Source organism: Capricornis sumatraensis, chromosome 6, assembly GCF_032405125.1.
Source record: "Capricornis sumatraensis isolate serow.1 chromosome 6, serow.2, whole genome shotgun sequence".
Taxonomy (NCBI): Eukaryota; Metazoa; Chordata; class Mammalia; order Artiodactyla; family Bovidae; genus Capricornis; species Capricornis sumatraensis.
In genome coordinates this window covers 109,106,063-109,250,241 of record NC_091074.1, presented here as the reverse complement: position 1 = coordinate 109,250,241, position 144,179 = coordinate 109,106,063, and the positions used below count along the sequence as shown (strand labels likewise).

Below are 144,179 nucleotides of genomic sequence, written 5' to 3'. Positions count from 1 at the left end.
TCTGAGAGGACAAAGAGACAAACCGCGTTGGCTTAGTAGTTAATCTATTGCCATAACGCTGCCTAACAAGCACCCACAAAATTTCACTTCCATTTAACAGTGAGGACTTATCTCGCAGGTCTGTGGGTCCTCTGAGGGTTAGCTGACAAAGCTGGGCTCAGATCAGCTCGCTGCAGAAGTCTGACTCCATGAGTTTCTCCTGCTGCTATGGAAACAGAGTCAGACATGTTCTTCTCGTACTGATGTCAGAAGTTTTTTTAAATGGACAAGGAACTGTCACGTTATCATCTCTACTTCTATGTTATTGGCCGAAGGAAGGCACAAAGCTGCCCTCAAGAGTTAAAGTCCTTTGTTCATGCTGAAGCCATGGCAAAAATGTAAATGGACAAAATGGTGAAGAACTTTGAGCAGGAATGTAACCTGTCACACTGAGGATAAGGGAAGACTTTTTGCTAAAGGGGTGAATGAATTGTTCTAGAAAGATGAGAGAAGAGTAAACTTAGGATTTTGGAATGAAATTGCAACAGAAGGAAGAGAGAATTGGTGGACAAGTGTGCATGGAACAGCATGATGTGTTTGGGAAAATAGAGGTAATTCCTGGAGGGGCAAGGAATGTGGGTAGGTGACTGCAGATGAAGTTCCAAAGATAGGATGAGGACAGACCATGCAGGACCTGGTGCACAAAATAAGGGAGCTGAAATAACTATAGGGCCATGGAGAGACAAAGAAGAGCCTTAGATTTGCCTTTGATAAAGTTAAGGAGTATGTAGGAAAAATTAGCGTGGTCCAGAAAGGTGTTAGGGAGATCAGTAGAGAGAAGGAGATGTCATAAAATCTTGAACTAAGGCAGTGGGGGTGGAGATGAGGAGGAATAAAAGGATATTAACAAGGTGGAATTCACAAGACTTGACAGTCTGATTGTCGGGATTGTAAAAAGAGGCCTTAATTCTCAAACCTGGCTACTCAAAGGACCATCCGCAAGCCAGCAGCATCATCCTCACCTGAGGAACTTGTTTTCAGATTTGGACAGTGTGGGAGGCATGAGGGTAGATGTTTATTTAGCTCATCTGGGATCTGTTGTGTTTAAGTCTCTATGGGTTGTTCCAGTGGAGATGTCCTGTCTACCATTCTGGGTCTCAGGATAAAGATCTGGGACTTGAATCTGAATTTGGATGAGGCTACCTGGAGAAAGGGTTTTAACCCAAGTAACTGAGTGCTGAAGTCAGATCCTCGATGTGAGAAGTGGGCTAATGAATAAGAAGAATCATCTGACAGATGGGAGGAGAATCAGAAAGGTGGTGGTCTGTAAACCCAGTGGGGGAAGGGGATTGGCAGGGTCCAGAGCCATGGAAAGTTTAAGTGAGATTTTTAATAAAAGGATCTATTATACTTGAAAACCGGCAGGTTATTGTTGACATTTATGAGGATAATTTTAGTGAATGGCGGGGGGGTGGGGGGTGGGTTTTAAGTGGCTCAGCTAAGATTATACATGGTGTTTAAATGGATAGTCTGAGATTCAGACTAGGGTTCTCACCCCAAGTCAGTTTTCATCCTGTGCACCTCAGCTATCGATCTGTTTCTGAAGGTAAATTAATATATTGACAACTTAGCACAGAAGCCTTTATGGGAGGGAGGAGATAAAGAAGCATAAATGACAGTTTATCAAAAACATATCTCGTAAGTTCATTAGGTCGAAACTCTTGAAAGTCCTAATTGCTTCTAGTTGAACAGATATGTTTGGGCTCCAGGACAGGTGAAGCCATGGATTCCCATCAGTCTGGATCCCTAGTGACCCCAGCAGTCTGTAAGATGTTTTAAGATATTGTCACTCTGTAACTGCCTCAGTTGCATGGACATTAAAGGAAGGGCCCTTTCTCTACACTCCTGGAGGTTTTGGCTACTAAGTCAGGGAAGAAGGGATTATGTATTGTTGCCCCTTAGCTTTTCCACTCTTCCTTTGCAAAAGTTCTTCCTTTTTCCACTTGGGTGATAAATCCTGTAACTAATTAAATGTCTAAATCACTGTAACTTAAAGATTCATGAACAATCCTCTTCTCTTCCTTCTAGCTAAAATACTGAAACACAAAAATAAATGATCCATCTAACATTGTGGTTTCAAGTATTTTTCTGGGCAAAATAAACAAGGAAAAAGAATGTAAAGAATCTTAACTGGGATGCATTCTTGTGAGGTGAAGTGCAGGACTTAATGATTACAGGGACTGTATAGGCTGAAAGACAGATTTGAGCCCTAAGCTGACTCTCTTGGGCCCATCCCACACACATTTATCCGGTATTATTTTTCATAATGTTCTGTGAAGTTTCTTAGATTACTGGAATGTTGTATTACTAAAAATGACTTAGAAGTTGATTTTCTAGTGTTTTTCTATTTACGTAGTCTATTCCCTAGAAATAATTTTTTGCATTTTCTTTTTCAAAAGAAACTTCAATTTTTTCTTTTTACTGACTTACTGCACTGGATGAAACTTCTAGAATAAATTTATTAGGGTAATGATAATGGACATGTTTTATTCTTTATTACTTATGTATTGCTTCATTGTGTCATTATGAGGTATTGTATCTACTTGAGGTGGTGTGTAAGCATTCTTCTATGCTTGTTCAGGAATTTTTTTCACTCTTTTTTCCCCCACTAGAAATAGATATTCAGTTCAGTTCAGTTCAGTAGCTCAATCGTGTCCAACTCTTTGCGACCCCATGAACCGCAGCACACCAGGCCTCCCTGTCCATCACCAACTCCCGGAGTCCACCCAAACCCAGGTCCATCGAGTCGGTGATGCCATCCAGCCATCTCATCCTCTGTCGTCCCCTTCTCCTCCTGCCCTCAAACTTTCCCAGCATCAGGGTCTTTTCAAATAAATTAACTCTTCACATCAGGTGGCCAAAGTATTGGAATTTCAGCTTCAACATCAGTCCTTCCAATGAACACCCAGGACTGGTCTCCTTTAGGATGGACTGGTTGGATCTTCTTGCAGTCCAGGGGACTCTCAAGAGTCTTCTCCAACACCACAGTTCAAAAGCATCAATTCTTCTGCACTCAGCTTTTTTTTATAGTCCAACTCTCACATCCCTACATGACTACTGGAAAAATCATAGCCTTGACTAGACGGACCTTTGTTGGCAAAGTAATGTTTCTGCTTTTTAATATGCTATCTAGGTTAGTCATAAGCTTCCTTTGAAGGAGTAAGCGTCTTTTAATTTCATGGCTGCAATCACCATCTGCAGTGATTTTGGAGCCCAGAAAAATAGCCACTGTTTCCACTGTTTCCCCATCTATTTGCCATGAAGTGATGGGACCAGATGCCATGATCTTAGTTTTCTGAATGTTGAGCTTTAAGGCAACTTTTTCATTCTATTCTTTTACTTTCATCAAGAGGCTCTTTAGTTCTTCTTCACTTTGTGCCATAAGGGTGGTGTCCTCTGCATATCTGAGGTTATTGATGTTTCTCCCGGCAATCTTGATTCCAGCCTGTGCTTCTTCCAGCCTAGCGTTTCTCATGATGTACTCTGCATAGAAGTTAAATAAGCAGGGTGACAATATACAGCCTCGAGGTACTCCTTTTCCTGTTTGGAACCAGTCTGGTGTTCCATGTCCAGTTCTAACTGTTGCTTCCTGACCTGCATACAGGTTTCTCAAGAGGCAGGTCAGGTGGTCTGGTATTCCCATCTCTTTCAGAATTTTCCACAATTTATTGTGATCCACACAGTCAAAGGCTTTGGCATAGTCAATAAAGCAGAAATAGATGTTTTTCTGGAACTCTCTTGCTTTTTCGATGATCCAGTGGATGTTGGCAATTTGATCTCTGGTTCCTCTGCCTTTTCTAAACCGTGAACATCTGGAAGTTCACGGTTCATGGATTGCTGAAGCCTGGCTTGGAGAATTTTAAGCATTACTTTACTAGCGAGTGAGATGAGTGCAATTGTGCTGTAGTTTGAGCATTCTTTGGCATTGCCTTTCTTTGGGATTGGAATGAAAACTGACCTTTTCCAGTCCTGTGGCCACTGCTGAGTTTTCCAAATTTGCTGGCATATTGAGTGCAGCACTTTCACAGCATCATCTTTCAGGATTTGAAATAGCTCAGCTGGAATTCCATCACCTCCACTAGCTTTGTTCGTAGTGATGCTTCCTAAGGCCCACTTGACTTCCCATTCCAAGATGTCTGGCTCTAGGTGAGTGATCACACCATTGTGATTATCTGGGTCGTGAAGATCTTTTTAGTACAGTTCTGTGTATTCTTGCCACCTCTTCTTAATATCTTTTGCTTCTGTTAGATCCCAACAATTTCTGTCCTTTATTGAGACCATTTTTGTATGAAATGTTCCCTTGGTATCTCTAATTTTCTTGAAGAGATCTGTAGTCTTTCCCATTCTATTGTTTTCCTTTATTTCTTTGCATTGATACCTGAGGAAAGCTTTCTTATCTCTTCTTGCTATTCTTTGGAACTCTGCATTCAGATGCTTATATCTTTCCTTTTCTCCTTTGCTTTTTGCTTCCCTTCTTTTCACAGCTATTTATAAGGTCTCCTCAGATAGCCATTTTACTTTTTGCATTTATTTTTCTTGGCGATGGTTTTGATTTTTGTAATAATTCCTACTTGCTCACAAATTTTAATTTTGTAATATAATGTAGTGATGGTGGTATAGCATCATAGTTAAGAGAAGTGTTCTGAAGGCAGTTTGCCTAAATTTAAGTCCCAATTCTACTGCTAGCTGGTTATATAAACTTGGGCAAGCTTCTTAACCATCTGTGGCTCAAGTTTCCTTTATCTGCGTGGGGGATTATTAGTCCCAATCACATAGGGTTGTTGCAGAGGTGCAATAGATTTGCTGTCAAATATTTTGTCTAGGGTGATTGGTGGAGGTGGGTGGTGACAGCTAAAGGTGTGGACTTTCTTTTCAGGGTAGTGAAAATGTTCCAAAATTAATTGTGATAAAGGATTCACATGTATGTGAATATATTAAAACCCCTTGACTAGTACACCCTAAGTAGCTGAATTGAATTGTTACTGATATGTTGGTGCCCAATAATTGTTAGCTAACAAGAACTTAACATTAAATACTGATATCAACATTAGCACTGTTAGCTGTATCTTTGTTTTGTTTGTTGTTAAGATGAGGCATCCTGCACAGGGTGCTACTGGTGGTTGGGTGATGCCAGGTCTTACATTCAAGTGTTTCCTTTGTGTGAGTTCTCACTGTTTGACACTCCCTAGGGTTAGTTCTCTGGTAGTCTTGGAGTCAGTGCTCCCATTCCCAAGGCTCAGGGCTTGATTTAGTCTCCTCTCCTCCCTTTGGCCTTTGCCCTGAGATTCTCCTCCTTGTGTTACTTGGTCACTGTGGATTCATTGGTCTGTTTCTAGAAGACACCTTAGGAGTCCCATCTCCAAATAAAGCCACAGTGGGTTTCAGAGTTTCAGCACATGAATCGTTTTATACCTTCCTGCAAAAGGAAGAAAAACGAATTCCTTGCCTGTCAAATGGAACTAGTGCTTAACCTTTTTTTTTGTCTTAGGTTCCTTCATGTAAAATGAAAATAACAGTGTTTACCTCTTTGGTTGTTATAAAGAATAAATATATTAATACATTTAAAGCACTAAGAATAATGTCTTGTCAAATAGTACATTCTCATTATATGTTAACTTATTTAAAATATTTCTTAGCTAATGTTTTACTTAGGATTTAAAAAATCTTTATTCTAAATTATATTGATTTATCTTCCTTTATAAAAAGGAACCTTCTTTTATAATAATAGATACTATGTTGTTATATATCCATTTTAAGGTTATAAACAAGAAAAAGAAAAGGAACCCGCAATCCCATTGTTCTGAGACAGTCAATGTTATCATTTTGGTGTATAACCTTTTTTCTCCTCACTCTCATTCTATTTCTCCAAATAAAAATGTGTGTGTGGTATGTGTTTTGTTCTAGAGCATCAGTTGAATATACATTACATATATCTATTAATGAGTATAACACATTTTATAGGAATAATTCACAAAATAGAATTATACTCCTCATACTCTTTTATCTGATTTTAAAATTCAATGACCCCACCATGAATATCTTTTCATATCATTAATTATCCTCTAATTCTTCAAATGGATGCATGACAGTCCACATATGTACCATAATTAGACTATTTCATACTGAGAAATTAGGGCTTTTTCCAGTTTCTATTATTATGTATCTCATTGTAAGGCACAGTATATTTAAATATATCTGTATTTTGTTCTACTCTCTAACTTGGTTCTCTATATGCAGATTCTCTGAGGGTTGTTTTGATCCGTGTGAACTGGTCTACTCACCATCTATTTCTCTTCCAGTGCACCTCTTGCACTGCACATGTGAGAAAGTTAAAAGTCCCCTAGTATTTATTCACTTCTGTGTAGCTTACTCCTTGGAAGGAAAGTTATGACCAACCTAGATAGCATATTAAAAAGCAGAGACATTGCTTTGCCAACAAAGGTCTGTCTAGTTAAGGCTATGATTTTTCCAGTGGTCATGTATGGATATGAGAGTTGGACTGTGAAGAAAGCTGAGCACCGAAGAATTGGTGCTTTTGAACTGTGGTGTTGGAGAAGACTCTTGAGAGTCCCTTGGACTGCAAGGAGATCCAACCAGTCCATCCTAAAGGAGATCAGTCCTGGGTGCTCATTTGAAGGACTGATGCTGAAGCTGAAATTCCAATACTTTGGCCACCTCATGCGAAGAGATGACTCATTGGAAAAGACCTTGATACTGGGAGGGATTAGGGGCAGGAGGAGAAGGGGACGACAGAGGATGAGATGGCTGGATGGCATCACTGACTCGATGGACATGGATTTGGGTGGTCTCCGGGAGTTGGTGATGGACAGGGAGGCCTGGCATGCAGACACGACTGAGCTACTGAACTGAACTGAATGGTGTAGCTAGTATTTCTGATGTGATTTAGGTTTTGTGAAAAAGATGTACTTGTATGAGACTTGACTTTGCAAGTGAATTGAATGGGGAGAAAGGTAAGGTATACGGCATAGATTTTACCAATAAAGAAAATAGTAAATGTTGTACAGTTTTAGATCTGGCAATAGTAGAAGAAACTTAGCAATTTGGCACCAACTCTCTTAGCCTAGACCTGCCATGTGGCTTTAGGACTCACTCCTGGAAATAGAGCCCATGTTCTATTTTGTTTCCAGTACTCTTATTAATTCTTTAAGCCATTTAGTACTATGCAATAAATATGCTTCTGCTTAAACTGGCTATAGAAGATACTGGGTTTTTGTAACCAAACGTAACAAATACATATTAGTTCTAACTGTATTTATCTCAAATATAATTTGTTAGTAGCTCATTCTCTTCCTATTGATTTATAATCTAACCTTTGTCATATGCATGTCATATATGTGTATGTGTGTGTGTGTGTGTATATATATATATATAGTGTGTGTATATATATAGTGTGTGCATATATATAGTGTGTGTATATATATAGTGTGTGTGTATATATACTCTTTTTCAGTCTGTCTTTTTTTTTCATTGAATTTTTTTCTGTTTATTCTACTGCCAGTACCACCCTTTTGTGATTACTATAGCCTTATGGAAGTATTAGTCAATCATGTCTGACTCTTTGCAGCCCCATGGACTGTAGCACTCCAGGTTCCTCTGTCCATGGAATTCTCCATGCAGGAATATTGGAATGGGTTGCTGTTCCTTCTCCAGGGAATCTTCCCAACCCAGGAATCAAACCTGGGTCTTCCACATTACAGGCAGATTCTTTACCATCCGAGCCATATAGTATGGTGGAATAGGTATCCTTTTGATGAATCAGCTGTGGACATCAGTGGGATCATAAGAAGAAGAAAGCCTCATGGGTTGGGTGATTTCCTTGAGACCCAAGAGGTAGCTACTGTGTTCTGTATCTCTTAGCCTATGAGGCAGCACACACACTTCCACCCTTCTGTCCATTCATTCCAAAATCCCCTTGTTTAGCATGATCTTACTATCCCATATTTAGCCACAGATGATCTCATAATTTTCTCATCGGAAGACAACACATATTTATGTCAATAGGGGTGCTTGTTCCCTAAGTCTGAAATCTCTCCCTGATATCCATTCCTTCTGTATTTCTATGACAAAGCCATCATGTGCAGATGCTATTTCTGCAGATGCCAGCCATTAGAATATAAAAGAGAGTTTGTAAAGATTTGAAAGAATGGAAATATCCAGAGTTAGTAAGAGTGGAGGAAAACAGACCCTGTTGTTGGGTAAATGAATCCTGATGAACTTTCTGGAGAAGGACTTGGCAATTTGCTTCAGGGTCTTTATAAGGAGCATGTGCTATGTCAGTTAAAATTCTTTGGTTGCAAGTAACAGGAAGCAACTGGAGTTGACTTAAAGAAAAGGGGTCATGGAGTTTATTATAGGAATACAGAAGTCTCACAGGCTATTCAAGGGCAGAGTTGCAGCTGGACTTAAAACTGTATCAGACCCAGGATTAAGGAGGTGTTAAGATCTCAGCTCTTGAGTCTCATGTCTCCCCACTCAGTGCATCTGTTTCTTTTATCTGTACTTGTCTGTTATTGATGTTTGTTCTTGTTACAGAGTTTGCTTCTCAGGTTACTCTGCATGGCTTCTGACACCTAACATGTACTCCTTTAATTCTATGACCATGGCCTTAATTTCTTTTTTTTAATTGCAGTACAGTAAATTTGCAATGTTGTGTTAGTTTCTGGTGTACAGAAAACTGATTCATTTATATATATATACACACACACACATAGTGATTCAGTTATATAAATATGTGAAGATGTATATTCTTGGGTTTCCCTGGTGGCTCAGATGGTAAAGAATCACCTTTAATGCGAGAGACCTGGGTTTGACCCCTGGGTTCAGAAGATCCCCTGAAGGAGGGCATGGCAACCCACTCCAGTATTCTTGCCTGGAGAATTCCATGGAGAGAAGAGCCTGGAATGCTATATAGTCCATGGGGTTGCAAAGAGTCAAACATGACTGACACAGCACAAAGATACATACATATAATTATATGTAAGGGCATATATATATAGATTCAGTTATTCACAACATTGTAAACTAACCATACTTAAATTTTAAAAAAAGTCACAAAGAGGAAGACCTGACTAAATGACTAACTACACAGTCCATGGAATTCTCCAGGCCAGAATACTGGAGTGGTTAGCCTTTCCCTTCTCCAGGGTATCTTCTCAACCCAAGGATCAAACCCAGGTCTCCCACATTGCAGGCAGATTCTTTACCAGCTGAGCCCCAAGGGAAGACCAAATGACTCACACACACACACACATATATCCTTCCATATATTAATTTATATTATTTTTCAGACTCTTTTCCATTATAGGTTATTACAAGATACTGAATAAAGTTCTCTATGCTATAAAATAGCTTCAGTTCAGTTCAGTTCAGCTCAGTCATGTCTGACTCTTTGTGACCCCATGAATCGCAGCACGCCAGGCCTCTCTGTTTGTCACCATCTCCCGGAGTTCACTCAAACTCACGTCCATTGAGTCAGTGATGCCATCCGGCCATCTCATCCTCTGTCGTCCCCTTCTCCTCCTGCCCCCAATCCCTCCTAGCATCAGGGTCTTTCCAATGAGTCAACTCTTTGCATGAGGTGGCCAAAGTACTGGAGTTTCAGCTTTAGCATCATTCCTTCCAAAGAACACCCAGGGCTAATCTCCTTTAGAATGGACTTAGCTCCCTATATTTAATTATTTTATATACAGTAGTTTGTATCTCATGTCCCAAACTCCTAATTTATCCTTCTCTCATTCCCTTTCACCTCTGGTAACCGGAAATTTACCATTATATCTAGACCATTATAGTCGACCATTATATCTACTACTGTGGGCAGGAATCCCTTAGAAGAAAAGGAGTAGCCATCATGGTCAACAAAAGAGTCTGAAATGCAGTACTTGGATGCAGTCTCAAAAATGACAGAATGATCTCTGTTTGTTTCCAAGGCAAACCATTCAGTATCACAGTAATCCAAGTTTATGCCCCAACCAGTAACGCTGAAGAAGCTGAAGTTTTCTAGGAAGACCTACAAGACCTTTTAGAACTAACACCCAAAAAAGATGTCCTTTTCATTTTAGGGGACTGGAATGCAAAAGTAGGAAGTCAAGAAACACATGGAGTAACAGCCAAATTTGGCCTTGGAATACGGAATGAAGCTGGGCAAAGACTAATAGAGTTTTGCCAAGAAAATGCACTGGTCATAGCAAACACCCTCTTCCAACAACACAAGAGAAGACTCTACACATGGACATCACCAGACGGTCAACACCGAAATCAGATTGATTGTATTCTTCGCAGCCAAAGATGGAGAAGCTCTATACAGTCAACAAGAACAAGACCAGGAGCTGACTGTGGCTCAGATCATGAACTCCTTATTGCCAAATTCAGACTTAAATTGAAGAAAGTAGGGAAAACCACTCGACCATTCAGGTATGACCTAAATCAAATCCCTTATGATTACACAGTGGAAATGAGAAATAGATTTAAGGGCCTAGATCTGATAGATAGAGTGCCGGATGAACTATGGACTGAGGTTCGTGACATTGTACAGGAGACAGGGATCAAGACCATCCCCATGGAAAAGAACTGCAAAAAAGCAAAATGGCTGTCTGGGGAGGCCTTACAAATAGCTGTGAAAAGAAGAGAAGTGAAAAGCAAAGGAGAAAAGGAAAGATATAAGCATCTGACTGCAGAGTTCCAAAGAATAGCAAGAAGAGATAAGAAAGCCTTCCTCAGCCATCAATGCAAAGAAATAGAGGAAAACAACAGAATGGGAAAGACTAGAGATCTCTTCAAGAAAATTAGAGATACCAAGGGAACATTTCATGAAAAGATGGGCTCGATAAAGGACAGAAATGGTAAGGACCTAACAGAAGCAGAATTTATTAAGAAGAGGTTGCAAGAATACTCAGCAGTACTGTACAAAAATGATCTTCACAACCTAGATAATCACAATGGTGTGATCACTCAGCTAGAGCCAGACATCCTGGAATGTGAAGTCAAGTGGGCCTTAGAAAGCATCACTAGGAACAAAGCTAGTGGAGGTGATGGAATTCCAGTTGAGCTATTTCAAATCCTGAAAGATGATGCTGTGAAAGTGCTACACTCAATATGCTAACAAATTTGGAAAACTCAGCAGTGGCCACAGGACTGGAAAAGGTCCATTTTCATTCCAATACATAAGAAAGGAAATGCCAAAGAATGCTCAAACTACCACACAATTGCACTCATCTCACACGCTAGCAAAGTAATGCTTAAAATTTTCCAAGCCAGGTTCAGCAATACATGAACTGTGAACTTCCAGATGTTCAAGCTGGCTTTAGAAAAGGCAGAGGAACCAGAGATCAAATTGCCAACATCTGCTGGATCATGGAAAAAGCAAGAGAGTTCCAGAAAAACATCTATTTCTGCTTTATTGACTATGCCAAAACCTTTGACTGTGTGGATCACAATAAACTGTGGAAAATTCTGAAAGAGATGGGAATACCAGACCACCTGACCTGCCTCTTGAGAAATCTATATTCAGGTCAGGAAGCAGCAGTTCGAACTGGACATGGAACAACAGACTGGTTCCAAATAGGAAAAGGAGTCCGTCAAGGCTGTATATTGTCACCCTGCTTATTTAACTTATATGCAGAGTACATCATGAGAAACGCTGGGTGGAGGAAGCAGAAGCTGGAATCAAGATTGCTGAGAGAAATATCAATAACCTCAGATATGCAGATGACACCACCCTTATGGCAGAAAGTGAAGAGGAACTAAAAAGCCTCTTGATGAAAGTGAAAGAGGAAAGTGAAAAAGTTGGCTTAAAGCTCAACGTTCAGAAAACTAAGATCATGACATCTGGTCCCATCACTTCATGGGAAATAGATGGGGAAACAGTGGAAACAGTGTCAGACTTTATTTTTTTGGGCTCCAAAATCACTGCAGATGGTGATTGCAGCCATGAAATTAAAAGACGCTTACTCCTTGGAAGGAAAGATATGACCAACCTAGATAGCATATTCAAAAGTAGAGACATTATTTTGCCAACAAAGGTCCGTCTAGTCAAGGCTATGGTTTTTCCTGTGGTCATGTATGGATGTGAGAGTTGGACTGTGATGAAAGCTGAGTGCCAAAGAATTCAGGCTTTTGAACTGTGGTGTTGGAGAAGACTCTTGAGAGTCCCTTGGACTGCAAGGAGATCCACCCAGTCAATTCTGAAGGAGATCAGCCCTGGGGTTTCTTTGGGAGGAATGATGCTAAAGCTGCAGCTCCAGTACTTTGGCCACCTCATGTGAAGGTTTGACTCATTGGAAAAGACCTGGATGCTGGGAGGGATTGGGGGCAGGAGGAAAAGGGGACAACAGAGGATGAGATGGCTGGATGGCATCACGGACTCGATGGACGTGAGTCTGAGTGAACTCCGGGAGTTGATGATGGACAGGGAGGCCTGGTGTGCTGCAGTTCATGGGGTTGCAAATAGTTGGACACAACTGAGCAACTGAACTGAACCATAAATTGGTTTTCTATATCTGTGAGCCTACTTCTGGTTTGTAAATAAGTTCATTTGTCTTTTTTTTTTTTTTTTTAAGATTCTACATGTAAGTGATATTATATGATATTTGTCTTTTTCTTTTGACTTACTTCAGTTAGTATGATAATTCCTAGGTCCATCCATGTTGCTGCAAATGGCAATATTTCACTCTCTTTTATGGGGAGCTTCCCTGGTGGCTCAGATGGTAAAGAATTTGCCTGCAATGTGGGAGACCTGGGTTCAGTCCCTATGTTGGGAAGGACCCCTGGAGAAGGAAATGCCAACGCACTCCAATATTCTTGCCCGGAGAATCCCATGACAGAGGAGCCTGGCAGGCCACAGTCCATGGAGTCACAAAGAGTCAGACACGACTGAAGCAGCTTGGCATAGCACATGGCTGAGTAGTAGTCTCTACAGCCTTAATCTTGAATGTCCCACTTTGACCATGGTGTCTAGACTTCCCTCTATGACACTTGGTGTTCTGAGCTCTTCATTTTTCACTTCGGTCTGTCTTCAGCTGTTGCTCAATATTTACATATTGCCACTCCCAGGTGTCTGACCTTGGTTGCAAGCTTTGTTCCAACTGGTTTAGCAATTAGCTATATCTGACATTTTATCACTAAAGTGCCTAAAACTACCACTTCAGCATGGAGATAAGTGATATTTTATAACTTCTCTTTCTACTCTACATTGATACTCAAAATAAATTACTGGGCCCTTCTGTAATTAGTGAAAAAGTGTTAGAGATTTTGTACCAGTTTTGATGTGTAGTCTACTTGAAAGGGAAATGGAACCAGTTCAAGCGTCATTCAGGTTTGGAGTTGCCAGGCTCTGACCCAGGCTAGTAAGGACGCAAGCCAGCTGAGTCTCTCATTTCATCTTTTTTGGCTTATAATAATGAAGTGACTCAGCCGGGGATTTTATAAAACAATGAGTCATCCCAAACTATGAAATAAAGTATAACACCTTTGTTTAACAACCATAATCATCACAGCCTACTCCTTACCCCCTGTCTCTCCACAGGAATATCTGTATGTCTCTTTTGTTACCAATTCTTGTCGTTAGGTTGTTGATTAACCCCTGAATCTAGTGGCATTGCTCTAGGCTGGTCTTCCCTGGACACCGTGTCGCATGGGATGTACCATGTTAGTTACCTCTTGATTTCAGATGAGACAAAACGATTTCACAGACCAAAGTTGGTAACAGACCAAAGTTTAGTCTTTAAGAAAATTTCTGCTGTGACTACATGATTTTCATCAGCTTTTCCCATTACTTTGGCTCTTGGTGAGTTCCTTTTGTTATCTATGAAATGTAGGGATGCTGGAATTCTGTCTGTTCCACACTGTTAATGGTTCTGGGAAGAAAAAACAAGCTATTAAAAAAATTCCTGAAGCTGTGGTGGGGAGGGTTTAGTGACTTCTCTGACTTTAGGTGGGGAAAAAAATATCTTTCAAGTAGGGTGTTTCCTGAAAGACTTGCTGCCATTAATCAGAAGCTTTTCTTCTAGGGTTGCTTTCTGTTTACAAATATTTGACAGCCTCTTCGCAGCAGGAGGTAGGATTAAAAACTCGGTATTTGCAACTCTTTTATCCATTTCTTGAATAATGCTGCTGGTTTTCTAAGAAAAGGAAAAGTTCATTAGTTAACATCCAACCTATTTATGGTTTTAATCATTGTATTATTTTGTGGGCTGATGTTTCAAATGTTCATATGTATGGGGAAAGATATTTCTAAGAAACAGAATATTTCATACAGTGATGATAATCTATCTTTATGCATGCTTGAAGCAATGGGATGTAACAATTTGAGGTCATTAAAAATGTCTCTCATTCATTTTTGATAGATTTTCCAAGAGACTGTTAGTAGTTATCCTTGTCTGTTCAGTAAAAGAGCGTTTAAAGAAATTAACCATCACTCTCTTTAAAAATTGGCTTGAACAGGTTTTCTTCTTTTTTCAACCAAAAAAGTAACGTTTTATAATGTTGATTATTTTAGTTAGTAGTTAACTTGCCCTTTGCAGTTAATAGACATTTGGTATGGAAGGTTAACTGGTGCATTCTTTCAATAAGACTTCTTCCCCATGACCTGAAAATTAAAATTTTGTTTTTTGGTGTTGGTGAACTATTTGGTACACATTCTCTCCTAAGCTTCTCATATGTGCGTCAGCTGCTGGTTCCTATCCAAACGTGGAATTCATTTAACTAAGCCCCGCCAGGGCCTTTTCTGTGGGATTCCCCCCCTCCCTCCCATTTCTGGAGACTTCTATTCCTCCTGAATGCCCCTGTCTGGGAAAGATTATCTTGGCAGAGAAGGGGGACGTTGGGAAATAAGAGAGGGCAGCTCTTTGTTGCCAAGAAGAAGTAGTGGCTCACTGACTTCAGAGAAATATGAGTGGGGGAAGTGGGAAAGAGTTCTCAAGACGTGTAAGTGATCTCATTCTTTTCCTTAAATGACTTCAATCCCTTAAAGCAAGAGCAATGCCTGAGAGCATGATGCTGAAGCTCAGCAATCCTCATTTTACATTGCCACTGATACGAAGTCCAGGAATAGCATTGTAAGATTTGGGGGTACCAAGGTGATACTACTGACCACTCAGAAATGAGTCATATGATGTATTTGTCCAGTTTATGGAACTTTGTTACTGTTGTACAGTTCCACTGCTGTCCTAATCACCAGAGTCATCTTCAAAATGTGTGTGCTGCTGCTGCTAAGTCACTTCAGTCGTGTCCGACTCTGTGCGACCCCGTAGATGGCAGCCTACCAGGCTCCCCCATCCCTGGGATTCTCCAGGCAAGAACACTGGAGTGGGTTGCCATTTCCTTCTCCAATGCGTGAAAGTGAAAAGTGAAAGTGAAGTCGCTCAGTCATGTCCGACTCTTTGTGACCCCATGGACTGCAGCCCACCAGGCTCCTCTGCCCATGGGATTTTCCAGGCACAAGTACTGGAGTGGGGTGCCATTGCCTTCTCCCAAAATGTGTGTACCAGAGGCTAACTCAGTTGTTAAAATATTGAAATATAGTAACACCCCCCCCACCCTTATCCAAAAAGGGTATATTCCAGGACCCCCAGTGGCTCCCTGAAACTGTGATAGTACAAAACCCTACATCTGCAATATCTTTTCTATACACACACACACACCCCTATGATAAAATTTAAATGTAAAAATTAGGCACAGTAAGAGATTAAAAACAATAATAAAATAGAACAAATATAACAATATACTGTGATAAAAGCTTTGTGAGTACTATCTCTCTTAAAATATTTTACTGTACAAATTTAATGCTTTTCCATCCTAACTAAACACTTATGCACTGTGGCCATAGCTTCTGCTGTTTAAGGTGCGACCGCAAAAGTAGCACAAACTTCTCTTCTTTGTAGTTTCACAGCTGGGAGATTTGTCCTCACTGTGGATCTTAGCAACTTCACATACAATTTTGTTCTTTACTTATCCAGTTCAGTTCAGTTCAGTTCAGTTGCTCAGTCATGTCCGACTCCTTGTGACCCCATGAATCACAGCACGCCAGGCCTCCCTGTCCATCACCAACTCCTGGAGTTCACTCAGACTCAAGGCCATCGAGTCAGTGATGCCATCCAGCCATCTCATCTTCGGTCGTCCCCTTCTCCTCCTGCCCCCAATCCCTCCCAGCATCAAAGTCTTTTCCAATGAGTCAACTCTTCTTATGAGGTGGCCAAAGTACTGGAGCTTCAGCTTTAGCATCATTCCTCCCAAAGAAATCCCAGGGCTGATCTCCTTCAGAATGGACTGGTTGCATCTCCTTGCAGTCCAAGGGACTCTCAAGAGTCTTCTCCAACACCACACTTCAAAAGCATCAATTCTTCGGCCCTCAGCCTTCTTCACAGTCCAACTCTCACATCCATACATGACCATTGGAAAAACCATAGCCTTGACTAGACGGACCTTAGTCGGCAAAGTAATGTCTCTGCTTTTGAATATCCTATCTAGGTTGGTTATAACTTTTCTTCCAAAGAGTAAGCGTCTTTTAATTTCATGGCTGCAATCACCATCTGCAGTGATTTTGGAGCCCCAAAAAATAAAGTCTGACACTGTTTCCACTGTTTCCCCGTCTATTTCCCACGAAGTGATGGGACTGGTTGCCATGATCTTCGTTTTCTGAATGTGGAGCTTTAAGCCAACTTTTCACTCTCCTCTTTCACTTTCATCAAGAGGCTTTTTAGTTTCTCTTCACTTTCTGCCATAAGGGTGGTGTCATCTGCATATCTGAGGTTATTGATATTTCTCCTGGCAATCTTGATTCCAGCCTGTGTTTCTTCCAGTCCAGCGTTTCTCATGATGTACTCTGTATATAAGTTAAATAAAGAATGGTGACAATAGACAGCCTTGACGTATTCCTTTTCCTATTTGGAACCAGTCTGTTGTTCCATGTCCAGTTCTAACTGTTGCTTCCTGACATGCATACAGATTTCTCAAGAGGCAGGTCAGGTGGTCTGGTATTCCCATCTCTTTCAGAATTTTCCACAGTTTATTGTGATCCACACAGTCAAAGGTTTTGGCATAGTCAATAAAGCAGAAAGAGATGTTTTTCTGGAACTCTCTTGCTTTTTCGATGATCCAGCAGATGTTGGCAATTTGATTTCTGGTTCCTCTGCCTTTTCTAAAACCAGCTTGAAGTTGATAACTTTTATATATATACTTGATTTTAGCACTTTACAGCTTCTCTTTGGCATATTTGACTTGCCAGCATCATTACTTTTGCACTATGGGGTCACAGTTAAGTAAAATCAGAGTTACTTGAACACAAACTCTGCAAAGACCTTCTATCTGATAACCAAGAGAGTGAATAGGCAGGATTCACTGGACAAAAGGATGAATCATGTCCTGGGTGGGACAGAGCAGAGTGGTGTGAGATTTCATCACTCTACTCAGAACATCTTGAAATTTGAAAGTCATGAATTGTTTATTTCTGAAATTTTCCATTTAATAATTTAAGACTGCAATGATGGGGTAACTAAAATTAAGGAAAGTGGAACCACAGGTAGGGGGTGGCTACTGTACTTGAGGAATTCTCTGGATCTTCCCGAGATCAACTAAGTAAAGTGTCATTCGTCTAGGAAGAGGGTGGCCTCCAGGTATGCTGTGGATGGTGATCTCCCTAATTTGTCTAATATGGCCCATATCAGTTGGGAAATATTTTGACTATCACTGCTAATAACAAGTCATCTTTTCAGTTTTTCTTTCTGCCAACTCATTCACTCATTTTAAAATTCATTTATTTAAGAAATTCTTACTGATGACCTGCTAAATGCAAGACACTGCTGTGGATACTAGAGAAACGCTAGTGAGGAAGATGGACAAGGTCCTTGATCTGATGGCGTTTTCATTCAAGTAGAACAAACAGTCAACATGAACACAAAGATATAGACAAGGTCATTTAGTATGATGAGTCCTTTAGTGATGCGTAAAACTGCCCAGGAGGGTATCCTAAGGAGGAGTATTAGCTGAGACTTGAATGGGCAATTCTCCAAATGTCGGCTGAGCCTGATAGTATGACCAAGAGTTGGCAGGCTACCAGCATGAAGCCCTGCCCATGCAGCTCTCTCATACACCCAGAAGCCTAACTTAGACATTTCTATGCCAATGGTATAAATGGAAGAAAGGGAATACATGTCTCTCAAGATTCTTCCTATGTCGCTTGCTAGCATCCTTGGCTAAGGGAATGCACCTGGACAAACCCAGAGACAAACAGGAAAACTCATCATGATATTAAATAGCAAAGGGTGTGCATAAAATGAGAGATGAAGAAATGAGATCATTAATTCATAAACTGGTTCATTAATTCAATTATTCAACCATATATTTTTTCTGTTAACTTTTCTCTTTTAGCCAAAATATTTTTAAAACCCCATTATTTTTCTCTCCTTTTCTATAGCAACTGTTCTTATAGTTGTTAGTTTTCATTCCAATTCCAAAGAAGGGTAATACCAAAGAATCGTCAAACTACTGCACAATTAAACTCATTTCACATGCTAGGAAGGTCATGCTCAGACTCCTTAAAGCTAGGCTTCAACAGTTCATGAACCAAGAAATTCCTGATGCACAAGCTGCATTTAGAAAAGGCAGAAGAACCAGAGATCAAATTGCCAACATCCATTGGATCATAGAAAAAAGCAAGAGAGTTCCAGAAAAACTTCTACTTTTTCATTGACTGTGCTAAAGCCTTTGACTCTGTGGATCAGAACAAACTGTGGAAAATTCTTAAAGAGATGGGAATACCAGGCCACCTTACCTGCCTCCTGTGTAACCTGTGTGCCGGTCAAGAAGCAACAGTTGGAAACGGACATGGAACAATGGACTGGTTCCAAACTGGGAAGGAGTACATCAAGACTGTATATTGTCACCCTACTTATTTAACTTATATATACAGGATACATTACATGAAATGCAGATCTGGGTGAAGCACAAGCTGGAATCAAGATTCTTAAGAGAAATATCAGTAACCTCAGATATGCAGATAATACCACCCTAATGGCAGAAAGCAAAGAGGAACTAAAGAACCTCTTGATGAAGGTGAGAGTGAGTGAGTGAGTGAGTGAGTGAAAGTCACTCAGTCGTGTCCAACTCTTTGCGATCCCATGGACTATACAAATCCATGGGATTCTCTAGGCCAGAATACTGGAGTGGGTAGCCTTTTCCTTCTCCAGGGGATCTTCCCAACCCAGGGATCAAACCCAGGTCTCCCTCATTGCAGGAGGATTCTTTACCAACTGAGCCACAAGGGAAGCCCAAAGGTGAGAGAAGAGAGTGAAAAAGGTGGCTTAAGTCTCAATATTCAAAAAACTAAGATCATGGCATCCAATCCTATCACCTCATGGCAAATAGAGGGGTAACAGTGGAAACAGTGACAGACTTTATTTTCCTGGGCTCCAAAACCCCTGCAGATGGTAACTGAAGCCATGAAATTAAGAGACACTTGCTCCTTGGAAGAAAGGCTATGACAAACCTAGACAGCATATTAAAAAGCAGAGACATTACTTTGCTGATAAAACTCCATATAGTCAAAGCTATGGTATTTCCAGTAGTTATGTACAGATGTGAGAGTTAGACTATAAAGAAGGCTGAGTCCTGAAGAACTGATGCTTTTCAACTGTGATGTTGGAGAAGATTCTTCAGAGTCTCTTGGACTGCAAGGAGAACAAACCAGTCAACCGTAAAGGAAATCAACCTTAAATATTCACTGGAAGGACTGATGCTGAAGCTGAAGCTCCAGTACTTTGGCCACCTGATTTGAAGAGCCACCTCATTGGAAAAGACCCTGATGCTGGGAAAGACTGAGGATAGGAGGAGAAGGGGATGACAGAGGATGAGATGATTGGACGGCATCATCGACTCAATAGATATGAGTCTGAGCAAACTCCAGGAGATAGTGAAGGACAGGAAAGCCTGGTGTGCTGCAGTCCATGGGATTGAAAAGAGCTGGACATGACTGATGGACTGAAAAACACCTCAGTATCATCTCAAACTTTTAGGAGAAAACAAATTACAGTGTATTTTTTCTTAGATTTTTCTTAATTATGTGAAAAATGACTTTTTCCTCAAGGGTCATTATTATATTTTGGTAATTTGCTCATCTTCAGTTCAGTTCAGTTGCTCAGTTTTGTCTGACTCTTTGCAATCCCATGGACTGCAGCATGCCGGGCTTCCCTGTCCATCACCAACTCCTGGAGCTTACTCAAACTCATGTCCATCAAGTTAGTGATGCCATCCAACCATCTCATCCTCTGTCGTCCCCTTCTCCAGCCTTCAATCTTTCCCAGCATCAGGATCTTTTCCAATGATTTGGCTCTTCATATCTGGTGGCCAAGCTATTGGAGTTTCGAATTCAGCATTGGTCTTTCCAATGAATATTCAGGACTGATTTCCTTTAGGATGGACTGGTTGGATTTCCTTGCTGTCCAAGGGACTCTCAAGAGTCTTCTCCAACACCACAGTTCAAAAGCATCAGTTCTTTGGTGCTCAGCTTTCTTTACAGTCTAACTCTAACATCTATACGTGACTACTGGAAAAGCCATAGCTTTGACTAGATGGACCTTTGTCAACAAAGTAACATCTCTGCTTTTAATATGCTGTCTGCTGCTACAGCTAAGTCGCTTCAGTCGTGTCCGACTCTGTGCGACCCCATAGATGGCAGCCCATCAGGCTACCCCATCCCTGGGATTTTCCAGGCAAGAACAGTGGAGTGGGTTGCCATTTCCTTCTCCAATGCATGAGAGTGGAAAGTGAAAGGGAAGTCGCTCAGTTGTGTCCAACTCTTCGTGACCCCATGGACTGCAGCCCACCAGGCTCCTCCGTCCATGGGATTTTTCCAGGCAAGAGTACTGGAGTGGGGTGTCATTGCCTTCTCCAAATATGCTGTCTAGGTTGGTCATAGCTTTTCTTCCAAGGAGTAAGCATCGTTTTACACGGCTGCAGTCACCATCTGCAGTGATTTTGGAGCCCCCCCAAAATAAAATCTGTCACTGTTTCCATGTTTCCCCTTCCATTTGCCATGAAGTGATGGGACTGGATGCCATAATCTTAGTTTTTTGAGTGTAGAGATGATGAGACACATCCATGTGTTTCCTCTTCCCATTTTGAACTGGAAAATCATGGAAACCTTGAAAAGCCCACAATAAACCCCTTCCAAATAAAGATTACCAAACGTTAAAATTTCAAGTTGAGGAATATAAGTAAATTAATTAATTCATCCTTCAGTATCCATGGCTCCAGGACCTCCACAGACACCAAAATCTGAGGATACTCAAGTCCCTTATGTAAAATGGCTGGTCCAGTCAACCCTGTGTATCCATGGATACAAAACCCACAGATATGGAGGGCTGACTGTATTAACATTGTCCATTTTCTACTACTTATAGCAACTTATTGTTCAATTTCTCCTTTACAACATCAACAAAAATGATATTAATTTTAAAGACTTCTTTTCCAAAGGCACGTACTTATCAAATTCACTCTCTGTTGCCTTTTGGTGCTAACTGTTTCAAGACCAAATGGCCCCTAGTAATTGCAGGTTTAATTTAACTTTAATGGAATAGTCTTTCCCTTACTCTTCCATAGCCCTTAGCAGCATCTTTAATCTAGCTGGGAAAGATTCATTTATACATGAATGAGAATTGTTTTGAAATCTCTCTGCTGAAGAAAAAAAAACCTCAAGTAAAGTAGACCCTTCAGTCCTCCCACCCCCCTCCACCTGCCCCCAGCAAAGATATTTCCTGCAGATAAACTTTTCTCCAGCCAAGGGTTCTGCCCAAGAGATTCCAGGCTTACAAGTGCTTCAGGCAAACTACGCATCCTGCAGGGCTGGTCCGCAGCCAGGGCCTGTCCAGCAATACAAAGCTCTGGTTTAGTTGTGTCCATCTTGGAGGTTTAAGATTTAGGGAGGGTGAGCAATTCTTTCATCCCTTTGCCTTAGTTTTGATAGGAGGCTTCTCACTGTGCCCTGGCTTGAAATAAAATGAAAAGAAACTCTTGATTATATATACACAATGTCATTGTCAATGGTTCTAAACACATGCAAAATAGCATGCCTGTTTTTTCCAGAACTTTGGAAAACTTATCGCTGGCTGGAATTTTGTTTGACCATTGAATCACGAAAGACATATAATCATAATTCCTAGAATGTAAACAAAACATGTTTGGGCTTGTTTTGGAATCTGTTAATTTCAATGAATCAGTCCGTGCTGATGGAGGAAAAGAACATATATTAAAACATTTAGGCCTTCCATTAACATTGTCATTGTAATACCCTGTGGGCAATCTTGTACTATGAATTTCTCCCAACATTGTTTGTTCATTTGTACTATTTCCAATTAAACTACTTTATTCAACTGAACTTTTTTTCCCTTTGATTTGCAATTAGTATGAGATAGAAGTGTTTGCGATGGGGCCAAATGGCTTGGACCATCTTCTCTGGTTTTATATGACAATATATAACCAGTTGGCATAACTCAGTGGTCACTAGTCCAGGGGACAAGCTTTCTTTGGGGACCAGCAAGGATCCAGGGGCACAGCATGCAACATTGGACCCCCTTTTCTTGCTTTCATGAGGTCAGCAAATCTCTTTGCCATTTGCTCGAATACCATCCTGAAGAGGGAGGGAGGTTGGGTAAAGTCATCTGACAGTGATGTCAAAAGACGGCCTCTGTGCACTGGTGCTAAATTGAATTCTGGATTCAGAATTTTGGGAGAAGTAGAAAAGAACAGCTTTATTGTTTTGCCAGGCAAAGGGGGTCTGATGCCCTCAAAATTGTGTGTCCCAACCTGGGGGGGATTTGGTGAGGAGTTTTAGAGTGATGGTTCAAGGGCAGGGATGCTTATAAGGATCAGGATGTGTGCAGGGCCTGCATTCCTTTAATCTGGTCTCAGGGGTCTCCTGAGTTTCTGTGGTTCTTGAGGTCATCAAACTGTGAACTTCTCTCTGGAATGAGAAATGCTTGATCAAGTGTTGCTACTGCTAAGTCACTTCAGTCGTGTCCGACTCTGTGCGACCCCATAGACGGCAGCCCACCAGATTCCCCCGTCTCTGGGATTCTCCAGGCAAGAACACTCGAGTGGGTTGCCATTTCCTTCTCCAATGCATGAAAGTGAAAAGTGAAAGGGAAGTCGCTCAGTTGTATCTGACTCTTAGCGACCCCATGGACTGCAGCCTACCAGACTCCTCCGTTCACAGGATTTTCCAGGCAAGAGTACTGGAGTGGGGTGCCATTGATCTTCCATTTGTTGGGAGTTTTAGTTCTTCAGAGGAGCTCACAGATACTGTTATGTGTGTCCTAGAGGTTGAACCAGGACCCTGCCCCAAGGCTGCACTAGTGTTTCTTTTTTTTATGCTTATTATTTTTTTATTTTATTTTAGGCAGGGCTGGGTCTTCATTGCCGCATGGGCTTTTCTCTAGTTGTGGCAAGTGGGAGCTATTCTTTCATTGTAGTGCACGAGCTTCTCATTGCAGTGGCTCCTCTTGCTGTGGGGCCCAGGCTCCAGAGCTGTGGTGCTCGGGGTTAGTTGCCCTGTGGCATGTGGGATCTTCCCAGATCAGGGATCAAACCTGTGTCTCCTGCACTGGCAGGCAGTTTCTTTACCACTGAGCCACCAGGGAAGCCCTGCACTATTGTTTTTTTTTTTTTTAATCTAATAAAAATATTTTATTTATTTTAATTTCGGAGAATAATTGGCACAGGGAACACAATATTCTGGGATAAGCTTTTTTTCTATATGTATATGTATAACTGAATCACTTTGCTGTATCCCTGAAGCTACCACAACATTGTAAATCAGCTATGCACTGTTTCTTTTTTTAAAAAAATTAATTTATTTTAGCTGGAGGCTAATTACTTTACAATATTGTGAGTTTTGCTATACATTGACATGAATCAGCTATGGGCGCACGTGTGCACCCCCTTCCTGAACTCCTCTCCCACCTCCCTCCCCATCACATCCCTCTGTGTTGTCTCAGAACACAGGCTTTGAGCGCCCTGCTTCATGCATCAAACTTGCCCAGGTCCCCTCCTCCCTTGTCTCTGCATCCCCTCCATTCCTGATTAGCAACTAATTAGACTCTGCTCTTTAGACCTCTGGGAGGGTCCTGGAAGCTGAAGTTTATTCCCTACAAATAAGAAATGGGGGACACAGAAAGGCTTCCATGCCCAGGAGCCACGTAGGCTTCTGCTTGGTTTCACAAACTAAAGAATTTCATATGAGGTGCCTACATTCCTAAAGGGCTATCTAAATAATGTTATTTCACCAGGTGTACTATGGTAAACTAAACCATAGGTTTCCCATCTATGCAGCTGGTGGGAATACTCAAGAAAGTAACAAAGAATCTACATTTTATCTATTTTCTCTGCACCATGGTGTGAACAAATCTGCTATTCTGATTGTGTATTTATTAACCTATTTCTCCAGCTTGGGAAGCAAATATATTCCCATTTCTTATTTTTCCAATTAATTCAAACCCCCATAGATTCTTCCTCTTGAGTTCTCTCCCCTTAGATCCTCAATGGTCAAGGACCCTAAGCAGAAGGGGCCAGCTCTGTCTTAACGCCCCATAGGAGGCAGGGAACTGGGGGGATGGACTGGTCCGTCAGTCCTGCTGCAGGCGCTGCTGTTGGAGATGTGGCCTGCGTGTCCACTGGTGCAGAGGTGTCTCTGCTGGTCCAAACACGACTCTGTGCTTGGGCAAGTGTTTGAATCAGCAAACCTTTATGTGTGTCACTGATACAGAACTGCTTCCTTCTTCAGCCTCATGCTGTACAGAACCAGCCTCCCCTACCAAATTTCATAGCTCTGTGAGGAGGTCTGATACCATCCCCAACTTCCTTTCCCTCCTGGTGGGGGTGGCGGTGACTCTATTATTCTTTCCTGATGGCAGAACTTGGTCAGATCATTACAATTCATCCCAAACAAGTTCTCTTAACTTTGAATGTCAGGCACAAGGAGTTGAGTATCTTCAAGGACACCCCTGGCTTCCACACAATTAGTCCATCTTGCCTGTGGGGTATGTTAAGGTTGTTGTTCCGTTGCTAAGTCGCATCCAACTCTTTCCCGTTCCATGGACTGCAACACGCCAGGCCTCCCCTGTCCTTCAGTATCTCCCAGAGTTTGCTCAGATTCATGTCCATTGAGTTGGTGATGCTATCTAACCATATCTTCTTGGAAAAGCAAATTCAAAAGACAAAAATTTCTCTTTGCCCTTCAAATGTGAAATCAATGACCTCACTCTCTATTTGTTTAACTAAGAAGGACCCCTCAAATAATATCTCATGTTTCTGCTGTTTGAAATCTATCCCAAGAATATAGGCACATATATTCAATATGATAAATTTTTATAGTGTTGTCTAAAATAATGTAAATATGTAATAAGTCAAATATCCTACATGATTGTTGAGGTACTACTTTGCATTTTCTTTTTGCTGCTAGAAAACTTAGAGATATTTGAGATGGCTTTTCCCTCTAAAATTTGTTCCTAGTCTAAAACCCATCATTTCCTTTGCCACAGATATTTTCTCAGTGCCTAAAGCCTGAGCTGCTTGTTCAGTCTTTCTTCTTGGCCCTTGAGAAAGCCTAAAATAATTGGAGAGATTAGGTGTAAGAAATCAACAACATAGAGGGCGAGACTCTCCAAGGCTGAGAAGGGGACCAAAGTCTTTGGTTTCTAATTGTGATGGAGACCCACTCTCTAGATGTCCTGGTGAGATGGCAAGACCCCTAGGGCGAATAGTTGCTTAGAGCAACTAAGAACATTGAGCTGGAGGCACAGAGTTCCTGGAATGATTCTATGATGATTGGAATAGATATAATTAATATATGCTATTAATGCTAATTATAGTATTATGTATTAATGCCGTTACACACATGCACACAATTAGAATTCTGGAACTCTTTGGAGCTCCCTTCTAGAATGTGATAGTATGGGAAGAACTGAACTCTGAACCATCATCTCTTTTTCTTTCCCATCCTGGAGTCTGCCCAGCACATGAAGGATCTCATGCACACATCAGTGTTAATATTTTCAGAGCAGCTGCCCCTTGGCACATATACCAGAACTGTCCAGTTTGGATTAGAGGAACGGAGAAAAAGGGTTGTGCCAGCTCTGAAATTCTAGGGTGTCTGATACCTGGAACATGGTTTAAAAGGAGGGAAATTTGACTCTAGGGAGGCATGTCTCCTTGGCAACTCAGACTCCTTACCCCACGAGAAAGGTCATGTCCAGAGAAGGACCAGAGTGGGGCCCGAGTCAGGGCCCTCTCTAGTCCAAGAAAAAATTGGTGCTGATCATGTTGAGTGAGACTGGCTGGTGCCACTTGATAGATTACATTGTTTAGTGCCAAGCTTGGAGTTTTCCTTGCTGAGCAAGTTCTTTCGCGGTATTTGCGAAAGATTGTCAAATCTGTTCTGAGAGCTTTCCCAAGTGTGAGCGAAGCTGTGAAATCCTTGACAACAGGAAGAGTTATAGTTTACTAAACTTGAACTGGGTTACTTCCCCTTTTGTATTTCCAGCACGTAGAGGCGTAGACTCCAGAAATTATATATATCAGAGCTACAGAAAAATTTCTCAATTTCTTCTTAAAATGCTGACAACACAGTTTGCATCCAGGATAGAAATTGGGGACACGTGATGGTTTGTAAATAATGAGGAAGGTAGAAGATTCTCTCACTACTACTTCTCATTTCTCTTTCCTTGTCTCTTATTGGCAATTGTGATAATTTGAGGACTCCAAAAGCCTGGGGGAATGCACCCTTCCATGACTAGGAATCAGTGGAAGCGTTCTTGTAGGAAAGAAGTCCAGTGAATGGGCTAAATACATGCTATTAGTATTGCATAGAGAAAATGTGCAGTAGGCAGTTTCTATCTCATTCATTTGGTAGCCAGCTAAGGTTGAATTTGGAACATTCATTCTTTCTCCTCAAGTTCAGCTGGTGCTTCAGCAAGAAGGGAGGGCTGGATCCTGAACCATCTTAAAAGATAGATTGTGTTACCAGGATTTATGTCACACCCACTAGCAGTATGAGGGGAAGTGTTCAACATAAAAGGTTAGTGTGTCATGATACTTAAACAAGATTGCATCCGCCACTTCCCAGTGTGCCCAGGGCCAGCTTCTAGCCCAAAGCTGATCAAAGCACAGGTTTAAGAGTACATTACCTTTACCACTGGGTAGGCCAACCTCTTGGGCTTCCTTGATAGCTCAGTTGCTAAAAAATCCACCTACAATCCAGGAGACCCCAGTTCAATTCCTGGGTTGGGAAGATCCGCTGGAGAAGGGATAGGCTACCCACTCCAGCATTCCTGGGCTTCCCGTGTGGCTCAGCTGGTAAAGAATCTGCCTGCAAGGTGGGAGACCTGGGTTCAATCCCTGGGTTGGGAAGATCCCCTGGAGAAGGGAAAGGCTACCCACACCAGTATTCTGGCCTGGAGAATTCCATGGACTGTATAGTCTATGGGGTCACAAAGAGTTGGACACGACTGAGCAACTTTCACTCACTTCACAGGACAACCTCTGGGATATATTTCATTCTCCACAGCTCCCAGTGAGGTCAAGCTGAGTCACACTTTAGCTGAAACCACCCCATTTGCCCAGTTCCTTTGCTGCCCAATTCTGCTTCTTTCCCTCCCTAAGAATTCCCTTCTTGCCCCCCACCCCACCCCGAACATTTCCTTAAAAAATCAGTGGCACAGGAATCCTCATCTTCGGTGTGACTATTATGGAACCTGACCTAAAACAGTGGCCTAGAAGTAGTACCAGGAAGCATCTCTAGGAATGGGAATCTAGAGTTGCACCACTTGCTAATGGTGTTGAGATCTCCATCACTTGGGGTAGGTGTTCTATACACCAGGGGGGCTCCAATCTCTGGGATTTACTGTCTGATAACCTGAGGTGGAGCTGATGTAATAATAATAAAGTGCACAATAAATCTAATGCACTTGAATCATCCTGAAACCATCCTCTGCCACCCAGTCCATGGAAAAATTGTCTTCCATGCAACCAGTGCCTGGTGCCAAAAAGGTTGGGGACCACTGGTACAAACAGCCCTTGGAATGCTATACATTTATAATATATATAGTTAATATATTTATAATATATATGTATAGTTAATGTATTTTAATACATATATATAGTTAATACATTTATTTGTGATGTATGCACAAATTCTCTACCTTCATTGTGCTTACTGCTATTTGAAATGACCACCTTTATGTCTTTCTTTTCACATTTACTGTTTTCCATTACGATGGAAACTACCACCTCCGAGACCTTGCACATTTATTTGTTTCCCCAGCATCTACAACAGTGCCTAGCATTTAGTAGCCAATCAGTGACTCTTAGTCATATGAATGAAATAACAAATTAGTGGGTGGGTTGGAGGAGGAAGGAATGGCTGGAGATTTGTTATTAGGTGTGGTGGTCAAAATATTTACTTATAGGGCCCAGGTACTGACAATGGAAAGATCACCATTCACACAGCCTGAATTACCCCCTTTGCAAGGTGATAACACTTCAGTTAGCAGATCTAGGGAAATAGCCACAAGGGGTTAGCTAAGAAGAATGCTTCCCATGTCTACTCCATCCATCTTTTATTTCCTATGTTCTGTTTTCTGTCAGCGTGACTCCATCTGCTTTCTGTCTTCCAGAAATGTATCAAAATCTATAGTCCACTGAGACCCCAGGCGGTGAGGCAAAGACATGTGTTCCATCTCCCATCTTGAGCAGGAAGCCCATGCAAACATTGAAAATCCCACAATAACTGCACTTCATATAATTATTAACATGCTAGGGCTCAAGTCTGCCATTTTGTTTGTTACTTTCTGTTCTATTTTTTCTTTCTCTTTTCTTTTCTCACTTCCTGTTGGGTTACTTGAACAATTTTTAGAATTCCATTTTGATTTACCAGCAGTGTTTTTAAGTATATCACTTCATATAATTTGGTTAGTGGTTGCTCCAGATATTCCATTATATGTTTGTATGTAACCTGTCACAGTCTATTGGGGTTGACATTCTACCAGTTCAAATGAAGCATAGAAACTTTGCCTCCCTTCACATTCTTCTAACCTCCCCAGTTTATAGTTTACTTGCCTCAAATGCTTCCTCTGCACACATTTAGTATCCAGTGGGGATGAAAGTCTTGGTTCCTGACTTGAGTCAGATTTTTCCAATGCTACTTCTGCAGGGTTTGAGCTCCTCATTATGGACGGGTGAGAGTGGAAATATAGGCCCCATTTCAGCCTTTGCTGGCCTGGATGGGAAAGGACTATATTTTTTCTGTGATATACAGAAAGACTACAGCAATTATCGTTTTGAAGTTCTCTGTCTTAGCCTGCCCTTTTTCCTGGCTATAGAGAGCAGGCTTTAGTTAGGGCCTTTAGGGGTGTTATGAGGATTGGTGCGTCTGGGTTTCCAGCTTCTTCAGCTCCAAATCTGAGATATTTGAAGCCAGATGAAAATCTAGGAGACTCACCACTGTGTCATTCCTCCTTCTGAACTGATCTGCCTACTTTTCTCCACTTTTCATAGTCTTACCTTTGTTTCCCATGTGACGTTCAAGGTTTTTAGTTGTATGTAGTGATTGGAATAGGGAAAAGCATACTTCCTCCATTTTTCCAGAAATGAAAGCCTGCTGTATAGATGTTTATAACCTCTAGAGGCCGATTCATGTGAATATATTATTATTAAAAATAATCCAATAAAAATAATGATGCAATAGAAACAGTTAAAGGTAGCTTGGGTCTTTAGATAAGACATGTAATGAATGAAAATCATTTATCCTATCCCAGAGGAAAATGATATGAAATTAATACAATGACAGTAAAGATAATGAATATAAAGTTACGCATTCTAAGAGATTCCAAAAAACCTAGAATAGATGAAAGACAATCAGTTGGAAAGAAAAAGACGTGCATACTTGACAATTTACAAAATGACCAAAAAAACAGTTGATAAGAATCCACGAAAAAAATTTGCAGTGTCTCTAGGAATTAAAAAATAAATAATGTTAAAGCAAGGAAATAAAGTTTTTCCCTTATCAAAATGGATGAAAGGGACCCTGTATAAGAAGGTGTTACTTACATGTGTTGGTGTTGGTTATGTGAATTGTTGCAAGATTTCTGGACTCAGGGGTGGATTGGCAGGTGGACTCTTTACCCCTGAACCACCAGGGAAACCGTTGTATTCTTCGGAAACCGTAAAAAGAGATGTAAAAAGGTATGTGCAGTGATTTAGCGATACTTCATGCTGCTGCTGCTGCTGCTAAGTTGTGTCAGTTGTGTCCGACTCCTTGCGACCCCAGAGATGGCAGCCCACCAGGCTCCCCCGTCCCTGGGATTCTCCAGCCAAGAACACTGGAGTGGGTTGCCATTTCCTTCTCCAACGCATGAAAATGAAAAGCGAAAGTGAAGTCACTCAGTCGTGTCCGACGCTGTATTTCATGGAAGCTATACATTTACCTATGATTCATGGCAGCTTCCTATGTAATAGTAAATACAAGACACATATTAGCAAATTCTTGGTAGTATTTCCTATGTATCAGGCACTTTTCTAAGCATTGTCCATTTTTAACCTATCTAATTCTTCAGCAAGCTATGAACTAGGTCTTACTTTATCAATGAGGAAAGTTGAGGCATAGAAGGATGAAGTTAGTTGCTGGGATTTGAGTCAGTGCCTGAGTCTGTCTTTTGCTGCCATGTCTCCTGTCTGCCTAGATAACACTTGTGAGTGTGTTCAGTCGCTCAGTCATGCCAGACTCTTTGGGACCCCATGAACTGCAGCCAGCCAGGCTCCTCTGTCCAACGGATTTTCCAGGCAAGAATACGGGAGTGGCCATTTCCTACGCTAGGGCATCTTCCCGACCCAGAGATTGAACCTGGGTCTCTTGTGTCTCCTGCATTGGCAGGCAGATTCTTTGCCACTGTGGGCTACCTGGGAAGCCCAGATAACACAACATGTATATAATGGTTTATTATACAACCATTAAAATAATGTTCATATTTAAAATATAAAAATATTTTCCCAATTTGTGGTAAAATGGAAAACTGGCAGGCTACTAAATAATACAAGGCAATCTTCAGGAAAAAAAAAGTCTACACGGATTTTAAAAATGAAGAATCCAAGTGTAAAAGATTCATGTCAAAGGGTTAATCATTTTAACTTTCGAGCTGTGATATATTAGAGTCATTTTATTGATTGTGCTGTAGATATAATGATTTACCTAGTCATGATAAGTTCTGGGCAAGTGCTAGCTAAATTCACATGTACTGCAACGAGAAAGGAGGCTTTTCAGAAGAAAAACTGAAATCTCTCCAAGGTTTTGAGAAAATTGGCTGAGTAGAGGCATGCTTCCTTCCAAAACTGTCTTGTGTTTGAGAATCGAAAACGATGATTTCATCAAGCTTTGGAAAACTGATCTCATAATTGGACACTGAATTTTTCAGCCATAGAGACTGAGGTAAAGGAGTTTTTCCTAAAAAAAATTAGAGGCTTCTTATTAAAACTTAAAAATTATAGTTTCTCAGGCATTTCTTGGTCTTTTTTTTTACCATCTTAAACGTTGAATTTACCTATGGATCTTTGCTTACTCAATGTCACTCCTCTGCAGACCTTTCTTCTTCAGTTATTTTATCCCTCATTGCCTGTCACTGCTGAGCTGAGTTGGCAACTGGACGGAGAAGGCAATGGCACCCCACTCCAGCACTCTTGCCGGGAAGTTCCCATGGATAGAGGAGCCTGGTAGCCTGCAGTCCACAGGATCGCTAGGAGTCGGACACAACTTCACTTTCACTTTCATGCATTGGAGAAGGAAATGGAAACCCACTCCAGTATTCTTGCCTGGAGAATCCCAGGGACGGGAGAGCCGGGTGGGCTGCCGTCTGGGGCTGTACAGAGTCGGACACGACTGAAGCGACTTAGCAGTAGTAGCAGCAGCAGCTAGACTGAAAGCACAGTGATTCTGACTTCAGGGTGCCATAAGCAAAGTGACAAGAGCAGAGTACTGTGGACAGAGTGATCCTGACATCTTTCTTTTCTCCTGAGAAAGGTGACTTAAATGAGTGAAGATAAAATGAATGAGACATGGCACTCCATAGACTTTCTTCGGTCAGTCAGTTCAGTTGCTCAGGCATGTCCAACTCTTTGTGGCTCCATGGACAGAAGCAAACCAGGCTTCCCTGTTCATCACCAACTCCTGGGGCTTGCTCAAACTCATGTCCATTGAGTCAGTGATGCCATCCAACCCTCTCATCTTCTGTCATCCCCTTCTCCTGCCCTCAATCTTTTCCAGCATCAGGGTCTTTTCACCGAGTCAGTTCTTCACATCAGGTGGCCAAAGTATTGGAGTTTCAGCTTCAACATCAGTCCTTCCAATGAATATTCAAGACTGTTTTCCATCAGAATGGACTGGTTGGATCTCCTTGCAGTCCAAGGGACTCTCAAGAGTCTTCTCCAACACCACAGTTCAAAAGCATCAATTCTTCAGTGTTCAGCTTTCATTATGGTCCAGCTCTCACATCCATACATGGCTACTGGAAAAACCATAGCTTTGACTAGATGGACGTTTGTCAACAAAGTAATGTCTCTGCTTTGTAATATGCTGTCTAAGTTGTCATAGCTTCTCTTCCTTAAAGCTGGACTTCCTTTTTAGTCTTTAAGGTAGACTTCTTTAAGATCCTTAAATATTGGATTGGCCTAAAAGTTCATTCATTTTTTCCATAAGATGTTATGGAAAAATCTGAATGAACTTTTGGGCCAAGCCGGTATAATACATACCAATAATTTAAAAAACCAAAATAGCAAAAGCAGAGTTGGCTCTAAATCATATGTTTGGTTCATCCTTGAGTAAAACATCAAAAGAAATAATAACGAGCATCATACAAACCACTTTGGCACTAACATGGCTAAAAAAGAAATGCAGAAAGCAGTGTCATGCCTACACTTCTAATTTTAATCACAGCTCTAAATAGTTAAGAGCACACCCAGAAAATAACTGTGTGTTTCAGCCTGGAGTGTTTTGTGGTTAGCATCTCTCTGACATAACTTTAGGCAGTGCAGGTGGCTCCCCTTAAAGGCACTGCTCTAAATGTGGAATATACTTTCCAGAGCCTGTGGTTTGAAAGGGGAGGAGTGGCGGCTACTTGCATAATTACAGGTATGAGGATGAAGTGTATAAGAAAAAGTATCTCTTTTGGATCACTTAGAAGTTTTAATTAAGAAGGACCCCATAAGGAAGACATGTAAAGGTTGAGAAGTCATCATTATTTCTCTCTAATTTTGTTTTATATTCAGATAACATAATATTTTAGAAGGCAAGGCAAACATCTACACACACATACATCTTTGTAAGAACTGCACTGGCAAAGACTTTAAAAATGTAAAAATTTTTAAACTTTATTATTTTTTAAATTATTTTTTTATTGAAGTATAGTTGACTTACAATGTTGTGTTAGTTTCAGGTGTACAGCAAAGTGATTCAGTTACACACGCACATCTATTCTTTTTCAGATCATTTCCCCTTATATGTTATTACAATATGTTGGGTATAGATCCCTGTGCTCAAAAGCAGGTCCTTGTGGTTATCTGTTTTACATGTGTATATGTTAATCTCAAACTACTAGTTTATCCGTCCCTACCTTTCCCCTTCGGAAACCGTAAGTTTGTTTTCTGTCTGTGCGTCTATTTCTGTTTTGTAAATAAGTTCATATGTATCATTCTTTTTAGATTCCACATATAAGTGATATCATGTATTTGTCTTTCTCTGATGTACTTCACTTGATATCATACGCTCTAGGTCCATCTCTGTTGGTGCAAATGGCATTCACTCTTTTTTTTTATGGATAATGGCAAAGACTTCATTAAAAAGCAGACCCTCTTAGCCTATGAGTCTTTCCTGCTGATGTAGATTTTAACCATATCTCAATGCTGTGATGACTCTCGTGAGTGAAAGTCACTCACTGAGTGGCGCCATTGTTTCTGTGCTGATCAGGACCCAAGTAAAAGTTTATGTGTGCATATATCTTGATATCTGTGCCACTTAAACTTGGTGTCTGTGCTACTCAAATAGATCTAAAACAAGTAAAAGAGTGATGACCTGAAATACATTTGCTGTGAAGATTTGAATCCACAAGGAAGGGCAAATTGTCCCCACAATAAGGAAGATTTTGCTTAAGTGGTGAAATGAGCACAGCATCAAGTTCTTCCCTCCCTGGTTCTCCTAGCATGACAAATAGACCATGTTTTAAAAAAAAATGCAAACATGCACATCGGCACTGCAAATCAGGAATGAGAAACCGCTCCCTGCAAAAAAAAAAAAAAAAAGAAAAACTGGTAAATTTCTAAAGCTGCAGTAGAAACGGGAGAGGATATTGGAAGATACTGAAATGCTTCCTTGAGAATAAAGTACCAAGTCTGCTGCAGTGCCTGGACACGAAGTGTGTTCTCATTTAGGAAAGACTCTAAGACTCCTTGATATGAGAGGAAACACCAAGCTGTGAAGCACTTTTCACATTTGATTGTAGATCACACACAGCAACAGGCCAGAAAGCCAGGCTCTGGGGGGTGAATTTGAAGCTCTCATCTATAATAGTTTGTTAGAAGTATGAGTATGAAACTGGGGAGAGGGGTTTGAGCTAACGCTAAAATATTTGGCACATGGGTGGGTATTTATAGCCATGAATGAGACCACTGGATGTGATCATTAAGGGAGACAATACATAAGAGAGAGATCCACCCCAAGGACCGAACTATGGCATGGTCCAATCTTAAGAGGCTGAGAGAAGGAGGGGACACAGAGTCAGTGAAGATTGAGAAGGCGTGAGCAGTTAATTCCTAAACTGCAACGATTCCAGAGAGGCTTCTTGATCAAAATAGTAGGCTGACTGAACTCCCTCTTTTTCTTTCCTTTCACTGATGTGAAAGTAACTGTGTGTGAATGAGAATAAACCTATAAACATGCCCACACCAATCTAAGTCCCATCATGTTGACAAATATTTGGACAGCAGAGGGTATCTAATGTTCTTATTCATGAATAACACAGGAAACCATCAACTGCAGCCTGCAGCACACAGGAGCCAGCTGTTAGGGAAGATAAGGAGTGACCTCACATGAATAACGGCTCTAGGCTCCAAGTCAGCAGATGCAGTGGGCAGGGATGTGCTCTGGGCTGTCAATCCGAGTGATCACCTCGAGGCTTGGATATAGAATAGGCAGATGGAGAGGCTTCTCTACCAGCTGGAGCCGAAAGAAGTTGCTCTCTGAGTAGACTGGAACATTTGCCTGGGAAGGGCACTTGTGTGTTGAATCTAAGTACAGAGGCAGAGTAGCATACAAGGAAACCTTAGACTCTCGTCAGTTCAGTTCAGTTCAGTCGCTCAGTCGTGTCCGACTCCTTGTGAACCCCATGAATCGCAGCACGCCAGGCCTCCCTGTCCATCACCAACTCCCGGAGTTCACTCAAACTCACGTCCATCGAGTCGGTGATGCCATCCAGCCATCTCATCCTCTGTCGTCCCCTTCTCCTCTTGCCCCTAATCCCTTCCAGCATCAGGGTCTTTTCCAATGAGTCAACTCTTCGCATCAGGTGGCCAAAGTATTGGAGTTTCAGCTTCAGCATCAGTTCCTCCAATGAACACCCAGGGCTGATCTCCTTCCGAATGGACTGGTTGGATCTCCTTGCAGTCCAAGGGACTCTCAAGAGTCTTCTCCAACACCACAGTTCAAAAGCTTCAATTCTTTGGCACTCAGCCTTTTTCACAGTCCAACTCTCACATCCATACATGACCACAGGAAAAACCATAGCCTTGACTAGATTCTCATAGGGGATGAAAAAGTGAAGGAATAATAGCCCTCTCCAGAAGTGAAATACACTTAAGTACTGTATCCTCAGAGTAGAGGTTTTTTTTTTTTTGTTTGTTTTTTAAATCACTTTGGGGATTATGGAAGTTCTAACTCAGCTTGCCTATGCCCTCCTCATGAGCCACATTCGCAGAGCCCACAGGGAGCCATCCTGTTAAAGAGAGGCCATGCTGTGTAAACATTCCAATGAAATTGCAGAGGAACTATACTCCTGCCACCAATATGAGTCCAAACAATCTTCATTTGCAATGGTGTATGTTAAATTAACCATCATCATACTTTCATGGAAAATAAAAATGTGAGAAGGAAGAAGAAAGAGAAAGACAAAAATAATTTAAAGAACAGAAGAGAACATAAAATATTGTGATATTTTAAATTATATTTCATCCATGAAATAGAAGAGATAAAGTGTTAATGGATATTAAAATATTTTATTAATTACCACTATTTGTGTGGCAATGTTTAAGCATTACATAATCACACTGTTGTAGGTGTTTTGTTTTGTTTCCCTATGCTTAGAATCAACCTACAGTCAATACTCAAATCTTTATTCACTGCAGAAAAAAGTACAAACGTTAAAGATCCTGACAGCATAGAAAGAGCTGGACAGCCTAGAAACACATGATAGAACATGGAGGAGAGGGAAAACGTGGTAGAAGGAAGTGTGGAAGCTTTGATTGTATCTTCCATAGTCCAGAGTCAATGGGTAAGCTTTGTTTAAGTGTATTTTTAAAATGTTTATTTTATTGACGTATAGTTGATTTACAACATGTTAATTTCTGCTGTACAGCAAAGTGATTCCATTATACATATACACAGTCTCTTTCATATTTTTACGGTTTATCACAGGATATTGAATATAGGCTCCCTGCGCTATCCTGTAGGACCTTGTGGTCTACCCAGTCTCTATAGAGCAATTTGCATCTGCTAATTCCAAACTCCCAGTCCAACCTCCTTACCCCCTTTCTGGCAACCATAAGTCTGTTCTCTATCTCTATGAATCAATTTCTGTTTTATAGATATGTGCATTCATGTCACATTTTAGATTTCACGTAAAAGTGATATAGGGTATTTTTCTCTGACTTACTTCACTTAGTATGGTAATCTCTAGGTGTATCCATGTTGCTTCCATGGCATTATTTTATATCCATTTTATATAAATATATATACACATACACACACATATATATAAAGAAGCTATGGTAAGTGTACACACACACACACACACACACACACACACACACACACACCATATCTTCTCTCTCCATGTGTCTGTTGATGGACATTTTGGTTGTTTCCATGTCTTGCTTTTGCAAATAGTGCAACAGTGAACATAGGCGTGCATGTGTCTTCAGTTTATAGTTTCTCCAGATACATGCTCAGGAGTAAGATTGCAGAATCATATAGCAACTCTATTTTTACTTTTTAAAGAACCTCCATATGTTTTCCATTATGATTGCACCAATTTACATTCCCATCAACAATGTGAGAGGGTTCCTTTTCTCCACATTCTCCCAAACATTTGTTAACTGTAGACTTTTTAATGATTGCCATTCTGACGGATGTGAGGTGGTGCTTCATTGTACTTTTGATTTGCATTTCTCTGATAATTAGCGATGTCGGACATCTTTTCATGTGCCTGTTGGCCATCTGTATGTCTTCTTTGGCAAAATATCTATTTAGGTGTTTTGCCCATTTTTTTGATTTTCCTTTTTATTGAGTTGTGTGAGCTGTGTACATAGTTCCGAAATTAAGCCATTGTCAGTTATATAATTTGCAAATGTTTTCTCCCAGTCAGTAAGTTGTTGCTTTGTTTTGTTTATGGTTTCCTTTGCTGTACAAAAGCATGTAAGTTCAATTAGGTCCTGTTTGTTTATTTTTGATTTCATGTCTACTGTCTTGGGGAACTGATGTTTAAGTGTATTTTTTAAAGTTATCATGATAAATAATTTAATTAAAATAGAAGCTAAGTAACAATTTAGAAAATTGAGAGGTGTCTTAGTAAAGGTGCTGTAACCTGCTCATTTCTCGTGAAGGGAGGTATTACATACCTTTTTTAACTGATGAATTCAGAAAGAGATTTAAGCATATTTGTTAGAATTGCTGTGGTCATTGTCAACAGAACCGAAACTAGAAAGGGGTAAAGTAGTTTTTACTTAAGCTGGAACTAGAGATTTGGAAGAGGTGACTTATTTATTTGTATACTTCTTAGGGGTGTTTAAAAGACCCTGTGTATGTATAGCTTTTATTAATAAGTAATAGTTATTTTTAATAAACTTACAAAGATCTAGAAGAAGAAACTCCTAAGTTTTGGAAACTATCATAATCAATGAAACTAAGCCATGATGTGTGGGGCCACCCAAGACAGACGGGTCATGGTGGAGAGTTCTGACAGAGCGTGGTCCACTGGAGAAGGGAATAGAAAACCACTTCAGTATTCTTGCCCTGAGAACCCCATGAACAGTATGAAAAGGCAAAAAGATAGGACACTGAAAGATGAACTCCCCAGATCAGTAGGTGCCCAATTTGCTACTGGAGATCAGTGGAGAAATAACTCCAGAAAGAATGGAGGAATGGAGCCAAAGCAAAAACAACACTCAATTGTGGATGTGACTGGTGATAGAAGCAAGGTCCGATGCTGTACAGAGCAATATTGCGTAGGAACCTGGAGTGTTAGGTTCATATCAAGGCAAATTGGAAGTGGTCAAACAGGTCAAACCGCAAGAGTGAACATCAACATTCTAGGAATTAACAAACTAAAATGGACTGGAGTGGGTGAATTTAACTCAGCAGGCCATTACATCTACTACTGTGGACAGGAATCTCTTAGAAGAAATGGACTAGCCATCATAGTCAACAAAAGAGTCCGAAATGCAGTACTTGGATGCAATCTCAAAAACAACAGAATGATCTCTGTTCATTTCCAAGGCAAACCATTCAATATCATGGTATTCCAGTCTATGCCCCAAACAGTAATGGTGAAGAAGCTGAAGTTGAACGGTTCTATGAAGATCTACAAGATGTTTTAGAACTAACACCAAAAAAAGATGTCCTTTTCATTATAGGGGACTGGAAAGCAAAAGTAGGAAGTCAAGAAACACATGGAGTAACAGGCAAATTTGGGCTTGGAATACGGAATGAAGCAGGGCAAAGTTGTGCCAAGAGAATGCACTGGTCATAGCAAATACCCTCTTTCAACAACACAAGAGAAGACTCTACACATGGACATCACCAGATGGCCAACATCAAAATCAGATTGATTATGTTCTTTGCAGCCAAAGATGGAGAAGCTCTATACAGTCAGCAAAAACAAGACCATTAGCTGACTGTGGCTAAGATCATGAAGTCCTTATCGCCAAATACAGACTTAATAGAAGAAAGTGGGGAAAACCACTAGACCATTCAGGTATAACCTAAATCAAATCTCTTCTGATTATACAGTAGAAGTGAGAAATAGATTTAAGGGACTAGATCTGATAGACAGAGTGCCTGATGAACTATGGGCAGAGGTTTGTGACATTGTATAGGAGGCAGGGATCAAGACCATCCCCAAGAAAAAGAAATGCAAAAAAACAAAATGGCGTCGGAGGAGGCTTACAAATAGCTGTAAAAGAAGAGAAGGAAAAAGCAAAGAAGAAAAGGAAAGATATACCCATTTGAATGCAGAGTTCCAAAGAATAGCAAGGAGAGATAAGAAAGTCTTTCTCAATGATCAGTGCAAAGAAATAGAGGAAAACAATAGAATGGGAAAGACTAGAGATCTCTTCAAGAAAATTAGAGATACCAAGGGAACATTTCATGCAAAATGGGCTCGATAAAGGACAGAAATGGTATGGACCTGACAGAAGCAGAAGATATTAAGAAAAGGTGGCAAGAATATACAGAAGAACTGTACAAAAAAGATCTTCATGACCAAAATAATCATGATGGTGTGATCACTCATCTAGAGCCAGACATCCTGGAATGTGAAGTCAAGTGGGCCTTAGGAAGCATCACTATGAACAAAGCTAGAGGTGATGGAATTTCAGTTGAGCTATTTCAAATCCTGAAAGATGATGCTGTGAAAATGCTGCACTCAATAATGCCAGAAAATTTGGAAAACTCAGCAGTGGCCACAGGACTGGAAAAGGTCAGTTTTCATTTCAATCCCAAAGAAAGGCAATGCCAAAGAATGTTCAAACTACTGCACAGTTGCACTCATCTCACATGCTAGCAAAGTAATGCTCAAAATTCTCCAAGCCAGGCTTCAGCAATATGTGAACTGTGAACTTCCAGATGTTCAAGCTGGTTTTAGAAAAGGCAGAGGAACCAGAGATCAAATTGCCAACATCTGCTGGATCATGGAAAAAGCAAGAGAGTTCCAGAAAAACATCTATTTCTGCTTTATTGACTATGCCAAAGCTTTTGACTGTGTGGATCACAATAAACTGTGGAAAATTCTGAAAGAGATGGGAATATCAGATCACCTGACTTACCTCTTGAGAAATCTGTATGCAGGTCAGGAAGCAACAATCATAACTGGACATGGAACAACAGACTGGTTCCAAATAGGAAAAGGAGTACGTCAAGGCTGTATATTGTCACCCTGCTTATTTAACTTCTATGCAGAGTACATCATGAGAAATGCTGGGCTGGATGAAGCACAAGCTGGAATCAGATTACTGGGAGAAATATCCATACCCTCAGATACACAGATGACACCACCCTTATGGCCGAAAGTGAAGAAGAACTAAAGAGCCTCTTGATGAAAGTGAAAGAGGAGAGTGAAAAAGTTGGCTTAAAGCTCCACATTCAGAAAACGATCATGGCATCCGGTCCCATCACTTCATGGGAAATAGATGGGGAAACAGTGTCAGACTTTATTTTGGGGGGCTCCAAAATCACTGCAGATGGTGATTGCAGCCATGAAATTAAAAGATGCTTGCTCCTTGGAAGAAAAGTTATGACCAACCTAGACAGGATATTAAAAAGCAGAGACATTACTTTGCCAACAAAGGTCCGTCTAGTCAAAGCTATGGTTTATCTAGTAGTCATGTATGTATGTGAGAGTTGGACTATAAAGAAAGCTGAGCGCCGAAGAATGGATTCTTTAGAACTGAGTTGTTGGAGAAGAGTCTTGAGAGTCCCTTGGACAGCAAGGAAATCCAACCAGTCCATCCTAAAGGAGATCAGTCCTGGGTGTTCATTGGAAGGAGTGATGTTGAGGCTGAAACTCCAATACTTTGGCCACCTGATGCAAAGAGCTGACTCATTTGAAAAGACCCTGATGGCTGGGAAAGATTGAGGGCAGGAGGAGATGGGGATGACAGATGATGAAATGGTTGGATGGCATCACTGACTCAGTGGACATGGGTTTGGATAAACTCCAGGAGTTGGTGATGGACAGGGAGGCCTGGCGTGCTGTGGTTCACGGGATTGCAAAGAGTCAGGCACGATGAGTGATTGAACTGAACTAAACTGAACTGATAATACTGATACCAAGCTCTAACAGAGAAAAAATGATAAACTGTTAATTCCATGAATTTATAAATATTGATGCAAGTAAATGTTAATAAATCAGATTTGGTAGTAAATCAAAAGACTGATATGACACCCAAAGAGAGTTTATTCACAGAACATAACAATATTTCAACATTAGAAAATCAATTCTTACATTTCTACATAGTAACTGATTAAGGAAAAAGCCACAGTCATCTCAATAGACTGAAAGTTCAACATTCCTTCCTGATTAATAAAATCTTTTACTATCTTAAAAGACAAACAGAAGTGTCCATTTTTAACATGATAAAGGTGGTTGAAACATGTATGACAAAATTTAATTCCTTAATATATACAATGTTTTTATAAAGTAGCAGGAAAGAAATCTACCCAATAGAAAAATAACAGTAGGAGGCAAATCACAGGGTAAATCAACTATCCTCAAAACACTGAAAAAATGTTCAATCTTATCTTATTTAAAGAAATGTAAGCATAAGCTACAAAAAATAAAAAAGAACACCTTCAACTATTATACCAGAAATTATTAAAATGCTCATGCTCAGTATTATTGAAATTGAAAGAAAAAGACTCTGTTATCTAGCTGGAAGATTGCATATTGATAATTCAAGAAGGTAGTTGGTCAGTGTACTAAAAGCTTTGAAAGTATATCCTTTGATCTAGAAATTCTATTTGTAGGAGTTATACATAAAGAAATCACTTGAGCTGGATGCTCACAAAATTTAACTATAGGATTATAAAAATACTGTATTTTATAATGAAAAACAGAAACGAACCAAATGTCCAACTTTGGAATAATAGTTAAGTAAGTTGGAACTTCATATAACAGAATATTATTTCATCATCAGAAGTGATGTGATACATGAATATTTGTTGATATTGAAGATGTTTGATACACTCTGGTAAAAACAAAGCTTTAACCAATACAACAGTCTGATCTTGTTTTCATTTAAAATGGTTATCTGTCTGTCTATATCTCTCTCATCTACTCATCTACCTTCTTACCTACATGAAAAAGACTGGAACAATATTTATCATGAGTTAATGTTAGTTACCACTAGTGGTGTTTTTTCATTTTCTTTATTTGTATATTATTGCTTTTTTTTTTCAAAAAAATAAATATGCTTTTCAACAATAAAGCAAATGCTATTTTAAAATAAAAGTTATATACATATTTTTCTGTTTTGTGCAAAGTATAACAAAGGTTTACTATTTATTAAATAAAATGACTTAAAATCAATCAGAAAATGAAGTATGCCATAGAAGAATGACTGACTTATAGATGATTCCTAAAATAAGAACTATAAAGTGACCTAGAAACAAGGAAAGTGCAATCTTATTAGTAATGTAAAAATAAAAATGAGATCATCTTTATTTATAATCAAGTAGACAAAAGCCTTCTAAAATACAGAGAATTAATTCTCTGTGTATGACAGCATATGTTTAGGGCTATGACATCCCCTGTACAATGCAGAGATGGGAACAGTGTTTCTAGAGAATATGACAACACGTAACAAAAGCCTTAATTTTGTGCATGCCATTTGGCTTGGATATTCTCTTTCTCAGAATTTCTATAAGCAAATAATTATGGCATGTGCGAATGAGGATGACCAATGCAGTATTGTTTGTAATAGTGAAAACTGGAAAAAACTCAAATGTTTTCAGTTCAAAAACCCAAATGTTTTAAAAACAGGAAAATAGCTAAGTTATGGTACATCCAAAGAAAGGAATATTATTCAGAAATTAAATTGTACTCTTAGAAATACAGTAAATGACATAGAACAGGTTTATAATATCCTGCAGACTGGAAGGAGGGCCACTTTCCTGCTCAATTGTGATACCAGCAAATGCATTCTTTGGGCGCTATGCGCAGTCCCTAGAACTCGTCACATTTAATATTCTGCCACTTAATATCACTTGCGGGTGCTTTACTGATGCTGGTCCTGTCCGTTGATGACAACAGCCCTGTAAATGTCTCTCCTGATCTCTTTTTAAATTTATACACTGATTTTACAATGGAAAAAGAAATCTGTATTTACAAAAGAAAACAATACTGGTAAATACTGGGCCCTTGTCCCTGAGATACAGAACCTTGGGACAAACACCAAGGAAAGAAGACAGTGATAAATGCATTTAGAATTCACAAAATATGCACATTCCATCAGTTGGATTTTTTAAAATAAAAGTAACAATGCTAAAATATACATTTTGTTATTCAATGAAAAGAATGGGGTAGAAAATCGGTAGTAGAAGGGATATACTGTATGCTTTGAAACCAGATGCAAATTATAAATCACCTCCACAGAGTCGAGTTTCAGTTGTTTCCTCTGGAATCATTAGAAGCACCTTGGTTGTGGTGACTGAGAATTCAACCTCTTGTCACAACCTAGGCTCTGCTGCTGTGTGATTAGGCCAGTTACACAACCTCTCTGTGCCCGTGTCCTCACCTAAAAAAGGGCATAATGATACTACAACATCACAGGGATGTTGTGTTTTAAGTTAATACATTTACTTTAATTGAAATAAATACATATATTTAGAGGCCTTAGAATATATGTGGTAAGTATTCAAGAAATGCTAGCTGATAGTATTACTACAATTATTATCATGAGGTTTCTTATTGCTATTTTAGTTTTCAGTTCCTTTAAATATTTAATAAAATTGGATGGGTTCTATTATAGTTACTTGCTTGTCCACTTATTCATTCACTATATTTACCGATATATCTACGATTATTTTTGCTTTGAGATCTTGAACACCAGCGCCTAAAGGGCACACAGACAGAGAATCTGTGAGGCTGTAGAAGGCATGAGGAAGAGATGGGAAAGTAAGGGCAGTTACCCTGCAGTAGGGTGGGAAGCAAAGCAAACTCAAAGTGGCAGACAACAGAACAGGCCGGTGGAAACCCAGCTCTGAAGCGCCACACGACCTCGGCTGCACCAGCCCCATGAGGTCCTCCAAGTAACTCTTACTACCCTGACTCTGCTTTCCTTTTGTTTTTAATTTATTTTTATTTCTTTCATTTGGCTGTGCCATGTCTCAGCTGCAGCAAGTGGGACTTTTAGTTGTGGCATGTGGGATCCAGTTCCCTGACCAGGGATTGAACCCAGGGCTGCTGCGATTGGGAGCTCAGAGTCTTAGCCACTGGACCAGCAGGGAAGTCCTCCTGCTTTTCAATAGAGTAGCTTTTCTGATTGGCCTGACTTCATGGCTTTTCTTTTATAATAAACTCTGTCAGCTGAGGAAAAAGATGTCTTTGAAGTTTTCAGAGCCTATATGTCACACATGTGTCACGCCATGGATGTCTGTAGGAAAGTTCCAGACTTGATGGTGGTCCACTCCAAGTTTTCTGCTTTGCTGGCCTCTTGGCCTTCTGTCTTATACTCATATTGCAACCTCATTCCTCATCTAGCTCTTTGGATGACTGTCTCAAATCACGACTTGAATCAAGGCACTTCTCAAAGTCTCAGTCCTAACTCCTGGCTTCCTTATTTATAAATCAGAATTGTGAGTCACATTGTATTGTGAGTCATATATGTATTTGCATGGTCATAGCCCAGGGAATCTTATCTGGCCTAAAATGGGAGAAAGATGAGAGAAGAGATGGCAATAGAGTTTGAACAGTGGGTGGTCACTTCGAAGGGGAGGTGGTGTGTGCAGGAGGGCTTTAGAAAGTAAAACTGATAGGGTTTTCTTTGGTGAAAGAGAGGGGAAAACTGAGTTTCTGTCTTGGTTGCCTGCGGTGACTATGAACAAGGCATTGCAGATTTTCTAGCAAAGATAACAAAATTGTTGTTTGTAGGTGCAATTGGAGATATCAGGTAGAGCCCTCTGGAGGACAGCCGGAGAATCTACTTTCAAGAATTCAGACCATTTCTCCGCTGTCCTTACTACCATTTAGGTTGAATGAAAGTAAACTGGCCATAGAGTAGACTGCTATTTTCTCTTTCCCGTTTATTTGCTTTTCAGGAGAATCTGTGTTATATAGTATCAGGAAGAAACTCATATCATCCATGTGGCCTCAGATAAAGATATATTGTATGGACTCCACTGGGAAATCTTGTGCACCAAGAATCTGAGTTTCAGAGAGTTTTGTTTTGTCTTGCTTTTTTCTTTTTAAGAATCATAAGATGTAACAAGACAAGTGAATAGTCATGCAGAAAGTTGGTGAATAGCCATATGTTAATCCTGCTACCTATCAAACTGGTTTCTAAAAGGGAAAAAAAATGTCAGAATGAACTAAATCAGTTTGAAATAACTCAGTCACAAGACCATCTTGTGAATTCCCATGTTATAAACTGTGCAATAGTCTGTGGCAATAAAATTAATGAATTACAACTTTGAAATGGGTAATTTCAAAAGCAGGTACAGAAGAAAATAGTAATAGTAATATACTTTGCAAAAGGTATATATGGAACAGTCCACAGTGTTACTTAGAAAGTTACTATTTCTGCCAAGGTTTTTGTTGTATAGGTGAAATAAGAGGAAAAAATAGCCAAATAACCAAAAACAAAGCAAGTCCTAAACAAAGAAAGATGAGACAAAGAAAAAGGTACCAATAAAACTTTCAAAAAAAAAAAAAGGTAAATAGACACAAAAGACATTTTCAGAAAAAAAAAAAACCTGTAGGAATAAAGCAAGCAGATTAAATTCATGACACGTGTGCACAAAGGAAAACTTCTAAAGAAGAAACAAAGAAAAAGAGAACTAAAAATCACAATAAGAATATGACCTTGCTGATTATCACTTTATTCCTTGGAAACCCTCTATCAATAAAGTAAACCACAACTTTGTCGAATACAAACAAATATAAAAGTGTGCATTAAACTCAAGAAAGAAATAGAATAAAAAACCAACACCCATCTTTGGGTGAGGGGACAATGAATGCTTTTTCCTTCTTTGGAGTTTTCTGTGCTTGAGCTAAATTTCTTACAGGAAGATACACTACTTTCCTAATGGACAGGAATGAACTCTATTAAAAATGAAGCTCTCAACAGCAGTTCATATTAAAATTTAATACAGCAGAGGCTTATTCTGCTGCCAGCTAATTCAGGAACTGAACAGGGTGGCATTCTTTCTGGTACAATATGTAATACAAGCTTTCCCCGTGAGGAAGAGTAGTTACCTCCGGTTATCTGACACGTTTTCTCGCCTGCCTTTCCCTTCACCCAGTTTCCACCCAATCCAGGAGTTCTGCCCAGTCTTTTTTCTTTTTTTTTTTCTGAGAAATAAGCAGCATGGTACCCATGTCTGCCACTATTCTTTGCTATTTGGGTCTCTTGGGGGCTTGGGCGTTGCACTCCTCTGGGTCCCAGGGTCTGAGAAGAGACTGGAGATTTCTCTTCGCCCATCGTGGACCTCAGACACCCCCACTGTCCTCCGCCCGCTCACACATGCGTTCCAGGATTCGGTGGATGCTGCTGAAACTGGGTCTATCTGCAGGCACCTTGCTCCAACACAGACGCATGAGATTGTACAGTTCCAGGGGGCAGTTCTCCGGGCAGGAGAGGATGTTACCATCCCGCACGTAGTAGATGACCTCCTCGTGGGCCATCCCATAGTAGGGCTGCAGGCCGTAGGAGAAGATCTCCCAAAGGACCACCCCGTAGGCCCACACGTCAGACTCCGTGGTGTAGCGGTTGTAGAAGATGGACTCGGGGGGCATCCAACGGATGGGGATGGCGTCGTTTTCATTGGCTTTGTAGTAGTCCGCCGAGTAGATGTTTCTAGAGAGGCCGAAGTCGGCGATTTTCACCACCATGTTCTCACCCACCAGGCAGTTCCTGGTGGCCAAATCGCGGTGGACGAACTTGCGCTCGGAGAGGTAGGCCATGCCCGCGGCCACCTGCCTGGCGATGCACAGCTGCTCTGCGCAGGAGAGGGGCGGGGGGCCGGGGCTGGAGGCCTGTGACCCGGGGGACAGGTCGCTGGGACTGAGGCCGCGTCCGGGGTGTGGGGCCATGCTGCGGAGGAACTCATTGAGGTCCCCATAGGCCATGTATTCAAAGAGCAAGCACATGGGCTTCCCCACCGCACACACTCCTGCAACCAAAATAGGCCCCTTGTTAGAGGTTGCGTTTCTTAAGTACACATTGGAAAACATTGTCCAAAAGCAAATGACCAGATCAGAAGTGGGGCCTTGGTTTTCTATTGACAGCATCATAGTCGAACCCTGACCCCCTTTCTTTGTGTAAACATCTACTTCTCTTTTAAGATTCAGTTGATTTATCCCTCCTCTGAGGGGGCCTCTGTGCCTGACCTTTCCTGGATCAGATTTTCCTTCCATTATTATTTATCCTTAGTCCTGCATCCTACTTACCAGCCTGTTATAATTATCCATTCAGCTGAGGTTTTTTTCCCCCAACATTTTATCCCTTTAAAAATAGAGATTATGTCTTAAGTCTTCTTTCAATTCCACACATCTACCACATTTCTGGCGAGCAAGTATTCCATAAATATTAAGCAAATGAATTTATGAATAGATGTTTTCTTTGACTATGTAATACAATTGCTCTGTTTTTCTGCTTCCTTTCTGAAGGAGGATGATAAGGAAACTATTTTGTGAAATTTGAAAAAGGGGGAAAAAACAGTCAGATCTCAGATGCAATATTCAGGTTACCGCAGTTAAACATTTAGGTAAATTTACAAACATTTATTTTCCAGAAAGAAGAAAATGTTAATATAAATAGAACCTTAGATTTAGTACCAAAAAGTTCAGTTCAGTTCAGTTGCTCAGTTGTGTCCGACTCTTTGCGTACCAGAAAGGCATTTGTACCAGAAAGGCATTTGTTAATTCTAACATCTTTCTGTATTTGAGAGGGAAACTGGACAACTTGAAATATTAGGTCAGATGGTCACAATTTCACACCAACATACAAATAGATTATTAACTCCATGATTTTTTCAGGCAAAAATTAGAAGTTTCTGTTCAAAAAGGAAAGGAAACGAGAATACTATTATCTTGGCTTGCTTCTTTTGGGGTTAGCTTTTAATTCTAGGGACTTTAGCAATTGGTATATTTATATGAACTATATAAAATAAATGAACAATTAAAATATAAAATTGGTAAAAGAAAGTTAATGAAGTGACAAAACACTTCTCAGAAAATTTTTAAAACTCTAATCTTTTGAACTTAGGTGATTTAAGGAAATATTCTACTCCCTGGTACAGAAAATATTCTATAGGGAGGAACAGAGACATCTCTCTGATCAAGGAATGAAAGAAAAAACAGAAGTGAAGTTTAAAAGAGAAAAAACTTGCAAGTCTTTGTTTTCTGATGCATACATTTCTCCACTTGTACCTAAGAGTTCCATACCTAAGAGTTTCACAATATTAGGATTATCAAATTCTGCCATGAGGGCTGCCTCCCTCTGAAAATCTGCTTGCATATCTGCTGAGGCTTCTTCTTTGAGCATCTTCACTGCCACCATTGTGAAAGGTTCGTAGGGAAGTAAGCCTGGAGCCCTGAGAAATACATTTATTGAGCAAGAAATCAAAGATCAGGAGTATTCCACATAGTCACATGATAACTACCCATGTTTGTACACATCCCCCCACTCATGCAGCCTTTCCCAAAGCCACAGAACCAAAGAAAGATGCCAACGGCAGGTCACACTTAAAACTTGATTCCAATTAAAAATCACTAGTGTTATTTTCAATACAGATTAAGGTTGAAGATGCATTATTTATAAATAACAGGAAATCAGAAGTGCCCAGATGATGATTACCATTGTAATCCCTTAATCTCTGGCTAGAATCTAAATTCCTAGAAGGCAGGAACCGTGACTTTTTCATCTTTATATTTAAAGGCCTAAAAGTGTCCCTTTCAACTTTTTGCATTCATGCTAAGTAGTTTCAGTTGTGTCCAACTTTTTGTGACCCAATGGACTGTAGCCCTCCAGGCTCCTCTGTCCATGGGATTCTTCAGGCAAGAACACTGGAGTGGGTTGCCATGCCCTCCTCCAGGGGATCTTCCTGACCCAAGGATTGAACCTGCGTCTCTTTCATCTCCTGCATTGGCAGGCAGGTTCTTTATCACTAGTGCCACCTGGGGAGCCCTTCATTTTTTTTTTTTTTTTTGGTTCCCAATAAATATTTGCATGAGATTTTCATTAATCATGTAACCTCCATACTAGGGCCACTATATGTAGAGATAATGCTGTGTCCTGCCCAAGAGCAACAGGCCAAAGTGACAATCGGTGATTAAAACCAAGTCTACATTCTGTGGCCAAGCTGTGTGTCTGTGGAGCTACATGAGGAGAAGTTATGTTATTCCAGCTCATACAAAGACAGTAATTGGGCTAGCATTGGCCCTAATACATACTCCTTTCTTGAGCACATTGTTATCTTCCATTTTTACATTACTTTTTTCCCTTTTCTGTCTTGCCATTCTGTGAACATCTATTTAATATCTACGCATGTCAGGCTCTGAGTTCTTAAACTGAAACATTAGTTCAAAGAAAATTTTAAATGAAGACTATAGCAATTTAAAATGGGAGATTTGAGAAATAATACTAAAAGCAATGCAAGAAATTGATTTAAAATGTCTGACAAAATTCCCTTCTGAAAAATATTCAATTTTGCAAATTGCTTATCATCAGAACACTTTATAAAGATTCTCTCCATAAATACAACCCTATTTTCCAGCAAAGAGGGAAAATTATCAAGACTCAAACTACAGTACCCAAAACAATAAGGTGAATGATATGAAGATTTAGCTAATTTGATAATAAATATTATGCATAATAGACATCAAGTTTATGGCCTGGTAACTATCCAGACACAAGGTGTTTTAGTGGATAGATTTTTTTTAAAGTGAGCAACTTTACCTTGCTTGAAAGACCCTTCCAAATGCTCCCTCTCCGATATCTCTCACATATTCAATGTTATTCCTGGGATACTCCAGACTGAGCAATTTGGGATTCAGAAGGAGTGGCATCCTCTGGTACATGGGGTTGGGGTGAAGTCTGTCTAGCAAGAGCTCAGAAGGAAGAGTAGTGAGGGTTACTGCTGCCGATTCTCTGCAGGTAAGACAGATAAGATCAATAATGAGCTGAGGACCAGGTGAGAGCTTTGTACCCAGGTTCAACAGAGACATAGGAGTTTAGGAGGAAACAAAAGAAATTATGCTGTTTATGAAAAATCCTTCCGTTTTAGAGCAACAAAGAATTTTGGATTGGAGTCCAAAGACACCTTTTTTTTCTTTAGGAATTTTGTCACCATCCAATCTGGTAGTGGCAGTGGGGCTGAGGGAGCTAATGGGGAGCAGGAACAACCATATTCTTCCAAATTGTGGTTTAGATTCTATCTTCTGCAAGAAACTAACCTTAGGACAAGGAATCCTATGCAAAAAGTCATTGACATTTTTAAAGATTGTGATGGGGGTGCTTAACTTTAAAACAAGGCAATGGGTGTCATAAAGAGACTGTATATATCCTTCCTCCCATCTCTAGCTTCCTCCCATCTCCAGTGAAATAAATAAAAATTTTAAAGTGTTAAGTGATTAGCTTAAACTAGAAACTCACCTTTTCTTATTTTTCCATTGTTTTCGTCTTCGGCAGCAATAAAGAGTAGTTATGGTAAGAAGCACAAATATGGCAAAGCTGGACATGATGGAGATGATTACAGTCATAGAGTACGTAGGTGAGACAGAGAAGGAGGGCGAGGAGGAGGAAGGCGCATTTGGAATGTCCACACTTGGCTTTGAGGACGTCATTGGTGGGAATGCTGTAAGTCAACAACAGTGTTTTCATTCATTCTTAAACTTTTAAGAAGCAACTTTTGTATTCAAGTAATCAGTAAACTAAATTTAAGACCATGTATTTATGTATCAGGGTCTCCCTGGTTTTATATCTATAAAGTGCAATTGTAAGAATCCAGTGAGGTCCAGTTGTAAGTAAATCCAGCTTATGTGTGTTAGTCACTCAGTCGTGGCCAACTATTTGTGACCCTTCAGACTGTAGCCCACCTGACTCCTCTGTCCTTGGGATTCTCCAGGCAAGAATACTGGAGTGGGTTGCCATTACCTTCTCCAAGGGATCTCCTCAACCTAGGGATCGAACCTGGGTCTCCTGCATTGCAGGCAGATTTTTTTACTGTCTTGAGTTATCCAGCTTATAGACTCAGAATTTTAAAGATGAGACACAGAAAGAACATGTTTTTTTCCAAGACAAATGCAGATCCTGAGCTAGTGTTCTTTACACACATCATATTGTTTATGACCTGACAACAATCATGGAAATTGTTCTTAAATAAAATATTTTTATAAATTAAAGTTAGGATTGTCTGAAGCTGAGCTTTTATACATGTATATTGTTGATTTACAAAAACAAATGGAAGAATGTGGAAAATGGAAATAGTAGGACACACTGAGAAAGCTGGTTCATCTAACAATCAAACTCATTTCAAACTCCTTTTAAAAAGGTCAGTGCAATATACAAATAAGGTAAAATCTGTATTACTGCTGGAAACCAAAACTATGTGTGTTAGTCACTCAGTCGTGTCCAACTCTTTGCGACCCTATGGACTGTACCCAGCCCCCTCCCACCACCCAGTCTCCTCTGTCCATGGAATTCTCCAGGCAAGAACACTGGAGTGGGTTGCCATTCCCCTTCTCCAGTGAATCTTCCCCACCTAGGGATTGAACCTGGGTCTCCTGATCATTGCAGGCAAATTCTTTACCATCTGAGCCACTGGGAAAACCCCTGATGTCATACTAAATCTCACTAAATCTCTTTTCTATCTGAGCCACCAGGGAAACCAAAAGATGTCATACTAAATCTCTCCGTTCATGGGGTGCAAAGCGTCCATTGTATATCTGTTAAAACCACACTATCATTAAATGGATTACACTATCATATAAATGGATTTAAAATTATATTTTAAAATTATATTTTAAATCTGTTTATTTGATTGTGTAAAGACAACATGGATAGAAAATATTTTAATAATTAAAAAGAATGTCTTAATAGTAAAGAATGAACTTTGTATCCTAAAAAGAGAGATAAACTTTATTTTTAAATATTTGTGGGATACCAATAGACATAATCTTTTTTGTCAGGTCATAATTACTAAGACTATGAATCTAAATTTCAAAAGAAGAAATTATGCAGATCTATTCTTTGATCAAAATACAATCAATAGTAGATTAAATAAAATCCAATAGGACATTTAAAAAAAGAAAAAAATTGATAACCTTTTAATCCAAGAGTAGAAATTAGCCATAGTTACAGATTACAAAATAACTTCCTAATAGTGTTTATGAGATTTGGCCAAAGATGTGCTCAGTGATAAACTCATAGCATTATCTCCTTCCATTAGATTAAAAGAATGAAAGTGAATGAGCTGAACATCTAATTCAAGACATTGGAAAAGAAACAAAATCGACAGAAAGCAAAGAAAAACAGGTGATAAAGTAACAGCCATGTATAAGCAGAAATTAATAAGTTAGAATACACAACAGAAATGATAGACTTAAAAATAGGTCAATAGTCTTATAAATATTTATAAAGTAGTCTAATCAGTGGCATTTTAATTTTAAAAGAAAAAGAAAGGCACAAACATACAAAATTAGGAATGATAAAGTCATTTCAACAATAGATTCAAAGATCAATAAATATGAAGTAATATATAACTATGGAGTTACATTTTTAAAATCTTGAGGGAAATGATAGAAACATATTAATTACCAAATTGAAGAATGAAAAATCTGAAAATAGTCATAACCAGAAAATTTAAGTCATTATAGTATTATGATTACATTCTTTCAGTCTTAGAAGAGATACAGTTTTATAATATGTTCCAGTAAGAGAAAAATCTTTCAGGTTGTTTCAGGAAGTTATAATACTAATATCACAACCTGACAATGTTAGCACAGAAGAAAAGTGCAGACAGATTATAGAACATAGATTTAAAAGATCCTAAGTGAAATATTAACAATTAACTGCAATATAGTAAAATACACACACACACAATGATTTCATAGAAGGAGCTATATTAATATAACACATCACAAAGTCAAAGGAAAAATTTCATTGCTGTCAATGCTTGAAGCCATTTGAAATAGGATACTTGTAAAAGCAGAGATGATAAGGGATGCCCATGTATGACTCTTTAGTCTAGTTGTGGACACAGTGATTTTTCCCTGAGCACCAACAGCCAAGTAAGTGGGTTTTAAAGCTTATGGAGACCGAGTTCGGTCACCCCTGTGACTCCAGCAGGCACCTAGAACTAGAGGAAACTCAGCACAGCAATAAAATAAAATAAATGAAATATCTGTGCAGGACCGATGATAGCATTTCTCATCAAGCGTCACAGCAGAGATGGAGATTACAGACTTCTCAGGTTCCTCTGTGATGGTTTGAAAGCTGCTCTGACTTTCTTTGGACTGAGACATTCAAAGATTTAAAAAATCAATCCAAGATGAGTGGGAGTGAAGTGTGAGTGAAAGTCGCTCAGTTGTGTCTGACTTTTTGCAACCCCATGGACTATACAGTCCATGGAATTCTCTAGGCCAAAATACTGGAGTGGGTAGCCTTTCCTCCTCCAGGAGATCTCCCCAACCCAGGGATTGAACCCAGGTCTCCCATACTGCAGGCAGATTCTTTGCCAGCTGAGCCACCAGATGAGTGGGAAGGGGGATTTAAATTGGAGAGCGAACCTTTCTGCTAATAAAAAAGCAGAAACAATCATTAAAAGAGAGAGGGGACTATTATTGTTTCTGCATTTCACCAGAGCCATTCATACCATATTTAACATGTGAAGGAATGTAATGAAATTTATGAAATTGGTGGTGTAACCTTATTAGTATATAAAAGGGTAATTTTTTATCAGTAGTATCAGAAAATGGAATTAATTACATAGTAAGAATAAGCCATGATGATTTAGTAAGATTTCTTTTCAAGATGAAAAATTGGCACAGGTTCAACAAGAATTTTATGCATTTAATTGTTTATGGGTTTAATTGTTTCTTCTTTCAGGAGAGTTTTACTTTCTCAGTTCTTGTTTATTGTTTCTGATCGATTTGCCCTCATCTTCCCTAGAGCAATATCAATTATCTCGTTGGGTCCACCTTATCAATTTGAGTCTCCAGTTTCTTTCCTTTTAATCTTTTTCTTCTCTCATCAATTTTCTCTCTTTATCCTTTGCCTTTGAACATCAGAGGAGTCTTATTCACTCATTCATCCACATATTAAAGGACTTATTAAATGAATATTGATTGTTAAGTGTCAAGGACACTGTGGTGGACATGACAACTCTCTATGTTAAAAGTACTTAGCTGGGAAGCAATTAGAAAACAGATAATTACAATAAAATATAAAGAGTGTTACAAGAGTGGTGAGCACAAGGATGCTCGTGAGAATCCAGGGGTAGCACGAGTCCAGGTTTCGGCATTCTGGCTAGGTTTTCCAGAGTAACTTTTAAGTTAAATATTACTAGTGAGTAGGTGTAATTGGTCAAAGGCATATGTGTGGGTGTGGTGGTGGGGAAGGGGGTAGGGGGAGTCAGGAGAGAGAGTATTGCACAAAAAAGGAATAGCATGTGCCAGAGCCTGAATCTAGCAGTCCCCCTGCTTTTCTAAAAGGGTACCTACAAGTTTCATTGTTGAGTTGGGGAAGGTCTATAGATAAGACTGCAGAATTCTTTCCTAGAGATTTTGAGATGACTCCTTTAAAACCATTTGATTTGACCCTGTAAACTATATACTGAAAACTAGCTGTTTTTAAAAAAAACACCTATCTTCCAAAAGAAGGATCAGTTGTCACAAAGAGCATGAATTGGCTCGATGAAGAGAGACTGTACTTTAAGAGAAACTATACTTCTGTCCTAGACATCGTGAAATATGGATGTAAATACACGTGCGTGAATCCAGTTACATACACATAAGGTTTCAAGGGCACAAAACACTTTTTTCCTCTATAAAAAATTATGTGATATAAAAATCATGAATGTGAAATCAAAGGGTGATAATTTAAATTGGCTTATTTTATGGCCATAGAAGGGACAGCACTGCTCAATAACTTTGGGATGGAAATAGGATTTATACCATTCACTAAATATGGTGCTCTCTGTGGCCTAATTAGGAGCTATAAACTGGGATCTCCAGTGATCTGCCTTCATGTTCTACCCTGGATGAGTATAGTGAAAAGCCTTTAAGAGAGAGACTGTGCTTTGTCCTAGACATCATGAAATATGGGTGTAAATACGCATGCATGAATCCAGTTACATACACATAAGGTTCAAGGGCACAAACAAAAATACTTACTTGTTAGGTTTTCTTTTTTATAATCTGAAGGGGAAAGGATAAAAATTTGTTTTAGGAACATCCCGATAGCTCCTATGTTCTGTGAGAGAGTGCTAAGAAATACAAGTTCCCTTTCAGCTTTTTAATATACAACGGGAAATCATTTTTTGCATTCAAATGTGAAAGGATTGCGTCTTTGGAATGAATCCAGCTGTTAGGGCTAACCACACAGTTCCTTACAAATGAAGTTCATTAAAGCAACATGCAGCCATTCAGCTTTGTTTCGTGAGATCAGCATTTTCAAACATGTGGCTTATTTTTGCATGCTGAAAAATCTGCTTCCTTGGCTAAGAAAGAGGACTTTATTTCTTTATTCCACTTCTCTGACAAAATATGAGATGTTTCTTAGCCATTGCTCTGCACATTCCAAAAAATGTTACAAGCTGTCATCAGATCTGCTCATAAGGTAAGATCTTCAACAGCTCTGAACAGTACTCTTTAATTTCTTTTAGAACAAATGGAATAAATCCTTATGCTGGTAACTGGTGCAATTAGGATAGCAGTAGGATTCTGTTATTAGGTATGGAAAGAAGGCAGAACTCAAAAAAAATTTTAGAAATGCCTAGAAATGATAGGAGATTTAAATTCACACCTTAGTTTCCTCAAAATAGTAAATATCTCTGAACCTCCAGCATCTCAAGAGAACTCTGTTACCTAAGTATGGCAGTCTGGTACAGGCCATTGGGTCCCAGTGCATGCTGGGGAGTTTGTTGCAGTCTGGCATGGAGAACAGAAGCATCCCGGATCTGTAGAGTCCCCTGTGGGTCTTTTCTTCCACCACCAGCCATTCTTTTGCACAGAAGAGCTCCTTTACTGCCAAGCAGTATTCTCTAAAATGATTTAAGGAGAACAAAATTTAATGAATCATAGCACGCTGAAGCCAAATTGGAGCCTAAATCCTGTATTTTCAAAGCATCATTGTAGTACACTGTCTGTTCTTGCAAAAGTGTCCTTGTATAGATCCTTTTGTAAATAACATGAGACTTAATGAAATATATAGTATATTATCCTGTGAGATGAAATACTATCTTGTTTATAAAACATCACTAATGCTACTGGAGGAAAGAACTTTCAAGTTCAAAAGGTAAAAAGATTAGAAATCCCCGGTATGTTTTCTCTCAACTTCATATTAAAATCACTACAAAAGTTCAGAAACAAGTTATACAGAATTTTAAAAGCACACACACTAAAGTCATGGATCATTGTCAAGCAGTCTCCAGCCCGAGAGATTTTTCTGTAATCTCAGGGCTGATGGGCAGGGCTTGAGGAACACAGTCAGTGTCTCTGTGTGCTTTGTTCTTTGAAACAGAGTAGCATCACCTTCCTGGTTGGTTATAGCAGAGCTTGGGGGTCCATACCCTGCCCTACCCTTGGAGAAGCTGAGGTCCTGCCCCATTGCTGTGTGTGCTTTCATCTGAGAGAGCTAGAGTGACGTCCATGTGAAAATGAAGCTGTAACTGTCATCTCTGTGTTGTGCTATGAGTGGAGACTCTGCAGAAGGACATGACTACCCAGTATTCTTGCCTGGAGAATTACATGGACAGAGGAGCCTGGTGGGCTGCAGTCCATGGGATCTCAAAGAGTCAGACACGACTAAGAGACTAACACACACACATGAGTGAAGAGGCTGAAGAAAGACTAGGTAGACTAGTTGGATTATATAGAATCTTGTGCATTAATATTTGTTCAAGTTTATCTTATAGAAAATAAGATAGACTATACAGGAGCAACCAGGTTAGTTCCAAATTAAGATATTTGGGCTGCATAATAAGAGGATATTAAAGATAAAAGAAATTAAGGATAATAGCAGTGTTATTCATTCAATATTTGAAGTATAGAGTAGGAGTGTGTGTCCATACATGTGTATGTGTACCTACATACACGTATGTGTTTTTTCATACTCAGGCCTACACTCGCACTTTTCCAGACAACCACTTACCAATATGGACCGAATAACATATGTAAAATGACTGGGCTGTGTATACAGATGTGATGGGATACAGTGAGGGTCATGAGTATAACAATGAGATGTAGATTCTTAGTATGTCTGCAAGGGAAGGGGAAGCAATGGGGCTTTCAGTCTCCTGAGAAGCTGAAGAACTGTAGAAACCTTGCTTGGCTTGCTTCTAACTATGCTTGGCTCCATCCTTGAGTCATGTAAGTGCATCTTTTTGTGTTCAGATGTTATAATTAAACTGTGCAAAAGCAACATGGGACATATGAGAAAACTAGCCCCACATTATGTAGAGAAAGCAAATACCTGGGCAAGTTGTTTTTTATTTTAGGTTAAAAACACACTAGAGAATTAAAAAAATGTTTTTTTTGTTTTCATTGACATGAAGGCTTCCACTGAAGCATGGCCTTTACAGAAGAGTTTTTCACAGGGGAAAAAAATCAAAATGAAGAGGAAAGTAGACTGAAAACTGGGTTAAGTTAAACATGGCGGTGACTGAAGAAAATAAAGACTACAAAAAAGTGACAACTTCGTTTCAATGAAACGTGAAATCTCCATTGGAAAAGAAATGGCTTGGCAAGATATTGAACAAATGATAGAGGAAAACTTTAGAAATTCTAACTGAATGCAGAAAAAAAGAATGAAAGATAAAAATGGTGGGGAAAGCGATAAGGAGAGCGAGAGTCAAGCACGAAATTCAAAGTACAAATTGACAATGTATCCCAACAAGAAACTAGAGCACATAAAAAAGAAAAATGTTCAGAGATACACTATAAGAAAACATTCTTAAAAAGGATATAAATCTGATGAGGAAAATATATTAACCATTATTTTTATATTACTTGTAGGAAAGAAATCTACTCCCAGGTGAGTTTTACAAGTATTTTGAATCTCAAGAATTAAAGAAATAATCTTGCTCCTATCTGGCAAGAGAAAAATATTCCCCACAAAGGAACAAAATTCAGGATTGCCTTATATCGTCTTCATTATAGCACAGCCCCCACAACTGGTCAGTATGCAAGAATGTTAAGGGAAACTGAAGGTAGCACAGACTTAAGTACCAGTCAAACACACAGTATGTAAGATTATAAAAAATAATTTTTCACGTGTAATGTATAACACCTCTATTCTAGCTGAACAAGAGGTGAATCAAAGTTGAGAACTTAACAGCAACAGGATTTTTCTATGGAACAAATGACTGAGATCAGGGATAAATAACACAGAAAACTCTTCCAGGTACTTGCTGTATACATGACTATGCAGTTATGTAAAAGCTAAGAATATCCCCAAAATGCAAATACAACATAGTTGACTAACACTAACCTGGTTTATAATTCCACAAAAAGTTTCAAAAAGCAAGTACGGAGGATTCAGTACTGTTGCCCTAACTAATTAGGACTACCCGTGGCACTCCGTTTTCAAGTTTACCTTTGGCACTTCCTAAATATAACTTCTGGCACTTCTGGTGCACTTCTCCCCTTTCCTGTGACACTTAATACCTTCTACGGTAAAATATACATTGTCTATTTATCATGTATCTTGCTCTCTGACTTCTGCTGCTGCAAAAGACAGCCCATGGACAAATGCCTTAGAATAGTGCTTAGAGCCCAGTAGGAGCTCAATAAATGTTTACTGAATAAATGAAATTCCTTATCATCCATTGAAAGAGGCACAAATGATCAAGTTATTGTTTATGATTAGAAAACCATGACGAGTAGTATGTGTTTAAAAGTCTTACACAGAAGTAGCAGTAAAATATAATGTGGTTGGAGACTTCTGAACCACCTTGAAATATCAAGGCAAACAGAAACTATTATAAAAGATATAAGTGCAAGGAGACAAAAGGAGAATATCTGAAGAGCAAGCTTACTAGTTTTTACAATGAGCCCAATTTTAATCCTAATGTTATTGGTACCAAAAGCAGAAGTTACCAGGACTGCAGGAAAATTTTCTTAGAATTAAACAGTTATTGTGGAAGGGTTTATTGCATTGAATCAAACAGGCATAACTCAACAGGCAGAAAGGATCGGACAACTTAATTACTCATGACACTAACACCTATATAATCTATATGAATTTTGTACCTTAAAAGCAGAGACCAAGCCTCTTTAAATGTCTAATTTTTAAACAATTATTAATTATATTTGAGAGAAAAAACAATAACATGTGAAAATTTCTAGACCTTTTTTTTGACCCCAATATTAATAAATTGTTTATAAGGATTAAAAAATTGAAACAATTTTCAGATTAAAAATACTTGTTTAAATAGCAACTGGAATTAGGAAAAAAACATTTAATGGCTTACAGATTTAAGAGATAATTACGCTATTCTAATAAATTTGACATCTCAATGAAAGAGATTTTTTTTCTGAAAAAGAACAATTTTTTTTTTCTAAAAAAAAATGTAAGTTATATTCAATCCTGAGAAAGGACATCTGTGGCCTAAGCATGTAAACCGGTCTAGGGCGTAAATGTTGAAAAGTTACTCAATAAATTTAGTTTGTTCTAGCGTACGAAGGACACTTCAATTTAATTCTGGTTGTTCCCCAAGAGATATCTAGATGTCATATCTGATGAAAACATACTCTTAACTGAAGAAATAACAAATTGTATTAGTCTTAAAATGTCTCCAAACCTTCAAAATCCGCAGTAAGTTGAAGAATGGAGCACTGTGTTTTAATAACCTCTCCATAGTCCTTGTATGCTTAATAGAGTACTTAAAAACTATTTCAGTATTTAGATAGTTCCTGGTTTCATTGAAACAGATGGAAATATTCTATGTTGATAGTCTTCCTGTTTCCTTGACAAGTAAACAGCATCTATCCAGTTTCTAATATATGCCATGGATGCAGTTTATCTTTTAATCTTGTCAACTCTATCTTGCGAATGAGGAAACTGAATTTAGCCCAGATGATATACATCTAGAAAATAGTACAAACACTATTTGAACTTCGTTCCAGTTAGCTCAAAATTCATATCGATTCCTATCTTTGCTATATAAAATGTAAATAGAGGCAAAGATAGTTCTGTTGAATTTGAATTTATAAATTTCAATGCTTAAAGGGTATGGGGGATTTAAAGAAATAAAATACTTATAACTACTTCCACCCCTCCCATGAGACAAGATTGTCAGTACTTAAATTAGAATATTAGGTGGAATGTATCTTGATATTCTGAAATGCTCACCAAGATCTCATGTTTATTGACAAATAATGTTGAAACACTTTATAGTCTTTATTTTCTCTATCTTGGTTTACCAATGAAATCCATGTTAGTTTGGGATTTTGTTTTTTACTTCCTAGAAAGTAGGGATATCTATGAATATGAAAATGATGTAAACAATAACAAATATCATAGAATATTATACCTTTTATGATATTTTCTAGCTCATTGTTAAAGCATTAGTTGCTCAGTTGTGTCTGACTCTTTGTGACCCCATGGATTGTAGCCTGCCAAGCTCCTATGTCCATGGAATTCTCCAGGCAAGAATACTGGAGTGGGTTGCCATTCCCTTCTCCAGGGGATCTTCCTGACCCAGGGATCAAACCTAGGTCTCCTGCATTGCAGGTGGATTCTTTACCATCTGAGTCACCAGAGAAGTCCCATGTATAATAATGTATCATCCATCAGGGCTTTACAGGGTAAGAATTTTGTCCAATTAATTACCTTGTAGTCTGGACAAAAGCCAGATTTTGCCTTTACTCCTGTACATTACAGCTTCCTCTTTTGAAAACTCTCCCTGTTTGCAGACAAACAGAATTTCCCCATTTATTTATTTGTTAATTTTACCTGCACATGGGTATAGGAGTAGGTACCACCCCAGGATTGCATTCTTGGAAGATGTGGTTACACAGCAAAGCTTCAGCAGCTGGCCGGCAGAATGGGCTCACTGCTTTCAGTTCATTCCAGGCGGTATGAACCAGTAGTTCTTGGGCCTCCTCAGGGTCTGCGTAGGAGTTGTTGAAGAAAACAAGAGCGTCTTTTGCCAGGACAGCATTGCACACCTCCCCTCTGTACTGGGCGCAGTAGCCTTTGTTATCTTTCTGTGGCTTGCTGAAAGAAGCAGTGAACAACATTCCGGATCACATGCTGTTTCTGAGCATTCAATCTGCCTTTTTGTTTATTTTCCATTTCCACATCTGCATCACAGAAATAGAAGATTGTACTGGCAAATTTGTTGAAATGTTCCATCTGAATATTGTCATTTCCAGCAGCAATTATATTACCTCTAGCTACTCCAGAGGTTATGATGAAGATCCAAATTGATAACCATGTGGAAAGCTTTGGAAACTCTCAAGGCCAGAATGTGTGGGAGTATTTTTTATTATTTCCATCATAAATAAAATATGACTCCACATTTCTTACAAATAAGCTGACGTAGCAACAAATACATCTACAAAACACATCCATCATGATGATTAATAAGTGACTGTGTGTAGTAATTGGTCTGATCCCAAAACTTGCAGCTTTATGAACATGAAAAGTGAAGAGTGAAAGTCACTCAGTTGTGTCTGACTCTTTGCGGCCCCATGGACTGTACCCTGCCACACTCCTCTGTCCATGGGATTCTCCAGGCAAGAATACTGGAGAAGGTTGTCATTCCCTTCTCCAGGGGATCTTCCCAACCCAGGGTTCGAACCCAGATCTCCTGCATTGCAGGCAGACTCTTTACCAACTGAGCCTCAAGGGAAGCAAAGCGATAGTTGCTCAGTCATGTCTGACTCTTTGTGACCCCCTGGACTCTAGTCCTCCAGGCTCCTCTGTCCATTGAATTCTCCCTTAGTTTATTTAAATGTTATGATAGGTAAGCATTTTAATTTTGTGGCACACATCTTCAATATTCAAATCCTACCACCCACACATCTTCCAAACATTCCATTAAAGAATAAGAAGAAAGGCACACAGGGAGGAGAAAGCATTGGACTCTCAGATAAGAGTCTCTGTGACTCTCAGAGGAGCTAAGTAGCATCTTCAATTTTGCCATTTTCTCACCAAATGTCTTAGGGAAAGTCATCTGGTCACTTAAGATGCCATATTCTGTAAAGTGATGTAAATAATTATCCTGAACCCAGGTTATTGTGTATTTATTCATGGGTAATAAAAGTACTGGCATAAAAATAAGATTAAAAACTTATCTGTTATAATGATTGAAGAGGACACTAAGGAAAATGAAAATACTGCTGATGCTTTCTCCACATATCCACTCTTCCCTTAATGCACTGCTGAGAATTATAGCTCCTATACACCCTTATGGAGGACAGTGAAGAGGAACTAAAAAGCCTCTTGATGAAAGTGAAAGAGGAAAGTGAAAAAGTTGGCTTAAAGTTCAACATTCAGAAAACAAAGATCTTGGCATCTGATCCCATCACTTCATGGAAAATAGATGGGGAAACAGTAGAAACAGTGTCAGACTTCATTTTTTTGGGCTCCAAAATCACTGCAGATGGTGACTGCAGCCATGAAATTAAAAGATGCTTACTCCTTGGAAGAAAACTTATGACCAGCCTAGATAGCATATTCAAAAGCAGAGACATTACTTTGCCAACAAAGGTCCGTCTAGTCAAGGCTATGGTTTTTCCTGTGGTCATGTATGCATGTGAGAGTTGGACTGTGAAGAAAGCTGAGCGCCGAAGAATTGATGCTTTTGAACTGTGGTGTTGGAGAAGACTCTTGAGAGTCCCTTGGATTGCAAGGAGATCCACCCAGTCCATTCTGAAGGAGATCAGCCCTGGGATTTCTTTGGAAGGAATGATGCTAAAGCTGAAACTCCAGTACTTTGGCCACCTCATGCGAAGAGTTGACTCATTGGAAAAGACTTTGATGCTGGGAGGGATTGAGGGCAGGAGGAGAAGGGGACAACAGAGGATGAGATGGCTGGATGGCATCACGGACTCGATGGACATGAGTCTGAGTGAACTCCGGGAGTTGGTGATGGACAGGGAGGCCTGGCGTGCTGCGATTCATGGGGTCGCAAAGAGTCAGACACGACCGGGTGACTGAACTGAACTGAAGTGATACTCACTTGACAACTATTTATTGAGCACTTATTATGTGCAGGCACTATAATGGTCTCAACATGTCTTTATGCCTTCCATCAGATGTGTTGTTAACAGTGATGCGAATTCAAGTTGCTTTCTCATTTAGATTTGTACATCTGTTGGAATTTAGCATTTCATTATCTTTATATAAAGGATTTCAAGAAAAGAAAATTAAACAACTGGAATTTATTTAATTGAAGTATTTTAACTGCTAACAGATCTCATCTGAATTTGAAAAATTGATTTGAAATTATCATCGACTTGTCTTTGAAGCAAATCTATTAAATGAGATACAACTCATTCAGGTAAAGCAATGAACTTCCATGAAATATTATATTTTAAAATAATGTTTTCTAACATAGAATCATTTTCTAATTCATATTAGCATTTTACTAATTAGTTAACATGAATTTTATTGTATTACTTGTAGTTTATTGGGGGTTTTAAAAATGAAGGTTTTGAATAAAAACACAAAACTCCCAAGAAAACCTGGGCCCTATAAGGTTGAGGAAACACCAGAAATAGCTCATGACTCAACTTCTGAGAAACCCAAGGTAAGGGTTTCCTAAGGAAACCTAAGAAAGTTCGAGAGAAGCAAGCATACTGTGCTTTAAGAAACTGAATAATAATAACTAATAACTGGAAGTAACTCAAACTGTTTTACAAAATGTCATACATATTGATAATCCTTCCTTAAAAAGAGAGGAAGGGTGACTATTTACACTTAAAAAAATGTATCATGTAAAAGTTAAATATTTATTTCTCCTGGTCTGTCTGAGTTGAGAATTAATCATCTGTGTTTCATTGTCATATGATAACTATTGAATAACACTTCTTTATTTTTCCATTAATATTTTTAAATGAAAAGTTCATGATTTTGTTCTTTAATTACATAAGCAAAACCATTTTTTTGAAAAAAACATTGGAAACTAAGAAAAATTGCACAAAGGAAAAGTTAATGAAAGTAGCCTTAGAGATAAGGTTATTAATAATGAATTAACCAATTATTTTCTCTGAATTTCTGCTGCTTTTCTTTTAAAAAGCCCTAGAAAAATCTTTAGAACAACCTCAGTGTGAATTAATAGCACTGAGTCCTCATTGATTTTTGAGCACTAGCTACAAAATGCAAAAGAAAAAAAAAGAAAAAGCAGAATAGGCATTTAATAGAAGGGAGAAGATCTTGGTTTTAATTTTGGTTTGTCTTCATACCAGCTTGACGATAACCAGCCTGTGAAAACCATTTGCATCCTGGGAAAAACCATACAAAGTGTGTGTTCTTGCTAATTTTCTGTGTCTTGGTGATGTTTTGTGAGCATTAAAGACAGCTTTCATAGATTATTGTTGCTTTATTAGCCCACAAGACAAGGGATATTTAGCATCAAGTGTATATGTGTGTGTGTGTGTGTGTGTGTATGTATACTATGTAATATATCTCCCTTATTTTGGCAACTTATAAACCTCAAATTTTATGTGATGATCAAATTTCTGAGGCCAGATATGGAAGCCAATTGGGCCATTGTTTTCCCCTCAACCTCCTAACCTTATCACTTAAAAATTTCTTTTAAGGAGCTCACAGAAAAACCTAGGGGAAAAGATGAGTGCAAAAAAATTTCCGTTGGTGCCTTCTGCCTTTTGCAAGTGATGAGTCCCCTTTCTGTCCAGCTGAAGTCATGTTTCTGCACATGTAGCTCTTGAGACTGCAGATGGAGCGACAGCAGAGGCAGCTGGTCTTGTTGCCCATTCAGCAATGGGACAGAGGTTGCAGGGATCTGTTCACAGAGTGCTGGTCATTTCGGAATAATCTGCCAAACTTCCTCCAAAACTTCTAGTTAATATGGCGCTTGCAGTCAGTCCCTCTCTCGCCTCCTGACAAACTAAACCTGACTGACCTCTCTTTCTGTATAGTTTCTTTTTTGGAGTCAGCAACTGATGTTTGATCCCAGCCTTTCTAGTGTCTCTTGTAACAGGCAACTCTCCTTGAGCAAATGAAATATTTGAAGGATTCTTACTGCATTTTTGCTTTTATTTTCTCTCTGCTTTAGCATGTGTGACTCCCTTTCAGTAGAATACAGTTGACCCTTGAGCAATACAGGTTTGAATTACTTGGATCCACTTATACACAGTTCTTTTCAATAAATACTACAGTCCTATACCATCCCGTGCGTGGTTAGTTGAATCCAAGGATGCAAAATGTGGATATGGAGGAACCACATAGACATAGGGTAGGCTATAAGATACTGATTGGTACCCCTAACCACTGACTTGTTCAAGGGTCCACTGTTTTAAAATGGGATGTTCCAGTTTCTATGAGAGAGACATCTGCTCCCATTGAATACATTATCCAATGGCACATTCAGATGACCAGCCGTGCCATGGTTGGTGAGGACAACCCCACTACCTCAGTGGAAATGCCACACCTTCTTTTCCTGCCTTCCCATGTGAGAACTGTACCTCTCCTTCGATGGTGACACACCTTTGTTATATAGCAACTGCCCAGCCTCTCATTGTACTTATGCGATGGTCAAGGCTCTACGTCACCCTCAGTCTCCAAAGCAAACTGGCATTGTTTTTATCCTTTCATGTCTAACGTCTTTGTGTATGATTGTGTGGCTCAGAGGTAAAGAATCTGCCTGCAATGCAGGAGGTGCAGGAGACGCAAATTGGGTCCCTGGGTCAGGAAGATCCCTTGGAAGAGGGCATGACAACCCACTCCAGTATTCTTGCCTGGAGAACACCATGGACAGAGGAGCCTGGCATGCTACAGTCCATAGCGTGGTGAAGAGTTGGACACTTAGCACACATGCACGCACATTCTCTAAGATAGGGGTCAGCAAATAGAACCCACAGGACAAACTTGGCGCTCTGCCCCTTTTTATATCACCTGTGAGTTAAAAATGGTATTTATATTTTTGAATGGTTGAAGAAATCAAAAGAAGTGAAAATTACATGAAATTCAAATTTCAGTATCCAGAAGTTATGTTTTATTGGAACACAGCCCAGTTCATCCATTTCCAATTGTCTTTGGTTGCTTTTGTGCTGCCATAGCAGAGCTGAGTAGTTGCAACAGTAACTGTATGGCCCACAAATCCCTATACTTACTGTCTTGTCCTTTGCAGAAAACCAAAGTTTCTTGTGTTATCACAAGTGAAAAATGGTATGGGAGTTTCTTTAGTTAGCATTTATTTGACTATAATCAGTTAAAAATTTTCATTTGCATTTAGTTCTATGTGAATGATTTCTGTCCTTGAGCGCTTAGGGTTTGTGCGTGCTTCCATTATTATGTGGTTCTGTAATTTGTATAGGTGTGTGTGTGTGTATGTGTGCATGCGTGCTTAATCACTCAGTCATGTCCAACTCTTTGCAACCCTTTGATTGTAGCCCACCTGGGTCTTCTGTCCATGTGATTTTCTGGGCAAGAGTACTGGAGTGGGTTGCCATTTCCTTCCCCAGAGGATCTTCCAGACCCAGTGTGTGTATGTATATGTCTCCTAGTAAAATGTCAGTTCCTTGGGTGCAGAGAATACATAAAATTTCTTTTGTTTCTCCACTTTCCAATATAGCGCCAGAATTAGAGTTAGTGTTTTGTTTTGTTTTGTTTTTAACAGTGTAATAGTATTTCTTTATATTTGGCTGCATCAGGTGTTCGTTGTGGCGTGCGGGATCTCCATTGCATCATGTGCAATCTTTCACTGCAGTGCATGAAACTCTCTAGTTGTGTCACGTGGGTTCCAGAGCACATGGGCTCAGTAGTTGCAGCATGTGGGTTGAATTGCTCTGTGGCATGTAGGATCTTAGTTCTCCATCCAGAAATCAAACCTGCGTTCCCTGCATTGCAAGGTGGATTTTTAACCACTGGACCCCCAGGGAAGTTTCCTAGAGTGAGTGGCTTAAAGATGCATAGAGAAGACAGGCGTGCTAAAGGGATGAATGAATGAAAGATGCCATGTCTTCTACCGGTGACCTGCATTTCAATCTACGTTTTTCCATGTATATGCCACATATTTCTTCAGTAACTATTCAGCTTCTCTATTATATCCTTCAGGTCAGTATGCTGTCTCTTGGAACTGTGATAGCCACCTAATTCTCAAATAGGTGAAGCCACCTAATTCTCAAATACCTGATAATTTTACTTATCAGGTAAATAAATACATCAAAGCTATATGAATTGGAAGAAAGATTGAGAACACACTAAATTTTCTTAGGCTATGAATTATTATTTATGCTATGAATGATTTCATTCCATGGAATTACAATCAATGGCTTGAGTTTTAGGTCCTATCTAATGTGTTAAATGGGTTAGCATTATAGTTATGAATCTGTGTTTTTGACTCTGACTATCTGGTAGTACTTTGGCCACCTCATGTGAAGAGTTGACTCATTGGAAAAGACTCTGGTGCTGGGAGGGATTGAGGGCAGGAGGAGAAGGGGACGACCGAGGATGAGATGGCTGGATGACATCACGAACTCAATGAACATGAGTCTGAGTGAACTCTGGGAGTTGGTGATGGACAGGGAGGCCTGGCGTGCCGTGATTCATGGGGTCGCAAAGAGTCGGACACGACTGAGTGACTGAACTGAACTGAACTGATCTGAGCTCAGATTGAGGTTTTGTAGTTAACTACGTGGTCTGGACAGCTCTTAGTGCCTCAGGTGCCTCATATAAAGAAAGAGCGATGGTAGTTCTTGTCCCATAAAGTTGCTGAAATATGAATATCAGAAAAGTGGTGTTTAAAATGTCTGCAGAACTTAACTATTATTATTATTTTAATTAACCATTTTGATGGGGGCTTCCAGGTTGCACGATGGTAAAGAATCCACCTGCCAATGCAGGAGACTCAAGAGACACAGGTTCCATCCCTGGACTGGGAAGATCCACTGAGGTAGGAGATGGCAATTTGCTCCAGCATTCTTTCCTGAAAAATTCCATGGACAGAGGAGCCTTGTGGGCTACCATCCATGGAGTAGAGTACAATCCAAAGAGTAGGACATCATGGAGCAACTGGGTACACGCTACCATTCTGAATCTTGATTTCATCATTTGTAAAATTAGGTTAAAATAGGTACCACACATCATAGAATTTTTATGAAAGTCAATTTATGCAAATAAAACATTGTAAATTTCAGAATGTTATAAGGTGTTACTTTCTTATTTGCAGGATAAAGCTATGAGGGAGCGTTTGGGAGTCAATGCTGTTTCTCTTTTCCAAGCCTATCATTTACTTGATGTATGAGTCACTTATAGTCTCCAATTCCAAGTAACTCTCTTAATTTCTTTTCCATACAGTAGGGATAATAATAGCACCTATTTCATAAGGATGTCCCAAGGATAAATTTTTAAAATATATGTAGAACTCTTAGCATAGTGCCTGATACATAGTAAGTACTCAATAGATAGTACCTCTCTTCATCATCATCTTTTTGTGAAAGTATTTAAAGGATTAGAAATTAGAGAGTTTCTGAAAGATTATAGTGCTCAACAAATAATAGATAATAAATGGCATGTCAAACAAAGCAAAACAAAACATTGGTGTAATAACAATACCTTACCTCCATTCTAGTACCAGGAAAGGAAGTTTCCACAGGAAATCAAAGTAAAGGAAAAAAGAAACAAAGGTTAGTACATTTTCATCTCAAGGCTTGTAAGAGATAATTTTGATACCTCTAAGTTTCTGAAAAGTTCTTTGCATCTGCCAGGAGGCCAGATCCTACATTAATAGGCATATTTGGAGAAGGAAAGTAAGAAAATATTAAATGTCTCTAGGAACTGAATTCTTTTTAAGATGAGTCAACCATGGCATCATTAGCCTAGGCAGGCTCACAGTCCAATTTTCCCTCTGTTTGCCACCCAGGGACTTTTCAACAAGAAAGCAAGGAGTGGAGGGCTGAACAGGAAAAGGAAAGAGGGGATGGGCGGTGGAGCCGTTATTTTCACAGACCCACTGGCCTCATGTGGTCACACAGGGTCTCACACTCAGAAGGGCTCCATGCTTAGTTTAATGTTCTGCTGTGATCATCTTGAAACACTTAATAATTTTCTAACAAGGGGCCCCACATTTTCTGGGTAGAACAGATGGAAGAAACATGAGGAAATTCTTAAAGAGAAAATAGTATATAATTCAGAACGGGTAAAGACAGAATCTAATAGCAGCTGGACAAGGAAACTTGCTGAAACATGAAAAGACCAAGGTTCTGAATATGAAAAAGCCCTCAATTTAAGAAGAGAGGATTCTGTACCATGGAGATGAACCAACATCAAAGGGAACCCAGCCATGGAAGCTGGGAAGAGATATCAAACTTACATAGGCTTCTGTTTCAATGGCAAGTGAGAGGACAAAAAAGTCAAAGTTGTTTAAGGATGCTCAGTCTTTTCAAGAATATTAAGAGAATCAAAGGATGATTCACGAGACCTCCACGTGTTTTATACAGAAATTTCTCCAGTCACATTTTCTTTGGTCAGGGGCGGGGGGAATGGGGAGCAGGAAATGGCTTCAAGAACCTTGCAATTATAAGCAAGTGCTTTTATCTCAAAACTAGTTATTTTTAAGATTCTAAAAATTTCCAACAGTTATCAATATTTGTAGTATCCTTTCAATTATCTGGAAAAGCCAATAAAACTTTGGCTCTCTTCTCAAACATACAGCCAATCTAATATGAAAAAGCTGCGTGATTATAAAAAGAATGCTTACCTCTTGGTACTAGCTGTGGGACAGCTGGTAGCAATTTAGTGCAGCTACTGGCTGTTATTCATTTATTCTTTTCTCTTTTATTAAAAACCAAAGCAAACACCTTTAATCAGTTGGAAACCAGATGAAACCACCATGAAATGCTGAGGGATGGGGTCTGTTTTGTTGATAAGATCACTCTCTGCCTATGGTGGGTGGAGCACTGGGTGGGAGAGGGAGTTGTGTGCTCCTGCTACGTTACCCCAGGTCTCACAATTGTGGAGAACATTGCAAGGGACCCAACAGTGTGACTATGAGACATGACAGAGAATGTGAAACCTGGTGGTGTATTCAATTAGCTATGGTTATTATGAAACAGAGTCCAAAGTTATATTTTCTCTGCAATAATGTGAAACAGCTCAAAATATAGAAAATAAAAATATGAAATGAATGGATAAAATGTCATATATATACATACATATATAATGGAATAATACTCAGCCATAAAAAAGACTGTAACAATGCCATATTGCAGCAACATGGTTGAACCTAGAGATTATCATATTAACTGAATTAAGTCAGATAAAGACAAATATCATATGATACTTATATGTGGAATAAAAACTCTGATACAAATGAACTTATTTACAGAACAGAAATAGAATCTTTTGCACGTGGTTATCTTGTTTCCCAATACCATTCATGGAAAAGACTATCTTTTCCCCATTGTATATCCTTGGGTTTTTTGTCATAAATTAGTGGACAAATATATGTGCCAACTCACATATATGTGTGAGTTTATTTCTGGGATCTTGATTCATTTCCATTTGTCTAGGTGTCTGTTTTTATGCCAGTTCTATACTGTTTTGGTTACTATAGTTTTGTAATATAGTTTGAAACCAGGAAGTGTGTTGCCTTCCGTTTGTTCTTCTTTCTTACAATTACTTAACTATTGGGGATCTTTTTTGATTCCATACAATTTTAGAATTTTTTGTTCTATTTTTGTGAAAAATGTCATAGGAATTTTAATAGGAGTATATGAAATCTGAGTGAACTCCGGGAGTTGGTGATGGACAGGGAGGCCTGGCGTGCTGCGATTCATGGGGTTGCAAAGAGTCGGATACGACTGAGCGACTGAACTGAACTGAATTGATATGAAATTCACAGATAGCTTTGGGTGGTGTAGACATTTTAACAATATTAATTCTTCTGATCTGTGGACACAGGATGTTATGTTAAGTCACTTTAGTTGTGTCCAACTCTTTACGACCCCATGGACTATAACTTGTCAGGCTCCTTTGTCCTCGGGATTCTCCAGGCAAGAATACTGGAGTGAGTTGCCATTTTCCTCCTCAAGGGGAATACAGGATATCTTCGATTTATTTGTATATTTAATTTCTGTCATCAGTGCCTTGTAATTTTCAGTGTACAGATCTTTCTCTTCCTAAGTTAAACTTATTACTAAGTACTTTTTTTTGTTTTGGTGCTATTGTAAATGGGATAGTTTTCTTTATTTCTTCTTCAGATATTAGTGTATAAAAAAACAACTGATTTCCATATGTTGATTTTATATGTAGAACTTACTTAATTCATTGATTAGTTCTAACAGATTTTGGTGGAGTTTTTAGGATTTTCTATGTATAAGACTGGGTCCTCTGCAAACAGGGACAATTTTACTTCTTCCCTTCCAATTTGGATGCCTTTTATTTCTTTTAATTGCCTGATTGCTTGGGCTAGGACTTCCAGTACGATGCTGAATACAAATGGTGAGAATGGGCACTCCTGTCTTGTTCCTGATCTTAGAGGAAAAGTGTGTAATATTTTGCTATTGAGTATGATATTGGCTGTGGGTTTGTTATATATGGCCCTTCCTGGGTTGGAGTGCATTCCTTATATCCAATTTGCTGAGAGTTCTTATTTTTAATGTATGTTGAATTTTGTTAAAAGCTTTTTCTGCATCTACTGAGAGGATCACATTTTTATCCTTAAAAATATGTATATATGTACATATATGTGTACATACATACATATATAATGGAATAATAGCCATAAAAAAGACTGAAATAGTGCCATTTTGAAGCAACATGGATGAACCTAGAGATTATCACACTAACTGAATTAAGTCAGATAAAGACAAATATTAACTGATTTGTGTATGTTGAACCATTCTTGCATCCCAGAGATAAATCCCACTTGGTCATGAAGCATGATTCTGTTAATGTGCTGTTGAATTTGGTTTGCTAGGATTTTATCGAGAATTTTTGCAACTGTATCCATCAGGGATATTGATCTTTGGTTTTCTTGTATTGCCCTTCTCTGGCATTGGTATCAGGGTAATAAAGACTGCTGTTAAGGCTTCTTTAAATGTTTGATAGAATTAATACCTGTGTCTATTTTGATGGCCTTTGGCTCTTCCAGGACTATGCTCATTACAGGGATCATGGGCTGTCTTGCTGGTCTCTGTCACAGGGCTGAGGGTTCTGAGGACAAAGTGCAGGCATCTTGCCAATAACATGGCATCCTGGTGAGTTTAAATGGCAACTTGAGCCTTTTGAGGTTGTGACTGAAGGGGAAATGGAACTTCCTGGTTCATAGGGAGAGGATCCAAAAGTTCTTCTGGCTCCTTTTGATGACTAGCAGCAAATGTAAATGAGTCAGAAAAAGTATATCAAGTTTCCCAAGTAATGCATATGAATCTGGGCATATGCATGGAAGAGTTGGGGGACAATGAAGGATGATCTTTATTTTTGTTGTTGTTGTTTTCTTTCAAACACTAGAAATATCATTAGACATAATCCTGAGCCCTAGAACAGATTTTTCCATTTCCAGTTTTCCTGCTGGGATAAGTAAATAAACAGATGGAGTAAGAGCTTCAAAGTGAAACCCAGAGAATGTGACAAAAAGTACCGTTGACTGCAAAACACCAGGGGAGGATGGGGTGGCTGAAAAGGGAGAAAGGAGAGTTTGCGGTAAGGAAGCATTGCCAGAGTGTCAAGGGGAAGCATCAGGCTCTGGACGTCAGAGGCTAATGGAGAAAAGAAAGAAAGTGAAGTCACTCAGTCGTGTCCGACTCTTTGCGACCCCATGGACTGTAGCCTACCAGGATTCTCTGTCCATGGGATTTTCCAGGCAAGAATACTAGATGGGTTGCATTTTCCTTCTCCAAGGGATCTTCCCAACCCAGGGATTGAACCCGGGCCTCCCTCACTGAGGGCAACGCTTTACCATCTGAGCCACCAGGGAAGCACTAATGAGGCTAATGGAGAGAGATGCCAAAAACAGAAACGGAGAAAGCAGAAGTCATGACTAAGCCCTGAGAGATCTGGGAAGCATAAGACCATGCTTTGATGTAATTCTGAATTAATGTGGTTCCGTGCATCCCTTTTACACCACAGTGGCCTACTTTCCTGGAATATTGGTTCCCTATTTCCTGAAATAGGGAGCACCCTACAGTTGAGCTGTAGTTTCCTAAATAATGACAAGGGGACACTTATGAGGCATCTAGAAACTTTGACTGAAAAGAACAGGTTCAGTTCAGCTCAGTTGCTCAGTCATGTCTGACTCTTTGCAACCCCATGGATGGACTGCAGCATGCCAGGCCTCACTGTCCATCACCAACTCTCGGAGTTTACCAAACTCATGTCCACTGAGTCAGTGATGCCATCCAACCATCTCATCCTCTGTCATCCCCTTATTCTCCTGCCCTCAATCTTTCCCAGCATCAGGGTCCTTTCAAATGAGCTCTTCACATCAAGTGGCCAAAGTATTGGAGTTTCAGCTTCAACATCAGTCCTTCCAATGAACATTCAAGACTGATCTCCTTTAGGATGGACTGGTTGGATCTCCTTGCAGTCCAAGGGACTCTCAAGAGTCTTCTCCAACACCACACTTCAAAAGCATCAATTCTTTGGCGCTCAGCTTTCTTTATAGTCCAACTCTCACATCCATACATGACCACTGGAAAAACCATAGTCTCGACTAGATGGGCTTTTGTTGGCAAAGTAATGTCTCTGCTTTTGAATATACTATCTAGGTTGGTCATAACTTTTTCTTCCAAGAAGTAAGCGTCTTTTAATTTCATGGCTGCAGTCACCATCTGCAGTGATTTTGGAGCCTGGAAAAATAAAGTCTGACACTGTTTCCACTGTTTCCCCATCTATTTGCCATGAAGTGATGGGACCGGATGCCATGATCTTAGTTTTCTGAATGTGGAGCTTTAAGCCAACTTTTCACTCTTCTCTTTCACTTTCATCAAGAGGCTCTTTAGTTCTTCTTTACTTTCTGCCATAAGGGTGGTGTCATCTGCATATCTGAGGGTATTGATATTTCTCCCAGCAATCTCGATTCCAGCTTGTGCTTCATCCAGTCCAGCATTTCTCATGATGTACTTTGCATATAAGTTAAATAAGTATGGTAACAATATACATCCTTGACATACTCCTTTTTCTGTTTGGAACCAGTCTATTGTTCCATGTCCAGTTCAAACTGTTGCTTCCTGGCCTGCATACAGATTTCTCAAGAGGCAGGTCAGGTGGTCTGGTATTCCCATCTCTTTCAGAATTTTCTACAGTTTATTGTGGTCCACACAGTCAAAGGCTTTGGCATAGTCAATAAAGCAGAAATAAATGTTTTTCTGGAACTTTCTTGCTTTTTCAATGATCCAGCAGATGTTGGCAATTTGATCTCTGGTTCCCCTGTCTTTTCTAAAACCAGCTTGAACATCTGGAATTTCATGGTTCATGTATTGCTGAAGCTTGGCTTGGAGAATTTTGAGTATTACTTTACTAGTGTGTGAGAGGAGTGCAACTGTGCAGTAGTTTGAGCATTCTTTGGCATTGCCTTTCTTTGGGATTGGAATGAAAACTGACCTTTTCCAGTCCTGTGGCCACTGCTGAGTTTTCAAAATTTGCTGACATATTGAGTGCCGCACTTTCACAGCATCATCTTTCAGGGTTTGAAATAGCTCCACTGGAATTCCATCACCTCCACTAGCTTTGTTCGTAGTGATGCTTCCTAAGACCCACTTGACTTCACATTCCAGGATGTCTGGCTCTAGATGATTGATCACACCATTGTGATTATCTGGGTCATGAAGACCTTTTTTTGTACAGTTCTATGTATTCTTGCCACTTCTTAATGTCTTCTGCTTCTGTTAGGTTTCTACCATTTCTGTCCTTTATCGAGCCCATCTTTGCATGAAATGTTCCCTTGGTATCTCTAATTTTCTTGAAGAGATCTCTAATCTTTCCAATTCTATTGTTTTCCTCTATTTCTTTGCACTGATCACTGAGGAAGGCTTTCTTATCTCTCCTCGCTATTCTTTGAAATTCTGCATTCAAATGGGTACATCTTTCCCTTTCTCCTTTGCTTTTCACTTCTTTTCTTTCCACAGCTATTTGTAAGGCCTCCTCAGACAGCCATTTTGCTTTTTTGCATTTCTTTTACTTGGGGATGGTCTTGATCCCTGCCTCCTATACAGTGTCACAAACCTCTGTCTGTAGTTCATCAGGCACTCTGTCTATCAGATCTAGACCCTTAAATCTATTTCTCACTTCCACTGTATAATCATAAGGGATTTGATTTAGGTCATACCTGAAATGGTCTAGTGGTTTTCCCTACTTTCTTTGATTTAAGTCTGAGTTTGGCAATAAGGAGTTCTTGATCTGAGCCATAGTCAGCTCCCAGTCTTGTTTTTGCTGACTGTATAGAGCTTCTCCATCTTTGGGTGTGAATAATATAATCAATCTGATTTTGGTGTTGACCATGTGGTGATGTCCTATGAACAGGTTAAGGAGAGAAAAATGACAGGCGTCTCATGGGGTTCAGATGTCTTATTCCATCGCATTCATGAGATACCCTTTTTAAATGTGCATGAGGAAATTTTAGGAAAAGTAGAGGAGCTTGAAGTCTTATAGTAAGTGTGACGCAACAGGAAAAACAGATCGGGGATGAACAAATGGGTCTTGTGGCTTTTTATGAATTAGCTGTGTAAGGGAGTGTTATTAAAAAACGGTACCTCATACTTTCCAAACCCATTGACTAAAGTCAAATCATTGCTGGTTTCATTCTACATGAAATTACAGAAAGGTGAAATAGGTGAATTAAGGTACACATTTTATAGGTTCCTTTCTCTGGACCAAAATTCTAGAAGACAGATATATTGATAACTTACACAAAGATAAAGCAGGGGTTTTTCCTACTTAGTTGGGACTCCAGAAACAGAGAATCTTAAAAGGGCCCTTTAACCTGACATGAGATCAGCCACATTAATGCAGAAATGGTAGTATGACACAGTTGGGTAGACAGCAGGACTGAGTTAGTGGTCTAATCTTCTTTGGATTTTTTATAACATGAAAGTGATTCAGAAGTTGCTACAGGCCCCAAGAGGGATAAAGAAGGAGCTGACTTGGAGTTTAGCATGCATGGCATTGCAGAGACAGCCAAGGTGACCAAGGGGCAAAGGTGGCATAATAGACGCTAGAGAGGGAATTGATGAAGGATTTGACCAAGATGTAGAGGATTGTACTGCTACAGGAAGAGCCTCAGTGGGGCTGAGCCAGACACGGAGGTCCTCTGGGTTCCCACCAAGCCAAGAGATGAGCTCACTAGTTCTACAGCTGTAGACTTTACCAAAGACTAGGGTGGTCCAGAGGGCACCACTGCATAAATCCAAGACTCCTTCTCTCTTTCCATGTAAGGAAGAGATAAAAGTAGGAAGAAGAAGAGACGTGGCGGGGAATTGATCTTTGAATGCCTGAATAATGACCAGAAATGAAATTAGCATCTTCATATTAGCAACACGTATTTTCTCCTCTAACCAGTGGATGTGTAGGTTAAGCTAGATTAGATCAGTTTATTTTCTTGGATTTGAGTATTCATATGTAATTATTTCTCCCTCTCTCTGCACATACATATATTATCAACATATGGATATAGTTATATAAATATATGTTTACTAAACACTGGCTCCTGATCAATTATCAAACAAAACATAAGATAGTGAGACTAGAATCATTCCAAGTAATTTGAAGGCATCAAAAATGTAATCATTTAATTATCTCTTGAACCTTCTCATGTTCTTTTGTTTTATCTGTTATTGTTTGTCCTAGACATTTTCCTTAAAATCTCAGACACATCTAAACTCCTTGTACCACATTCAGATACTTTCAAACCTTATCTTTTCTCTCCTGACCTGCCGTCTACCTAATAGGTTGCATGCATCTCTCCTCTTCTCTGTTTACCAATTGTTCCTGTTGTCCAGAATTTCATAACTTTTCCAGACTCCTGGAATAACCTAACCATGCCATGCCCCTTCATCTTTTGACACCTGACATCTGTTGATTTGATAAAGAATCTATCTGACCGTATTCACTTGTCTCCTCTAAAAAAATTAAATGACTTCCCATTGATTAAAGAGTCCAGTCAGCCTACTCAGGCGTTTCATAATCCAGCTAGATCTCACATTTCAAACCTTTCTTCCTCTCCTCCACCTCATCTCAGTCTCCATCATGACTTGCTGTTTTTTGGACTCACTTCAACCTTGTCATCTCTAACTCAAATGGTACCTCTTTTCGAAGGATTCCCTTAAATTCTCTTTTTTCCTGCTGTTGTGCTTTGCGCTTCTGCACAGAGCATAGTCTGTGCCATGATGTCTGTGACTGATAGTCTTCCTTTTTAGATTGAGAGTCCCTGGAAGACTTGGACTCCACTGTTGATGATCCCATTCATGAATTAAGTCTCATCCTTTACCTAATGAAATGGACTGAGCCTAGTGTATTTAATAAATGCACGTAAGAGTGCTTCATAGACAACAAGTGGTATGTGAAGAGTAATCAGTTTATTGTTATTTGTTAAAGTGAGTTGAATTTACTTTTAAGAATCTCACCCTTCTCTGGGAATATGACTTCCCATCAGTGGAAATTCTTGAATAATTGATGTGATATCTCAAGATACAGATATATTCTTGGAGGAGAAGGTGGGAGGAATCTGGTTTTGAAATCTCTTTCCTTCATGGGTATGCCTCAGAGGGCCAGCCTTGTCCAATGCTCCCTATGTATTTCTCTGTGTCCTTATTCACCTCATGCTGAAAATCACAAGCATTACTAGAAATTCCTTCATCAGGGAAGATCAAAGAAGTGGCACTGTAATAAGAAATATCAGGCTCTGGGAAACTGGCTCTGGATACAGGTTCTACCAGTGCTTACCTTACATGTGAGGCCAAGCATCTCTCCACTGACCCTTGGACGGTAGGCATGCTATGAATATTATCATGCCTGGCATTTCCTGATACAGGGATTATTTCCATCTCTAGGAATTCCACAGATGTTCTCAGAAGCCTTTGGGACATGTAAGTTTTAAAAATAAACCTTTATAACTCAACACAAATATCCTAGAAATCCACGTGTCAGCCCTTTTCCTTGAAAATATCTGCGGATCCTGCTATCACTTGCATGAAACAAGAAGGGTAAAAGCCACAAGGTAGATAATATATTTATAAGTAAAAATGCCCTAAAATATAGCCAATTGGAAATTGGCACAAGCATGTTAAATATCTGCCAACTTACTCTTTGAGAGCCTTGGAAAGCTTGATTAACCCTCAGAAAGAAAGAGGAGGAAGAGAAAAAAGAGGAGGGGAAGGAAAGAAAAAGAAAGGGAGGGAGGGAAGAAGGAAGAATGCAGGGAAGGAAAGAAGTAGGGAAGGAGGGAGAGAGGGAAGAATAAAAAAAGAAAGGGAAGAAAAGAACATGAAAGAGAAAGATATGGAAAGAAATGAACTCCTGGAAGCTGTTTCATATCACTTAGGTGGGCATTTAAGAATTTAATTTTTGAAGCAATTCATTTCCCCAAATCAATTACTTTGGCCAACCTTTGGAGTTGTCCCTATGGAGGAAGAAATATCCCAAATGGGCCTGGAGTAAGAGATAAAAAAAAAAAAAGATGTTCCCTAGTGAAGGATGTTGTGGAATAGTACCAACTCTCTCTTCTCCTCAGTCAGTCAGTTCAGTTGCTCAGTCATGTCCAACTCTTGGCGACCCCATGGACTGCAGCACTCTAGGATTCCCTATCCATCACCAACTCTCAGAGCTTGCTCAAACTCATGTCCATCAAGTCAGAGATGCCATCAAACCATCTCATCCTCTGTTGTCCCCTTCTCCTCTCCTGAAAGAGTGCAGTTGCAAACAGCCATCCTACCTGCTATACTGATGGTGGCTGCAGCCTTTGCAGTACTGAATTTCTCTCCGTGCTTGTTAGTAGCTATGCACGTGTAGAGTCCTGGCTTGGTGATAAACAGCTGCAGTCTTGAGTCAATTACTCGGTCTTTCACACTTTCTTGAATAGACCCGGAAGAAACCTGGTGGAGTCAGGGGGAAAAAGAAGATAGAATTAGGTCAATAATTTCTAATATGCTGTATAAAGTAGACTGGAAAGAAAAAGGATTAGGATCAAAAGGCCTGTGGTAGATTGCGAAAAGTGCCAACAACTTTTGTCTCCCAACGCCCATGACCTTACAATGTGACTTTGTTGCTCTTCCTTTCCGAGGTTGCTTCTTTCTTCATGCTTTGAGTCTTGATTGGCTTGTGACAATCAAGCCAATCTGTGTCTTTTCAAAAGACACAGAGACTTGCGAAGTTCTTGCACACTGTGGCTTGCTTTCTTGTTTCTCTTAGAACCTGTGACCTCCTGTGAACAAGCCAGAGTGGGCCTGATAGAGGATGAGGCACTTATGGCCCAGTTATCCTCACTGATCCACCTGGCAGTCAATAATAACCCCCAGATATATGAGTAAGGCCATTCTAAACCCACTAGCTCCTAGTCAACCTGCCAATCACAAGATCAGGCAGTCCTAGCCCAAATCAGCAAAACCACCCAGTCGAGCCACAGACTTGTGAGCATTAATAAGTGGCTCTTGTTTTAAGTGATCAGGCTCTAGGGCATCTGTGGTGTGACAGTGGATAACACAAGCTAGAAGAGATACCCTGTGTGTATCTTCCAAGATACCTTCTCTATGTCTGAAAGTTAGAGACAGTCAGTTATGAGAGGTAATAGAGTTTTGAACTCATTTTCATAATTCTTTTCCAGTTTCCCCCCTAAATGCACAATAAATAGTGGATGGTTAACAAGAAAAAAAAAAAAAAAGGTTGTGAAGTCAGTCCTGTTTCTGCATCATGTCCCATATCAGAAAATCAAATATCCTTGAAAAGCCAGGCTACCAGTGCCATATTATAGCATATTTGACAGGTTAATGTACCTAAGTGCTCTTTAGTCATCAGCATGCCAGCTCTGAGAAAGACAGCTCGCAGTACATTCTTTTGGGTTGCAGAGTTCCAATTTACATGCTAGTTTGTCTGACCCCCAAAGTCTGTGCTTTTAATCTTTATGTTTTCCTGCCTTGCCTAGTCCTAAACTGAATAGTCATTAGAAAAGAAGAGCAGTAACAACAAAACCTCAAATCAATCATGAACAAAATAAACGTCTGACTTAAATGTCATTGTTAAGGTGGTGACATTTCTTAAACTGGTGATTCTTTCTTCACTGCTTTGTTAAGCACTCTACCATTTTTTCCTTTTTTTTTTTTTTTTTCATGATCATTGCTTATCTGAGGGGGAAATTGCTAGTTTGAGAGAAGTGTGAATGGACTGACAATCAGGAATCAGCTAATGGTTTACCTTGAGCAGGAGTAGAAGTACCTCGGTGGCCTTGAAAAAGATCTTTCTGTCTAGTAGTAGAGGATGAAACTAGGAGTAAGAAACTTGGAGCCAAGATATTTTACTGTTTCACCTGAGGGAGGATTCACATTTAGATCAGCAAGCGGGAGGGAAGCCCCGAGGTGAGACCAACTTCCCATGCTTCTGCTGCCAGGTAGCTGGGTCGCCCCAGAAGCAAGCACTCTCTGTCGCAATTAGGCAGTGAAAGTTTGTCCAGTTAGCTCCTGTCTTTTTATTCTTTATCTTGCACTATGAGTCTCCGTTCTTTTAGAAACACTGGTTTATGTGAGCATCAGTTTACCTTAACTGGGGAAACTTCCCAGGTCAGATTAAGTATTGTGGCATTTTCCCCAGATAAGCAGCCTGGACTCTATGAGAAATTGACAAGGCAAGAGAAAAAAATATCTTTGAGAGACACACGTGCAGCTGGGAATTCAAACTGAATGCATCATTATCATATTTATCAGAGGTGCAAGTTCCTATGGATTTGAATGTCCCGGTTAGATGGAAAGGACTGAACAATTTGAAACACAATTTGAAAAAATTATTGGGGTATAGTTGATTTACAACGTTGTGTTAGTTTCAGATGTACAGGAAAGTGATTCTGTTATACATATTCATAGATCCATTTTTTTCCAGATTCTTTCCCATAAAGGTTATTACAGAATATTGAGTAGAGTTCCCTGGGCTCTATAGTAGATCTTTGTTGGCGAAATAAAAGTCTGGACTCTCCCCAGGTTTTAATACAAAGCAACAAAGAGAAAAGAGCTAAAGAGCACAAACCTCTGTCAGTTAGTATGTTTTATGCTCTGAGGATATTTTGTTTATAAATATAATCCCTTCCCAGTTTATACATGTGAAATCTGTAGAACAGTTACCTTCCTCCTTTGCAAGTTTGCTGCTGCTTTTAAGAAGTAGATCTGTACTGCCGATGCCTAGGAGACAACTCAGAAATGAGTAATCCCCTAAATGCTGACTAAACTTGCACTATTTTCATGTTCACACCTAAGAAAGTCACTCCTCAAGGTCACTGAAAACATTCTTGGGAGGAAAGAGAAATGAGTTTTAAGTCACCTGACCCCCATCCTCCTGGACATCATCCAGGTGCTGACATGGTCCAGCGGGTAGACCATCAAGTCCCAAGGCTCACTGCCTTCTGATGTGAGTTCCTAAGTGCTTTTCCTCCTGTTTCCAGAGGCCTGGCTTGATTCAGTTTGTGACTCATGCACAGCAGGCCTTGTTAGTCATCATTTGAATTTGTTTTTCTTTCTTCATGGAGCAATCTGACCAACAGTTTAGTATTTTTGATGACCTAAAATTCAGAACACCCCTTTGCCCTGCGTTTTGATTATTTGGCTTTTCAGATTTAAAAGCTCAAAAGGATGAGTTCAGATTATGCCTGGGAGCTTTAAGGAAGGATGCTGAAGCAAAGTGGAGGACTTCATTGAGGTGACTTTATTTGGTATTACAATAAATATGTTTTTTCCCCAAGTCACCCAGGCATACTGACCTGAAAGCACTGGATAAACAGTTCTCTGTTGTGTGTGTAGGGGTGAGACTATGACCTCAGATGAGGCCATCAAACAGGAACTCTATTAAAGAGGCATATTAGTTCACACCTGATAAAATGTATGTAAAAGCCTTCTGAAGGAGACAACATAGGTGGAATACTTTTTACATATCATTAGTAATGCTGTTGGGAGAGAATTTATCCCCAGTTATGGATCCTATAACTTTATCATAATTTGACCTCTGAATGGTATTCTGGCTTCTATGACCTTGTCATGCAGCAAATAATCTCAGTTGGCTAGGACTATCTCAGGGAACTTTAGGATGTGGCCTAGCGTGGTCCATGTCTAGGGAGTTGTAATAATGTCTGTTTATGCATCATGGAAAAAGAACAGGTTGACTGAGAAAATTTCCCATTCTGTTTCTAATCAACATCGCCATGAATATTGACCTCTTTCAATCTGGCTGCTGAGATATTCCACATAATATATTCCACTTGATATATGTAATTATCTTGGGTTTACACAGTCAGTAAGAGAAGATGTTTCCATGGCTCATGTCCTTTAAACCAAAAAAACTGCCTCTTAAAAATATGTATAAAATATAAGTGAGCTTCCCTTTAAGGAAATTCAAAAACCACAATCTTCAATACAGATTTGGCTGTTCATTTTGAAAACTCTTCTAATAAATTAAAATGATTGAACTTTTAACATGTTTTAGGAGTTATAAATATATCTTTCAGACAAAGCAAGAGAGATGTGCAAATTTTTTATTTGAATGCCAAAATAATAGAGTTGGATTTAACTTCAAGTAAATCTGGTTATCAAAATATGAGGATATTTTCTTTTAGAAAAGTAATCTCTGCTGTAGCCATACCAAAGTATTATTTCCAACGTTGTAAAACAAAAGGGATATTACTGCTCACTCTGAGTTCATCTAAGACTACAAATTTTCATGAAAAATGAATGATATCTCCATAGGAAGAAAGCAAAAGAATTTTTTACCACTTTGGGGCAATTTCCTTGCCTTTCTCTTGTTCTTTGGCTGTAAGCATTCAGGGTTTTAGTTTACTGGCATGTTCATGTATGGGGATGAAGGCGCATTCACATCTTTTAAAGTACTTATTGTACTTTAGTACTTTAGTGTGTTAGTGAAGTTAGTTCACTGCCTTATAGTCAGTGAAAGGGCACAGTTCAAATCCTGTCTTATTCTGTGCCAAATTGCTCCCGGCTCTGCATTTGTCTTAATCCTGCCCACCCAAAATGATCCCAGGTCTGTGGACTCTCCCCTGTTCTCAATAGACTTCTCTGGTTGGCTACTTGTCTGACATTAAATGCCTAAAATTGCCTCCATTTCCTGTGATTTGCATCAACACAGGGCAGTCATCTCAGTTTCTAGCTGGACTTGGATAGTAGCACCAAGAACAAAACTTGGCTGTAAGAGCAAACCCTCTCTGACCATGAGAACTGCAGATGTCCTTTTGCTTTCTTTCTGGAAGAAAGTCACTGTTCATTTGTTTTATTCCTTAGAATCTCCGGCGAAGAATCTATTTTGCTTTCTGTGTTTTTGTGAATCACATCTTGAAAGATGAAGTTGGAGTCTCAGTAAGACCAAAACTAACTCAAACCATCTGGCTTTTAAAAATTACTCCTCAGCTCCAACAGAGAATAATCATATATCTTCCAGTTCTAAACTCATACAAGCCTTTTAAAGAGTGAGACAAATTAGTAAAGTCGTAGTGTCAGTTCCCAAGTTTTCTTAGGGCATCTCTTTATACTACTTTGAAAGGCTTAAGACAGCTCCTATAGCTTCATGGAAAAGCCACAAAATGTACTGTCAAATAGGATTTGATTTGTAAATGATACCTGAAGTTTAATTAGAGAGCTAAAGAAGAACAAGATTACAAGTTACTTTAACAAGTTTAAGCCAATCAAAGATTGGTAGTAGCCCTTGGTCCCTAGCAGAAACAAACAAAAACTCTCTGGAGAAAAGAACCTTTATCTAGACCTCACATTAACCTCTGACATTTTTTTATTTTCTCAAAACAATGAACAGGTAGTCAAAGATAACTAGGCACACAAGGAAATGAAACACAATGAAAGAAAGTCAGCAGTAAAACAGACAACAGAAACAGACCTACGGAGGCATTCCATTCCACCCAAATACAGTCAAATGTATCCATGACCTAAGTAAGCCTGTAGGATCACTAGCCACACTGACCTACTTGCTGTTCCTCTGACATACCAGGTATACCCTTATCTCAGACACTTTGCCCGGTTGTAATCCCCCTGTTATGTACATAGCCTCCTCCTTCAGCTCTTTGCTTAAACATCTTCATCTTAATAAGGCTTCTCTGACCACTTTATTGAAAACAGAATCTTCCTCCTGAGGTTGTACTTTCTCACTTTCCTGCTTTATTTTTCTCCATGGCATTGGACACTATTCACACAGACTACAGATTCTACTGTCTGCTTATTTTATTGTTTGTTTTTTTCCCATGTTACTGTAAGAAACTTGAGGATAGGAAACTTGACTTGTTCTGGGTGAGCCTGTATGTACAATGTCTAGAATAATGCCTGATGCCCAGGAGATACTCAATATTTGTATAATGAGTAAATGAATGCTTTTATGTAAAGTGCTTAGAACAGGGCCTAGTCATAGCAATCACATACTATATATTAGCTACTATTACCAGTATTAGAAATGAAAATAAAATGTTGCACTGACAGACATGTATTCTAATTGTGGATTGCTTTTCATCAAATTAGGTTCCAGCAGTGGACTAATCCTTCAGCTGATTATTTTTGTGTGGGAAGGAATTATTACCACTTCCCTTTTACACAGAAGTGTAAAGAATAAATTTGGTTTTATACTATTCCCTATGATATAAGGAAAGAAGTAAACCTATGAAGTTCAGTTTCTAGACAGTGACTTCTAGAATGAAACTATTGGAAGATTTTGAAAAATGGCGATGCCGGTGAGACCAATAACAGAGATCATGGTAACACTACAAATATGTGCTCTGCCCTCAAATTCACCACCAGTGGGTCTTCCCCAGACAAGTCCCCATACAGATGGCACTCACAGAATTTCCATTTTCAATCCAGGTGATGGTGGGGACAGGGATGCCTGTGGCTGTACAGCGCAGGGTCACAAAGGAGCCAAAGGTGACATTGTGGGATTCAGGAGCCCGCAGGATTCTGGCAAAAACTGTTAGGAAAAGAGAAGTGGTGAGTGACTCTCTCACTGGGAATGGTCAAGCTGGGGTAGTCTTGAAGAAATGCAAATCAGATCATGGTCTCCTGTGAAGGATCCTCCACATTCCTTCTATCTTAAGGATAATACCAAATGCTGTGCCCTGGCTTCTCAGCCATTTATGCTGTGACCCTATGCTTCTCACCACTCCAGGATACACCAAGCTTGTTCCCAACTTAGATGATGCCCATGTCATCCCTCGGCCTAGAGCACACTTCCCGTACGTCTTGTGGCAGTTTTCTTATATCACCTAAGTCTCCATGTAAGTGATACTTTCAGAGAAAGACCCTCCTTGACTGCCCAATGTAAAGTCTAACCTTTCTCCCATTCACTTTTCCATCATCCTGTTTCATTGTCTTTACAGACCTTACCACGATCTGAAGTTATTTATTTTTATCTATTGTCTGTCTCCCTGCAATAGATTGTGAGTTGTCAGCAACCAAAAACCTTGCCTGTTTTGTTCAGGACCTAGGAGAGTGCCTACCAAAATAATAATATTTAGTTGAATTACTGCTTTACATCTTCAGCTATATCATGGTAGAATGACAGACAAAATCTGTTAAACTTTTACGAGAGTGAGATGAGCATGCAGGGTCGAAAAGAAAAGGAATATTTTAGACAAAGATGCTCAGGATAATGAGTCATTTTATTCTTTTCTAAGGCTGAATACCCACTTACTAGATAAGAGGAAGTTCTTTTGATGTGAAAAAAAATTTTACCTTTGATTAAAGAGTGAAAATGAGGTTCAGAATGTACAATAAATTGAAGGATTCTTAGAATCACAGAATCACTAATCTTGAGAGAGACTTCAGAAATCAGCTAATTTCTGCTCTTATTAAATAGATGTAGAAATAAAATCCCAGTTAATTTGTTTCCCCAAAGTAATAAAACTAATGGGTGAGAAACCTGAACTCAAGCCTTCTGACTTCAAATCCCAGTGTTCTCTAGATCATTATGTAATCTTTTTAATTACCCATTGATTGCAAGTATACGTTTTTTTTGCTCTGGCCTTTTGTTTTCTAGGACTTAAGTACAAAACGTAACATTAGACTATGAAATTCCCATTAATACAATGCTTTGATGCTTAGTTCTTCTAAACTTATAGAATTTGTGGATTTTGGATTCTAACGGAAGACACAGAAGAGACAGTAAATACTAAAGAGAAGACGTACAGGACAAAGAAAGATCAAATTCAACTGTATTAAAAGTTGGTCTGATTTTTTAATAGCTCTTTAAAAGGGTTGCATAATTCAAAGAGATACAGGAGGACATAATTTGTTTGACAATTGTATGCTTTTTGCAGGTTCCGATTTCAGATTTGCCTGCTCAGATTAACTCGCTTTCCTATCTTTTGATATGGAGGACTCTATGAGATGAAATCTGAAAGAGCATGCTAGAAATACAAACATTGAACCCAAAAAGCCAGGAGAAAGAGAAAGCAAGGAAGGCGCCAACCTCATTGCAAAAGTGCCAACTTTGGCACCTTCCATTCAAAGGTGCCAACTTCAATCAAAAAATAAAAAAGAGTGGATTTACTGTTTAAAATGAAGCTGAATCTTTCCCTTGTGCCCCACGTAAAAATGAAATTGAACCTGATTTTAAGTACAGGAGTCTAATTACCAATATACAAAAGACTAGAGGGTTGAGGAACATGTTATACAGCATTATGAGAGGACTTCCCTGGTGGTTCAGTGGTTAGGACTTGGTATTCCCAATACAGGGGGCACAGATTCCATCCCTGGTCGAGGAGGATCCTGCAAATCACATGCCGTGTGACACAACCATAAATAAATAAAGTAAATAGAAAGAGTATTTAGTTCTCTTAAAAAAGCCATTATGAAGATACAATTCAATCATATCCCAAATACGGACAGTTGAACAGGGCAAGATATTCTGTTTCCCCCCAAAACAAATAACACTGGAGAGGAAAAAAAAGAAAATGAGGGGACTATTATAGATTGAGAAAGATTTAAGAGGCATAGCCCCGAGTGTAATGTGTGAATTCTTGTTTGGATTCTTATTCAACAGATCAGATATAAAAAGACATTTTAGAGACAACCAGAGAAAAATTGCACAATCCAGGTAGTAAATGGTATTAAGAAATGAGTGCTAATTGGGGATGGATGGTAATGTGACTGTGTTAAAAGTCCTTAAAGTACATGTGTACTGATTGAATTTGTATCTGAGATTTGCTTTAAAGTAAACCAGCAGCCATAAAATGGTACTTGGTTAGATAAAATGGTAGACTATTGATCACTGTTGCTGTTGGATAATGGTACTGTGAGAGTTTACTATATTGCTGTGTCTATTTTTTTACAAGATTAAAAAGATTTTAACATTAAAAATTTTTTTAAGCTGCAGTGGAGCCTGTGAAACATGGCTCCACAGCTCCAGAGAAACATGTCAGGGGACACATACTTCTTCTGCCATTGAAATAGTTAAGTTACTAGAAAACCTAAAACCTGAAGAAGAGTAGGGTTCTGAGGAGAAACACTGGACACAGATCTCAGTCCTGAGAGTTCAGAGGTAACTGCAACAGTTTTTCTTTTTTAATTGGAGGATAATTGCTTTACAGTGTTGTGGTGCTCTCTGCCACACATCAACACGAATCAGCTATAATTTATATATATGTATATATACCCCTCCCTCCTGGGGCTTCCCAAGTGGCTCAGTGGTAAAGATTCCACTTGCCAATGCAGGAGCCACAGTGAGTTCAATCCCTGAATCAGGAAGATCCCCTGGAGGAGGACATGGCAACCCACTCCAGTGTTCTTGCCTGGAAAATTCCATGGACAGAGGAGCTTCACTTCAGTTCAGTTCAGTCGCTCAGTCGTGTCCGACTCTGCAACCCCATGAATCACAGCATGCCAGGACTCCCTGTCCATCACCAGCTCCCGGAGTTCACTCAAACTCATGTGCATCGAGTCAATGATGCCATCCAGCCATCTCATCCTCTGTCGTCCCCTTCTCCTCCTGCCCCCAATCCCTCCCAGTATCAGGGTCTTTTCCAATGAGTCAACTCTTCACATGAGGTGGCCAAAGTACTGGGGTTTGAGCTTTAGCATCATTCCTTCCAAAGAAATCCCAGGGCTGATCTCCTTCAGAATGGACTGGTTGGATCTCCTTGCAGTCCAAGGGACTGTCAAGAGTCTTCTCCAACACCACAGTTCAAAAGCATCAATTCTTCGACGCTCAGCTTTCTTCACAGTCCAACTCTCACATCCATACATGACCACTGGAAAAACTATAGCCTTGACTAGACAGACCTTTGTTGGCAAAGTAATGTCTCTGCTCTTTAATATGCTATCTAGGTTGGTCAGAGCTTTCCTTCCAAGGAGTAAGCGTCTTTTAATTTCATGGCTGCAGTCACCATCTTCAGTGATTTTGGAGCCCCCAAAAATAAAGTCTGACACTGTTTCCACTGTTTCCCCATCTATTTCCCATGAAGTGATGGGACTGGATGCCATAATCTTACTTTTCTGAATGTTGAGCTTTAAGCTAGCTTTTGCACTCTCCTCTTTCACTTTCATCAGAGGCTTTTCAGTTCCTCTTCACTTTCTGCCATATCTGAGGTTGTTGATATTTCTCCCAGCAATCTTGATTCCAGCTTGTGCTTCTTCCAGCTCAGTGTTTCTCATGATGTACTCTGCATATAAGTTAAATAAGCAGGGTGACAATATACAGCCTTGACGTACTCCTTTTCCTATTTGGAACCAGTCTGTTGTTTCATGTCCAGTTCTCACTGTTGCTTCCTGACCTGCATATAGGTTTCTCAAGAGGCAGGTCAGAGGAGCTTGGCAGACTATAACCCATGGGGTCACAAAGAGTCAGACAAGACTGAGTGACTGAGCACACACATGGTCCCCGCCCTCTTGAGTCTTCCTTCCCCGCTGTACCACCCCTCTCAGTTGTCACAGAGCACAGGGCTGGGCTTCCTGTGTTGTGCAGCAGCTTCCTGCTTGCCGTCTGTTTTACATGTGATCGTGTATGTACGTCAGCGCTACTTTCTCAATCTGTCTTAGCCTCCCCTTCCCCTGCTGTATCCACTAGCCCATTCTCTGTATCTGAGTCTCCATCTCTTTTCTATAAATAGGTTCATCGGTACTATTTTTCTAGATTCCATATATATGAGTTAATATATGATATTTATTTTTCTCTTTCTAACTTACTTCACTCTGTATAACAGGGTCTTGTTTCATCTACCTCACTGCAACCGACTCAAATGTGTTTCTTTTTATGGCTGAGTAATATCCAACAAATCCATTCTGAAAGAGATCAGCCCTGGGATTTCTTTGGAAGGAATGATGCTAAAGCTGAAACTCCAGTACTTTGGCCATCTCATGCGAACAGTTGACTCATTGGAAAAGACTTTGATGCTGGGAGGGATTGAGGGCAGGAGGAGAAGGGGACAACAGAGGATGAGATGGCTGGATGGCATCACTGACTCGATGGATGTGAGTCTGAGTGAACTCCGGGAGTTGGTGATGGACAGGGAGTCCTGGCATGCTGCGATTCATGGGGTTGCAAAGAGTCAGACATGACTGAGCAACTGAACTGAATATTCTGTTGTGTGTGTGTGTGTGTGTGTGTGTGTGTGTGTGTGTGTATGTGTATGTGTATGTACAACTTCTTTATTCATCTGTTGATGGGCACCTAGCTTGCTTACATGCCCTGGCTATTGTAAATAGTGCTGCAGTGAACACTGGAGTACTTGTATCTTTTTGAATTGTGGTTTTCTCAGGTATATGCCCAGTAACCACACCAGTTTTAGATCAGAGCTCTGTGGCAGATGATAACAAGTTAAAACAAAATGTAGGCTTGAATTTTATTTTTTTTACTGGGTTTCCCTTGTAGCTCAGTTGGTAAAGAATCTGCCTGCAGTGCAGGAGATCCAGGTTCAATTCCTGGGTTGGGAAGATCCCCTGGAGAAGGAAATGGCAACCCACTCCGGTATCCTTGCCTGGAAAATCTCATGGACAGAGGGCTGCAGTCCACGGGGTCGCAAAAAGTCGGGCACGACTGAGCGACTAACTCTAAGGCTTGAATTTTTCTTTTCTTTTTTTTTTTTAACTAGCAGGCAATATTTACAACCTGAAAAATTCCATAGCAAGAAAAATAGCAGTCATCATGGGGGTCAGTGGGGTTAGTTTCAAGAGCGAGTCACCTGTATATTCTCCCAGGGCCCCATGCTTAAAGGGCCCCATGCTTGGCTTATTTTTTCTTCTGCCTGTGTCTTTAAAAATTGTAAGTGATTTTTGAATGAAGGGCCCTGTATTGCCGTTTGCAACCAGTCCACAAATTATGGAGCCAGTTCTGAGAGCCTGGTAGTCAGGGCTAAAAATGCTTGCTTAAAATCGGGAGTGAAGGGTGCGCTTCTGCTGGAACTCCAGAAAAACAAGGCTCTAAGGTGAAATGGGAAATTAAAAATTGTAAATATGCTGGATCGGTTTCTAGGAAGTGTCAATCAAGACTAGATGACAGAGGCTATACCCACGAGAAGGTCCAAATATCTCAAGAGGACAAGCCACCTGGGAGGCAGCGTACATTGCCTTCAGAGTGACAAAAGCAGTACTCCATCTGACCACCTGGTTGAGATTTCTCCCAGCTTGGTCCTAATTCACAGGCTGTGGACCCCTGGCAACTAATACAGAGTGACGGGCATCTGAACAAGAGTCCACCCAGGGATTCTCTTCCTTTCTGATGTTTTCACAAGGATAATAAAGACTTAGATTGCACAACATAATTGAGTCCACATTTATCATTGGGCTGAAATAGCTCTTGTAGAGCTTAGGGCTATACTTGTGTGTCCAGAATTTTGTGAGTGTGAGACTACTATGATGATCATTTTATAAGTCCCATTGTCTCTGAGAATCTGGAAAGAAAAAAGGCAGGATCCTTGAGAGATTAAGAGTAGGATTATTTCAATTCCATGAATTCTGGAAAAGTGTGGCCAGCAGCTCCAAAGATGACGCTAGTCAGTGTACCCTTGAACCTGAGTGAGAAGCTTCTGGCTGAAGATGTGAAGCATAAGAAACTGGAAAAGTATGAAATTTAGATGTTTTTTCTGCTTTAATTTTCAAAGGCAATCATTTTCATCTGGGACTTTAAGTTCTTCCTGGAAATTTAGTAATAAGGGAAGGTTTATTTATTTATTTATTTTGTAATTTATGGCTTCTGCTTTTATTTTTGGCTGGCATTACATTATTTGGAATATCATTCAGGCTCATTGCAAAACCTCTGATGACCTATCTTGCACAACACAGCTAAGAATTATGTGAGATGGTAAGTGAAACAGTCCATTATCATTCTACAGGTCAACATAGCCTTGGAGTTCATTTAATTAATGTGCTGCCTTGCCCCATATCAGAAACTTCTGGTCTAGTGAGGCACAGGAGGGTACAGAAAAGATCACTGCTGGCACTGCAAGTGGCTTCATGAATGTAGGGTTGTGCTGACAAGCTGTTGGTCTCCTTCTCCAGAGACACATATACCCTTGGTTGACCATAGGTTTCATTGTTGAGCCTTGTGGGATAAGAGGAGGGGAAAAGGCCAGGAAGTAAAGGAAAGCTGGTCTCTCCTGTACTCCTACCTTCTTGCCAAAAGATAAAACAGAGTGAAAGTGAAGTCACTCAGTCATGTCCAACTCTTTGCGACCCCATGGACTGTAGCCTACAAGGCTCCTCCATCCATGAGATTTTCCAAGCAAGAATGCTGGAGTGGGTTGCCATTTCCTTCTCCAAGGGATCTTCCCAACCCTGAGATCCAACCCCTGTCTCCCGCATTTCAGTGAGACGCTTTACCATCTGAGCTACCAAGGAAGCCCATGACAGTCGTTCAGTCGTGTCCGACTCTTTGAGACCCCATGGACTATACAGTCCATGGAATTCTCCAGGCCAGAATACTGGAGTGGGTAGCCTTTTTCTTCTCCAGGGGATCTTCCTAACCCAGGGATTGAACCCAGGTCTCCGCATTGCACGTGGATTCTTTACCAGCTGAGCCACGAGGGAAGCCCAAGAATACTGGAGTGGGTAGCCTGTCCCTTCTCCAGGGAATCTTCCCGACCTAGGGGTTAAACCAGGGTCTCCTGCATTGCAGGCGGATTCTTTACCAACTGAGCTATCAGGGAAGCCCATATAAAATAGAAACTTGCCTCTTTTTTCAGTATTGAAGGATAGCTGTCACTTTTCTTCCGAGTATCCCTCTCTCAAAGAAGATGGCAAACAGCTTTTGGGTTTTGACCCAACTGTCTTCTTCTCATAATGTTTTATTGGCCCATCACCCTTACACCACATCATAATTTGTCTTGTTTTGTTTTTTACAGTTTTTTTTTTTTGCTTTTTTTTTTAGTTTTTAAAAAATATTTATTTTTAATTGATTGATGATTGGTTTACAATATTGGTTTGATTTCTGTCATATATCAACATGAGCTAACCATGGGTGTACATATATCCCCTCCCTCTTGAGTCTCCCTCCCACCTCCTGCCCATTCCCATCCCTCTAGGTTATTACAGAGCCCCAATTTGAGTTCCCTGAGACATATAACACATTCCCCCAAGCTGTCTCTTTACATATGTTAATGTATATGTGTCCATGCTACTCTCTCCATTTATCTCACCCTCTCCCTCTTCTCCCCAACCCTTGTCCATAAGTCTGTTCTCTGTGTCTGCATCTTAATTGCATAATTTCTGTTTTGGCTGTCTCTTCTCGTGGAATGTAAGCATCAGAAGAGTGGAGCTTGCTTTATTCATTAACACAGGCTGATTGATAGTTAGATAATTGATTGATTGATTCACTGAGCAATCGATCCTGAACCCTGTATGGTACATGGTGAGCACTCAATAGATATTTGTTGAATGAATAAATAAATGAGTGATTCTTCTGATTAGTGATATTGGAAAAAAGGACTTGTCTACGTGATGAATATCTCCGTCCTCTTTGGGCCATCTTTTTCCCAGCTATCCAGTGAACAAGAAGGGTATGGGGTTAATGTCCCATAGATAAGTTCCCCAGGTCGGGTTTCTCCATCCTACAACTCCAGGTAAAATGTGGAGGCTGTGGGGAGGAATCGGAAGTTACATGAATCTAATTTTTGGATGAAAGGAGAGAAAGCTTTCTTTTTCAACCTAGCTTTATCAGCAATAAAGCTGATATTTTTATACCCATCAGTATTTGTTACCAGTTCCAAGCAGAAAAGGTAATGGGATGGGGAAAGAAATTTCACCACATTTATCAAACATAAAAAACAAAAAGCCAGTTGCCATTAAAAATAAGTGTCAAACTGCTCCATGGATAACAATACACCTGTAATAATAAAATTAAACACAGTTCAATAATAAACTTCATGTTTGGGAACGCATGTACACCCGTGGTTGATTCATGTCAATGTATGGCAAAACCAATACAGTATTGTAAATTAAAATAAAGGAAAAAAAATTGTTACAAAAAAAATAAATAAATAAAAATAAAAGTAATGTGATAGGCTTCATATCAAATAAATGTCCCCTGAATATGACCATTTCACCTTTTCTTTGCATGAAAGACAGTATAAAAGTGCTTTGTTACATAAACAAGCTGTTTAGTAGGAAGGGCATGGAATTACTTGGTCATCTGAAAAATGTTGATAATTGTTTTGATATGGATTTTTAAAGAAAAAATTATTCAACTCTTCTTTCTATAGATAGTTTTATTGTCATTCTCCCATTCAGTGTGAGCTCTTTCCCATTTGCTTTCCTGTGGGCAAGTATATTACTAGTCATCTGCAACATGTAAAATAGACCTGGCAATCTATTTATCCTTGGGTTTTCTTTCATGGTGTCTAGTCCTGAGTTTGGGGCTTTATTTTCTCTGGGATAAGTTTACGTTAATAACTTTAGGTTGAGAATCCTGTATTCAGAATGGGACTTAAGCAGCCAGTGATTCCAAGTCCTTTATAACATAACCATATTGTATTCTTATTTCCTTTATCTCTCTGTCTCTTTTTTTCCTCCCTCCCTCTACCCTGCTCCCTCTTTCTTGTTCCATTTTTCAAAATACTTTCAGCTATATAATAAATTTTGTCATTGGTTGTCATTTTAAGGGGTAATCTGAATTTGTAATAAGGAGATGGAACATTATTCACTCTGAAATTTCACTGGTGGTGTAATGGAAAGCCTAACAGGCAGGGGACCCAAATTAAATCTTGAAATTAATAAGCAGTTTGGCTTGAAATGAATTGCCTCTCTTTTCTTGGAAAGGGAGTAGGACCAGAAGAATATTTAAGGCCCTTGTAAATTGTATTTCTGAGGAATTACTTCAAAGGATGTAATGAGCTTGCATGGATTTGCATTTATTTTTCTCATTCCTTTCTTTCTTTCTTATTTTCTAGCCTCTCTTAAAGAGATCTTTTGTTACTTGATTCAAACCAGCACTGAGAAGAGTAAATTGAAAACAAACAAAAACTGGAACTAAAAATAAACACAAAATCCCTCAGAATCATACAGATGCAGGTGAAATGATTTTATCTAGATTTAGTTATAAGCAGCGTGATGTTTAAATAGGAAAACATCTCAGATACCTTATTTGAAATACTTAGATAAGAAGGGGCTGTTTCAAAGAATACCAGCCTAGGGTTTGTTCCTAAAGCCAAACTGTATTATATGAGAACTTGTGAATTTCATCCAAAATACACAAAAGTTAGAACAGTTTGATTGATTTGGTTTGGTTTGGAGCAGTTATGTAATACTTGTCCACTTGAAGTAATAACAATAAAAATCTCAGCTGGCACCTTGACATTTTTACAAGTCTCCAAAGACCGTAACACCCTCACCTCCTGGCCCCCCACCCTCAAGGCTTTTGGTCAGAGGAACTTTCCATTCTAGTCTGTGTGACATTTATAGTCTCAGGCTGATTTATGTCATTTCATTTTGTTTGCATTTTCAGAGTCTAGGATACAGAGTTTATTTCTGTTCATTCAAGGTTTTCTTAATACACGTAAATCCTCAATAACTATATTATATATAAAGCAGCCCATCTCATAACACTGTTAAATGCTGAATTAATATTCCCCATACATTGTTTGTTATTTCCTAATAAAATCATGACACTTAGAGTTGTTTGTAAGGTCAGAGAAATAAACAGTTGAATAGAACCATACGTTTATAAAAGAAGCAGTGCAGAAAGAAAAAAAAATACCTTTAGTATCTTGCTCAGGTTCACTCTCTTCTATTAATAGGAACAAGACAAACAAACACACAAACAAAAACAACACATCATGAAAAGGAAAATCTTTGAGCACAGAAATGTTGCTGTACAAGATGAATTAGGACCTGCTTGTTTCTTATTTCAATAAGAAACAAATGCAATCAAGGGAAACCACTGACCTTTTAAAAGCAAACTATCAAATGACATAAACTTTCAAACTATTGCTTTTAGTCAGGCAGCACCACACAGAAAATGAACTACAGCATACCCGACAACATAGCTCATTCATGCATTTTAATTTCATCGTTGACAACTGCCCTTTCTTTCAAGGCAACAAATTGCCTACTATTCTGATAATAGTAGTGCTGATTGTGTTTCTCCTTGTTAGTATGGCTTCTCCTCTTATGAGGCCCTGCTGTGAAGGCAGTGATGTTGAATCTGGGATCTCAGCTATCATTTCTATGGCAATAGACTCCTGTTGTGGTAAACAGAGGATTAGGGGGTTTCTGCAGAACAGAGCCTACAACCAAGAGAGATTCCTCTGTATTGATTCCCAGAGGCTGCCCAGAGAGCAGAGAGGAGCTCATCATTATCTTTCAGGGAAAAAGAACAGTAAAGCAAGCTACAAAGAAAAATATAAAAATGTCTAAATTGGGTGTATGGAATTGAGAATTTTTCAGTTTTTAAAAATCCTAGAAAAGAGACATCCACTAAATTAATTGTTCCAAAATGTTTAATACAACCAAATCAGAGATTGATCCCACATGAAGTTTTATCTTTCTATTGTGAAAATGTATTTTGTGTCAATTTAAACCTTTTTTTTTTTAATTGATGTGTAGTTAGAATAGACCTTTCTTTGATTTAGTAATAAGCCAAGTGCAATATTTGTTTATAGTATAAAATAGCGATGCTCTTGTTATCTACTTTTAGAAATAAGAATACATTGGTATAGTTCCTTACAGATTATGGGTATTTTCACACACGTTGTACATTATCTCATTTAATGCTAGCCGTTTCCCTGTGATGATACATACATGATATTATTCAGCCCATTTTTCAGACAAGGAATTGGAAACTCACAGATTTGCTGCAGATGCAGAGCCAGAAATGCCTCTCCAGCTTTCAGACACAAAGTTTTCTGTTCTACCTAGCATCACAGTGAGAAAGCCTCATTTTTATATTTAATGCCCAATACTCTTAAATTTAGGAGAACTTGTTTATAACTTCCCAGTTAGATTGTACTCTTTCTGTCAAGTCCATGACGCATTCTTATTTTATTTTTTTTTAAATATCAAGGTCATATTGGATAAAAATGAGATTTTTCCATACTAAAAACTGGTCCATCTGGACACTAGAAAGCTGCAGAGAATCCCTGCTTGGAACAAAGACCTTAATCAGAAGAAATAAGTGAAAGTCCATAGTTAGACCAAATTGGGCCTGAAAACTTATACCTGAATGTCTTTGGGCTGAGCATGTCTTTAGAGTTCCTTAGCACAATTGTACTTATTTCCAAGCCTGCGGGGGGTGGGGGTGGGGGGTGGGAACAACTGTTTTTTTGGAACCAGCAAAATAACTATGAGTGCCTGAGATGGGCAGGGGACTTAGATGGGAACGTCAAAAATCTGTGTTATTTGACTGCTATATCTCCAAAATTTTGCTCCACTAAAGTTGAAGGGCCTCAGTAGTTTTGAGAACCTTATTTACTCATCTCGTACACTACTCTTTTTAGGGTTCTAGAGCAAGTGCAGGTAAATCCTCAGCCTCCTTGTAATTTTACACTAATGGTCTTTTACTGGACTGGACTATATTTTGAAGTAGACTCTGAGGGCAATGCTGATTTTTCCTTTGCTGCTTTTCACTTTGTTGTTGTTATTGTTATTATGACTCATTTTGCTTGATTTGTTTGGAATTGGAAGCAGTCAAACGAATGCACCCATTTTCTCCACTGCAGATATATAGAACCAATTCAGGGGATCAAAGAAGCTCTAAGATTTGCCATTTTCCTAAAAGGAAGTCTGGAAGTCCCACCAGAAATTAAACTTTCATATATCGACTCTCAAAATTTCTTTTTACACACAAAATTCAAATACGTATCTCATGTGTTGTTGTTCTGGTCGTGTCCGACTCTTTTGTGACCCCATGGACTGTAGCCTGCCAGGCTCCTCTGTCCATGGCATTTCCGAGGCAAGAATATTGGAGTAAGTTGCCATTTCCTTCTCCAGGGGTTCTTCCCAACCCAGGGATTGAATCTGCGTCCCCCGCACTGCGGGCAGATTCTTTATGTATATAAATATACACTATGTATTAATATATACACATATGTACACACATTCACACACATGCATAAACAGTTGAGGTTACTTTAAGTTAGAGAAATTGCGCGCTATTTAAGTTTGCATACAGTCACACAGTGTATGAGATTATTTGTTATTTCGAGGTCAAACTGTAGTCCTGGTTTTACTGTGTATCCTGCTTGCCTACCCTACCGCCGTCCCTCTTGACTTCTGAACCGACTATTTTACCTCTTATCAATTTTACATATATTCTGCTTCATGGTCTTTATGTCTACTTAAGTGATAAACTCTCTTTTAATCACTTTATGTGTAATGCGTCGGTCTTGTCCTCCAACGTGATTTGTAATCTTTGTGGGGTGGAGGAGGGAGCAACAGAGCATGCTTTATTTTTGTTGTGTCATTTTCCCCCTAAAGTCTAGCATAGCCTCTTGTGGAAATACTTTGAAAAAAGTGTTGGATAGTCATTCATTTTCCTTCTCTGCTTTCTTGGGATTGTTCAGTAGAACATTTAGAATGGAGAGTCTGAGATGTCTCATATTGGAATAATCTGAGATATAATCAACATCCAAGTTAAACAGTATATCCATCCTTTTCTTGAATAGTTTGATTTATGGAGAACTTAGTTTCAACCCATTTTAAACAGCTGTGTTTAAAAAACAGGTACATGTATATATCCTGAATCAAACCAAAATCAGTCTCCTTGTAATTACTACCCACAAGACCCAGTTCCTACTTCTACCTACTGGACAGAAATGAAAATAAAATCCATCACATGTTTTCATTTTTCCAACATGCTAACCCCAGTTTACCATCCCGACTTCTCAATTTTGAACTGCTTAGCTTCCGTTCTTTTCTTAAGTTATCCTCTTATTTGTGGTACCTGAAACTAAAACTAAGACACCTAGAGTCTCACAAATTCAGTGAATAGTTAGACTCTTTCTAAATACTCTACTTCTATGAATATAAATTTGCACAAGTTTTTGTTTGCATTTCATATAATGATGCAGTTCGGTCACTGATTCCACTAAAAGTCATGAGTATCCAATACTCATTTTTATATTTGCTCTTATTAAAGTCTGTCTCCTCAGTTTTGACTGTATATCTGTGTGACTACGACTTGATTCTAAAGAGGTAAATTAAGTTTTTCCTACTCAATTTACTGTATTGGTTGATGGAGAAGAAAGCTGGGGGACGGGGCTGGAATGTATTGGTATATGGGAGGAGGGAAAGCCATCAAAGTTCTCTAGTGGAGATAAAAGGGATACATTTAGTAAATTAATACAGGTCGCGTAGATCTTACAGAAAGAAAGAAATGAAACCAGAAGAGAAAACAGGCGCATGTGTGAGATGATTTCCATCCTTCTGACTGCAAGAGTGAGGAAAGTCAAGGAATAACAGGAATTTGGCCACCTAGAATTGAAGTCTCAATGGAGGGTGAAATAGTACATTATTTGCTTTTTGTAGCATGACATTTATAATTTTCTTCTTGGGCAATATCCTAAGAAAATCTCTGACCATCTGGTACTATAAGAATACTGTTCTAGGACTTTTTCTAAGAACATAATCAGAAATTGGGAAATCAAAATAATATTTCCTTTCCGTTGTGTACAGTACCCCTTATGGGAAACCAGGCAGGAGGCTCTGAGTTTGGGTCCTCCCTCTACTGCTTACTAGCTGTTCGATCTGTGCTACTCTGGACTTCAGTGTCTTCTTGCAGAAAATGCAGAACCTGTTAACCCCCAACTTGTAGGATTATGGAGAAGATTAAGTAAAATGATCTGTACAAGGAAGTTAATATAGCAACTGACACATAGCTAGAAAGTATTGAAGGCTGACTTTGAAGCCATCTCCTCTTGCTCTTCCTCCCTCCCTCTTTCCCTCCCTCCTTCCTTCCTGTTTCTATCTCTATGGTGTCTTCCTGACTGACGACAGCTGTTCTTCCAACTGACTTCAAAGGTAGAAGGCTATTTCATCTTATTTTAAATTTCGGTCTTCCTTAGCAGGCAGCGTCCCATATATTGTAGGTATTAAAAGCATGAACTTAAATCCTTTCCTCAATTGTCTGAGAAGAATCACTCTAGAAAGAGAAATTCATTCTTCAGATCCTATTTTAAAACATAGATGCTAATCAATATTAGACTATTTGAATCTATTCTTAAATAGGTTAGATGTCTCATCTAGCATCATATTTTCAGAATTATGGAGTCGGAGATGCCTGTTAGTAGAGAGCCACCACAGAGAACAAAAAAGATCATTTTAACTTTTAATTTTTTTACTTAAAAGTGGCTCAAGGGTGGTTGAAACGTAATCATAGTGAGACTCTGGGGTACTTTGTTTCTGAACAGATTCTTCTTTTGTCTTTCAAGCATTAAAAGAAAGCTTGACAATAGTAATGATAAACCTAAGTAAATACCTGATTTTCCTTTCCTGACTTCTTGATGGCTAAAGCAAAGAAACTTGATCCTGGTGTGCTGCCACTGTTTACATTTCTGTCCCCTTTGAAGCTGAGTAATGCATAAAGAGGTCTATCCACTGTGGCTCCATCTCTGAAGGAATTGGAGCACAAGCTCCTTTAAAAAAACATCCACAGTACCCTCACAAACAGTGACTCCCACCTCATAATCAGGCTGGCCTGCCTCTGTGACATTCCTATTCTCTAAAGTGGCTTGGGTCGGGAACATTTCTGTGGTCTTTGAGATAATAACATTTTCTTAGCTTGTAAATATGGATGGTGAATAATGACTGTGAGTAAGACGTGTTTACCAAGGAAATCAGGCAAGAGCCACACAAAGTCCACTTGTTTTGATTTCAGTCCTAGATGTAACGAGAGCAGCTATTAGGAATATTTTTGTTAAAATGGTCCTGAAAAATATATTACAAGGTTAACTGTAAGCCAAGAAAAAAGTTGAATCTCGGCTCTGATTCACTTTTTTCATTCTTAAAATAATTATTTTCTGGTTTTAATGGGAGGAGATGCTGAACTGCTTAATGATGAGGACGGAAGCCTTTTTGAGTTTACCCTTTCCAAACGTTTTTATTTGGGAATAAATTTAGATTTACAGAAGAGTTGTAAAGGAAGTGAAAGAAAGTCCCCAGGTACTCTTCATGCAGTTTCCTCGACTGTTAACATCTTGCATAGTGTGTGCACACTCAGTTGTGTCTGACTCTTTGCGACCCCATGGACTGTAGCCCACCAGGCTTTTCTGTCCATGAAATTTTCCAGGCAAGAATTCTGGAGTGGAGTGCCATTTCCTACTCTAGAGGATCTTTCCAACCCGGGGAATGAACCCAAGTCTCTTGTATCTCCTGCACTGGCAGGCAGGTTCTTTGCCACTGGCACCACCTGGGAAGCCCCATTAACATCTTACATAACCACAGTGTATGTATCAAAATCTTAGTTTACTTTTAAATACCACTTTGACCTAATCTTATGAAAAGGAAGATACCTGAGCTCTGACAGCAGGTAAAGAAGCTGAAGTTTAATAAGAACCAGAATTTTCCAAACATTTATTTATTTATTAGCTAGCCAGAAATTTTAAATGGGAAAAGAAACAGTAGTTATAACCTTAATCTTAAGTGACACCATAATATCCCGGTTGTCTCAAGTGGCTCGGTTTGGGAACATTTTGGTAGGCTTGGAAATGGAATTCTGGATGCCCCAGTCGGACCATAGGACCTCCAAACTGTAGGTTCCCACACCAGTGAGATGGTAGATATGGAACCATTTTAAAATTATGTCCAGCAAAAGATGACAGAGCATCAACTCAAATAGCTTGTGAGTCAAACTGTAGCTCGTTCTGGTTTTCATAGCACCTCTGGTAGGTACCAACCAAACTCTGTAGACCACCTTCGACTTCCTAGTTCGGAGTTGGTGTCAGCCTGTGCTTGCATGAGAAATCTGCATTTTTTCCTCTCTCACTGACACATGGTATGTAGCATGAGCTGCTGTTCATCAATCAAAGATGGACCTCACCTCTCAAAGCTTTCCCTGGCTTCTCACTGTCTCCGCTGTCCTCTGTGTATATCTTGCCCAAACTTCTATTGTTGCAAATATATTGAACTCTAATTACTATAATTCTTTGCTTGCATGCCTTTCTCACTAAATTTGGACACTTTTCAAGAAGTGAACCATGTCTTATTTATCTGTGTGTCCTTGGGCTATGTGTTTAGTCACTCAGTTGTGTCTGACTCTTCGTGACCCCATGGACTGTAGCTTGCCAGGCTTCTCTGTCCATGAGGATTCTCCAGACAAGAATACTGGAGTGGGTTGCCATGCCCTCCTCCAGAGGATCTTCCCAACCCAGGGATCGAACCCAGGTTTCATGAAGTGTGGTTCATAGACTACCTATGTGAGAATCATCTGGGAGGTTGTTAAAAGGCCTTAAGAGAGATCCATCAGGTCTGAATCTCTGGGGAATGCAACCTAGAGCTGTATCTTTTAATAAAATCTGTGGTTGCTTCTCATGTGCACTGATGCTTGAAAACCACTACCTTCAAGAGTTCCGTCAGTCCATCAACTTAGTTATTTCCATCTCTTTCCATAGAGGTTTTTGAAGTGAGCATAATCAATGATGTGACAGTACCTTAAATAACAACATGTTTGTCTCAAGAAAAGGAGACCTCTTGTTGGTTTAGTGGAACAAATATTATGACAAAGCTTCAAACTGTATTCTGAAAAACATGCAGGGTGGGGCAAAAAATAAAGTATACAGTTCTCACTACAGGAAGGAGAGCAAAATGCCAGTTTCTCGAGAGAGACCATTTATTTTCTCCCCAGGTAGAAAAAAAAATTTTTTAAGCAGTTTCTCACTTAAGATGTTTTTCAGAGCAGTGAGTGACGGAATGATCAATATTTTCAAGAAGGTTTTTGGCAAACAGCTATTTCTGTAGTGAGCAAAATATGATGTAAGCTTGAGATATTGCACTGAGCCTGCCTTGACTTTCATGCTGTTCACTATTTGGGTAAGGGACATGCTGATTCTATATAGCCTCTTTCCAGTTTGCTGGTAAAGGCATATCTTCATAGAGCACCTTAGATAAGCATCCTTATGTCACTTGTCACAATAGGGCTAAACCAAAGTTATTAATCTCTAACAAGTATCAAGAATGCAGGGACAAAGCATTGCTGATTGAGAGGAGATTTATATTCTTTGGAAGCAAGAGAAGCAGTTGGTAATGTTGACATTCTATTTGTGAAACTTGAGAAGACTAACCAGCAATATTCTCTGGATAGAAGGCATCCAGCTTCATAACAATGTAAACAACAGACAACAATACCAATAGCAGTCAGAATTTATCAAAGAGCTGGCAGACACATACAGTATCTACATGGTATCCCAGCTCCTTTTAAGAACCCTACACTCCAAGTCATATTGCACCCATTTCACAAAGAGGAAATAGACTCAAAGAGGTGACATAAATTACCCAACCTCACATAACTAGTAAGTGGCAGAGTGAGAATTAACACTCTGGTCTATCTGATGCTAAAGCATGTCAATGCTCCAGAATTCTCATCTATGTAACATAAACATAGAGAAAAAAAAGACTCAAGAATGGGGTTATGAAAGATGTCCTGGTTTACGGTGTAAGCCATCCTTGTTCTTGGCTACCTTGGGTAAAGTAATAAAGTAAGCATTTTTCTGGTCTCAAGTTTCATTAACTGAAAATTAAGGGATTGAGCTATAACTTCTAGGGCCCCTTTCAAGTTTTAAAGTGTTTGGTTACTCTTCTAATGAAACCAAAGTTAATAAAACATCAACTCTATTTTAAATAAAAATTTAGTTTTTGCAATTGAACTTGATTGCTTCTACCTCAAAGATGAAGATGGCATGTGAAATAAAGAGCTGTCAATGTCTTCCCAAGTGCTTAAGTCATTGCTTTTGTTGTACCAAAGTTTCATTAGTCCTAGAACTACATTGATGACTATTATTTGAGTGATTACTCTGTGCCAACCACTCTTGTGAGAGCTTTAAATGTAGTATTTGGGTTTATCCTTTTGCAACTTACGAGATAGGACATAGTGTTGACCTTATTTTACCGGTAGGGTACCTGAGGTACTGTGAAAGGAAGTAACCTACCTGAAGTTACACAAGTGGTAAATGCTGGAGCCAGGATATGAGCTTAAGCAGCTGCTCTAGACTCGAGTCTAGACAGTTTTCTACAACCTAGAGCCCATGTTATTAGCCAGTATACTACGTTCCTTAACTTTTCAATTTCATTTCAGACAATATACTGTCAACATTATATCAATTCTATTATCTTAAACAACTGAAGAAAAATCTTTGAAGCACATTTCTTCAGAGCAATTGAAGAGAATCTAACTGTTCTTTACCTTGAAGTATTATATGTTCAGTGCATAATAATACAACTTTTTTATCCTTAGAGAACACTGCTGACAACTCTTCAAATAAAGGACCGTATTACTATTGTTTCTTGAAAGCACTACAGAACTTTTCAGATGAGAATACAGCATAATCTCCCCTAAAGTGGCAATCAATGGGTCAAACCCTTTTCTGAGAGCATGCACCGCATTAATCATGCAGATTTAATTTTCCCTATGATAGCCCCCAGGAATATCAAAGGTTTATGCCTCTTTCTTTTCTTTGGTTTTTAAATACACAGTGTAATCATGACAGCAAATCAAACCTGTTAGTGGCATCAAACAGATAGAACTGATGCCGGGAACAGGGCCACTGCAAATTTTATTAAAATTGCAATCACTGAGAGCACAACACACACTGAGGGTTTAAATACCTCTCTCTGTGGCGTTTGTCATATTAAGAGCTGCAGCATAAACAAAGGAAAAAGGCAATCAAATGTGTGTAAACATTACATGTTCACTTCCACTTTTCTAGATGCAGTAAGGAAATCTGATCTCTGGCAAAGAAGATGGACAGAAGTCTAACATTTCTGAAAACAGTTCTGATCTTTTAGATCTCTTGACATTTGCCTCGGGGTCATCCTATGTACATATGTATTTGTTTGGTCTTTTAGAATTCTACTTATTTTAGGTACTGTGTATGTCTGCAAAAAATCAACAACAGAAGCTTCCCACAGAGCAAGTTATTCCTAAGGATATACGGTGAAGCTTTTCAGACTGCAGAGAAAGGGACAGACAGCAGCAATAAGGCACCCTGACCAGTGTTGAGAACTCTTGCACGGGAGCCAATTAAATTTGCCAGGTGGCTCACCTTTCCTCCTTACTCCCCAAAATGCCTCTCCCAGGTGTGGAGACATGGGTCTATTTTTGAGGCCTCCTGCAAACAAGGAGTTGTTTAAACATTAGAGGAGCCTACAATATCCCTAGCCCTAGACGGGTTCTGTTCTCTTCTAGATCTGCTCCGGGCCCTCATCTGCAGCTTTGTACTGGTGCCGAGTACCCTCTTCCCACTGGTGGTCACTGACTGAGAACCCTTGGTTTTAGCCTCTCTTCTGCCCAATCTTTTCCTTAATGGCTTAAAGCTCCAAGGGAAAATGAGGTAGTAATAGCAAATGCCATCACCAGGGAGCCCAATCCATTCCAACATCCATCTATTTTAACTGGGATCTCAAATCTTCTACACTCAACCAGTTTCTACACACAAAGTTTGATTTGTCTGAATGTTATATTCACAGAATGCATAAGATCAGTGCTCATCTCCAAATAAGGAAATCATTTCATAATAGTTAAATTGAAGGATATAAAGGAAGTCTAAGGGAAATATGTAAGAATGTAAGGGGAATATAAGAAAATTAGCTATTTGTAATTTTTAAAATAGATCATTCCTAATGATTAAAAAAATCTCAAAACAATAATCATTCTGTCTATAAAAAGACTAATTACATTATCATCTTAAACGCATTTAATTTCTGTGATGCTTATGAAACACATTTTTTAAAGGAAGAATATCCCTCAGGTCAAAATCAGGAAAGTAAAATAAGACTGGTACTTCAGAGGTCATTCATAGCCTCCCTTGATGGCAGCCTCTCCTTGATTACTCCAGCTCTATCACTCAAATCATCATACTTCAAGGTGGTATCGCTCTGCCACTGAGTACTCAGGAGTACTGAGTGCTCTGGAGTACTTGGGAGCACTGAGTACTTGGGAGTACTCAGGGGAAAACTGTTTTAGTTAAAGACATGTAGGAGAAATGATAGGAATCATTCTTTGGATGCTCACATGCCTAAGACAGAACATGAAGTAGGTTGGAAAGGGAGACAAGGCTGTCTCTTGACTTAGAAGGTAATTATTTCTACAGGGCCCTGAGAAGTTACCTTGTCCATTTTCAGTCAAACAAAACTAATGCAGTAAGAATCCTTGTTCAGAGGTGGCAAGTGGGGGGTGAGGCTACATGGAATTATGCTGCTGAAAAAGATATTTTTACCTCTGTGAGGAACTAATTAAAAGTTGTGATATCAACAGAAGCAATATTTGAAGTTAAATATAAGGAAATCTTTCTGGGAAATATGATTGATTTATCTTTGTTCTATAATTGTATATGCATTCTCATATTTGGAGACAGCTAAGGAACCTTCTTAGCTAAAGGGCAGAAGCCACAAATGAAGTAGGATTGCCTCTAAGCTAGCTGGGTAAGACAAATCTCAATTCCTGATATATTGAAATGCATGATAAAGAAACAAGAAATTAGCCAATGCTTGTTGTAAAAAAACCAATGACTGGGAATTCACTCCAAATATGGTAAAAAATTTTAAAATGAGCACTTAGAAAATGGAACTTTCTATGAAACATGATATGTTTCATATTTCTCTGGCCCTCATCTATCCTGCCATGAGGCCTGTCCTAAAGCCCGTTGTCACAGAGGTACCTGAGAGAGGGGTTAACATTTCCAGAGGAAGAGCCTCCAGAGTTGTGAGGTTGACATCACTTTTCTGCTTTCCAGGTGAATATGGGATCTGGGAAACCAAAGACTTCCCTACCAAGGGCAAGTCAACATACCTATATAGTTCTCACCCAGGAGTACTTCACTTTTCTATGGAAACTTACCTTTATTTTACCTATGAATCAATAACACCTAACCAAGTGTAGAGGATGTTCACTGAGAAATCAGAACCCAAATGGAATTTTAGTTGGGATCCTCCAAGCCACTATAGAATCATAAACTTTAGGTTTCTGCTCATAAGTAAGAAAGTAGAGTCAAACAAGAAGAGAATTCACTGCAGCTGCCACTCTCTGAAACTTTTCACTTCCCACTCCATCTAACTGACTCCCTTGCTTTCTCAACTTACTGTCTTTATGGATTAATTCCTCCCCTAAAGAAATGGCAGTTTCCATGTTCTGTTTATTATGACCCCACCCTGAACAGTCTTTGGTTCAATACCCCAGTGTAGTGAATATATAATCAATATAGGAATCAGTTGCCTTTGACAAAACTTTTTCCATCCCTGAATTTGTTCTAAAGCAGAATGGAGCAACAGAACTACAAAAATAGTATATCAAACCAATGAACAGAAAGGTTGATGTCACTTGATTAAAATAGTATATTTGGAAGAAGTAATTTTTTCCAAAGCATAAGTACAAGCTTTCATTCTTTCTAATTATAAAGGTCTCTGTATAAAAGTTCAGAAAGTCTAAAGCTATAGAAAGTGTATGATGGAAGGTAACCACCCCTCATGTAATTCTGCACACAGAGATGATGACAGTTAACAATCTGCCACTTCTACCTTAATGTATGAAAGTGAAAGTCGCTCAGTAGTGTCTGACTCTTTGTAACCCCAGGGAGTGTACAGTCCATGGAATTCTTCAGGCCAGAATACTGGAGTGGGTAGCCATTCCCTTCTCCAGGGAATCTTCCCAACCCTGGGATCAAACTCGGGTTTCCCACATTGCAAGCAGATTCTTTACCAGCTGACCACCAGGGAAGCTGAACGTATAATATATAACATGCTGTTCTTTGACTTACTTTTTTAACTTATGAGCACATTAGTATTTCTAATGGGTTAATATTTCTAAAGAAATGAGATAGTACCTTGTATATGGTCGCAAAGAGTCGGACAAGACTGAGCAACTTTCATTTTCTTTTTCACTGTACACGGTAAGCACTATATAAGTATTAATTGTTATAAAGACAGCCGATACTTATATCATGCTTTCTGTGTGCCAGTAATAATTCATGTAGTCACTACAACAACATAAGAGGTAGGTGCTATTTTTACCCCTGTTTTAGAGTGAGGAAACTGAAATTCAGAGAAAGGAAACATACCCAAATTACATATATGGTGGATAGTTATAGAAGTTACTACTATAGACTGATATCCTTTTTAATGGTCTGCTTGAATTTCATCACATGATGTCAGCCTCTTATTGATGCAAATTTAAATTATATTTTAAAATATGCTATTATAAACAACTTTGTGATAAACTTACTTTGGGTAGTAGTTTGTAGTTTGTCGCTCAGTCGTGTCCGACTCTTTGCGGCCCCATGGACTGTAGCCTACCAGGCTCCTCCCTCCATGGGATTTTCCAGGCAAGAGTACTGGAGTGGGTTGCCATTTCCTTCTCCAGGGGATCTTCCCGACCCAGGGATCGAACCCGAGTCTCCCGCATTCCAGGCAGACGCTTTAACCTCTGAGCCACCAGGGTAATATACCATTATCCATCCACTGAATTTTAACTTTAGTCTTTATATTCTTCACTTGTTAAAATTATATTTAATTCTTTATCAGACTTGCCTTTCTTCTTCCTAATGTATTTTTCTTTTTTGTTGTTCCTCCTTTGTGTGTTTCATTTTAACATATTCATTTGAGAGTATTTATTATATTGTGTTGTTAATTGGATTTCCTGGGGCTTAAATCTCTTTACATATTGTGTTAGCTACCTCTCACTCAAGGCAAGTGGTTTCCTGTGGATGTGATAATTTTGCATTGTGAATGCACCCTCAGTGTGGCATTATCTAAACCCTAACCTGTGTAAAGTGTTTTGTTTTTCAGCTTTTTTGTTGTTAAATTTTTGACTTGAGACTAATGTTTTCCTTGAAATTATAGTTTATTTACAATATTGTATAAGTTTAAGGTGAACAGCAAAGTGGTTCAGTCATTTTTTCAGATTATATTCCGTTAGAGGTTAAAGATATCGAATGTAGTTCCCCTATGCAATACAGTGAATCCTGTTGCTTATCTATTTTATGTAGTTTGTTAATCCCATACTCCTAATTTGTCCCTCCCTCCCTCCTTCTGCCCCCCTTTTTTTTAACAATAAGTTTGTTTTCTGTGTCAGTGAATCTGCTTCTGTTTGTATGTAGATTCATTTGTATTATATTTTAGATGTCACATATGACTCATATAGTGTTTGTCTTTGTCTGACTTAACCTCACTAAGTATAATATTCTCTAGATCCATGTTACTGCAAATGACAATTATTTCATTCTTTTTTATAGTCAGGTAATATTCCGGTATGTATATACCACATTTTCTTAAGCCAATTATTTGGGGACTTGGGTTGCTTCTGTGTCTTGGCTATTGTAAACAGTGCTGCTATGAATGTTGGGGTGCATCTTTTCACATTGGAGTTTTCGTTTTTTCTGGATACATGCCTTGGAGTGGAATTGCTGGATCATATAATAGTTCTATTTTTAGTTTTTTAAAGGAAACTCCATACTCTTTCTCCATAATAGCTGCACCAATTTACATTTCCCTCAAAAGTATAGTAGGGTTCACTTTTCTCCATACCTACTCTAGACTTAATTATTTGTAAACATTCTGATGATAGACATTCTGACCAATGTGAGGTGGCACCTCATTGTGGTTTTGATTTGCATTTCTTTATTCATTAGCAATGTTGAGCATCTTTTCATGTGCCTGTGGGCCATCTCTATGTTTTCTTTGGAAGACCTAGGACTAGTTTTTATGTTAATTTCTCTAGCTGGGGATTTCTTAACTGGCTGTGCTGGCAGCATGAATTCAGAATCAAGTATAATTGAGATATAGTCCTGAATGTTGGATATTCATTCATAAGGAGACTTCTCTTTTCTCCCTATGGAGATAGACAAGCCTCTGTATTGCCTTTCTTTGCTGATGGGTAGAGTTTTGCTGACACACCTTTTAACTTTTATGGTTCTCAGCTTTATACAAGGGTATCAATGCCAGCTTCCACTTCACAGGGGCAAAAGACTTTGATTTCTGTCCCTTTAAGAGTCTTAAAAACTGACCTTACACATTAAAGAAATGGGCACCTGTCTTATTACATGGAGGACAATGTCCAACCACCCCATGATCTTACTGCTCTGCTTTTCAAATTTCTATTCATTCCTGACTTCAGAAAATTTACATTGTTTCCTTATGAGTTATACAACTAAGCTGGCATTTCTGAATGTTTGTAGTAGGAAGATTTTCATGTTATCTTGTCCATCATGTTGCTGGAACTCTGTGTTTGAATCCAGGTTTGTGTATTTAGTACATAAAGATTCCGTGAGTCATCATTTCAAGCATTCTCTCACAATATTCTCAACTTTCTTGCCCTCTTTTCTTTCCTGGCAAAGCTCCAATGCTTATATCTTGCCTTTGGATTTGGCTTTCTACTTTTTCCGACTTATACTGCTGTGCAACCCTGCAGGAAAAACCCAGAATGAAGCAAATTGCTGCCAGTCTGTACTCCTAGTCCTGTTCTCTGCTGAAACCTTCATGTTGCCCAGCAAGCTTAGTTTTCCTGTGACTCATCTCCCCCATTACCCACAGCTATTTAAAAACCTCCTCATCCCTTTGCCCCCCTTTATAGGAGTATTTTCAGAAGATAATCTTACTTCCTACTTCCTACAGGAAACAGAACCCATCAGAACAGAGCTTTCTCAAATTCCATCCACCTAATTTACGAACTCATTCATACCAGAATACACCCCTTTTCTCCTTTCTCCCTATTACAAGGAAGAAAGTTTCTTTTTCCTGTCTAAGCACAATAATCGTGTAGTTTACCATTGAAGCCAGGATATTTTTGAAAGGAAAAGAGAGACTCTATTAATAATTATTCTAGGATGACAGGTGTAAACCAGAACAGGGTAAACTGGGTCATGTGGTCACCCCCATAAAATGTTTGTTGCTGCATTCGTCTCTTTTACCTTCTCCAGTACCACAGCCCCTTGAAAATTCAGCCTCTCTACTGTATATTCAGATTTTTCTTCTCTCTGGGTTCCTTCTCATTAATATTTTAACATTGCCAATTAAAAAAAATTTTTTTTCAATCTTTTTTAAAAGAGAAATTATGCAAGACCACACCACCTGTGTGCCAATGAGGCCTCCAACTACTGCTCACTTTTTGGACTCATCTCTTTTCTCTTTATTGGGAAAAAATAAATCCACATCTACTGTCTCTCTTCAACTCCCATTCTCCTTCATTCACAGACTTTTGGCTTCTTCCCCCATCCTCATTCTGATCCTAATCTTGACGATGTCACACATGATTCTCCTGTTATTTAACAGAACAGACTGTACTTGGCATTACTTAGGTGCCTCTGTCTGTGCAGCCTTGAGTGAGTTAGCTACCCTGTGTGTTCCTCGGTTTCCTAAAATGGTACAATGATAGGCCCTTCCTCACTGACTGTTAGTGAAAATTAAATAAAATAATCCCTGTAAAGCATTTAGTGTTTTAAAATGTTAAACATCGCATTGTTCATCCTTTTAGAAAGATATGCATGTTTGGTCATGGTTAAACTGGATTGTTCCATCAGTAATTTTGCATGTCACTCTTTGAACCTTTTAAGGCAAGGCAGAAAGGTACAATCTTTTTTAATAGGATAGCAAAGAGCCTGTTTTGTTTTGTTTTGATTTATTTGACTGCGCTTGGTCTTAGTTGCTGCATGTGCAATCTAGTTCCCTGACCAGGGATCAAACCCAGGCCCTTGCATGGGGAGCACAGAGTCTTAACTTCTGAACAACGAGGGAAGTCCCCTAAAATATCTTTACATTGCCATTCCAGTGACCCAACAGCCTGAGGATGGCAGTCTAGACAGGGAACTTCACGTGTCCAAGGGTATTTCTTTCACCTTTATTATGGCTCCTAAGGTTTAGTGAACACACTGTATCAAATCTGTATAAACTGGCAAGATTAACCTCATTAGACGCTCACGACAGCAGACAAACCCTATCTTTTCCTGGCATACCTATTTGCCATAAATGTAGCCCAGCATCAAATAGCTCTTACAAGGCTCTCGTTCTGATTTGCTTAAACTAATTTGCAGCATTACCGACACAATACGTAACAAATGCTCATCTGTCCTGAGTGACCCTGCTTTATCTTCAGCCCTCACGGTCGCCAAGACAGCAGGCATTTGCAGGCATATTGGGATTCTTCCAGTGACTTCTTAGTTGCCTTTTTACCTGCTTAGAGTTGTTGGTTTAATTGACCCTGCTTTTAAATAGGTCGTGTCTGTGTTATATCTTGTGGACACACCTCAACCGTTTCTTTAAGCGGAAGCCAACCTCACAGAGCTTCAAAAGCCCAAACACATTTGCGGCAATATTTATGTTCTAATAGTAATAATTTTAGTTGATGCTATTTACTAAATACATAGTATATACCAGCAGTTGTGTTAAGCATGTCACATGTTTTCATGTATATTGACTACTTTAATAGGGACTAGAATGAAGTAGAAATAGACCTGTGTGCTAAAATGAGCTTATTACATCCTGGTAAAGTACCTTTAAATGATATTATGAGCTTTCAGTACTAGCAGCTTGAATAAAATGTCTTGCATATACTAATTGTTAACACAGTGAACATGACTGTTTAAATGTTAGGAAGGAGAGCATTCAGTTTTACTGATAGGCATGATACAAAACTAAATGGCAACGCAAGACTAAGCTGTGTAATTGAACTCCAACTAATGAAATTTGTGATAATCTTCTCTAGGCCAAAACTAAGGCAAATTGTTCCATTATCTTTGAAGACAGTAACCTAAACAATCAATGTTTTATGTCATGAATCAGAGGGCTCATATTTCATGCCTTGAAGAGAAAAATCTTCATGATATTATTTATAAATGGCTAACATTTGTTCTGTATCCCTCCACACATAGTTCAAGGAAACACTGAATCCAGGCAGACATTCATTGTGTCTGAGAGTGTGACCAAATGTGTTTGTATGTTTATTTAATTTTCACTCAGTGAGTTACATCAGGTGGTGGTTGCATTCTGAGCTTTAAATAGCATTGATCATTTAAAAGATATTAAAGTCTAGCAGCTGTGCTAAAAATATATCCTTTTTATGTCTGCCAACCACAATTTCCTCCAATTTCATTTCTTTCCATGAACAGTTAATAGAAATAAGATCATTAAAGCTGTGAGAATATCTAGCTAGGCAATCAAGATAATCTTACAGGAGCTAATAGAAAACTGTGATTGAGAAGGAAGAAATGTAGGAAGGGGTCAGTTTTGGCTCAAGAGAAAGGTGACGTCAAAGTAAGCTAGGGGAAACTATGAAACCTTTCCCAATTGAAATATAATTTGTGTCAATGTGTGATAATCACGTTATTGATCAGATAACAGTAAAGCAGAAAAAGAAGTGATAATTCTTACAGTCAACATTTGTTGAATGTTTATAAAGGGCCAGACACTGCGCTAAATACAACCAGTAACTTATCTCACTGAATACTCAGAATGAACCCCACTTTGCAGATAAGAAAATTGGGAACCAGAGAGGTTAATTCTAAGGCTTAAAACAGGAAACGGTGGAAAAAGTTTTTCACTCAGGTTCCTCACCTAGTATAGGCATGCTGAAAGTTTCTCTTTTTAAGCAAAATTGATATAATTTCAGGTCAAGAGGGAGCTGATGACCAAATGGATAGAATCCCTAGCTCATTCTGGATTCTGATTTCTCAGTGAAGATCTTTCACAACCAGCTGTTGAATTCATTGACTTCAAGGAACATTGTAAAAAGTGTAACATATCTTGACAGTATAGAAGTAGGACCATTTGGAGTTATACATTTTGAGTCAGTATTTTATTTTTCTTAACCTTTGTGACAGAACAGAGTCTGGAAAGAAGTTACATTTTTCTTTTGATACATTTTAAAGGCACATCTTTCATGCTGAGAAAGATGAGTATCTTCAAATTGATAAACAAGGGAGAGTTGTCCAAGCCAGGAAGATATTCTGAAATGGTATCCTACTGTTCTGGTAATATAGTCTGTTTCAGTCAATTGATGGGATATAGATGGAATATGACCTATTAAACAAATGAACTTTTTTCCCCTCCTTTCAATTTTTGAGTGTTGACTTGATGGCCTAATATCTGGAATAACTGAGGGCGCTAAACTCCCTACTGCCTGTCTGTCTTGCAAGATGAAGTACAGCCTTCACAGTAGAGCAAGAGGCCTTCTGCTAACACTGTCATGAGGAGAAACAAAGCTTCTTACCCTCCACTTCCAGCTTCACCAGTTTGGAATATGCTGTCCCAAGGCTGTTTTTTGCCACACATCGATAATGTCCTGCGTCTTCCTTTTGTACATTATGAATCCTTAAGCTCCCAGATTCAAGAACCGCAGTCCGGGAATTTTCCTGCCAGAGACAGGTACATGAATTTTGCATGAACATGAGTCTGTCAAGGATACATTTGCTATATTTCATCAAGTCATCATTTTCACTCATCAGAAATATTATTTTAACATTTATTATGGATAACATAGAATAATAAATGAGATGGTATAAGATTCCCTTATAAAAATAAATTTCAATAACAATACCATAAGATATAGTTATTTTTACTTTCTTTCAATACACGAGGACCCCATAGCTTATTGGATGTCCTAAATCAACAAGCCTTATTTTAGAATTTGATATCTAAATATATCACACCCAAGTTTGTTTGATTAAAAGCATTGCTCTTAATAAGCATACTTACTGCCTATATGGGATCCTTTTAAAAGTCGTAAAACTCTACAGGAAATACAAAGACTCGCCTTTATAATTAAAATATTACATCTATATTCTCTTTGGGGATCTAAATTCAGTAGTATATATAGAGCCACTCCTTCTTTTAGTATAGGAAATATAACAAAAGGAAAACCAGAAAATTATATAGATTATCATAAAAATGAAAATTATTAGTTTTGTTTTAAATAAAACAGAGCTAACTGATATTATGTTGTATTACAATGCATTGATAGAGATCAACACCTATGTATCCCCCCATGGAATACTCTGAGTATAGTAATATGAAAAACATATTGTCTGTGACCTCACTGAGTTCATAGTAGGTTATGCAAGGATGGAAAGAGACAATGATGATGCAGAATAGTAATTTATCAATAAATGTAGGTACATACAAAAGCAGTACAAAATAAGGATGTGAATAATGTATTTCAGGTTTGACTACTGTATATGATTGAGGTCATTGTCAAGGTCACCAGTCTTGAGTCTTAATGCTCTAACTTCACTCCAGAATATTCTCATTCCTTTTCTTCCAAATCTCATTTCTTTCTCTCTCCTTCTAGAAGCCATTTGTCAGGTCTAAAACTTGAAGCTTAGTTCCTTTTCTAAAAAAAAATCTCTTGAGTCTCAAAGATTCAATGTTAAAAGGAAAAATAAATGATTCAAGTACCAACCAACTGACCAACCAACAAAGAAGACTCTAGCTTAGCTTTGTTCTGCCTCTTTTATCACCCTTAACACTACTGGTCCCTATCTCTTTTCTCTCCTCTCAGCCCCAACTGGATGCCTTACAATTTGCATATATATATGCACATACACACACACATATATATATATATAGGTTTGGTTATAATATTGTACATGGAAAATATTTAGATTTGGTTCAAATATTTAGGTTTGGTTAAAATGTTGTACATGGAAAATATTTTATACTAAAAGTTTTTAAGTGTGTGACTGAAAATTTACAAAGGATTGTTGTATTTGAAAATGTGTTGTGTATACATGTTTTAACATAATCATCACTTACCCTGAGAGCACTGTCCCCCTTGATCCATGACACTGATGGTTTGGGATTGCCCATTGTAGTACATGGTAGAACTGCCTTTAATCCTTCTATTATTTTTACATTTATGGGAGGACGAGTTATTTTAGGTTCTAAAGGAAAATAAAGGAAAAAATTAAAATGGCAATTTGGATTTACTAAACTTAGAATCTCTACCTTTATGCTTAATTCTTAATATCTATTAAAAATATTCTTAGATGTATTATAATACAGAACTCACCAAGTGCTGAGCCATGTTTTTAGTGGATATCAAGCAGAAATAACTTTTTTAAATTTAGATTACCTCTGTTTCATCTTATTTGAAAAAAATCAATTCATAAACATATTAGCATGAAATTATCATAGTGGTCTGCACTTTTAAAAATAGTTAATAAAAAGTTTATTAAAATAAGCTGTTGCTGTAACAGCTCACATTAATTCATAGCAATAGACGTGAAAACATGAAAATAAAGGTTTGATATGTTTACATTTGTATACAATTCTGAGTTATGACCTACTGTCCCTTTAGTTTCCATCTTAATTTGACCATTAAATTTGATGATTAAAAACTAGATACATTTGTCCTCTAGAAAATAAATCAGATATTACTATATTTATAATCAGAGAAATTCTGTAATACAATTCAGAGTAACTCGACTCTGCAAAGCAAACTTGTATGTACTGTGAAACACTCCTAAATTAATTTTTTCAGAAGAAATAGTTTATGTCAGTTAATTTTTAGTCTCCAATACTGAGCTTTCAAAGGAAGAAGATATTAAATCTAATGTATAGAAGAATTTACAAGTTCAGGATGCCAGTTATTTTACTATGTGAAACATTCATAAAATAGTGAAAATTAAATTTATATCCTTAGGGATTTTATGTTACAGATATCAAATAGAGAGCTATCAAATAGAGTCTGTCTAGCAGGATAGACTACTGAGAAATGGATGCATTTTACTTCTTTCAGGTCATGTGCCATAATCAATGTGTTGCTTTGACATAGAAGAGTAGGAGATAAAGATTTTTTTCCTCTTCTACTTCAACTGTGTGTGTGTGTTTGTGTGTGTTGAGTGTTGAGGGGACATGGTTTAGTTGGATTTTTAATCTAGTTATTGATTGCCATTTACAGGTGGTATGATCCTGCATTCTGGCAAAAGTACATAACAAGCTTTAAACATGTTTTAGGAAAATATCATCTTTGTTACTTTGCCTGCTATGTAAAGCACACAGTGTTCCTTCTTATCAATGACAATGACTATGTACATTTAGATAATGACTAGGCACCTTGATTGTGGGTAGAGTTGTCATACAGCTACTGATCAAAGCTTAGCTTGGGAGTTGATATGCCTGTGATATAATCAAAGACAGTATTATTCATTCCTTTCATTGGGCTCCCTGAACTGATCCCTATGGCAGACCTGAGTCACAGGTAATGTCTTAGGCAGAAAACCTTTGTTTAAAGCAAATAACTACTATCTCCCTCAGTGAAAAAGTTATCTTTGCCATCTGTTGACCAGAGGTCAGGAGAACCTTTGTGAGAATTGATGATGAAGTAAACTAGGAATGAATTGAGTACCGATGTGGAGTGATGGATTCCCCACTCTAAGGGAGCATGATTCGGGTGGAGCCATGAGCATTGACTAATCAGAACTGGTTATTCTGTTGAAGTTGGATGCTGGAAGTGTCCTGCTATGCCAAAATTGAGCCTTTCGTTGTTGGACCATAAAGAATCTGGGGGCAGGAGCCCCTAAGGAGGTCCTAGGTTGTAGGAGTAGCAATGGGGTAGGGACCTTGAGGGTCTCAGGAAACAGCTCCTTAGCAAGCAGTGTAGAAGCATTCCAAAATAACAATTGGGATGGCCACACCAGCATGTACCCACACTAGGCGAGCTTTCCCAAAGAGAAAGAAGAGAAAGAAAGAATAGGAGAGAAGAAGAAAAGGGGGTTAGGATGGAACCCAAATCCAGAACATTTACTGCCAGAATGAACAATATGCAAAGGAAAAGTAGTACCACAAAGCAGTCAAATCCTTAAACATGCTCTGTCTTTGGAATCACACTTTCATTCATCAGCAAAATAGACCCTTCTTCCTTACTTGGTATTCTTTCTGCCCCACATACTGAGAGAAAGCCTATTTTTGGGTACATCCTGACCTACTTACTCTCAGAATCTCCAGAACAGCTTTTCCCATGATGTCCTCACTACTTACCTATTACAGTTAATCTCGGACATCATTTCTAGGTGTGATGAACATAAAAGATTAACAGGCATCTGAGAAAGACCACGAGCATGAAGGAAAAGAACCAAAAGAAAATCAAAACTTAGCATGAAGAAAACAGAAGCAAAGTAGGGGGGAAAAATGGTTTTTAAAAATGTATAAATAGTATCCTTAGATAAGTGAATATTGCACCATGCAACACATAGAGTTGGCTATGAAAAACAGAGCAATCAGGGAAGAAAGAACACCTGGAAGTTAAAAATATGGGTTTTTAGGTCAAAGTATTTAAAGATAACATCAGAATAGCAGCAAATATTGAAGACCAAATACATGAAATAGAAGGAAAAGTCAAGCAAATCTCCTAGAACGTAGAATATCAAGATAGGTATGTACAAAATATGAGGATAAACTTGGAGTTAGAAAAAACTGAAAAAAGAAACCTAATATTGGTTGATTAAAAGTTTAAGAATGAGATCAATGAAGAGGAAGAAAATAGAAAAAAGGTGTAGCTCACTTGGGGGAAAAAAAAAAACCAACCTTTGGTTTTTAGAGCAAAATGGCTCACCTAAGACTACGTAGAAATAACAAGACACAAGCCTGTTGTATGTTTGTTAGTTTGAAAAGTTAAGAATTCAAGAATTAGAAAAATCCAAAAAAACAGGATAAACATAGGATGTATGTGTAAACAAATAAGAGAAAGATTTCTTATCTTCAACCTAAAATGTCATATGGCAATGAATAATTGTCTATTAAAACCTAAAGGAAAACCTTTTAAAACTCCCTTCTGTACTGAGACAAATTATTTACTCAAGATTGGGGGCAAAATAAAGACTTTCAGCCATGCAAACATTCATAAAATACATCTCATGTGTTCAGACTGAAAAGAAGCAGCAAGTGACTTCCTCCAGCAAAACAATAATAACAAAACTGAAAGATAAAAGATGAAATAAATAGTGATGAAAATCAACAACAAAAATTCACAATAAAGGTCACAGGTGAACTGGATTCCACCATCCTTTGTATGGTGCTAATATGCATATTTCTGTGATTTTTCCCATCAATAGTGTGATCTCAGAGAGGAGAAAATAAAGGTTACGTCATTATATGGTTGAGAGTTTATAAGCATCAGGTGTTGGGGCACAAGAGTTCATGAGATTTAAGGATGCTAGTAAGGTCTGTGGAGAAGGCAATGGCAACCCACTCCAGTACTCTTGCCTGGAAAATCCCATGGACGAAGGAGCCTGGTAGGCTGCAGTCCATGGGGTCGCTGAGGATCAGTACAACTGAGCGACTTCACTTTCACTTTTCAGTTTCTTGCATTGGAGAAGGAAATGGCAACCCACTCCAGTGTTCTTGCCTGGAGAATCCCAGGAATGGCGGAGCCTGGTGGGCTGCCGTCTATGAGGTTGAACAGAGTCGGACACGACTGAAGCGACTTAGCCGTAAGGTCTACATGATGACGCCACACCAGGTAGGAGAGAGAACGGAGTGAAGAGAGAACTGACTGAAGTGTCCACTGGGGGGGTTAGTGAAACAGAGAGCAGAGAGGGGCAGGAGCATGACCGTGATCGTGACGGTTTGGAGTGGAAAGAAGGGCACGAGGGAGCTGGACTCTGTTCTTAGCTGAGAAAGAGACTGATAAATTTGTCCCTTCTGTTTGGAGGCAAGTCCTGAGTGTGAGAAACCACTTCTCTCATCAGACAGAGCTGGAAATAGAAACGTCCATGTTCAGGATGTGACCTAATGGGGTTTAATATTTGAAATACAGTCTATTTCCTGGGGTACCAAGATCATAGATTGGATAGACTGAAAAAGAGTTAAGCTTAACATCACAGGACTTGCAAAGGTCAAGAGACTATAGGATGAAGTGAATAGTGGTTCTGTTTCATGGCTGATAAAATCCCTTAGGATAATGGCAGGAATAGGAGTGGATAGAAAGATAATAAATCTGGAATCAAAATCCTTGAGAAATATGGGAGAGGACCTCAAAGTGAGTAGATAATGGATAGAGTTAGAGAGATTGGTCAAAATGGTATAAGCCTTCATGAAAGGAAAAGTTATGCACAGAAATACAAAATATAATGGCTTAAAAGTAGCAATGAACCCCCAGTACCTGCTAGTCTTGTTAACTTGAAGTGGGTAAGAAATAAACAGCCTCCCTTTAAACAGAAAAGTCATTCAAGTTTAAAAAGTCACTCAAAAAAATAAAGTTTGAAATAAGGCAAAAGGGTAGAATAAGTGTCTGCAAAGAGGTTAGAGATTAAAAGGGTGTCTGGTTGTAATGAACCTGTTTTAAATTAAAGGTATAGGGTAAAGATTTTAAAGAGGAGTTCCTGGTGAAAGATTTCATGGTGGTGCAAATAAAGAGTCATAAAAAAGGCTAGAAAGTGGGAGAAGGCAGAAAATGATGAGGCTTGCCTGTAGGCTGGTGGGTGATGGCAGGAATAAAAAGTGTGGAACTGTCTCAAGGTTGTGATTTGAACTTGAACTTGTCTGGCTGCCCAACCTCCAGATATGCAGGAGGCTCTGTTTACTCTCTGCTTCAAAGTGTACCAAGTCAGCTTAGAAATCAATGGATGATTCTCTTTCCCACTCACTCATCTTCACTTGTAGAGCTCCACAGCTCTCGGCAGCTCCTCCCACACCATTGTTGGCAATGCAGCAATAAATGCCATCATCACTGTCTTCCACGCTCAGGATGGTGAGGAGCTGACCATTCTCCCGAATGCTGTACCGGGTATCGAAAAGCCTGTGGGTCACAGACAATTATGGCAGGTTAGGTCCCCATCTGTGATTTTTTTTACTATGATTATATGATCCAGCAGATGATTTACCAGTGGATGAAGCAGATTAAAGGGAAGAGGAAACTTGAATAAGTTCTGAGTAAAAGAATAAGCTTATTTGGGAGTAGAAAGCTAACATTTTTTAATCTTTCCTAGGCTGCAGTAATCAAAGCAGTGCTGAGTCCTTCAAAAATAATTTTGAAAGGTGATGTCTATTGATAGGATCCACCCAACGTAAAATTTACTTTATTTAGGAAAGTATATCATTACCCAAGATATGAGTCCTCTCGCATATTTACTGGGAGTAGCAGCTAGATAATGAACACACAAATACACACATACATGTGACTTGCAGAAAGGGATTAACAGATACACACTACTATATATAAAATTGATAAACAACAAGGACCTGTTGTATAGCACAAGGAAATATATTCATTATATTATAATAACCTATAATGGAAAAGAATCTGTAAAAGAATATACAAACACACACACACACACACACACAGAATCACTTTGCCATACACCTGAAACTAACACAACATTGTAAATCAACTATGTGTGTGCTGTGCTCAGTTGCTCAGTCCTGTCCAACTCTTTGTGACCCCCTGGACAATAGCCCACCAGGCTCCTCTGTCCATGGAGTTTTCCAGGCAAGAATTCTGGAGCAGGTTGCCATTTCCTGCTCTGGGGGATCTTCCTGACCCAGGGATTGAACCTGCATCTCTTGTGTCTCCTGCATTGGCAGGAAGATTCTTTACCACTGTGCCACCTGGTAAGTCCCAAGTCAACTATACTTCAATTTAAAAAATGGAAAAAAAGGGAAGGGTTAAAAAAATATATATATATATATATATTGAATTAACTAACAGTTGACTAAGTATTTGTTCATTTATTAATCAAATGTTTGTTGAGTGCCTAACAAGTGCCAGGCACAATTCTAGTTCTGTGGGATACATAGGGAGCAAAAGAGGCTCAAACTGTAAAAATTATGTTTTACATACATTATCTCACTAAATGGAATGCAAGATCGTTAAGAAGGGAATTAGGACAATGGAAAGAAATATGAGGGGAAATGTCAACCTAAAAGTGAGTTTTATGACCAAATAAAAATGCTTTATGCAACAAGTATATATTAAGCAGAGTAACCCCCCCCTCAAAGATCCATGTCTCAATCCCCAGAACCTGTGAATATGTTACCTTACTTGGCAAAAGGGATTTTGCAGATGTCAAGAATCTTAAAATGGAGTATCATGAATTATCCAGATGGGCCCTATGTAATCATGCATGCTTGCATGCTATGTCGCTTCAGTCATGTCTGACTCTTTGCAACCTATTGACCAGGAGTGCAGCCTGCCAGGCTTCTCTGTGCGTGGGATTCTCCAGGCAAGAAAACTGGAGTGGGTAGCCATGGTCAAACCCACATCTCTTACGTCTCCTGCACTGGCAGGCAGATTCTTAAGCACTCGTGCCACCTAACAGTGAGGGTCCTTAAAAGATGAGAGAGGGAAGCAGGAGGATCAGAGAACGAGATGTGATGAGACTGGAGTTATGCAGTTGCTGGCTTTCAAAATGGAGCAAAGGGCCAAGAAATGCAGGCAAGGAATCAGATTTTCCTCTCGTGCAGAGGAATGCAGCCCTGTCAACACCTTGATTTTAGCCCAAAGAGACCGATTTCAGACTTCTGAACTCCAAAACTGTGAGATAATAAATTTGTGTGTGTCAAACCACTAATTTTATGGTAATTTGTTACAGTAGAAATGGGAAAAAGTAATATAACCTGAAAACAAAAAATGTAAAGGAAATGGATTCTTGATTTTGAATTCGATGAATGGTCCCCACACGCACTGATCTTAAAGAGGGAAAAGAGATACAGTGATTTTTGGTCTATGTGACTAAGGATGATATAATCACTGGGTAGTTCATTAAATCGCATTAAATAACTGGGGATAGCCATGATACTAACTCTCATGTAATTTTTGCTTTACTTTTGTTTTTTGCTATGTTTAAGTTTGCATGGAAAATGTGAATATTGGAACGTTTTGCAGATGTGCTTGTGGACTAAGAGTCCAGCCACTCTGTGAAATAGAAACTTTCAAGATTTATAATCTGTTGTATCATTGCTGCTTAAAGTATATAAATTGCTTGTAGATTGTGAGGGACATAGTATTTATAATTTTCAAAATATAAATTATTTTCCTCTTTCTTATTGAAGTATAGTTGATTTACAGTATTATATTAGTTTCAGGTGTACATAGCCTAGTGATTCAGTATGTTTACAGATTATACTCCATTAAAAGTTATTACAAGATAGTGGCTATAGTTCCCTGTGCTACACAGTATATCCTGTTGCTCATTTATTTTCTACATAGCAGTCCCAAGTGGTGTTAGTGCGAAGAAGCTGCCTGCCAATGCAGGAGCTGGAAGAGGTGCAGGTTGGATCCCTGGGTCAGGAAGATCCCCTTGAGAAGAAAATGGCAAACCACTCCAGTAATCTTGCTTGGAGAATCTCATGGACAGAGGAGCCTGGTGGGCTGTAGTCCGTGGAGTTGCAAAGAGCTGGACATGACTGAAGTGACAGTACACACACACACACACACACACACACACACACGTATCTCGTAATCCCATACCCCTAATTTGCACACCCCTTCACTCTTCCCTTTGGTAACCATTAGTTTATTTTCTATGTGAGTCTCTTTCTGTTTTCCACATACATTCATTTGTATTACTTTTTAGATTCCGTCTGTGGGTGGTAGCATACAGTCTTTGCTGTTCTCTGACTTACTTCACTAAGCATAATATTCTCTTAAGTCCATACACCCTGGTGCAAATGACAGAATTTCATTCTTTTTTATGGCTGAGCAAGCTTCCATTGTTATACCACATCTTCTTTACCTGTTCATCTGTTATGGACACTTGGGTTTCCTCCATGTCTTGGCTATTGGAAATAGTACTGCTATGAATTTGGGGTGCATGTACTTTTTCAAATTAGTGTTTTCCTCTTTTTCTGGATTATGCCCTGGAGTAGAATGACTAAATCATACAGTACGTGTATTAGCTTTTTGAGACGCCTCCATACTGTTTTCCAGAGAGGCCACACCGACTTGCATTCTCATCCATAGTGTGTAAGGGTTTCGTTTTCTCTACATCCTCTCCAACATTTGTTATTTGTAGACTTTTTGATGATAGTTGACCCAACTGGTGTGATGTGATATATCATTGTTGTTTCTCTAATAACTAGTGATGTTGAGCATCTTTTTTTGTGGCTGTTGGCTGTCTGTATGTCTTTGTGAAGGATGTCTATTCAGCTCTTTTGCCCATTTTTTGAGTAGGTTTTTTGTTTTTATTTTTGGATATTGAATTGTAGGAGCAGTCTATGTATTTTGGATATTAACTCCTTATTGGTTATATAATTTGCAAATGTTTTCTCCCATTCTGTAGGTTGTCTTTTTGTTTCATTGGGTATTTTAAATTGATTTAATAAACTGTATTTCAAGCATCTTAATTTTGTTTATAAGCCTCCTATTCCAGGATTTCTGAGATAGCTTGCCTGATAGAGTTACTTGAAGTCTTCCAGAGCCCAGGGTAATTTCCCACATTACAGCACATATAGTAGGAGGAAATACAAAATTTCAGTTAGAGTTTAGTGAAAACAAACACATAATTTTTCCCCATCCAAGTTCATGGACCCCAGCCTATGGAGCAGTTAAACACTCTAGCCCTAACTCAAGGTATGTGGCCTTCTACAAAGCTCATGGTTCTCTTTGTTACAGATATTTTGGAGTATTTTTGGTCAGATAGCTATTGTAATGAGGAAAGGATAGTATAACCTTTATATGCCCAGTAGAAATTTTACTGTTTGAGAGGTTACCTCACTATACACATCAGGAGTCCTTTCTGACTTTCAAAAGAAAAAGTAATGGTTACCTAGAGGTCAGATTCCTAGACAACATGCATGACTTGACTGGAATATTGAAAGTACAGGAAATGAGGCTGGTCCCTATTAACTCCCCAGAATGTTCTGGAACATGTACCCCCAGAGTTAGGATACCATGGTGTTTTCTAATTACTGTGAAATTTCCTCTAGGACCTAACCTGACTCTGCCATATCAGTTACATCAATTTACATTGGACAACTCCCTTAACCTCACTGATGTTCAGATCTTACATTTATGAAATGTGGGAGTTACATTTTAAATATGCTAGAAGGTGAACTATAGTACTGCCAAGAGCTGTGATTGCATTTATGACAAAGATAAATCCCAAGGCAGCCTTGGTCATTCTTGGTGAAAAAAGGCAGAATACTTACTTAATGAGAATTTTATTTCTGGTCCAGGAAATTTCAGGCTGGGGGTAGGATTCCACCGCACACATGAAAGTAGCAACTTCTTCAACTAAGGCGTCCACTGTTTCAAGAGGAGTGGTGATGACAGGGGCTGAAAGGAGAGGAGAAGTGAAAGGAGAGCACTCTGCAGTGCTGCTTCTTAACCCTTCTGTACGCAGTCAGGCTTCCCTTGTGGCTCAGCTGGGAAAGAATCCACCTGCAATGCAGGAGACCTGGATTCAGTCCTTGGGTTGGGAAGATCCCCTGGAGAAGGGAACGGCTACCCACTCCAGTATTCTAACCTGGTGAGCTCCGTGGTCTATATAGTCCACAGGACCACAAACAGTCACGACCGAGCAAATTTCACTTTCACTGTAAGCAGTCAGAGGCCACAATGGACCTGAATAAGAATGATGTTGCCCCGTAGCAAAAATTTGCCAAAAGGGAGGAAGAATTTTATACAGAGGATTTTGTTGCTGCTTTCAAACTAAGCATTTGAGAATCGAAAGAGGAGGCTCTCAGGAGAGTTGGGCTTAGAATTTATTACATATGAGTGGAGGCAGAGCCTGGTTTTGTGAAGCCCAGAGTTAATATAATTTAGATATCCTTTTTAGGAAAAAATATATAAAATTATGTATATAAAATATCTATTGCCTCTCTCATATCAATCAACTGGAAGAAAAGTGTCACTGATGGGAAGTTAGTGTGAAAAGAGAAAGCCATCTTAACAATTCCTGTTTAAAAATCATTTTTCCCAAATTTCAATAAAATACGTTGATGTATATTGTTCATATTGTATTTTATTCAATAGAATACAATATGAACACTTTGCTAGAGACCATTGGAGGTCTTCAAAGGGAGCTCTTGCAAATGAGAGGCTTTGAAGCTGAAGCTTCATTGGATTTATAGAGGATCCACATAGCTACAAGCGGATTAGAAAAGACTCAGTTATATAAACGCAAATAATCCCAAATAACCCAAACAAAAAAAATGAGCAAAGAAGCTGAATCAACCTGTCTCCAAAGAATATATACAGATGGACAACAAGCACATAAAAAGGTACTCCACATTATTAGCCTTTAAGGAAATGCAAATCAAAACCACTCTAAGATACTACTTCACATACTGTAGAATGGTTATAAATCAAAAAATACATAACAATAGATGTTGGCAAGGATGTGGAAAAATTAGAACCTGTGTGCACTGTTGGTGGGAAAGTAAATTGGCACAGCCACTTGTGTAAAGCAGGATGGTGGTTGCTCAAATAATTAAGCAGAGAATTAATATGTGTGTTAGTCACTGAGTTGTGTTTGACTCTTTGTGACCCCATGGACTGTAGCCCACCAGGCTCCTCTGTTCATGGAATTAATATATGATCCAGAAATTTCACTTCTGGGTATACATATGTCCAAAATAATTGAAAGCAATAACTCAAATAGATGGGGCTTCCCAGGTGGCACTAGTGGTAAAGAATGTAGGAGATGTAAAAGATGAGGGTTCAGTCCCTGGGTCAGGAAGATCCCCTGGAGGAGGAAATAGCAACCCACTCCAGTATTCTTGCCTGGAGAAAACCATGGACAGAGGAACCTGGCAGGCTACAGTCCTTTTAGGGTTGCACAGAGATGGACACGACTGAAGTGACTTAGCACGCATGCACTCAAATAGATATTTATACACTGATGCTCAGGTGGCGCTAGTAATAAAGAACCTGCCTGCCAATGCAGGAGACATGAGACGCAGGTTGATCCCTGAGGCGGGAAGATCCCCTGAAGGAGGGCATGACAACCCACTCCAGTATCCATGCCTGGAGAATCCCATGGACAGAGAAGCCTGGCAGGCTACACTCCATAGGGTCACAAAGAGTCAGACATGACTGAAGTGACTTAGCATACACGCAGAGGGCGAAAACTCCACGAAATAAGAGCAAACTGGCACACTGGGCATAGAAAATGCATGCCTAGTGGCTGTATCAATTTACATTCTCACCAACAGTGCAAGAGGGTTCCCTTTTCTCCACATCCTCTCCAGCATTTATTGTTTGATTCTTTTTGACAATGGCCGTTCTGACTCGTGTGAGGTGGTACATCATTGTAGGGGGAAAAAATGCATTCAGTTTCTAAATGAAACTTATCTTCTCAGTAAACTCAGAGCCTGAAGGTCCCATTTAACCCTTATCTCTTTTGTGAGTGTAAATTTTTTCACGAGGTCCAGTTCAAGTATCGTCTCCTCCCAATCTCCCTGACTTGTTACATAGAACCAAATACCGTTTTCTTTAACCTTGGGTCATCCTATTTATGTCACTCTTCTAGCACTTGCCACACACATGCTCTTAGAATGATTTGTTTATGTTTCTGTCCCATGCTAAGTTATAAAAACCTTGACCTTTGGGTCAGGAACCATGTCTCAGACCTCTCTCTATCCGGAGGGCTAGCGCATTGACTAATGTATTGTTTAAATGAACCAAACTCTATTTCTGAGACCTTTATAAACGGCATAAATTTTCTTTAAAGATTGAGAAGAGAATAACTGAAAGAAGAGGGAAGAATTTTTAGGTGAGATGACATCTTTTATGTTTTATATCTAGGCTTTGAGGCCCACCCTCTCCTCCAACTTTGCACTAAAATAACCATTAAAATATACAGAATGCAGTACAAAGAAATAAAGAATGAAAAGTATTAATAGTTAAGAGACATAAAGATGGACAAAAATTAATAAACTTCTAATAGAAGTCCAGAAAAATAAAATAGAAGAAATAGCATAGAAATAAAATGTAAAGGGGTAAATTGCTGATTATTTTTCAAACTTGAAAAATAAAGTAGAATATTCAGGTTGAAAGTTTCCATCAAGCATCAAGCCAGATAAAGAAAAATTAATTCATTCTTAGATCCACTATATTAAAACTGTAGAAAATTAAAGATAAAGAAAATCTTAAACCTTACTAGAAAGAAAAGATCAATTACTTTAAGAAGAATTCCAGTTAGGCTCACTTGGTATTATTTGGCAACAACTGATACCAAAAGGCATTGGAGTAATAGTTTTAAAAGGTTGAGAAAAAAATCACTGCTAGCCTGGAATTCTATAGCCAACTTAGATAATCATTTTTTAAAATGAAGACAAAATAAACATGCAGACAAATGTTTACCACTGAAACCTTCTCTGAAACAGTTACCAAAAGTATATAATCTCTGTAAGAAGTAACTTGTACCCAAAAGAAAGGGGCCAGGGACACGAAACTATAGTAAGCATTTGTTGTTGTTCAATCATTAAGTCATGTCTGACTCTTTTGCAACCCTATGGACTGTAATCTGCCAGGCTCCTCTGTCCATAGGATTTTCCAGGCAAGACTACTGGAGCAGGTTGCCATTTCCTTCTTCAGGGGTCTTCCTGACCCAGGGATCAAACCTGCATCTCCTGGATTGGAAGGAGGATTATTTACAACTGAGCCACTATAGTAAGCATGCTGCTGCTGCTAAGTCGCTTCAGTCGTGCCCGACTCTGTGCAGCCCATCAGGCTCCCCCATCCCTGGGATTCTCCAGGCAAGAACACTGGAGTGGGTTGCCATTTCCTTCTCTAATGCATGAAAGTGAAAAGTGAAAGTGAAGTCTCTCAGTCATGTCCAACTCTTAGTGAACCCATGGACTGCAGCCTACCAGGCTCCTCCGTCCATGGGATTTTCCAGGCAAGAGTACTGGAGTGGGTTGCCATTGCCTTCTCCACATAGTAAGCATAGATGGTGGTAAAATATAACTGCAATTTTAGATATTGTGGAATATATTTTTTTAAAAGCTCAGTAATTTTTATATTAAAAAAAGTGGAACTAGAATTCTAGGTAAACAATTATAAGATGAAAATATAGGGGAGAAATTCATCAGATTGTTAAAACATTCTAAGTTCTTTTCTGTAAGCAGGAAGATGACAAATACTGAATAACTACAAACGTGGGAAGATAATATAAAGTTAGAGGCATACTGTTAAAATTTCATTATTCTTACCATCAAAATAATAGGTTAAAAATCAAAATTTCCAAAGCAGCAGGAGAACAAAAGGAACTAAAACTGCATCAATTAAAAAAAAAATGAAGAAGCAGAAAAGGAGGATAAATGAGTCAAGAACGGGTATGGTTAACAGAAGATACAAATTAATTTGTAATAAACATGCCCAGATACATCCGAAATCACAGTAAACACCCATGGTATGAACTGATCTGTAGAAAGACAGATACGTGATTAAAACCCACAAAAGACATATCTAATTATTTTAAAACAAATGTTGCGAATAAAGAGAATGGAAAATATATATGAAGTAAACACTACTCAAAGTGATAAAGCAGTGGAGTAATAGTACTAATATAAGAAGAACTTCAATATAAAGTGATAAGCATTTGAAGAGTGAAGAAAGACTTCTTAATGATAAAAGAAACAATCCATCAACAAGATAACAATCAAGACATTTAATTATTTAAAAATACAGACTCAGGACTTCTGGTAGTCCAGTAGTTAAAGAATCCGCCTTGCAATGCAGGAGATGCAGTTTCAATCCCTGGTCCAGGAACTAAGATCCGACATGCTGCTGGGGAGCTGAAGCCCACGCGCACCACAATTGCACTGAGTCTGCAACACCACAGCTATAGAGTCCACGGGCTGCAATGAAACGTCCCAAGTGCCACAGCTAAGACCCAACACGCCAAATTAAATAAATAAATAGATAATTTAATAAATATAGACTCAATATAAACCACTCAAACTTAAATTAGTATTACCAGGAGATATTATAATGAAGTCATAGGCTCCAATGGAGAAGGCAATGGCGCCCAACTCTTGCCTGGAAAATCCCATGGATGGAGGAGCCTGTGGGCTGCAGTCCATGGGGTCGCAAAGAGTCGGACACGACTGAGCAGCTTCACTTTCACTTTTCACTTTCCTGCATTGGAGAAGGAAATGGCAACCCACTCCAGTATTCTTGCCTGGGAAATCCCACAGACAGAAGAGCCTGGCAGATTACCGTCTATGGGGTTGCAAAAGAGTCAGGCATGACTTAGTGACTAAACAACAACAACAAAACAGGAATTAGACAGTGAGAAGCTCTAGCCCAGGGATTGAATCCAAATCCCTGCTCCATCACTTCCCATCTCCACTGGGTTGCTTAACTAGTTGCCTTGGCCTCTTTAGCTGTAGACAGAGATAACGATAAAACCATTGCATCAGCTTGACATCAAGAGCTTCTTGATGAAAGAGGAGAGTCAAAAAGTTGACTTAAAACTCGGCATTCAGAAAACTAAGGTCATGGCATCCAGCCCCATCACTTCATGGCAAATAGGTGGGGAAACAATGGAAACAGTGACAGACTTTATTTTCTTGGGCTCCAAAATCACTGCAGATGGTAACTGCAGCTGTGAAATTAAAAGACGCTTGCTCCTTGGAAGAAAAGCTATGACAAACCTAGACAGCATATTAAAAAGCAGAGACATTACTTTGCCAACAAAGGTCTGTCTAGTCAAGGCTATGGTTTTTCCAGCAGTCATGTATGGATGTGAGAGTTGGACTATAAAGAAAGCTGAGCACTGAAGAACTGACGCTTTTGAAGTGTGGTGGTGGAGAAGACTCTTGAGAGTCCCTTGGACTGCAAGGAGATCAAACCAATCAATCCTTAAGGAAATCAACCCTGAATATTCACTGGAAAGACTGATGCTGAAGCTGAAACTCCAATACTTTGGCCACCTGATGTGAAGAACTGACTCGTCTGAAAAGACCCTGATGCTGGGAAAGATTGGAGGTTGGAGGAGAAGGGATCAACAGAGGATGAGATGGTTGGATGGCATCACTGACTCAATAGACATAAATTTGAGCAAGCTCTAGAAGTTGATGATGGACAGGGAAGCCTGGTGTGCTGCAGTCCATGGGGTCACAAAAGAGTCGGACATGACTGAGCGACTGAACTGACCAAAGCTTGACATGATGATTACGTACAGTAAATAAATGTACATCATGCATTTAACATTGTTCTTGGCCCCTAGGGAGTAGTCCATGTTATTTTATTCCATAATTTAGAGACAGAAACCTGAACTATTGAGTTATTCTCCTGGTTTCTGTGGCTCAGTGGGTAGAGAATCCACCTACAATGCAGGAGACACAAGAGATGCAGGTTTGATCCCTGCATCAGGAAGATCCCCTGGAGGAGGAAATGCTAACCCACTCCAGTACTCTTGCCTGAAAAATCCCATGGACAGAGAAGTCTGATGGACTACAGTCCAAAGGGTAGCAAGGAGTCAGACATGACTGAGCAACTAAGCATCCCCCCAAGAAAATCTCAAAATGGAAAGGTAATAGATGAATTTCACTGCACAAAACAGAATAATTGTACTCCTAACTGTGCAGAAGTGGAAAAAGAGGCTCACAGCTACTGTGGTCTGCTGGAACTGGCTTTTACTGGCTTGCAAGTGTCATGTGTTAATTTTTCAGAAATTTAACAAGGCAATTGAATAGAGTCATTATTTAAAACTAAATTATATAAATTTACGTTTAAAATAACTATGTTAAAAACAAAGAAGTAATACTCAACATTTATCACTTCCTGATTATTTTACTACATTTTTCTATTATCCATGTTATTGGGGTTGTTTACATCTAATATCTGTAGAAATGACATCCACAGCTGTGCTACTGTGCATCTCCCAACCCAGTCTTTGTTTGTACCTTGAAGTTGGCTATGATTGAAGCATTTGCATTTACAGCAATCAACAAAGGCAACCTATCCAGGCCTTTTTTTCCCTCAGAGAGGCATTAACCCAGGAGCATATTCTACATTATCAATATCTTCAAATCTTACCATTTGCAATGACTGTATAAATAGCATCCTGTTTATATAACAGTTCCTGGTAGGCAGCAGAATTGCATAAACAATCTTATTATATCTATTATTTAGGGTATTAATGTGTTAATAGTCTGAAAGTATGGGTGACTTTCTCTCTTAGACTTTTGCATATCTTGTGTTTTCAGTTATCATTCTTAATGCCATGTATTATTTTTACTAAAACCCCCAAACTTGATTCGTTAGTTTCTTCTCATTCAATATGCGGATCCAGAAGTGACAGAGGAAGCAGATATACTATTGATATTATCTTTCCAGGGAGGTGGCACAAACTCTGTTGAGGTCAGTTAAAATCAAAGAAATAAATCTTGGAATGTCTTGACAAGCTGAAACATGGAGAAATATATGAGTTATCACTAAGAACAGGTTCCCATAGTGTTCAGTGGCATGATGGTTTTATGTGAGGTTTGATTGTGTTTTTAATAAGGTTAACATCTCAAATTAAGAACCTGCCATCAGCCACGAGTTATACTTTTCATTCATGATCTTATTTATTTATCACAATAAGCATAAAGGCAGATACTATTATTACTCTCATTTGCAGTTGAGAAATGAAGGGTATGCAAGGTTCAGTCACTTATCTAAATAAAATAACAGCAGGAAGTGATAGAACTGAATTTCATGGGCAAAAGGTTGATTTAAAATTCTTATCTTTTAACTCTAAGCTATACCATGTCTTCGGTGTAGTACTAGTTATTCACAGACAAGGGAAAAAATAAGACTGACATTAATATCAATTTCTATAAGCAAAATATTGTTGGTTAAGCCTACCTTGCGCACAGTCCAAAATTATCCAAACCAATCGCTTTTAAATTTTTACTGACACAATCACATAGTTGTAGTTAATGATATTTATAGAATCAGCAGACTGTCTCTGCTTTCTTTATACTGTCCAGCTTTCATCTCAGCCAGGGCCTATTTAAACTGGGACACTATTTCTCCCCTCTTTCCAAGGACCACAGGAACAACAAATACATAAAAATGAACACAGTGCTTTTCTGTAAGCAAAGAGTAACTGAACTCAAATACTGGCTGCCAGATGAGACAGTTGTAATGTTATCCTTTTATGGACTGTAACACACCGTCGTTGCCATACCAACTTCAGATTGACCATTTGTGGATTGACATAACCAAATAACTGAGCAAACAGTCAGGTGTATTTGCTCCTTTCTGTTCTAGTAAAATTAGGGCTCAGACTTGGAACATATTCATGCTTTTCTAGCATCATGAATACAGTATTGTTTTTTCAGTATGAGAAAACACATGGGTATTAGAAAATTTTCAAATCCCACACAGAAAGAGGATATTCAGTATTGCTCATCATTTGTCATATCTTAGAAAAAACACATACTTCTGGTGATGTAATCAAATATGTTATTGTTTTATTATGAAGTCTCTGAAACGTATATAAGGTTCATTGATAATCTCAGTAGTTACTGTGCTGTGTTTAGTCACTTATTAATGGCATATCATTAATTCTTTGTCACAGAACATACTCTTGGTCTTTGCCTTCAGAAATGACACTGAGGACAGGAAAGTAGGAATTCTGGGTCAGTCTTAGAATTTCTGAAATGACCTCTCCTAGGGGCATCCCTTTGGTATGAAGGCATGATTTCATAGGGACTCATCTAAAATGTGCCTGTTCCCCAGGCGGGGTCATTTCACCAGTCGTTGACAGTCCTCAGCCTAGGGTATAACATTGTAAGCTGAACACTGGTAGGTACTTCATCTTAGGAGAAAACTGAGGCTCACAGTGAAGGCGTCTTTTCCTGAAAGAGACACCAAAAGGCATTGGGGACTGGAAAAAGGAAGTTGATCTTAACATTCCTTTCAAGGCCTGAAGTATCCTCCTTTCACTTTCTGCATTTTTTGGCTTAGACTGCATGCTTTGTTGCCATATCATCTCAGCTCCCTTACCCTCTAGTCCTTTAGCGGCACTGACCCTGGAAAGTACCAGTCTTGAACTAATCCAACCAGCTGTCCTCACTGCTCCTGTGTTCACAAAGTTATTGTTGAATAAAGTAATACAAGGGTGAAGATCAGGACCACTTATGGGGGTGCCGTCCCCAGCCCCAGCATGGACATGGGGTCCTGCTACATTCTCTCATCTCTCACGGCTCTCATCTCTCTGAATGGGATCACTTCCTTTAGGGCCTCTATTCATCCTTCACTTATCACTTTCCCCCAATATAACTGCATGTCCTGTTTCACCGAGAAGTTGCCCACTTCACCACTGGATCTGTGGTAAAAATCTTGCCATTTCTGCACTTTGTTCTTTAAAGTCAAAAATATTTAAAGCAACTGTTGTTTCCCCAAATATGGAATGAGTCACTCTTTCAGTGTTTGTCAATATAAAACATTATCCAGTACTCGGTGTCCCGGATTTCAGTGACAGCTATGCCCGTTCTGACTTAGTCATATGTTGAATCTGTGAATCCTATCCCTGTGTACATATGATTTAGAAGAAATTACTAACATATATCTAAAGATAAATCACTTAAGACTCAAGAACTTCTAGGGATGATAGTAATGGGATAATTTCAAGAGTGGAATTTGGACAGGAGTTCTTTGTGCATAAAACAGATTCAAAGTTGTTTCACGAACTCCTACAGAAAATCCCACTCTGCACTTAGTACTTCCTGATAAAGTGTTAAATATTTTTGAAAAATGTGGTTAAGGCAAATGTTCAATGAAATGTTGGCTATTTTCATACATGACTGTTTATAAAATCCTCCTCCTTGTGGTTTGATTGAAAGTATCACCAGAAAAAATGATTCAGAAAGACAGTGAACGTTCCCTTTGTCTTTGAACATTAGGAATCTAAATTAAACTAAAACTATAATAATAATAAGCTATTCTACAAAGTTGGTTATTAATTTTCTTGAAGAAATCATATGCTGATGATTGGAAAAGAGTCCACAGAATACTCTTGCACTATTTTAACTGTGTCAGTTTACTTTATGATATATTATAGTGCAGATGTCTTGATTCATTCACAATAAAGGACTTAGGAAAAGGGGGTACCACCTAAAAAACCTCTTCGCATTATTGCCTTCTGCCAAGAATAGAGAAGACAATAGATATCTACACAAATTTGTGTAGCATAATGTCATTACTGTTAATAGTACTAAAATAATCGCATATTAATGTGTTTTTTGTACCAACATATTCCATGCACTTCAACATGTAAAATATTAAGGATTGCATTTTTATGATAGTGTTTATTCTCAGAACTGGTAAGTGTAGTTAATAAATGTTTGCTCTTCCAGGCCTGGTGTTTTTGCTAAGGCTGATGTTAAACCCATATTAATTTAGTTTTTTCAATAATACTCAAATACTCTCTTTGAGTAGGATAGGCAAAAATATTGCTTTAATTTTTTGAGTTTGCAATCTAATTAAAGCAGTAAATAAACTATAAACAAATAAACAAAGTTAGGGTAACAGTCTGGCTATTTTATTTAGAGCTCGGGATTTTGGCTTTGTTACATTTATGCCAATATATTTTGTGACTTTTCAAAATAGAAACAGTGTGCTTTACCTATAAAGTTTGAAAACTACAAATCATCTCTTTCTAGATAGAAATTAGGAGGTTGGGTTTGGTTTTTCTCACACATGGGATTCTAATTTGAATTAGAAAATCAATTGTTGTGTTCCTTGTAAGACTGGATTTCAGTACATTTTAGCATCTAACCATGTCATTTATATGTAACTTTATGGTTTAGAATAGCGGAAATAAATTTACAACAATCCATAAGTCCAAACATCCAGGTACTGCCCTTCTGGACATCCGTTGTATGATCAGGAAGCATTAAAATAATCTCAAGCCAATGTTAAGTCTTTCTGGCTATTATTAGCTATTTGAAAAGATATAGATTCTTTTTTATCTGGAGGTACCTTAAAGTATTAGTTGACAAAAGTTTAAATGCATTGAAAGATACCCTTTTGTGCAGATAAAATAGAAAAAGAAAGCAATGAAACAACATAAATCTATGAAATCAGACTGTTGGTGAAGAAAGCTCTATTTTCTTAGTATGTGAATTTTGACCTTGTGGTTCCAAAAATTCTAGTGAACCACAAAATCTACGCTATGTTTTCCATCTAACATACAATATGACCACCTTCGCTTATCTACACAATACAAACCGATTCGGTTCTTTGGTAAAGTAATATGAAGGGAAAATAATTCATTTGAATGTGTCATAAATTCACAGAACTCTCTTTACTGTAATGTGTTTAATTCCCTAGTGGCTCAATGGTAAAGAATCTCCCTACCAATGCAAGAGACGAGGGTTCCGTCCTCAGGTTGGGACGATGCCCTGGAGAAGGAAACAGCAGCCCACTCCAGTATTCTTGCCTGGAGAAGCCCACGGACAGAGGAGCCTGACGGGCTACAGTTCATGGGTTTGCAAAAGAGTTGGACATGACTGGGCTGCTAAACAACAGTCCGTTTAATCAGAAAACTTTGTAATGTTCCTCCATTTGCTTTCCCATGTCTTTGTAAAAAGACTTCAATGAAGCCCTCAGTCACTTTGCAAATCACCTATTTTCCTGTCTTTCTTCCTGATTTGAAATACACTAGTCTCAGTTTCATAATATGCTGGCCAGAAACTGTGGACATTCTTGCTACTGCAACAGGTGTTTGTCAGTTTCTTAAGTTGTTTCCTTTCCTCTCCTCTGAGGTGGTGTTATTTCCGGTACATTCCAAAGCCTCTGAAAAAAAAACTTTTCACGGTCTCTTGCCAAACCAAATCATGACTCCAGCCTCCTATGGTGAACCCGTTGTTCTTCAGACTTTTATAGGCAACTTGTGTGCGTCTTTCTCTAATTTTTATTTGGGAGGAACTCAAATATTGATTAAGAGTTTTGCAAAGCTGAAACTGAAAATGGAAGCGATTTCTGTTCAGAAGCAAACACTCTGGATGTCTGGGAGTGGGACTGATACATTCCTGGCAAACCTGATGTAAAAAGGTTTTCATCATCCATTTAGACCACCCTGAAGTTTGACATACACATAAACAAACTGACCTCAATAACTTGCAGTTTACCTGTTAATGTTTCCCTTACAAGTGAGGACTCTGTATGCACTGAATGGCTAAACTTTTTATTGTCGAGCTTATGCAGGGGATGGATAGCAGTAGAATGGAGACCATCCATCCATTGCTTATTTATATAGCTTTCTCCCTCTCCATATACTGCACCCCCACTTCACCAAGTAAAACCCAAGCCTGCCCTCATGAATCAGTCACGATAGGAACACACGCATGCACCTTAGAACGGCCACAGGCAACAGGAGACAAGAGTGTTGAAACCAACCTTTTGGAAGTTTCTCAGTCCCGCTGAAGGCAACCAAAGTAAGAATATGTACCAGTGGAATGTTGACGAACTCTCTCATGATTAATCCAGGCTCAGGCAGCAGAAAGTTCTTTCTGGACAACACAAGGAAAATGCCTCCACCGTTTACATTTTAAAGCATAGTTTGTTCCAAAAGGGTCGTCTGCTAATGACTGTTTGTGTCAGCAGCTCCACTGGCTCTAAGTATAATCAGGAATTCTCAGACTTAGCTGTAATGATAGACACGGCCAGCTGGTGAGTATCCCCTTAGGCCAGTAATGCAAGTGTAGGGCTGGAGGAACAAGGGAAAGAAAATCCCTCTAGAATCCCTTTTAAGACAGTAGCAGAAGGACAATACCAGATGCCTTTTGTAACCATCATTGTATTCCCTGAGGTATAGTTTTCCTGATCTTCTGAGTCAGCTCATCATCTCTCCTGCACTTATCTCAGAACTCTGGATGTATCTGAGCATGATTCCTCCCCAGCTCTCACTCCCCCACCTGCATCCATCCCATAATTAATTCCTACAGATTGTACCAACCTGATATGCCTTGATTTCCTCCCCTCCTTTGATTCTCACTGTTCTCAGCCTATCCCAGCCTCCCTTTCAGACGTTCATCTTCTTGGAACGATGGTGGTCACCTCCTATCCGTTCTCTCTGCCTTGTGTCTCACTGTCCTCTCGGGCTACCCTGGTGACTCAGAGGGTAAAGAGTCTGCCTGCAATGCAGGAGACCCAGGTTTGATCTCTGGGTCGGGAAGATCCCCTGGAGAAGGGCATGGCTACCCACTCCAGTACTCTTGCCTGGAGAACTCCATAGACAGAGGAGCCTCATGGGCTATAGTCCGTGGGGTCACAAAGAGTGGGACACGACTGAGTGACTAACACTTTAACTAATCTCTTTTTAGAACACCTGTCCTACTCAAAAGTCTTCAGTGGCTCTTCATCACATAAAAAAAATTCAAATCTCTCTAATATAACAAAAGAAGGCCTGATGGACCCTACCTATCTGTTTAGCCTCTGTTACAATCCCTGTCTCCGTTTTAATATGTAGCAACCTACTGATGGTTCACTGAATACAGCTTTCAAGCCTCCATGAATTGTTCCTACTGTTTCGTCCTCTTGGAGTGCTTTCTCCTCCTCTCCACCTGGTTCCTACCTATCTTAACTTGATCACTATCTCCTGGGAGCTATTCCAGACTAAAACGCCTACATCTTCCCAGAGTTGCCTTAGGTTTGCCTCCTCCAGGCTTCTCTGTTCTATTGTGCATTTCTCTCTCATTGCACTTATTGCATGGTTTTAAGAGTTTTTTCTGCTTGTGTTGGTGTCTCTCTTATTCTTTGGTCTCATGAGTCCGCTGAGTCAGCAGTCATGAGCTGTCAGAGCTGTCAGCTGCAGCAGATTCTTCCAAAACATTCTCCTAGGCAAATGGCCTTTTCCCACAGAACAGTATGTCTTGGAGACTTTTACATCGTTAATATATAGCACTATCTCATTGCTTCTGTTGGCTATGTAGATTTCTAAATCATGGATGTATAATGGTATATTTAACCACACCTCAGGCTCAGACAGTAAAGAATCTGCCTGCAGTAGGGGAGACCTGGGTTCAGTCCCTGGATTGGGAAGATCCCTTGGAGAAGGGAATGGCTATCCACTCCAGTATTCTTGCCCGGAGAATTCCATGGAATTAGGAGTCTGGCAGGCTACAGTCCATGGTGTTGCAGAGTCGGACACAACTGAGCGACTTTCACTTTCACTTTCAGCAATGTATAAGAGAATCCATTTCCCCACAATCTCATCAACACTTACTGTTGAATGTTCACGTTTAAGTAGAATAAAAAGGGTATGGCGTTGTTTTAGTTTACTTGTGTTCCAGTCTTACTGTTGGTAGTGAGAATTTTTCATATATTTGTTTTTCATTTTCCTCTTTGGTGACTTTTGTCTATTTTCCTCTTTAGTCATTTTTTTTCTTATTAATTTATAGGAGTTTTAAAAAATGCTCTGAAGGAAATAATTTATATTATTGATCCATTGTATATTTTGCAAATATTTTCTGTGTAGAATAGCTCTACTACCTAGATATAGTGATTGCTTCAGAAATGGGCTTACACCTCAAGCTGGCACATAGCTCAAGGTCTCCCTCTTATTTTACTGGATATAATACAAAATAAGCTCCTTCTTTTTAGATCACCACCTGTGAGGACTAGGTAAACCAAGGCTATTGGAGGCTTCCTGCTTCATTAATAGGAAATAATATGCAAAGTCAGATGTAGCCACTGATTTTCCTTGTTTTTGGAGTTAATAAATTCCTTTATTCTTTTTGGCTTGGCTAATATGAATTTGATTCCTTAAATTTTGACTGAAATGATCCTGATATAATTTTTAATAGAAGAGATATAAATTTGATGTGGTTTCTGTTCTGAGAATATCCTGCGAATGCCATGTATCTCATGGGAAACTTTGCCATTAGCTGAATGAGCACTTTTTTACTTTAATTTGAAATTTAAGAATCAGCAGGATGAAAAGACTTCAGCCATTCCCACAAGCAGCACTAGGGAGAGCACAGATTTCTGGAGGTTTGGATGACTGTAGATTTGCGAGCTTAAAGTTAAACTCAGGATCACCACCAGCCATTAAGAAAGGCAAGTCCAAGGTGAGCAACTTAGGGGACTTCTTTCTTCAAATGTCCTGGAGGAGGATTTGGGAATGAGCGCTCTTCATTCTCTTTCCCTTTTCCCTAAAATACAGAGCAAGCATTGATGGTGCTCATTCTGATCCAGTAGGAATTGCATTCTCTAGACATGTGACCCTACTTCAGATTCCACCATGACCTGAGCCTGAAGGTGACAATAATACCGTGTGAAACTAGGGGGAGACCAAACTCTGTTGAGGGAAAGCCAGAATGTGTGGACGAGGGCTGGTTTAAGATGAATCAATCTATTTCTGTTTTGTACAGAAGTACAACTTGTTTCATTTTTACAGATTCCACCTATAAACGATATCATATGATATTGGCCTTTGGCTTACTTCATTTAGTATGATGATCTCTAGGTCTATCCATGTTGCTGGAAATGGCATTATTTCATTCTTTTGATGGCTGAGAAATATTCCATGGTATAAATATACCACATCTAAAAAATGATACAAATGAACGTATATACACAATAGAAATATATCCACAGACATAGAAAGCAAATTTATGGTTACCAAAGGGAAGTGGGGGAAGGATAAATTAGGAGTTGGGACTGACATATGGAAGCTATTATATGTAGAATGGATAAACAACAAGGACTTACTGTATAGCACGGGGAGTTACACTCAATATTTTGTAATAACCTATAAGGTAAAATAATCTTAAAAAAATATGTGTGTGTGTATCGAACTGAATCACTTTTCTGAATACCTAACCTAACAACATTGTGAATCAACTCTACTTCAATTAAAAAATTAGAAAAAACAAAAAAAATAAGTAAAATTAATCTGTTAGTTAATCTGTTTGCTAAGAGAATCCCGTGAAGAGTGTGGCTTAGAGGTGAACACTGCTTCAGACCCCCAAAATGTTGTAGTTGGAGCCTGTCAGCTAATTATGGTCCTTGCAGCAGTTTCTTGGACCCTGGATGCAAAATGGCCTTCCATCCTACAATACAGGCAAACCTATTCCTTATAAAGTAGGCTCGTTCAGCCACAGAGAGTGGAGACAGGGTGGCAGTCAGTTATTTGACTGCTTTTTGGAGCATGTGGAGAGACTATGGGGCTGGTGGCGAGTCTTCCCTTTCATAAAATGCACTCAGCCACCAAGTAAATTTGCCTTCCCACCTCTGCTATCTCTGCTTCTTCATCTCAAGGGCTGGCCGAGACACCAAGTAGCACCATGCTGAGCCATATCTTGAACTTGACACTGGAATTCAACCATACAGCAGCTGATGAAACTGGCCTCATTCCTGCTAGAATCAACACATCACCAAGTTAGTGCTCCTGCCCTGCACCCTACTCTCATACATCTGGTGACGTTGGCAAGGAGCCCCTTCTAAGGATCACAGAGGGCAATGACCTAGTCTTCTGCCTCACTGGTCAACAGTGGGTCAGAAATGCCATATGGATTGCTCTTTCTAGAAAACTCCTGGGAAGTCAAAGAGTTCTGTGTTCACAAATGAATGTAATGTCTGATTAATTATCAAGATGGCAGTTAGAGGTACATCAATGTGTTGGAAACCCATACCTTATAAAATTGGGAAGGATTCTTAAAATGATTGTTCAGTGAATGAAGGGATTATATTGACTGCCTACTATAGACTGAACATTTGGCAGAAACCAATGGAGCAAGAAAATATGTCTGGTGATGGAGTTAATATTATATGATTGCATCAGTAATTAGTTCAGTTCAGTCGCTCAGTTGTGTCCGACTCTGCGACCCCATGGACTGCAGCATGCCAGGCCTCCCTGTCCATCACCAACTCATGGAATTTACTCAAACCCATGTCCATTGAGTCGGTGATGCCATCCAACCATCTCATCCTCTGTTATCCCCTTCTCCTCCTGCCTTCAATCTTTCCCAGCATCAGGGTCTTTTCAAATGAGTCAGTTCTTCCCATCAGGTGGCCAAAGTATTGGAGGTTCAGCTTCAGCATCAGTCCTTCCAATGAACATTCAGGACTGATTTCCTTTAGGATGGACTAAAGGAAATAATTAACTAAATAATAATCTAGAGAGATATGTTATGCTGTGAAATTATAAAAGAATTGAGCCTGATAGTCTGAGAGCTTGAGAAATGCTTCTCTGAGAAAGTACTAAGGAGGCTAAATCTTGCAGAATAAGTAGAAGCCAGATAACTAAACTAGGGAGGTCTGGGAGTAGACCATACTATTTAGTGGGTGAAGAATATGGAAATGACCCGGAACATGGAGGAACATGGTGATGTGATGGAAATGAAAGAGGGTCAGCGTGTTTGGAGTATAGAGTTAGGGTAGAACCTACAGAGGCAGGGAGACAAAGTCATTCAGGATCTTTTATGTTTCAGCAAGGCCTTCATTCTAGGAGCAGGAAATGTCATGGGAATGTAGACCACACTTCAAGCTATAAAATGAATCAGCTGATGCTAAGGGGAGAGTCTAGATGAAGAGGAAGCCCCAGAATTGAGCTATCAAATAGCCAACCCTTTAAAAATCAGTAGAAGATAAAGAGTTAGAGAAAAAGATTGGCAAGGAGCAGCTAGTGAGACAGGAAAAAAAAAAAAAGATGAGTGTAAACAAAGGGAAGGAAAGGGAAGAGAGCATTTCCAGGAAAGCCTACTTTCCAAGAATGTTCAGAATGCTACTAAGAGGTCAAGTAAGAAAGGCTTCCATTGAATTTAGCAGCATAGATGTATTTTATGATATTGATGAAGGGTAATCTCTGGGATCTGGGGAATGAGGTAAGAAATCAGAGTAGTATACAGTGATTGAGAAATGAATAAGAGGTGTGAAAAATGAGACAGTATGTGAATATGATTCAAGACGAGTGATGTTGAAAGGGTAGAGAAAGTAAAGCAACTGGAGGGAGAGGTTGGATGAAGACAGAATTTTTACTTTTCATTTATTTTGAAGGCGTGTTGTGAAGTATCTTGTAGAGAGAAAGAGGTTAGTTAAAGACACAGGGTAGAAAAGAGATAATAGACAAATCAAGGTCTCAAGAAAGGCAGGTGTGATAGGATCTTGTAATAGAAGATGATGAGGAAGGGGTGTGTGTGTTAGTTGCTCAGTCGTGTCTGACTCTTTGTGACCCCATGGACTGTAGCCCAGACTCTTCTGTCCATGGGATTCTCCAGGCAAGAATACTGGAGCGGGTTGCCATGCCTTTCTCCAGGAAGGGGTAAACATGGAAATTTATAGGCAGGAATGACAAAGTTACTGAGCCCTCATCGGATGACTTCTATCATATCTATCAAATAGATGAGGTTGTGAGTGAAGTCGCTCAGTCATGTCCGACTCTTTGTGACCTTGTGGACTGTAGCGCACTAGGCTTCTCCGCCCATGGGATTCTCCAGGCAAGAATACTGGAGTGGGTTGCCATTTCCTTCTCCAGGGGATCTTCCCGACCCAGGGATCAAACCCAGGTCTCTTGCATTGCAGGCAGATGCTTTAACCTCCAGTTAAAGGAGATTTAAAACAGTTATTCTGGAGAAGGGAGCACACAATGAGGTTGTTCATATAGAGCTGTACTGATTCTCATATACGCTGGTGTAATTATTTTCTCTAGCACGTCTCAGCTTTCTGCATAACAGATGTTGAATGGTTTAGGTTTATTTTGGGGATCGGGGGAGGAAAGTGTATCTGTCAGTGATATATTAACCCAGGGAAGCAGCATTCCAGGAGACAGAATGAAGTATTATGATAGGCAGCAAGTGGATGTACTGAGTGCACATCCATGCATGCTGTGTTGTTTTGGTTATGGCTGACCC

The 144,179-nt window shown here is 39.2% G+C and overlaps 1 protein-coding gene across 4 annotated transcripts; it reads right to left on the bottom strand.

The window, feature by feature from the left end:
• Window positions 1-46,775: 46,775 nt before the first annotated feature.
• Window positions 46,776-137,803, bottom strand: MUSK (muscle associated receptor tyrosine kinase). Of its 4 annotated transcripts, XM_068974457.1 has the most exons (15): window positions 137,725-137,803; window positions 125,529-125,655; window positions 121,028-121,179; window positions 116,196-116,323; window positions 114,655-114,796; window positions 85,673-85,797; window positions 79,565-79,724; window positions 69,258-69,264; window positions 61,462-61,725; window positions 56,373-56,548; window positions 55,680-55,703; window positions 50,941-51,142; window positions 50,245-50,436; window positions 48,732-48,880; window positions 46,776-47,458 (listed from the first exon to the last, which is right to left on the bottom strand). In XM_068974457.1, the coding sequence occupies exons 1-15, from the start codon at window positions 137,801-137,803 to the stop codon at window positions 46,776-46,778; spliced, it is 2,610 nt and encodes an 869-aa protein (XP_068830558.1). The 4 variants fall into 4 exon arrangements, with proteins under 4 accessions (XP_068830558.1, XP_068830560.1, XP_068830559.1 ...); XM_068974459.1 differs by lacking the exons at window positions 55,680-55,703; window positions 61,462-61,725 and adding an exon at window positions 96,013-96,042; XM_068974458.1 differs by lacking the exon at window positions 55,680-55,703.
• Window positions 137,804-144,179: the final 6,376 nt, after the last annotated feature.

Excerpts from the sequence above, each read along its gene's own strand:
- MUSK (XM_068974457.1), bottom strand. The coding sequence starts at position 137,803 with ATGAGAGAGTTCGTCAACATTCCACTGGTACATATTCTTACTTTGGTT. Across the intron at positions 121,180-125,528 it reads AGAAATAAAATTCTCATTAA|GCTTTTCGATACCCGGTACA; the intron begins GTAAGTATTCTG and ends TGTGACCCACAG. Across the intron at positions 56,549-61,461 it reads ACTCCTATACCCATGTGCAG|AGAATACTGCTTGGCAGTAA; the intron begins GTAAAATTAACA and ends AAATCATTTTAG.